Source organism: Astatotilapia calliptera, chromosome 16 (genome assembly GCF_964374335.1).
Source record: "Astatotilapia calliptera chromosome 16, fAstCal68.1, whole genome shotgun sequence".
NCBI classification, from domain to species: Eukaryota; Metazoa; Chordata; class Actinopteri; order Cichliformes; family Cichlidae; genus Astatotilapia; species Astatotilapia calliptera.
The window spans coordinates 2,253,965-2,398,143 of NC_137437.1; the positions used below are offsets into that span (position 1 = coordinate 2,253,965).

The 144,179-nt window shown below is 41.9% G+C and overlaps 5 protein-coding genes and 1 long non-coding RNA gene across 9 annotated transcripts; 3 read left to right on the forward strand and 3 right to left on the reverse strand.

Annotated features, from left to right (window-relative positions):
* Positions 1–9,850: 9,850 nt before the first annotated feature.
* On the reverse strand, positions 9,851–34,945 carry LOC113007701 (uncharacterized). Of its 4 annotated transcripts, none has more exons than XM_080290748.1 (25): positions 34,818–34,945; positions 33,579–33,721; positions 32,997–33,155; positions 32,779–32,916; positions 32,616–32,693; positions 32,445–32,503; positions 30,400–30,565; positions 30,204–30,310; positions 29,634–30,005; positions 29,425–29,551; positions 27,225–27,362; positions 21,677–21,825; positions 21,404–21,553; positions 21,251–21,329; positions 20,703–20,780; positions 20,455–20,601; positions 20,264–20,373; positions 19,870–20,166; positions 19,662–19,789; positions 16,685–18,768; positions 13,078–13,197; positions 12,830–12,979; positions 12,269–12,319; positions 12,067–12,129; positions 9,851–11,988 (listed from the first exon to the last, which is right to left on the reverse strand). In XM_080290748.1, the coding sequence occupies exons 3-25, from the start codon at positions 33,135–33,137 to the stop codon at positions 11,761–11,763; spliced, it is 5,160 nt and encodes a 1,719-aa protein (XP_080146874.1). In that variant the 5' UTR covers positions 33,138–33,155; positions 33,579–33,721; positions 34,818–34,945; the 3' UTR covers positions 9,851–11,760. The 4 variants fall into 4 exon arrangements, with proteins under 4 accessions (XP_080146874.1, XP_080146872.1, XP_080146873.1 ...); XM_080290746.1 differs by lacking the exon at positions 33,579–33,721 and adding an exon at positions 34,534–34,685 and having other exon boundaries at positions 34,818–34,857; XM_080290747.1 differs by having other exon boundaries at positions 34,721–34,823.
* Positions 34,946–51,223: 16,278 nt separating this feature from the next.
* sctr (secretin receptor) lies at positions 51,224–83,079 on the forward strand. Its single transcript, XM_026144909.2, has 13 exons — positions 51,224–52,652; positions 52,794–52,902; positions 67,172–67,267; positions 67,959–68,059; positions 68,712–68,821; positions 71,080–71,212; positions 74,288–74,441; positions 74,597–74,657; positions 76,487–76,556; positions 77,305–77,396; positions 79,441–79,579; positions 79,843–79,884; positions 81,559–83,079. The coding sequence occupies exons 1-13, from the start codon at positions 52,596–52,598 to the stop codon at positions 81,730–81,732; spliced, it is 1,338 nt and encodes a 445-aa protein (XP_026000694.1). The 5' UTR covers positions 51,224–52,595; the 3' UTR covers positions 81,733–83,079.
* A 32-nt stretch (positions 83,080–83,111) lies between these two features.
* LOC145421030 (uncharacterized) lies at positions 83,112–84,607 on the forward strand. The gene is made up of 2 exons (XR_013902294.1): positions 83,112–83,898; positions 83,980–84,607. It is a non-coding gene; the product is annotated as an uncharacterized LOC145421030 (long non-coding RNA).
* Positions 84,608–90,866: 6,259 nt separating this feature from the next.
* dbi (diazepam binding inhibitor (GABA receptor modulator, acyl-CoA binding protein)) lies at positions 90,867–94,228 on the reverse strand. The gene is made up of 4 exons (XM_026144743.2): positions 94,046–94,228; positions 92,281–92,398; positions 91,838–91,900; positions 90,867–91,214 (listed from the first exon to the last, which is right to left on the reverse strand). Exons 1-4 carry the CDS (start codon positions 94,058–94,060, stop codon positions 91,141–91,143), a joined length of 270 nt encoding a protein of 89 aa, XP_026000528.2. The 5' UTR covers positions 94,061–94,228; the 3' UTR covers positions 90,867–91,140.
* A 9,286-nt stretch (positions 94,229–103,514) lies between these two features.
* On the reverse strand, positions 103,515–112,678 carry c16h2orf76 (chromosome 16 C2orf76 homolog). The gene is made up of 5 exons (XM_026145719.2): positions 112,450–112,678; positions 110,518–110,568; positions 106,203–106,240; positions 105,734–105,815; positions 103,515–104,012 (listed from the first exon to the last, which is right to left on the reverse strand). The coding sequence occupies exons 1-5, from the start codon at positions 112,670–112,672 to the stop codon at positions 103,936–103,938; spliced, it is 471 nt and encodes a 156-aa protein (XP_026001504.2). The 5' UTR covers positions 112,673–112,678; the 3' UTR covers positions 103,515–103,935.
* A 19,760-nt stretch (positions 112,679–132,438) lies between these two features.
* Positions 132,439–134,470, forward strand: c1ql2 (complement component 1, q subcomponent-like 2). The gene is made up of 2 exons (XM_026145073.2): positions 132,439–133,307; positions 133,549–134,470. The coding sequence occupies exons 1-2, from the start codon at positions 132,726–132,728 to the stop codon at positions 133,726–133,728; spliced, it is 762 nt and encodes a 253-aa protein (XP_026000858.1). The 5' UTR covers positions 132,439–132,725; the 3' UTR covers positions 133,729–134,470.
* Positions 134,471–144,179: the final 9,709 nt, after the last annotated feature.

Consider the following 144,179-nt stretch of genomic DNA (forward strand, 5'->3'; position numbering starts at 1 on the left):
AGTCAAGCGTGCAGCTGCCAAGATGCCACTTGCCACCAGTTTGGCCATATTTCAGAGCTGCAACATCACTGGAGTGCCCAAAAGCACAAGGTGTGCAATACTCAGAGACATGGCCAAGGTAAGAAAGGCTGAAAGACGACCACCACTGAACAAGACACACAAGCTGAAACGTCAAGACTGGGCCAAGAAATATCTCAAGACTGGTTTTTCTAAGGTTTTATGGACTGATGAAATGAGAGTGAGTCTTGATGGGCCAGATGGATGGGCCCGTGGCTGGATTGGTAAAGGGCAGAGAGCTCCAGTCCCACTCAGACGCCAGCAAGGTGGAGGTGGAGTACTGGTTTGGGCTGGTATCATCAAAGATGAGCTTGTGGGGCCTTTTCGGGTTGAGGATGGAGTCAAGCTCAACTCCCAGTCCTACTGCCAGTTTCTGGAAGACACCTTCTTCAAGCAGTGGTACAGGAAGAAGTCTGCATCCTTCAAGAAAAACATGATTTTCATGCAGGACAATGCTCCATCACACGCGTCCAAGTACTCCACAGCGTGGCTGCAAGAAAGGGTATAAAAGAAGAAAAACTGACATGGCCTCCTTGTTCACCTGATCTGAACCCCATTGAGAACCTGTGGTCCATCATCAAATGTGAGATTTACAAGGAGGGAAAACAGTACACCTCTCTGAACAGTGTCTGGGAGGCTGTGGTTGCTGCTGCACGCAATGTTGATGGTGAACAGATCAAAACACTGACAGAATCCATGGATGGCAGGCTTTTGAGTGTCCTTGCAAAGAAAGGTGGCTATATTGGTCGCTGATTTGTTTTTGTTTTGTTTTTGAATGTCAGAAATGTATATTTGTGAATGTGGAGATGTTATATTGGTGTCACTGGTAAAAATAAATAATTGAAATGGGTATATATTTGTTTTTTGTTAAGTTGCCTAATAATTATGCACAGTAATAGTCACCTGCACACACAGATATCCCCCTAAAATAGCTAAAACTAAAAACAAACTAAAAACTACTTCCACAAACATTCAGCTTTGATATTAATGAGTTTTTTGGGTTCATTGAGAACATGGTTGTTGTTCAATAATAAAATTATTCCTCAAAAATACAACTTGCCAAATAATTCTGCACTCCCTGTATACTTAGGTACCAACTCAGCATTGTTTAAACATTTCTGTGTTTTTCTTGCATCATGATGAAATCATACTGAATCACCTGCTGCAGGTTTTCTGCAAGTCATTCACCAAAGGGTCACGAGGTCACAAGTGCAGTCTGTGAGCATATTTTCCTTTGGTTCTTTCAATTTCATTGTAGGTCTTTTTTTGCTTGTCCAACATTTTTACTAACACTTCCCTAATTTTTCTTGCCCGAGTCCTGCACCTTTCTATCAGTCTTTATTTATTTTTTATTTTTCTAGTAAAAGATCAAACATTTTAATGGCTACAAGAAGGAAGAAATAAAAATGTGTGTGGCAGGTTGTGGTTCTGTTGGTTACTGCCCAAGAAACTCCAAGTTTCAGTTTTCAGAATTTAATGATTGGACTTGTTTTCCAGCTTAATAACTTATACCTCAGCCTCCTGATCGGTTATGGGGTTTCATAGGGTTAATGTAATGTAAATCACTGGAGCTATTAGTTTTGTATGTTCTACTAAATAGTAGAGTCAGATAATTCATTTTTTAATTTCCTCATATTGTTTTTAGATCGTACAGGCCGAGAATGATCTACAGCTGCAAGATGCAGTTGCACAGGCAGCCAGCTTGATCAGTCTTGCTGGTCACAATGTTTGCATAACACTTCAAAACAAACAAGAAACTGCTCACTGGTATGTCCTTCAACGGACCCGTGCACCTTTTGAAAGGCATGTCTAAACACATACTGTCATGGTAAAAAATGAAGCCTGTCAAACTAAAGTCATTGTGTTGTGAAACAATGGTATTAGCCTGTTTGGGTGGTACAGGTCTGTAGCGCTCCATTCTAGTACAGTTCATAACAAAACAGATATCTTTCATTCATGAGATTAAAATTCACATAAAACGTTGTATCTGTGCCGATGTAGGCATGTGTTTAAATATGTAAATAAAAATAGATTCAAACTGAGTAGCATTTGGGTTGACTGCAGACTGACGGAAAAGGTATAAGATAAGATAAGATAAGATAAGATAAGATAAGATAAGATAAGATAAGATAAGATAAGATAAGATAAGATAAGATAAGATAAGATAAAACTTTATTAATCCCTCGGGTGGGTTCCTCTGGGAAATTCGGTTTCCAAAAAGCACAGCACCGACAGAAGTTACAGAGTTACAGAATATTATATATATACACACACACACACACACACACACACACATATATAAATACAGAGACAAATATAAATAAAATATACGAAGGGGATAAATAGAATAAATAGGAATAAAAATAAAAATAAAAATAAAAATGCCAATGTATGCCAATGGAACAAGAGACCAGATGTATTTGAAAGCAATGTGTCACTTTTACTCCAGTTCATGACAGGTCCCTGTGTGTCATGTTTCAGCTCAGTTGCTCCATGTATAGGCATTCGTTATCTGTATCTGAGACAGTCTGGCCCTGTAAGGGGGAAAATGTTCTTCACCTCTGATACAGCAGTCCACAGGGAAGCAAAATGTAATTAGTTCAGAAATTTCTCTTAATAAAACCTCAAAACCTCTTGTTATGATACAGGTTCCAAATCCCATCAAATACAAATATAATAATAGTAATATAAAATACAATTTGATTTTGTTTTATTTTGGCTAGGTTCAGAGATGGCTTGAGGTCTGTAGCTCTCCTAGATGCTCTACAGACATACCCTCTTCAGATGAAGTGTCTTTTCGTGAAAGCTGGAATGGCTCTGAGAGCAACTGATAGGGAGAATCTATTCCAGATCATTCACTCCGATCGAGGGAGTAATGCACTACGAGTGCCGGACTCTGGCTTTCTGGCAAGACTATCTTCAGGAGGCAGAATGTGAGTTTACTATTTGGCACATTGTTTGACCATAAATCAAAATTCTCACTTTTGTGCAGCAGCATCATGAAATCACAGCCATAACAAAAAAGGTAGATAGATGGTACCGATGCAAGTGCTGGGTTTACAACATTGTATCCAAATGTGATTTCAGTTTGACTTCAGTGTATTAACAGGATAAATAAATAACAGGATAAATAGGAGGATAACTAAATAAATAAATTATTACCAATCCTGTGTACTGAGTACTAATAATAGGCTATTTCTGCATCCACGTACATTTAATGTTGTGGTCTCCACTAACTTCTTTTTTTGACATTGTGGTTTTACTGTATAGCCTAAATAAGCTTCATGTGTGTCTTTCAAATTACAGTTTAATTTTAAAAAAATATACATGTTTCACTTTTGATTTAATCTTTTGGTAATTTAATGTATCTGTACATCAACATCTTAGTCAGAATCTCATTATCATTTTGTATTTTTCTATCTTATAGTTGAAAGTGATGTCTCTTTGGAAGATATTCTTGTTTTCTGCACTGGATGTGACAGCATACCAGCCCTGGGTTTCTCTCCAAAGCCAAGCCTTGAGTTCGTCACTAACTGCAGATTTCCAGTGGCCAATACTTGTGAAAATATCCTTCGTATACCAGTTCATGCAGTGTACACTACTTTCAAATCAGACATGGATTTTGCAATACGGAATTCACCAGGATTTGGAAGAGCATGATGTGTTTTCTTAAGGATTGTTGACATGATGAGGATTTGGGTTTTTTTTTCTATTTTGCATATGCATTTTTTATTTTCCTTTTTTTGTTAATGTTGTTAACCCGCATCAGAGTACACCATGGACAGCAGTAGGACTGTATAGCCTAAATAAGCTTCATGTGTGTCTTTCAAATTACAGCTTAAATACCAGTTCATGCAGTGTACACTACTTTCAAATCAGACATGGATTTGATAAGCCGAAGAGAATGGATGGAATAATTTTGTTTCAGTTTATACATGTGAGGCATTTTTTGTTTTGTGATTGTAGTTAATTAGTTTTCCTGCTTATATGGCATGTTTTGTCTCTGATTTGTAGTTCTAAATAAATTCAAACGGCATTTAGGACGTTTTTTACTCACCTTATGTCTCTACCACGATGCTATTTCTCTCTCCAACAGCGTAGGTTACAATTACATTAGCATGACCAATTATGCAAATTAGGCGATGACGTCATTTGGCGACTTCTAGCGACTTTTAGGACAGCCAATAGCGATTTTCCTTACTGAGGAGTTGGCAACACTGGGTGGAAAGACAGTATCTCCAACACTGGCAGCAAAGTTGTCTATAAATGTGACAGACATTGGTTAGGTCAAACCTGGTTATGTTACAGGTTGAAATGTGAACATTATATCACACTATATGACATTACAATCTTATCAAATTATTATATGTTGTCAAAGTATTATAAACAATAATAATAATAATGATAATAAACATAACCTGGTTTGCAGGGAGTGTTTTAAGGATTTTGTTTGCATATTTTACTATACTACTTGGTAACACAGGCTCATTGTAGATTGTTTGGGTTTTTTTCCCCCTCTTTCATTTGTGTTTTTTTTAAGACCAGCCCTATTACTGCAGAATATTATTTCCTTCCTCTGGGTACTAGAAATACACAAATGAAGGGTTCTGTGTTCCTACTTTTTATGTAATTTGTGTCTTTAAAAAAAAGAGTTTAAAATGTGTAACATATTTTATTTAATGAATGAATCATAATTCCTGTTTATTAACAGATAAATTAGTACATCATACAATCATATGTAACATATACTGTAACATTTTGTACTGTGACAAGTATGGTTTGTCATGAAAGAAAAGTGTAGTCTAAACACTTTATTTGTCTACTTTTATGATTTAAATGGCACAAGTGAATATGAAGATAAAACCAGTCTTTTTACCTTTCTTTTACCTAAATAATAGTCTTGGACCCTTTTCAGTATCATGATATTTCACAATTTTTAGTGTCTGGCACTCAAATACATTTTTTAATTAACACAAACAAATTTACTAATAACTTAACTGAAGCATGCGGCATGCTGTCAAAAAACTTCTATGCCATGATTTCCATCGTCACTCAAGGGGTCGAGCTGCCTCTAGTCAGCCGTCAACTGCTGGTGATGGTAAGAAGGATGTTTGAAGTGCACTTGACTGAGACTCTGTGATGCTGAGGAAGTTGCAACATTCCAACAGTCCACAGCTGCAGCGGGGAGTGATTTTCCATTGTCCTTAAGCTGTGATGGTTCCACTCATTTACAAATTCATCCACAGATCTGTTCATTCTTGGAAGATATACATGGTGAAGAGCCCTAATATGAAATGGGTCAGTGCTATCTAAAATCCCAACATTTTCCATAAAGAGGAAAAGGTTTTTAAAGTATGCTGACACAACTCTGTTTAGTTCACCCCACAATCTTTCAATTCTTTGATTATGCACACTTCGTCCAACCATAAAGCTTCCTTTGTTTGGCCCTCGATGTTCAATCATAAACCGTGCAATATCAATATTCTCACTCATCACCCCTGACACGTTGTGGGAGGCCAAAGAGATCAGCACTCTGGAAAAGGTGCACAGCAGCTGATGCTCTGTTATCTGTGCAGCATCTCATGTAGTTAGTAGGTAATGCAGCGACTATAGCCGCATGTAAATATATAAACACCCAGCACACCCCTGCGGGCGGTTTATCCTTCAAGCTCGGGTCCTCTACCAGAGGCCTGGGAGCTTGAGGGTCCTGCGCAGTATCTTAGCTCTTAGCATTATATATATATATATATATATATATATATATATATATATATATATATATATATATAATGCAGGTGTTTCTAAGTCCACAATAAAAACTCAAATCTGCAGTCGGTGATGCACTTTGACATTTATTTAACAGGCAAAAGGACACAGAAAAGCTTTTAAGTGTTTTCTTAATCTTATTTTTATTTTTTAAACATGAACACGATCATAAATTGATGATCGGTACTTAATACTTATTTTTCCCACTGTATATACATAAACATATAATAATACTACTGCAGTGTATTTTTCATCATTCATCATCAGCAAGAAATACTAAAAAACAAAGAAGCCAGTGTAATCTATCAAGTTTCCCAGACGAGTCACAGCAAAGATTCAGCTAAAAAATCATCTGATGTGTTCAATAAACTTATTATCAGATAGAAACATCCTGAATCCTGCGCTGGCTTTCCGTACCACTGTCACCAGATTCGAGTATTTATGAATCATAACTGACCACCAACGTTAAGGCTGAAGTTAATATCATGATTGAATGCATTAACATGATTGTGGATTACAGTAATCAGGGATTTCCTGGCTAAAAATGAGCTTCTGAAGGGTGAGAATGCAAATCACACACTTTTATTAAAGATAAAGATTTAGACAATATTGCAGTCAGCCAGTATTATTATGGATGACTGTGTGTTAGGAGGCAGCTGTCTGCTATTCAGTGGTCACCACCAGCCAACGTGGGGAAGTAGCAGCTGCACACTGAGCGTCTCCCACATGACCAAACTCTTACCAAACTCATGATACGTTGAGCCGGCTTTCAGAAGTTCTGTCCCTCTTTTTCTAAATCTCATTGCTTTGTTGCTACCCACAGTTTGTGGATACGGTGAGGTCGGGAACATAGAAGGGAAAACTGATGAACTCCCACTTTGAGCTGAAAGTTTCTGTCCAACTTGGACTGGGGTCTCTGACATTCTCTGGCTCAAAGCTGTGGATGGAAATTTGGAGGACATCAATGAAACCAGCAGCACATATTACATGAAAAGCAAATATGATGCTTAAATAACTGAAGTGTTCACCCCTTTGACTGTCCCACGAAATTCTATCCAAGAGATTGTGAATAAGGTTAGTGAGAAACAGCTGCCCTGGGGCTGTTTTTTAATCCAGTATATTGTTTATCACATTTTGTGTTATAACTGCTGGGCTTTGGTTATAACTGCTTTCTTGGGGTTTTAACCAGCCTGGTGTTAGTGTAACTGAATATAGTTTTGGTGAGATTATTTTTAGAGTCGGAGGCTTTAACAGCAGCCAGACATGTCAGCCTCTCACAAGAGGAACAGCAGTGTCCAATGACTAATCCGTCAGCTGAGGACAGCTGAAAGAGTAAACCCCAATGAAACAGTGTCACCCATTAGGTGAACAAATGGACGGGTTAAAAAAAGCACAGCATGTAACAGAGGAAATGAAGGCGGAGGTTGTTGCTTAAGAAGTGTATATTGCTATATTTTACTTAGTGTTATTTAAAAGAATTATTCAAACAATGTGTCTGTTGAGGAACAGATTTCTTGAAGTGTTCACCTTTTAAACATTAAATTGATGCTTTTCTGTAGGAATCATATGATTAAGCCGTGCTGACACTGTTTGAAGGGGCAGGGCTCAGAGTTAAAAAGGGGCAAACAGAACCAGGCTGAAACACAACAACCCACATTCATCAAGAATCTAATAATCAGATCACATCATACTATATCATCATCATCATGTGGGGACAGTGTGAAGCAAACGAAGCCGATGTTTTACCTGATGGGTACAATGTTGCTGCTGCTGCTGCTGGTGCTGGAGGGCAGGGCTGTGCTGATCTCAGACTGGAGACATTAAGGAGTCCACAGGAGAGATGGGAGCTGATTATGAAAATATTACCTCTCAGCTGTACGAGCTCGCTGCGTGTTTTGGAAGCTGCTGCGCTCTTCACAAATAAAGCTGGAAGCAGCTCAGACTGTTAGAACTGAGCCCTGTTACATTTATACAGTGTTAGAGCAACGGCTGCAGCCTACAGCCTTTAAACTAGCGATTAAAATGCTGACAGTAAACTCGTCAGTCCAGATGTTACCACATTACTTTGTGGTACTTAGTTTAACAGAACTGAAACAGGCTGATTAAAATAACAGCTGTCAGTTGTCTCATTCCTTGTATTATCTCCAGTCTTAGCAGAGGGCAGTTACACATCACACATGACCCCGTGCTGCGTCATGTGTGATGCGTCATCATACGAGGACGTTACATTTCAGCTTTTCTGCATCTTGATTCTGCTCAATTAAGTGTTTTAAACTTGGACAAAATATGGCAGCTTTGTGTTGTGCTGCAAGTTAAACCCAGTGTCCTCATGAACACAGCATCGAACAACTTTCCTTTAAAAAATCGATTGAATTTAACTGGACACACTGGTTTTCAGTGGGAGAAAGATTCATCACTCAAGCGTGACACTGGAGAAGTCACCTGGATGAGTGATGAAACTCTTTTCCATGGAAACATCCAGAGGAGCTAAACTTTTGAGTATGTCCTTGCCTGTGTTTCAATCAGCAAGAGTTTTATGTATACGTCTTTTTTCCTCTTGGCTTAATTTCAGCCTCAGCAGCATCTCTCAGAAGAAAACCGCTGTAAACTTTCTGCCAATCATCAGACAAGAAAGTAAATATATCATGTTCATTCTTTCTAATCATCTGTCCTTATTGCTTCCGTATGTTTTTTGCCATGAAACGACTTCCACAAACTCTGGGCTATTTTTGCTGTTCAAATTTTAAAATATTCTGCTCCTTCCCTCTATATCTTTTGGTATTTATAAGTTCTATACTTGTTAAAGTATTAAGCTTTTTATGACTCTTTTTCTGTCGTCCTCTCAGATTTTAAACTTTTTTTTCTCGTCATATCTCTGAGATGGATTATTGTAGAACAAGAAAATTGGCATGATTGTTCACCGTCAACGAAACAGGCCTTTCAGAATGAACTGCTCATTGGTTTCCATTTCATAAATCACATTTTAAAGTTTAACTGCTTACAACATCTGTCAAGAACAAAAACAAACCCTTCGTATGTGCGTGCCATATTACATTTTATTTTTTAAGAAAACATTTTCTTAGATCCAGATATATACAAATACTCTCAAGTACAGTCAAAGTCAAATAAAATAAGAAAAATATGAAATCTAAGGTTTCTCATTGGAAGGCTTTGAGTTTTTCTACATGTGTTTCTGTGTGTTTAAGTGAGTTTGTGTGTGTAAGCCTTTAAAGGAGAATGTGGAGGCTGCAGTGAAGAGAAGGGAGCATATCAGCATCCTGGAGTTTGCCCTGTGCAACGTTTCTGTGCTGCTGAAAACAAGATGTTATGATGGTGTAGACTTTAATTAATATTAATAATAAACCACTCAGGTCAGAGGCTCAGTGTTTTACCAGTCCTGTACACTTTTATTGGCTTGTGAAAAAAGCTTTATTTTTATACTTTAAACATTGATTCTATTTAATTGAGACGGCAATTTAAATCATTTCACTTGAAAAAGGTTTGAAAACCTTGAAGTAAATACGGTCTAGTACACCTCGTGCCCCCCTTTAGACTCAGCCCTGTTCGCTTCAGCTTTTAGAAACCCTTATAATTGAAACATGGTATCAAAGTTAACAGTTCACCAGAGTATTTTAATACAACTTCACGTCGTTTGTTGATCAGGTGCTTTGATGAAGGACTCCTGCGCGCTTTTTCCCAGTAAAGGTTTTAATGGTGATCACAGGGACAGCGCTGCTGTTTCGCCCAGCTTGACATCAGCATCTCGGTCCACCCTCTTTGCTCTTCGCGGTGTGTAAACAGACTCCGGCTCCACGTTAAACTGTTTCAGTACTGCACTGCAGGTCCGGTCAGGTGCTGAATCTACATCCACACAGTTTACAGTCCCAGCGACAGATAGCGAGAGGTGAAGCATGTAGAGGCAGGTGTCCCGTACTGGGCTCCGGCTCTGTCTTCCTAAGCCAGGGGATCAGCAACCTTTGAGCCCCAAAGAGCCATTTGGACCCGGTTTCCACGAAAAACAAACAAACACTATTAACATGTTCATTTATTCTGATTTTCTCACACTGGTATCTGCCACCGCGTCCACTTTGGAAACATTTACAAGCTTTTGTTTTTTCTGCTGCTTAAAATATATTTTTGTAAAAAGGTAACAAAGAAAAATCCAAATAGCATTTATGATTTATTTCAGTATCATTCTGTGAATTCAACAATCAGACAGCATAAAATGTTTGACAACTTTAGAATAATTTTATTATAAAATACAAGTAAATAACTTTTAAAAGTAGCTGTTAAGTTCAAACTAAAGCTGTCCGGGCTGTGCATCACACCTGAACCTCAAACTAATGTTCAGAACAAAGTGTCTGCAGCTGCATTTTAAACCTTACTTCACACACGTTCAGTGTTAAAGTCATTTTAGCCTCATGTTTACATCTAAGATGCAACTGTGACAATTTTCCATCAGTCAGCTTATAAGACAAATCACTCAAGATTAATGTGTAACAGAAAATGAGACGAGATGATGATGAATATGTGATGTAATCACCGTCTCCGCTCTTATGTTGACAAATGAATAACTATAAAAACAGCAAACTATCATAAATCTGGGATTTCAGTGTTTGTAAAAATGTAAACTTGTACAAGTTAATTCGCTGCTCTACGCACTGACAGTGATTTGATGAAACAGGAAATGAACTGGAGGGCGCGTCAGCTGATTCAGGTGCAGCTCTCAGATTTCAGGGTGTTGTCTAAACCAGCTTCCTTCCCCCCCGGGACGCTTCCTCGAGCTGGCCGCACATATTTACACACAAATACACACCACGAGTTGACCTTTGACTTCAACATGAGCCTGTGTAAGCTCAGACTGGAGGACTGTGGGAAGGCACTGCAATGTATTTCAGGGTCGGAGCAAACATTTAGTGGCACTTCCCCTCAGACTGGCCAATTGTGACACTTGTTCTGCATTAATCAGTGTCCAAGCATCACAGCTGCTGTGAACATTGCATCCATGATCCTTCAGTTTTGCAGAGTGACAATTATTTTATTAATATTAGTACTCAGTATAAATGGGTACACCTTACACCTGTGCAATTCATAAATACATCTTGGTAATCAGGGTGGCCACCTTAATAAGGTAGTGTTAAAAATTTTTCTCTTTTGGATCTAGAAAAGACAACATGATGGCCCAGACTCACCTGAGCCACTGACTCACCTGAGTCTGGGTTTATGCTCGAGGAAGAGCTGCGCATTAAAACAAACAAATATAAATAAGCGGCATTGTTGGACTGTAAACGTTTATCAGCTTTTTAAGCTTCGTGGCTGTAAAAAGTGCTGTTGTTATTACATGACTGTATACAGAAATAATGGTACTAAAATGAGACAAAAGTATTAAAGTGGCAGCATGTGAAACATGACCAGTATAACCACAGAACAAAAACAGAAGAATAAATATGCAGAAACACTGACAATAATTTGAAAAATAAGAATTTCTTTGCTTTGTGTGATGCAGAGAAAAGAAACCATGAGGTCACAGAAGAAGACCAAAGTAATGTCTACGATGCAGCAATAATCACCAGAACTGTTATTAAATCGTGTTAATTCTGTGTAATTCTAACAATGCAGAAAAGGTTGTTTTGGCTTTAATAGCAAGAAAAGCAGGTGTATGTGCATTATTTCCCTTTGTATTCTGATTGGCTGGTTTTAATTAGTTGCTTTGAATCCTCTGACAGGAAGAGCTCTATTTGGATGAGTACGAGGCAGAGCCTATACTTTCTATTGTAAATGAGACAGCAGGTCTCAGTGGGACTGCCTGTATAAATAAAGGTTAAATAAATAAACATGAGGTAAAGAGCTCACAGAGAAGAGACCTGAATGTTCAAGACGGCTCTACCTCTCAATTTAATGAGTGTAAAGTAATTAAGAACATTTGGTCCTGAATTTTCACGGCTGGCTGAAGGACATTCTGAGCTCCTCCTCCCGCATGCTACGATCCAATCGCTGTGTCTCAGACTCTAGGATGGATGGGATTGGATGTTGTGTGATAGTTGCTAGTGAATCACTGAGGTCAAGTCTCAGAGAGAGCACTGACTGGCTGTTTCGGGAGGACTGCTGAATGAACTCTGCCCTTTGTTGCTGACCGACAGCCAGTGCAAACTGGAGCTGCTTCACCTGGAGGAGAGGAGAGACATCATCAGCACCCACCTGACATCAGAACACCAGGAAGTCTTTTTGGTGCTTTGCACTCACCTGGTCCTGCAGCTCCCTCACTTTGCTCCTCAGTTGCTGCTCTTCTGTGGTGGTTAAAGACCCCTAAAACACACAATAGGTTTGCAACCACACGTGCCTCTATTGACATTTGTCACAAACACACACCTCATAGTCTGGACAAATGCACTTACACTAACACAACCTGTAATTATTACTGTAATAAGGGAACTGTGTGTCTCACCTGGATGCTCTCACTCAGCTGCTGTCTGAGCCTCGAGCGCTCTTCCTCCACCTGAAATACACAATAATGTGTACTCACGTCAGTGTGTCTGCTGTGTATCTGGATACCTTTCTTAGTGTTGTGTGCCTCAGTATGCCAAGGTGGTGTCTCTGCATATTGAAATCTGTCTCGTCCTAGGCTCACACTGGGTCTGTGACTCAGACTTCTTTTGCCCTTTGTTTACACCAGGAGCAAATATGGTGACCAGATTATATCCTATATCAGAACATAGTTTGACCAGATCCTCTGTGCTGCTCCTGGGTCCTAGTTCTTTACCTTGCTGTGTGCAACTCGACACTTCTTGTGTTAAAAATAGATCCAACACTATTTTACGTGACGTGGAGCAAAGACACGGCAACGTTTCTTTAAAGCTCCGCGGCACATCTGCTGGGATGTGGTTGCAATCAACTCAGGTCACTTAAGACAAACTGCATCCTGCTGTGTACCTGTGGCTTAATGTAGAGGTGTACACGGCGTCTCTCTGGGTGCGTGCACGTGTACCTGTCTCATTGTTGTGTATACCTGTTGCAGCGTCTCTCTCAGTGTGTGTGTCGCTCTTTTCAGTTTGTCTTTCTGATTTTCCAGATGAAAGTTTTTCTTGTTCAGTCGTTTCTGATCCAGTTCCAGTTCAGCCACCAGACTCTGCAGGACCGTCAGTCTCTCCTTCAAACCCTGCAGACACATTTTCCCCACACAGCTCCACTTTACAACCCGTTTCCTGTCGATGCACTTTGAGTACAGCTGCACTGACAGCATGACCACAAACTGACCTCTGTATCAGATCTCCTTTTATAGCCCACCAAAGCTGCATCTGTTTGCTGTGATCCAGCTAATCCGATTCCATCCCGGTCCTCCTCCATCTCCTCTGTGCTCTGACTCGGAGTGTCCACCTGCACATCAGCAATAAAAACAGTTACATTACAATGTCAAATTAACAGAACAGCGTCATAGCGATTACATGCAACCCATATACAAGATGACGTTATTTATAATAATGCTTAAGCTCAACCCCAGATCTTTGTGAACTTATGTAGCACGTTTTCAGCTCAGAAGCATTTAACACCCTGTGATCAACTTCAATAAAATCCTTGATAACACAAGTTTGAATGATCAGTGTAGTGGGGCAGTGCTATTATTCACAGTTTGATCTGATAGCAGAGTTCAGGCATTGAACAAACACTATACGAGGACTTACACACGTTTTAGGCTTCAGTTAGAGAATTCACTCATTAACAGGTATAACCTGTTTCTTTGTTACTTCTTGTAAAGAGTCTTGAGATCATTCCAGGTTGCAAAAAACAATATCTGGATAATCTCTGGGTGGACAGCTGGAATCATGATGGGTGGGCATGTGGTTTTCACTGGCACTGTGTCACTGGTGTTTGTTGCTGTGACAGAAGACAGGGACACGGGAGAGTGCTACAGTGGGGCAAAAAAGTATTTAGTCAGCCACCGATTGTGCAAGTTCCCCCACTTAAAATGATGACAGAGGTCAGTAATTTGCACCAGAGGTACACTTCAACTGTGAGAGACAGAATGTGAAAAAAAAATCCATGAATCCACATGGTAGGATTTGTAAAGAATTTATTGGTAAATCAGGGTGGAAAATAAGTATTTGGTCACCTCAAACAAGGAAAATCTCTGGCTCTCACAGACCTGTAACGTCTTCTGTAAGAAGCTTTTCTGTCCCCCACTCGTTACCTGTATGAATGGCACCTGTTTGAACTCATCATCTGTATAAAAGACACCTGTCCACAGCCTCAAACAGTCAGACTCCAAACTCCGCCATGGCCAAGACCAAAGAGCTTTCGAAGGACACCAGGAAAAGTATTGTAGACCTGCACCAGACTGGGAAGAGTGAATCTACAATAGGCAAGCAGCTTGGTGTGAAAAAATCAACTGTGGGAGCAATCATCAGAAAATGGAAGACATACAAGACCACTGATAATCTCCGTCCATCTGGGGCTCCACGCAAGATCTCATCCCGTGGGGTCAAAATGATCATGAGAACGGTGAGCAAAGATCCCAGAACCACACGGGGGGACCTGGTGAATGACCTGCAGAGAGCTGGGACCGAAGTAACAAACGTCACCATCAGTAACACACTACAACGGCAGGGAATCAAATCCCGCAGTGCCAGACGTGTTCCGCTGCTGAAGCCAGTGCATGTCCAGGCCCGTCTGAAGTTTGCCAGAGAGCACATGGATGATACAGCAGAGGATTGGGAGAATGTCATGTGGTCAGATGAAACCAAAGTAGAACTTTTTGGTATAAACTCAACTCGTCGTGTTTGGAGGAAGAAGAATACTGAGTTGCATCCCAAGAACACCATACCTACTGTGAAGCATGGGGGTGGAAACATCATGCTATGGGGCTGTTTTTCTGCCAAGGGGACAGGACGACTGATCCGTGTTAAGGACAGAATGAATGGGGCCATGTATCGTGAGATTTTGAGCCAAAACCTCCTTCCATCAGTGAGAACTTTGAAGATGAAACGAGGCTGGGTCTTCCAACATGACAATGATCCAAAACACACCGCCCGGGCAACAAAGGAGTGGCTCCGTAAGAAGCATTTGAAAGTCCTGGAGTGGCCTAGCCAGTCTCCAGACCTCAACCCCATAGAAAATCTGTGGCGGGAGTTGAAAGTCCGTGTTGCTCGGCGACAGCCCCAAAACATCACTGCTCTCGAGAAGATCTGCATGGAGGAATGGGCCAAAATACCAGCTACTGTGTGTGCAAACCTGGTAAAGACCTATAGTAAACGTTTGACCTCTGTTATTGCCAACAAAGGTTATGTTACAAAGTATTGAGTTGTATTTTTGTTATTGACCAAATACTTATTTTCCACCCTGATTTACCAATAAATTCTTTACAAATCCTACCATGTGGATTCATGGATTTTTTTTCACATTCTGTCTCTCACAGTTGAAGTGTACCTCTGGTGCAAATTACTGACCTCTGTCATCATTTTAGGAGGGGGAACTTGCACAATCGGTGGCTGACTAAATACTTTTTTGCCCCACTGTATAAACTACAGATCGACGACCCAAAACTGTAAAACATGGGATCCCAGCCTGTGAACCGCTTCAGCACAAGCTGGAGGTCGCCAAGGCGACAGAACCACATCGTCCACAAAAGCAAAGACGAAATCCTGAGGCCACCGAGGGGGAGACCCTCCACCACCTGGCTATAGCTACATATTCTGTGCATAAATATTATGAACACAATCATGACAAAAGGGAGCCTGACAGAGTCAAACACCCACCAAAAATGAAACCGTCTTACTGCCGGCAATATGAACCAAGCCCTCGCTATGGTTGTACAGGGACAGAGTGGCCCGTAACAACAGGCCAGACATTTCATACTCCCAATAGGACACTGCCCAAGAAACTGCCCAAGTTCTCCAAGCCAAAACCCACACGTGTGCAAACTCTCCTGCACCTCAAATATCCTGAGAGGATAAAGAGTTGGTCAGGTGTTCTGAGACAACAGTGAAAACCACATTGTTCCTCCTGAATCTGAGGTCTGACTAATGGATAAACTTTCACGGGCTGAGAAATGTGCAAAATTACAGACAAAGTCCTGGCAGCCTACTGCCCAGACAGTCCTTTGGTTTTTAACTGCAGTCGTTCTACAGCAGAAAGTGAAAAACAAACAGTTAAAGTTCAAAATTTCTGCTCGTGCTTGTTTGTGGTGAGAAATCAAACAAGTTAAGAATTATCAAATGGCTTCAAGCACACAGACTCATCCAGACACCCAGTGTCACTGAAATGCAGCCAGATGTTTGCTCATTGCACGTTTTCACGCCTTCCTTCACTATTTCCCGACACGCTTGCTCTCCCGTCTTTCTACGTACCTGTCCTGTACACCTACACTTGGTGTCTTTTGGAAAGTCAAACCATTTGAGATTCCATAAGACTGGTAATGGTATGATCCCAGTTTGTCTGTGCATCTGATTGGCCACATGGTGAGCCTATCAAAATAAAGTCCCACCCCTGCCTGCATGGATTCTCAGCAGTGATGACGATCAGGCTCGCTGACGTGTCGTCTCTCAGGCTGGATGTGATTGTACATCCTGTGTTCAGTCATGCAGAATGCTTTAGTCACAATAACTCCAGCGTTCAGTTCAGCGTACAGACGACAAACGGTGAGTACACGAGGTTTACTTTAACGACAGCACGTTGTTCTTCTTACTGATATATGGTTCGTGTTACTGCTGGAGCTGACAGAATACTGGCCCGCGGGCCGTATGTTTGACACCCCTGCTACAGAGGGTTCAAGCAGTTTGACCTCAGGCTGGTTTCTTCAGTTCAAGCAGTATCACTGTCAGGATGACTGTGTTTCTACAGTGTTTGTGTGACTGACAGACTGAAGTACCTGCAGGGAGTTTCGCACCATCACCTCCACGCTCTGCTTCACTCCTCTCAACTCCTCCTGAGGAAAGTCATCTTTCGTCTCTGTCAGCTTGTTGTTTTCCATCTCCTGCACTTCCTCCTTGAGAGCTGTCACCTCTTCCTCCGTCCTCCGTAGCTTCTCCTTTATCTGCTCCTTCTCATTTTGTTCTTTTTGCAGCTCTTTTTTAATAACCAGTAACTCCATCTTAGTCGTCCTCAGCTCTTCCTGCGTCTCCTCTCCCCACACCTCTCTGAGATATTGTGCTTCTTCTCTCCATTTTAACAGCTCATCTTGTGCCTCCTCCTTCCTTCTTTTCTCCTTTTGTACCGCCTCCCTAAGCACCGACATCTCTAGATTGCTTCTCTCCATCTCCTTCTGCACTTCCCTCCTAAGAGTCCACGCCTCCTCCTCCTCCTCGGTGCCCAACAGCCTTGCTTGCTGCTCTTTGGCTCTCATTGGTCCATCAGCTTCTTTTCCCATCTCTATCGATTTATCCTGCAGACGTTTCTTCTCTTCCCTCAGTATCATCAGCTCATCCATTTCTCCTTTCGTCGTCTCCTGAACTTCCTTTAGCGTGTTCTCCAGTCTCCTCTTCTCCTCCACCGTCTTCCTCAGCACCTCTCTTTGGTCCTTCATGTCACTTTCTACTTCAGACAGTTGTTCCTCCAGCCTCTTTGTCTCCTCCCCAGCTCTCCTAAGTGCTTCTCTCTCTTCCTCGGCCTCCCTAACTTTCTCCTCTAATCTCTTCTTCTCCTCCCCGACCTCCATCAGCTTACTTTGCAGTCTCCTCGTGTTTTCTTTCTCGGTTCTACTTAGTGCCTCCCATTCTCTTCTCTCCTCGTCCTTCTCCTCCAGTATAGCTCTTAACCGCTGCACCTCCTCCTCTTGCTCCACACAGATATGGTTAAGCTTTGTAGCCTCATTCTCGCTGTGTTCTGCCCTCTCCTGCCACTCCTTTATCTCCACCTGCAGCCTGTCACGGGCTTCCTCCATTTCTCTTACTCTTTTCCTTGCTCCCTCGCTCTTTGTCTGTCCCTCCTGTAGCTCCCTAACCTGGGAGGAGATCGTGTCATCTTTTTCCATACCTTTCCTACTTCCTCTCACCTCCTTTTGCTTTAGTCTGGCATTCACCTCTCGATGGTCCCTCTCTCCTTCCTCCTCCCCCTCCTTCAGATGTTCCCGATGTTCCTCCCCTACTTCTTCTCTCTCCCTCACCTGTAATTCCAGGCTCTGCTCCTTACATTTCGCCTCTGCCTTAAATTCATTAAACTTCTCATTGGCCACATTCAGCCTTTGCCTCATCAGCTCTGCCTCCGCCGCTTTCTCCTTTAGCTTCTCGAGCAGCTTTGCAACCACCTCCTCCTTCTCCTCGAGCAGTTTGTCTTTCTTTCTCCTTTCATCCTCTTGTGATGTTGAGATTTCTTTTTTCAGTCTGTTAATCTCCTCCTCTTGTTCTTCCACTCTCACCCTCCATCTGTCCCTCTCAGCTTCTGTCCTCAGCTGGTCCACCTTCTTCTCCCTTTCCTCCTCCCTTTTCAATCTCTCCATCCGCTCACAGAGGGCTTCCACTTCTCTGTCCCTCTGCTTCGTCTCCTCTCTTCTCCTCTCCTCCCAAAACTCCTTCTCCTCTCTCAGCCTTTCCTCTGTCCTCTTTACCTCCTCTTCCAGTTCCTCCTTCTCTCCCTCTAATCGCTGTACTCTTTCTATCATGAGGTTGATTCGAGTCTTCATCTCTATTACCTCCTTCCTCATTTTCTCCTCTTCTCTTTGCCTCTCCTCCACCTCCTCAGTTAATCCCTCAATGCAAATCCTCAGCACCTCAGCTCCTTCTCTTCTCCCCGAGTTCTCACTAAAGAAACTCCTTTCTTCCTGTTCGGTCTCCGTCTCATCCTTCCTCTCCATTTCCTCCCTCCTCCTCCTCCTCAGCTTCTCTATCTCCTCTGTCATCCTCTCCATGTCCTCTTGCAGTGCCTTCCTCTCCTCCTCACTCATCTCTCTCCTCTTCTTCTCATCTTCTGCCCTGGACATCATCTCCTCCAGCTCGCCTCTCAGACACTGGATCTCCCCTTTAAAAAGACAAAAAAAAGTTTTAAATACAACTAAAGTACTTTACATGAAAATCACTGTTGTTCCTATTAATGTCAGCACAACTGATATGTTTCACTTGAGTGTGTTCACTGGGATGACTTCATTCACACTGCATTTAATCAGAGTGTGTGTGGACGTTAGAAAGTTTGAGACATGTTGTCCTCAGAGCTATCGAGTCAATCCTCACAACTCTGTCCGAGGAGGAGAGCAGCTGTGGTCTCGAGACAGGCTGCTGGGAACAGTGGGAGACTGGAGGGAGACAGGACTGTGATCAGCACACTCAAGCCTGCTGCTGTCTGAGGAGTCTAAACCTGTCATGTTGCTTGTCCCGTGGGAAAGCTGCTTAGAGGAGGCTCAGGAAAGAAAGAGGGGAAATAAGCAGACGTGGTAGCCAACTGTTGGAGGCAGGGGTTAAAGCCATGCTGCAAACCTGTGGAGGTGGGGTGTAGGGGCTCTGGGGCCCAGTCACTACAACGAGTCCTGTGAAGCAATAAAGCCATCGAACATCTGAGAAGCTGGTTGAAGAGAGGCAAGTCAGAGCTCGGTCACCCTGGGAGAGAGCCTCTCTAAGATGTCTTTTAATACTCAATCATGTTGCCAATTAAGCTAAAATCTCTGGTGCTGTTTATTTTTCAGCCTTTTGATGCCACCTTTGTTGAGATGTGTTACCGACTAATAGTGGTCTTAAAACAGGCCCATTTTCTCAGTTCAAACATGTTTAATGTTGTGAATAAAATGTTGGTTTATGAGATCTGCATTCTGTTTTTATATCTTCATCACTTTTTTGGAATTTGGTTTGAAGTGCCACATTTATATGTTTTCATTATTCTTAAAGGTTTGATATTATGACTTTAGGCGTACTGTCACTGACCATGTAAGGTGTCTTTGGCCTGCTTCAGAGTGTGGATGTGTGTGTTCAGCTGACATTTTTCCACCTCTGACTGTGAGAGACGCTTCTGCTGCTCACTGAGCTGCTGGTGGGCAGACAGCGACAGAGACCTGCAGGCAGAGAGAAACAGGATGTCAGTATGATGCGACCCGTACAAACAAACCCTGAGTTTATTTCGCGTGCTCAGCACCGGATCTCCTGCAGATCAACTTCGAGCTGCTCCTTGTGCTTCTGCAGACTATCCAGCTCCTCTTGTAGCCGCCTACTCTCTCTGAGCTGCTCCTGCTGTTGTATGCTCCCATTTTTCACCTCCTGCATTGCGTGCCCCAGCCGGTCCTGCACCTCCTTCAGCTCCTCACACATTGCGGCATGCTGAAAGGACCGGTCATCCACCTGCTGTTCACCCACAGAGGGAAAGCTCCCGTCTTCCTCTGGCTCTCGTCCTCTCAGCTGCTGAACAGCATCTTCCTCAGCCTCTCTCTGTACTCTAACAGACACAGCACAATTCACACTAATTATTCAGGATTGAAATCAAATTAACTTTACTGTTCTGGCCTGACGACTTGGGTGCAAACTGACCTCACCTGAGCTTGCTGAAATCCATGTTTAGGGTCTTGACTTCCCTCTCCAGGGAACTGACTTGTGACCTTTGAGCCTGCAGCTGTGATTGGCCCTCTGACAGCTCAGACTCCAGCTGGTAACAGACACGTGAACTGACTTACATGATGTACACTAAAGCTGGAAGCCACAGAGAGGGGCATGTAGGGAGGAGTACCTGCAGCAGCTGTTTGTGCAGCTCTCTCTTGTCTGAGGCCAAAGAAGAGTTCAGGGTGGACAGCTTGTCTAGCGCATCCCGTCCCTCCTCCACCTCCCGTCTTAACGCGCTCTCTTGCAACGACAGACGCGACACGCACTCCCTGGACTGATGAGACAAAGATGGCAGCCAGAGCGTCATTCTATGCAAATGACCAAGCTACGAGTCTTCCTCTGAGGACAGACACGTTCTCGGTGTCATGTCTGTACCTTCTGTAAGGCATCTCTCATATCAGAAGCGTCTTCCTCGGCTCGCTGCTTGTCCAGCTGCTCCCTCTCTAGTGCTCCCTGCGAGAAAAGAGGACGACGACACCAGAAGATGTTCAGCTGTTTTAAATGATGCACTACTTATTTTAGTGACAACAGTTTCTGAAGAGGACCATTTCCTGCTGTGTGCTAAATGGAAGAAAAGCTAAATCGCCCACAATACGATAGTTTCACAATATATGATTGTGATTTTTAACATTTTGCAGTAAGCGTAGTATTTGAATCACATTTAATGTGATTTATCACCTTTTTCACACAGCCAGTCATCAGTCTGTAACTGAACGGGGTCCGACTGGCAGGTCTGTCATTCTATGCTGGATGGTTTTTGTTGATTTATGCCACGTTTGCTGGGCTAACGTTCTCTCAGAATGGTGACGCAGGAGTTTATTATGCTTTTCATTGACTGATATTTGGTCTCCACGTAAAATATCACATCACTGCTCCGTCTCAGTTCAGGTATAAAAACTGCTTGAGTGACTGAGCCTGTTTACCTTCAGACTATACATTTCTGCTTGGGTCAAAGTCTCCCGCTTTGTTAGCTGGACGTTCTCCAACACCTCAGTCTCAACTCTGAAACAAAACCAGTGCATTGCTGATGAACCAGTAAAGCACAGTGCAGTGCAGTGGTGACCTATGCTGAGTACCGTCTGCGCATTTCTGTCTGCAGCTGTCTGTTCCTCTCTTCCTGTTCGTCTTTCTCCTTTCTCAGTCTGTGATGTTCTCTCCTCAGCTCTTCCTCCCTCCTCTGCAGCTCCTCGACCTGCAGACGCAGGAAGGACGCCGTCTCCTTCTCTCTGTCACACACATCGGTAAATACAGAGCTGTCAACTCTGTCAGTGTCGTTCACTAATTCATTTACAAGCATGAATGACACAAAAGTGTAGCAAAAAATCTGAATTGATTTTCTCTGTGTGAACCTGCTCAGTACGTCCATAATGTGGCCGAGCTCCTGCTGCTGTTGTTGTTTGTGTGTGTGTAGCTGCTGGTTGTCGTCCTCCAGCTGCTTCAGTCGCAGGTGCAGGGCTGCTCTCTGCTCACCGAGCTGCTGCAGAGATCGCTGTGCCCCCTGACACACACACACACACACACACACACACACACACACACACACACACACACAGTAAGGCTTTTGACTAGCACACACATAACCATACTGATTCAGACTGCAGGCGTGCGTGTGCCGCTTTTTGACTGTATAATGAACATCAGGCTGAGTAACTTTAGACATCTAAAATACATTTGCAATATTTTAAATGTGATAATGATTTTTTATTTCATGTAATTTATTTAAATTGGTTAAAATTAAGGAGCTGTCCTACAACAAAATTACGCTTTAATACAACATTAAGGGAAAATTGAATTTATCATTAATGTGTGAAAATGATCATTTTCAGTTACAATGTAGCCGTCCGTACTTGTTTGAAGCGCTGTCATGTCACTTTAGGATCAGCTGCACAGCGCTGTCCACACAGACTTGTTTTGTCTGGGAACCATGAACATCAGTGTAACACACTACAGCAGAGTCTGGGCCTAAACAGACAACTCCTTAAGATGATGGACTAATCCTGGCAGTTTGCACAGCCAACACTCAGTAACATGACGTTTTGAACAGTATACACAATTTTAACTACTTCAGTACTTTGGTGTTAAAACCTGCACTTTGAAGTATTTCACATGACAAATACACACTTTCCAACAAACTGGTGTGAAACTGTTAGCAGAGCTGCTCTGTGCAGCGTTATGGCATAATAATTTTAAGGGAGAATAAAAAGTCGACACACATATCTCATTCCTGACGGAGGACTCTCCCACTACACCTCTCCAGTCCATTCACAGAGTCGTTGCATGGTAAGACATGGATAGGAAGTGGGCGGAGCCTTTTACCGTCATTTTATTACGACGCAAAGTACAAACACCTGTGGACACACAATCCAACACCCCCACTTGTACACAGGTTGGGGAAAAACAATCCTCCGGAAAAAACATCTTACATTCCAAACACAAATACAGAGAATTTTTCTAACTTAGACTTTGAAACTGGTTTCGTCATCATATCTGCTACCATTGACTCAGTTGTTCAGTAATCAATGAGCACTTTCCTTTCATGTACAGCTGACCTTATAAAATGATATTTCACATCAATGTGTTTACATCTTTGTCTGTTCACTGGATCTTTTGACAAAGCGATTGTTCCCTGATTGTCCTCCAATATCATAGGTATTTCATACTCAAACTCATCAAGATCTTGAATCAAATAAGTCAAATACATACATTCCTGAACTGTTGCTGCTAATGCCATGTATTCGGCTTCACAAGTTGATAGTGCTGTAGTTGTCTGCTTTTTGGTTTTCCATGATATCAAAGGACCATTTTCATTTAGGCTTACACAATAACCTGTCATACTGCGTCTATCAGAAACATCGGATGCCCAATCTGCATCACTGTATGCTTGTAGACCTAGTTTTCCACTTGAACGTTTCCTAAAACACAGTTCTTTATCTCGACTACCTTTTAGATACCTCAGAACATGTTTCACTGCTGTCCAATCATCAACAGTTGGCGCATTGAAATGTTGTGACAGTTTGCTGACAACATAGCTTAAATCAGGTCGCGTACAATAGCTCAGATAAATAAGACATCCTACCGCTTCACGATATCTCCTCACATCTGGTAATGTCTCGGATTTATCAGAATGAGTCCATTTCTGTTCACAGGGTGTTAACCTTGGCTTACAGTTTTGCATGTTAAATCTCTTTAAAATGTTCTCAATATATATTTTCTGTGACATTTTGACACATTCTTTTTCTTGAAGAAAATCTATTCCTAGAAAATGGTTAAGTTTCCCCAGATCTTTCATTTGGAATTTAGAAGAGAGCATTTCTTTCACGCCTGAAAGCACATTTTCATTGTTAGCTGCAATGAGTAAATCATCCACCCACACTATGATGATTACTTTTTCACTTTCAGTTTCTTTTGAATACACACAATGATCAGCAATATTTTGTCTAAATCCACAACTGCTTAAATAGTCATGTAAGGTTTGATTCCAGTTACGACCCGATTGCTTCAGCCCATAAAGTGATTTCTTTAGTCTGTACACCAGTTTATTAGTCTCACTTGATTCTGTCTCGAAACCTTCTGGTTGTTGTATATATATTTCTTCATTTATTGGTGCGTGTAGATAGGCGGTTTTTACATCCATCTGGTGAACCAACATATCATCCTGAACCACTTTCTGCATCAAAACTCTCACACTCGATAAGTTAGCAGTCGGTGAAAAAGTCTCCTCATAATCAACTCCTTTTGTTTGACTAAAACCTTTAGCCACAAATCGAGCTTTATATCTGTCTGATCCGTCTGAGTTCTTTTTAACGGCATAAACCCATTTACCCCCCACTGCTTTCTTTCCCTCTGGTAAGGTGGTTAAAGTAAATGTGTCATTCTCCTTAAGGGATTGAATTTCTTCACTCATCGCTCTTTCCCATTCTTTTGACTCACTTGACACAATAGCTTCGCTAAATGATGTGGGTATTTCACACAACAATCTGTAGCAATAATCAACACTGGTTTGCATCTGTTCATTTTCACACTCTTTCACATCCGTGATATAATCACTCAAATAATCAGGTCTCTTTCTGATTCTGGATGGATAACGTGTAGCTCCAGCATCTACTTTATCATCAGTTTTAACCTCGGACTCAGTTTGACTGCTTTCACTACCATCTGGAATATCCTCATCCTTCGTCTGTTTGGGTTCACCATCTTTTCTGGATTCATAAACCTCATCTTCATACATCTGATCACTCTGTGTTTGTTGATCCATTGTCGTGGGATTTAGTATTTTTATCAATCTGTGCTTTTCAACTTTCCCGGTTTTTGGGAAATAGATCAAATATGCTGGACTATTTTTGTCATATCCCAAGAAAACACCTTTGTCGCATCTTGGATCCAGCTTGCCCCTATTTTGTTTATAAGCATAGCACAATGATCCGAATTTTTTCATTCTAGAAAGATCAGGTCTTTTTCCAGTTAACATCTTATACGCTGTCTGACCTGTGCGTTTGTTAAAACATCGGTTCCGAATCACTCCCGCGGTTTGTACTGCATATGGCCATAAAGACTTTGGCAATTCGCTCTCAACTAACATGCATCTCGCCATGTCAAAAAGTGTACGCCAGTTCCTCTCTGCTGTTCCGTTTTGATGAGGCGAATATGGCGCCGAAGTTTCCTGCCTAATGCCGTGTCTACTTAATAAATCTCTGAACTGTCTGCTTGTAAATTCAGTTCCATTATCAGAACGAATGCACTTGATTTTCCCATATGACGCCACCTCTGCAATAAATCTTTCAGTTGCTTGAGTTGTATCACTTTTGTGTTTCAGATTATATACAAATGTTGCACCTGAATAATCATCAACAAACGACAGAACATACTTAAACCCTTCTTTAGAGTTTGGCGTAATCGGACCAGCTAAATCCGTATGTACCAACTCTAATGCTGCCCTGGCCTTTTCATCTGGTTCTCGGTTCCTAGTTTGAGTAAACTTCCCTTGTATACAGGCTTCACATTGCATGTTTTTGTTGATTTTACCCTTAATTTCCATTCCATCAACGACATTTTGCAGATTTTGAACATCCTCATAATTACAGTGTCCTAGAATTTCATGCCACGTTTGCATATCAAAACATCCATTACATTTCTCTTCAAACTCTTGCACAGTGTTTATAAAGAACAGTCTCTCGTGTTCATATATAGGGAATTTTGTTCCATCAACATGTTTAAGAAAACTGTCCCCGTGTTTGAAAACCACAGTGGCTCCGTTACTAGTAGCTGCTTTTACTGACAAAATGTCCTGTGGAAACGATGGAATGTAGAGTGCTTGTTTCAATGTTACCTTGTGACTGCGTCCTTTACTGTCAATCATACTTATCTCAGCATCTCCTCGCCGCTTTGCAGCTCCTCTGCTCCGCCTTCCGTCAGCCAACTCTACACAATGAGCCTCGGGTCGAAATGTGTCATCAAAAGTCTTAAAACTCTCGATCTTCGTAAAGATATGTGACGTCGCTCCCGTATCCACCAGTAGCTGGTTATTCAGCATCTCTTGGCCGCCGTCCGGGACCCTCTGGGGTTCGGAGCCCGTCCTGAACGCGTAGTCCTTCTCCACAACCCCTCTCGCTTCATCCCGTCTTAGCTTCCTTCTACAGGTCGCATCTTTGTGTGTACTACTCCGGCAAAAACTGCACCATACTCTGGATCGGCACGTTCTTGCAGTGTGTCCCTTTAGTCCACATTTAAAACACACAATCTCATTATTCTTTGATCTTCGGTCATCTGCTCGCCATGAAGTAGAATCCTGGTCTAAATGCACTTTTGTCTTCATTACGTTGTCATCAGTTACAGCCGCACGCATTCTCTCGGTTTCTTCATAACTTCTGAGTTTTACTTTAAACTCTGAGAATGTGATTTTTGCTTCGCTCTGTGTAACGTGCACAATCAGGGGTTTAAACGTCTCTGGTAGACCTCTCATTATCATTGCGATCAGAAGTCCATCAGTTAATGACTCACCCGCATTTTTTAACGCTGTGATAATTGCTTCTGCTCGGATAATATAGTCCGTCACACTTTCATTCTTTTCATTTGTGAGAGAAGCAAGTTCGGTGTACAGACTTATGATCCTTGGCTTGCCCACTCCTGCATAATGACCTCTCAAAATTTTTAGGGCTTTCCGTCCGTCATCAACTGCATCTCTCATAACTAACGATAAACTTTTGTCATCCAGAAATTGTATCAACTCTGCATATGCTTCTGCATTTTTGTTATCATCTTCACCATCGGCTTCTTCATCACCCTCAGCCTTTAAGATGACATCTTTCAAACCTTGTAGTCTGAGATGACCAAGGAACTTCATTTCCCATATCTCATATTTCCTTTCATCTCCATCAAACTGCAAACGGGAATATCGACTGCCCGACTCTGCCGTGCGTCTGCTCATGATGCACAAAAACGCTTACTCACTCAATCGTGCCAAACTTTTAACACCTGCCGGTAACTTGCGGTTTCAGGAAACGCTGCCCTTCCTTTGGCAGTTACAGGATCTCTTTACTGCTGCTCTGGGCCCATAACCTGTTAGCAGAGCTGCTCTGTGCAGCGTTATGGCATAATAATTTTAAGGGAGAATAAAAAGTCGACACACATATCTCATTCCTGACGGAGGACTCTACCACTACACTTCTCCAGTCCATTCACAGAGTCGTTGCATGGTAAGACATGGATAGGAAGTGGGCGGAGCCTTTTACCGTCATTTTATTACGACGCAAAGTACAAACACCTGTGGACACACAATCCAACAGAAACTGTGAAAACCTGTAGACAATCAGGGATCAGGAGGCAGATATTGTGGCTACACTGACACAATCATAAAAACAGTAGTGACTTTGCATATAAGAACTATATTGTGTTGTTTACCTGTAATTCCTCATTTCTCCACTGTAGGGCGCTCTCAGTCTGAGACAGGACGGAAAGCAAGCAGGACAGATCCAGGCTAAGGACACCCTCTGAGGAGATGTTCAGCGACTGACTGCTGGCTGAGGTCAGGACTCTGGACTGAACACAAAGTAGAACACAAGCTAATTTCAAATGCTTCACTTACTGCTGCTGACAGAGGCTCTTAGGGCTTCATGTAGTCCAGCCATCAACACGAACTACTGCAAGAATTCAATTATATTGCTATAGTGCCAAATCACAACAACAGCCGCCTCATAGACTGTATATTGGAAGGTAAAGACCCTACAATAACAGAGAGAAACAGCCAGAGATTAAAAATAACTCCGTTAAATGCAGAGTGGTGTATAAACACATGGTGAGAGAAGAATGCTCATTGCATCATGGGAAGTAGAGCCATGCATGGGGCTACTTTACCTCTGAGCATTACCCTCCTGTCCGTTTGTCACTCCCACAATATTTGTGTCCAATCCTGCCCACACTCGCAGACTCGTCATAGCTTCCACGTGACATCAGAGCTACTGGGACACGCCCACCTGGAGGGCAAAACGGTATTGCATCTTTTGCCCTCCAGGGATCCTTCAAACATCTTTTAGTTTAAAATAGCAAAAGTGACAGACAGCTGCTGAGCTGGTGGATGCACTAACTGACGCTCGTTTACAGCTGCCAGAGGGAACACAGAGTATGGCACCCGTATGTGAACACAGCTCTCCTAACCCCGCCTTACGGGCCAAATCGCACCGATCCCTGCTTCTCCACAGCAACCCTGTGGTGGCTCATTCAAACTGCAGGAATGATTTACTGACGTCGGAAAAATACTCTGTCAACTTCACTGTTATGACACAACTTTTCTAACCCTACGCAGTAAATATCAAAGTCAACTAAACGTAAGACGAGTGCGAGTTCATTGAAGCTAGCTATGTAGCGCTAACCTGTGCTTCAACAGTGAACAACCTCTTGTTCTTCGTCTCCTACACAGTGGCATTGTTTACCCATCTAGGTCGAAAACACACAGCTGTCCACACTTTGAAAGCTTTAATCCTGGCATCAATATAAGTGGAGCGTTTCTCTACAAGATACAGGTAGATGTCCCTGAACTAGAGCTCTGGGAGAGACGTCATCACTTTCAGGGATTTAAATAAAGCTGGGTCACCTGATCCAGCCCAAACTTCAAGCTTTGTCAAAAAGGCCTAATCTTAAAAGTACAGATGGGGTCTGTCTCCTGAATCCAAGCTGCGAGTTTCTTCCGCAGAAGAGGGACCTGAAAGTTCAAGGCTCTGCCTCCCATTCTACTTTTGAACATCCCAGGAACCACAAGTAAGCCTGCAGTGTGGGAGCGAAGTGATACAGCACCCTGAGGACAACCTCATGGTGCTCTCCCAGTGTGGTGGCGAGATTTCCACGTGTAAGGTCTCTGGAAGTCTCTATGCCTATAAATGGTGAGTGTAAACTTTAGTTTGGTCAGACAAGACCAAAAATGAACTCTGTAGATGCCGTAATCCACCATGTTTGGATGTCAAGGGGCACCGCATATCAGCCCCAAAACCCCAAACCCACAGTGAAGTCTAGAGGTGGGAACATCCTGTTTGTGGGCTGTTTTTCAGCATACAGCACTGGCATGCTTCATAGAGACGAATATATAATAAATAGTAAATTGTTTTAGCAAAACAAACAGCTGAGGACGGTGAGTTGGTTTCAGAGATGATGTTACAGCTGGCCGGCCAATCAGCTGACCTGAATCCAAATGAAAATCTCTGCACTTGAGTTCTTTTTACAACCTTCAGGATTTAAAAAGCTGCTTGTAGAACGCGTCAAAAATCCCACCTGAGCAATTTCTCCATACAAAAGGTGTCTTGAAGCTGTCGTCACCAACAAAGCATTAAATACATTTCAGTATTTAATATTTCCCCCTGTGTCATTTCTCATTATTACAGATTAATGTATGAACATCTATGGTTTGATGTCTTTGAATATTGGATGGGCTGTTACTGGTTGTTACTGGCCAACACCCCCTTCAGAAATAGACTGACTGATAAAACTGGTGACGTGTTCAATAATAACTGTACTCATGTAACAACAGCAGTGATCCAGTTTCTATTTGACTTCCTTAAACAGGACAATAGAAACGCTGTCCTTGGACATCTCACCAACATAACACACTCACTAGTTTGATCACAGCATGGCTCACAGACTGCAGGCTTCTCTGTATTACTCTATGTCTCTCGGCCTCCCTCTCGCTCTCCTCCCTCAGAATGACCTCGGTCTGCAGTGAGCCAGTGAGCGCCTCAATCCTGGCAAAGAAAGGAGAATGATCGAGAGGAGAACAGAGGGAGGTGCAGGATGTGTTTGAACGTCTGGTAGAAGCTAATTTACCTCTGCTGCAGCTGTAAAACTTGAGTCTCCTGAACAGACTTCACCTCTGAAGTGCCTTGCTCGTCCTCGTCCCTCCTTTCCTCATCCTTCTCCTCTTTGAGTTCCAACTCTCCCAAAGAAAAGATTCGCATTGTGGATGAGAGGAGAGGAGGTGCAGAAGAGTTTGGAGGACAAAGGGCCAGATCGGAGGACGGAGGAGGAGAATAGAATGAAAAGGGAGGAAAGTGGGAAGCGAGAAGAGGGGGAGAAGCGGAGAAGGAGAGAGGATTAATGTAAAGTGTGCTGAGCCTCAGAGAGGAGGAGACAGAGTCACAGCTGGAGAGGAGAACGGATGAGAGGCGAGAAAACTCGGCCTTCAGCTGCCACAGGTCCCTGCAGACACAGACAGGTGGGTCAGCATGTTTACAAGCTCAGGTTGGTCATTTTGAAAACGGTCTGAACCCTGTCCTCTTCTAAAGTTCTCTCTTCTTTAGGGTCTTTGAATTCGTCCGAATGCTGATTGGTGGTGCTAATAACTGGACCAACTGTAGAGACGGTGCTCTGAGTGAAGCAGCCTCGCCTCAGACGTACCTGTCAGCAGCCGTTTTCATAGCGTGGCAGTCCCGTCTCAGAGCAGCCACAGATCTCCAGATAGACAGCAGCCAAGCCTGCTGCTCCCCCACAAGACACAGCCGACGCTACACACACACGCACACATACACACAAATATAGAAACACAACAACTGCCATCTGAATGGTCACTTTTAAAATCAATTAAACTGCAGACCTCTCGCTCTTTCTGCAAATCAGCCTCTCGCTGCTCTGCCTCTTCCACAGCTGTCATCCAATCATTCGTCAGCTTCTGGAGGTCCTCCTTCAGGGCGTGGTTGGCCTGCTCTGATTGGACAAGTTGCTTGCAAAGGAGACTATTGGTGTCACCTAAACTGACTGACCTGAGGAGGGAGACAATAATTTATTAAATCAGCAGCTTCAAATAAAACCACAAACGTCTTTTTTAAACTGTCATGAAAAAACTGACAATATTTGTGTAGAACAATCACGATTATAAGTGAACTTCATTAAATGAAACAGCTATAGCAGTAATTCTGGCTCTGGGTTTGATAAAGCCTTTTTAAATACAATAAAATGATGTTATGACTTTTGGCCACTAGAAGAAAACCTGTAACAAAGATGAAGGACTGCAAGCTTCAGTGGATGGATGCACCTTTACTCAGACAAAGCTTTGGAGAACTTCAATACAAATGGTTCCTGTGTTTGCTTTTCAAATAAACAGACGCATGAAAGTGGAATTTCATTCATGTTTCAGGAGGAGAAGCTCCTCCAGTGACCGAGGAGCAGACTGACAGACACGAGACTCTCTTAGTGTCCTTATGCATGTAGCAAGAGGATTAAACAAATGTTTCCTTAGAGTGAGTAACAATACACGTTTATGTAAAATAGCAAAAAGCTACATTTAAATATTGTAATATTTTTGTGACTGTTTAGTATATGTACTGTACTGTAGGTGTTTTAATTACCCTAAGAAATAAAATCATTGCATTAACTCTCAAACGCTGATTCAGCCTCCTATCAAGAGCTGAATTTACCACATGAACTTTTTTCATTCTAACCACACAGACGTGTATAAAAACTACACTGAACTATATAATAAATGTGAACTAACATCAGGCTGGTCCTGACAGCTTTGTTCCTCAGCTTCTCTGTACTTTGACATCGCTTGTTGTGTTCTGTAAAATTCAGTATTCAGACCAACATGAACACTGATGAACACATAAATGTACAATGCCTGAGGCTGGCATGGAGGAAGCAGCAAAATGATTTGACAGTAATTAGCACTGATAACTTTGCAGAGTTTCACTTTTGGTGCACAGCTGCATGAAAACGTTTGCACAATTTTGAAATGATGAGAACTTCTGAAACATCTTAAGAGCAAGAACAATAAATAGTTGTTGATGCTGCCCTGCTTTTATCCTCTGGGGTCAAAATGATCCCAGTTATTTAAACTATACAGTATAAATTGTTAATGCTGTGTTTCATGTTCTTCTCGTTTTGCAGTTTGGGGCCTGCAGACCTTCTACACAAACACCCTGTTTTTGACTGAAAATAACAGGAAATACTTTGACTTAGCACAGAGTGGTGTATGCTGAACCTTAGTCAGAATGCTGTTTTTGAATAAGCACATAATCACACTCTGGGGTCAAAGTTCACCCCATCACACCATTTCTTTAGTCCATTTTACATGTAAGGCCAATGCGACCTCTTTTACATTAACTTACTTTTGAGCAAAAATGAATAAAATCATAAATGATTCTGATTATAGTTGACGATCAGAGTCAGATCAGCACAGATGGATATATGCCACAGGTTAGTGAGGATGCTGGTTTTAAACGGCAGCAAATGATGACACCTGTGGTATTTAAAATGATCCCGAAGACGAACGAGGGCGGGGCAAGTTCGGGCTTATTCCTCTGTACTGTTCCCACCGTTTGCTGGTATGAAGCAGAGATTGTCACAGGTGATTATTTCTTCCCCTGGAGACCTGCTGTAAGGTGTAACTCGCATGTCTGACTTTTTCTGAGCCAGCACACACCTGCAGCTTAAAGAAGTCCAGACGCTTTTCTTTCCAGGCTCATTAGACAAACTACACAGTACTTTCTACATACTGACAATGCACAGCACACTGTGGGAATCATAGTTTCTAAGTTCTACATGCTTTGATTTCCAAACACAGGCGTGTCACCAGAACTTGAGGGTCTAAATTCATGTGGTCACAGCAGGTCTAACCCAGCACAGACAGACATCTCCACTTACCTCTGTTGTTCCTCCTCCAGTCTGAGAACGGCGCTTTCCAGAGAGTCATCTATGATTCTCTGTTAAAGCAAACACACAACAGCTGTATGCCGACACTCACTGTGGTAGTTTTACTGTATCGTAGCAGACAGTGTGTTAGTGGTACTGCAAATACTATTACTTGAGTCTGACCTCGGTGCTGAGCATCTGTGTATGATTATCCTGCAGCCGAAGCTCCAAATGCTGACATCGTTCTCTGTATTCCAACACCTACAATAAAACCACAATCAGTATATTTTCCATCTCCCACTGCATCTACTCCAATTATGAGTACAGCACTACTGTTTGGCCTCACCTTGTTCTGGAGCCTGTGGATCAGCAGGGCCTGCCTGGCCTCCCTCTCTCTCCCCTCCCTTACCTTCTTCTTCCATTCCCTCTGCTCACCCTCTAGTTGCAGAGAGAGAGCAAGTGAGGGAGACAACGACCGCCACAGCTGGTGGGAGGATGGAGAGAGAAAGATGTAAAGGCTTAACTTCGTCTAATGATCAGCAAAACTCCCCTGCCCCTTCTCACCCTGTCCTTCAGAGCTCTGTTCCTGGATTCCAGCTCATCTTTTTCAGCATGACTCTCTGCCAGCTCCTCCTGCAGCCGACACACCTCCTGATTAAGATGCAGCTTCTCTTCCTGCCAGCCTATCAACAACTCTTCTTCCATGTTTGGAAGTCCACCTGTCTGCAGTGCACCAGGAGACACACATGACTTTAGCAAATGAGTGAATTAATTACATTTTTTTTTTTTTGGGGGGGGGGGGGGGGGGAGACGACACACAAATAAACAATAAATTTTTTTTGGCAAAAAAAAAGGTGCTTTCTTATTCGACCGTGTGTGTGTGTGTGTGTGTGTGTGTGTGTGTGTGTGTGTGTGTGCGCGCGCGCAATGGGGCAAAGGAGAAAAGGCAGCAAATCTTTTGTGCTGTATTTTGTATGGTCTTCACAGATCTCCATCACCCACTCCTCCTCATGTCTCTGACATAGCTGGAGGGACACAATCAGTTCATTCTGTGCAGAACTAAACTTACATGTCTCACACAGATTTTATGCAAGTGCACGCAGAGACTGAAGCAGGAACTATGAAAACCGCTGTTGTAAGACCCACCTGCGATTTCAGGTGTTGACGAGCCAGCTGATCCAAACTAGCTTTGCTGAACTTACTTCATGGTACAGCCCTCAAAGCTGAGATGCCTCCAAAACTACATACTAATGTCACACGACTGTTTGGCGTTTGTGTCCAACCTTGAACTGAAATGAAACACAATCAAGGTAAATTATAAACACACAGCGCTGACTTGGCTGATGCAAATAGGGCATTTAAAAGTTGCACACAACCATAACAACTTTAGATTAGGGATGTGCACAACCAGTCAACTAATCGTTGCTATTGTCACTAGAAGTTAACTGGTAGTCAGTGCTGGTGCGGTAACAACCCTAACTCTGAATTTGGACCATTCGCTGAACTTGTGCCTTCACATATTCAGGTTTCCGTGCACATGTTGCAAACACCGGCACTGCAGTCTGTTCGGTCTGGGTCGAGAGCTTTCGGCCACATCGTCCTGCAAACCTTGCTGCACTTCCTAACTGCTGCTGACAGGGTGAGGAAACGGTTTTCTTCTGACTGCCTCTGTTTTATTGAAATGCTTGGCCGTCAATTATTGTTACAATAAAGAAATAACTGAGAAAACACAAATTTCTTTACATTTGTGCTGAATGTAAATAACCTGCCTGGGGTACCAGGATTAGCAACATCCACGTAGCTTTTGGGAAGCATTAACGCTCACATCCATATTTGGCGGAGCAGCTGACCGGATGGAGACGTATGTGTACATTACGTTATTGACACTGGGTGTCACGATCAACGTACGTCGCTTAACGGTCACCGTGTTTTAAAGGTTATGAAGGACTTTTGAGGCGTTTAATCGTTTTAAGCAGGTTTTATACTTATGCAGCGTTATTTCCAGAGCAAAATAAAGCGGAGGACGTTTTATAACAGAGGTTGGTCTCTCTGCAGGTCTGGCGTGATTTCCTCCTCATCATATGAGCTAGCTACTAACTACCTGACTGTTGAGCAGGATGTTCGTTAACGTGGAAGCGCAGTTTTCCCCTCTGCAGGTAGCTGCTCGGATATAATCCCAGAGTCTGACTAATATGGCTCCAACAATCCGTTTCGTCCTCTGACTACGGGGAGCACACTTCTTCTGCCAGCATGCTAACACCAGGAAACATACATTCATTCGTTCGTACCTTAAACTGTTGCCTCGTTCAGAAAATGTCAGAAATAAAACATTAAGAGTGTAAACACAAACTGGTGTTGTCAGCGTATTCAAACCAAGAACCTCACCTCTCACCCGGACATAGACAGTCATGTGATCCCACCGAAACGGAAACTTCCGCTTTGAGCGACACCTGCTGGCAGGAAATATTTACTAGTGATGATACCACTGATTTCCTTTCCGATCTGATACCAAGTAGTATTCAGGATGGTGTCGACGATACTGATCCGATACCGATACTTTATACAAAAACTTATTTTATTTATTGTATTTCAAATTATAGCGTCATCATGATCACAGGACATCAGATTAGTTGTTCTTATCACTTAATAATGCAGAGTTCATCATATAGAAATAAAAAACTGAAGTTGTGCCTATTTGAACACCTTGCCTGCCTGCAGCACTGAAGGACTCTGTGAGAGACGTCTGTCTCGCCCTAGCAGCACCTGTCCCTGTCCTCCTCTTCAGTCTCAACATACGCTCGTCATATTCTGTGATATGATTTACTCTGAGGTGTTTGACAAGGTTAGTGATGTTGCCACAACTATACATGCCAACCCTCCCGATTTTTCCGGGAGAATCCCGAATTTCAGTGCCCCTCCTGAAAATCTCCCGGAGCCACCATTCTCCCGAATTTCTCTTGATTTTCCACCCGGACAACAAAATTGAAAAACCATATTGCAGAATTCATAGCGCGGCCCTGCCAATTCCAGTTTCCAACAATGGCGGCAGCTACTTAGTTTTAATATTACTCTTATTTCTCTTCCTGGGTCGCAAAAAAACTTTTCAGGTGAGAATGTAGCTGTGTAAACTTCAAACATCTGAGCCGACCGACACATCGTCTTCAAACCCCCACGGGCTTTCACCACTCAGGTTAAACATGATGTACAAGTCACTTTGATAACTTAAAAATGTTCTTGTTTGGCTTTTTCAGTGTTTTATTTGTTCGTGAGTAAATCGGTTTGGCTGAGATTAAAGTTATTAGATTAGATTAAATTAATTGTAACTTTATTATTCCACACAGCTGAATAAACGTCAAACTGAAAATGATTAAACAGAAGTGAGAGACGGTGGAGAGTTTACGTCAGCGCCCGGTTATATTAGAGAGCAAGGAGCAGACGGCAGAGTTTCACTCCACCGAGGAAGCGCATGACGTACCCCGGCTTTCTTTAGACCACGAAGGCCGAGTCCTCAGGTGGAAGCAACCTCTGAATTTGGACACTCCTGCTGTTTCCAGGCCGGTCAATAATAACGGTGACAGCCCTTTTGAATATCTCCATAATTCTGAGGTCTCAAGGTTGGCAAGTATGGCCACAACACCTCACTCTTGGAGCACCTTTTTGCCACATGTATCGCAAACCACGTCTCAGCTGTTTGTGGAGGTAAAATATGTCCACACATGACTCCAATTACACTCAGCCATTGTTGTGAGTGCGCACGCCAGCGGCTGCAAGACATTTATACAGCCGTATTTCGCCCATAACTATGAAAGGCGGAAGGGGAAGTAGTTCCTTTGAATGTAGAAAATCCGAATGTTATAGTTTCTTTCCACTGTGTTCCTGTTAATGATAAACTACAAATTTACCCTAAAGTACTAAAATATCGATATTTTAATGTGAGAATCGATAAATGATTGGTATCGGAGGAATCGATATTTCAGGATCGATCCGCACATCACTAATATTTACATTTCTCTGTTTATTCTGCGCTTTGTCAGCGTGTTTGCAGCTGCCTTAAGACGTACATCCTTCAGCAAACACTATTTTCACCCTGTTAACATATATTAGGTTGTTTAAATTGCTTAGTAATTAAGCACAAAACACTGCTTGTTGTGATAACCACAAAGGTTTGTAGTTGTTTGGGGGCTGGGTCACCTTAGTTTGAGCTTTCTGGGAGTTGTCGTCAGATTTGTTTTACACACTAACAAACAAAGCTAGAATCACGCTGTTTTATTTTTACAGCAGTGAAAATAAATGTGAATTCCCCTTTTTTACCAACTATAGTCTTGTGTAAAGACATTATCAAGTTTACTGTTAGTGCAGAAAATGGAACTCAGCCAAGCTGGCTCTTGAAACTGTACATGGTGGCAAATTCAGTTGTGTAAATCCACAAAGAGCAGTAGGTCAGCGGATTACAGTATGTACACAAAGAAAATCTACTAGAGCTCACATTAGAAATTATGGTTAGTTGTGACAAGACTACAGTTTCCCCCACATGGCAGATCTCACTTTAACCCCTGACTGTACCCATTTTCCTGTTTAGGTACTTTGTCACTTTTACTTGCATAAAGAAGTTAATTCAGTAATTCAACTAATACTGCAGTATTTTTTTAACACAGGTACCTGTACTTCTACTTAAATACAGAATGTCTGCACTTTTCCCACCTGTGGTTATGAGTACCATTCACAGAGAGGTGGGGAATGACTACAATCACAGCAGTGTAAGATTGGGAAAGATGTACGCTAATATGTACCTTCTCCAATATCAGCATGGAGGAAACGAAGGCATTCACATTTCAGTGGATGCACTGTGTATATGTATAGCAAGCAGTAAGGTATTGAGGCCTCATGGTTGTTTTAGATTATGTTTATTTTAAGTACTTATTTCTCTGTATTAGGTTTAAGAAATTAGCAGCAGGAAAATAAGTTCATGTCCAAATATATGTTACATTACATGTTTAGCAGATGACGATCTCTTTATTATCTAATTTATTTCTTGTTGCACTTTACATAGAAACAGGAGCTGAAGTGTTATTTGCGCTTAATTTCAATAAAGGAGCTGGATTCCAAGCCACATGTTTTATGAACTGGCAAATCTACTCTGAAACATGAAGAGTGGGTCTCCTCTGTTCAGAGAGGGTAAGAGGGTACCATCTTACAGTGCTCTGATTGCAGCCATCCCCCAACTCTCTGTGTATGGTACTCATAGTCATAAGCATCATGACCTCACAGGCCATTGCTAGTCAGTGGTGTCAGTTTCGGTCATTATGCAAATGACTGAAACTGGCTATAAGGTTAAGGGAACCTACTTCCAGCCATCCATTTTTCCATTATCAGCCTGTTTCAGTTTAAGCGATGTTTTCAATAAATTGAGTGCTGAAAAAATATGTTTTGTATCACTAACATTTCTTCTTGTTGCATGTTGAAGCTCTAGTTCAAACCTTGTTAAGAACCAACCATGCAAAATATGATTTTCATGCCATTTTTCAAGTGGTCTCAAACTTTTGATTGGGACTGTACCAGATTATTGTAGTAAGTAAGTAATTAAATACTTGTTGATGGAGGAAAGCTGGAACATGGACTTGATATAGGGTTTTATGGGGTAGCTGAACTACGTTGTAAACCTTATCTTCCACAAGAATGATTTTTGACCTGCAGGCTTTCAATTGCTCCTCTGTTGTAAACCCCACAGCAGCTTTTTCAGGCCAAAAGAAGGTTTTGCACTAGCACAGAATCTGACCCTGAATATCACCATGATAGCTCTGACCACTTGATTTCTCGTTCTTAACTTTATTAAATGAAACACTCTGAAGATGACAGCTGAATTCCAATCAATTAAACTAACTCTGCATATTGTATTCCTGTCTTGGGATCAAAGTGCTGGAGAGGTGATCCGGTGAGTTCCTGCAGGACAACATGATGTGAAAAATTCTTGTTTGGTTTGAACAACAAAACTGATGAGTTGCTGACTGTGAGCTGCAGCTAGTGTAAATCATGCTTTTGATGGATATTTCTCACTGACACACTTTTTGACCTCCTCTAATAACAAATGTTACCTGAGTTCAGTGTGCACTGCTTTCGTGTCAAGCAGATATGTGTCATATGTCATATGTGTTCTTGATTGAACCTCCTGCTCTGGTTGTTTCATGCAGGCTATACTTATGTTCTTGATCAAAACCGACCTCAAAAATAATCAGAATCAGAATCAGAATGGGGTTTATTGCCAAATGTTGAGCAGGTTTACAACATTAGGAAATTGCTGCGGTGCTTCAGTGCAAACATGCTGTCATAAATAGCACTTAAATAGACATGGAAAAAAATAAAAGTAGGGATAAGAATTAAAAGTGCTACGTGGAAAGATATGTGCATGAGATATACATGAGATATATACATGAGAATAAGAATTAAGAGTGCTACGTTGAAAGATATATACATGAGTGCAGGTGGTGATCAGTGCCAAACATAGAATGATGCAGTGACACAGCGTAGGGTCATGTGTTAGTGGCGGGTACAGTCATATGGTTATTGTTCATGTGTCCAACAGCAGAGGGGAAGAAACTGTTCTTATGGCGAGAGGTTCTGGTGCGAATGGACCGGAGCCTCCTGCCTGAGGGGAGCAGGTCAAACAGACTGTGTCCAGGGTGAGAAGGGTCAGCTGAGATCCGAGCTGCACGCCGCAGTGTCCTGGAGGTGTACAGGTCCTGCAAAGATGGGAGTCTGCAGCCAATCACCTTCTCAGCAGAGCGCACAACACGCTGCAGTCTCTGTTTGTCCCTGATAGTGGCTCCAGCGTACCACACGGTGATGGAGGAGGTGAGGATGGACTCGATGATTGCAGTGTAGAACTGCATCATCGTCCGTGTTGGCAGGTTGAATTTCTTCAGCTGCCTCAGGAAGTACATCCTCTGCTGGGCTTTCTTGATGACGGAGGTGATGGTGGGCTCCCACTTCAGGTCCTGGGTGATGGTGTTACCCAGGAAGCGGAATGAGTCCACAGAGGTGATGGGGGTGTCAGTCAGGATGATGGGGGGGAGTGGGGCTGTGTGCTTCCTGAAGTCCACAATAATCTCCACTGTCTTCTGGGCATTCAGCACCAGGTTGTTGTGGCTGCACCAGGACACCAGACGTTCAACCTCCCTCCTGTAGGCAGACTCATCCCCGTCAGAGATTAGCTTGACAGACTGGTGGGTGGAGGTGCAGCAGTTGGTGTACAGGGAGAAGAGCAGAGGAGAAAGAACACAGCCCTGAGGGGAGCCGGTGCTGATGGTCCGGGAGTCCGAGACATTCTTTCCCAGCCTCACATGCTGCTTCCTGTCCGTCAGGAAGTCAGTGATCCACCGGCAGATGGGATCAGGCACATTCATCTGGGAAAGCTTGGCTTGGAGATGGTCTGGAAGGATGGTATTGAAGGCAGAGCTGAAGTCCACAAACAGGATCCTGGCGTAGGTTCCTGGGGAGTCCAGATGCTGCAGGACGAAGTGTAGGGCCATGTTGATGGCGTCGTCTACAGACCTGTTGGCTCTATATGCAAACTGCAGGGGGTCCAGGAGGGGGGCCGTGAGGGTCCTGAGATGGGAGAGAACTAGGCGCTCAAAAGACTTCATGACCACAGATGTCAGAGCCACGGGTCTGTAGTCATTTAGTCCAGTGATCCTAGGTTTCTTGGGGACAGGGATTATGGTGGAGGACTTGAAGCAGGCAGGCACATGACATGCCTGCAGTGAGGAGTTGAAAATGCCAGAAAACACTGGGGCCAGCTCGTTTGCACAGTGTCTGAGGGTGGCAGGAGACACACCGTCTGGGCCGGGAGCTTTTCGAGCATTCAGACTCTTAAACTGCTTCCTCACATCTGCTTCATGAATATGAAGAGTTGTGGTCGGAGGAGGTGGTGTGAAATCCTCTTTTGTGTGGGGTGAGGAGGGGGGTGTTGTAGGTGAACGGTTTGAAGGTGGTGATGGCTCTATGGAGGGGGGAGAGGTGGGGGAATTAGTGTCCAAAGTGCCTCTATTGTTGGGGCCGTTGGAGGTGTGAAGGCTGCCTGATGGCTCGTCAAAACGGCAGTAGAAGTCGTTAAGGGTGTTGGCCAAGAGCAAGTCATCAGTGGAGTGGGGGGTTTTAGGCTTGTAGTTTGTGATATTCCTAAAACCTTTCCACACAGAGGCCGAGTCATTCTCTGAGATCTGCTGCTGCATCTTCTCAGAGTGCTGATGTTTAGCAATGTCCACTTCTTTAGTGAACCTGTACTTGGCCTCTCTGTAGCAGTCCCTGTCTCCGCTTCTGAACGCCTTTCTCTTTTCCAGCCACAGCTTTTTGAGTTTAGGAGTAAACCAGGGTTTGTCATTGTTATAACTCACCCTGGTGCGTGATGGCACAATGCTGTCCTCACAGAAGTGGATATAGGAGGTGACAGTGTCCGTAAACTCGTCCAAGCTGTTAGAAGCAGCCTTCAATGTGTCCCAGTCTGTAGACTCCAAACACGTGCGAAGCTCCTCCACAGCCTCGTTGCTCCACAGTTTTTTAGTCCTCACGACAGGTTTGGAGAGCTTCAGCCTCTGTCTGTACGCGGGGATTAGGTGGATCATGACGGTCAGAAAGTCCGAGAGAAGCGCGGGGCACTGCGCGATAGGCCCCGCTGATCGTGCTGTAACAGTGGTCTAATGTCCTCTCCTCTCTGGTCGGGCATTTAATATACTGCTTATATTTTGGAAGCTCATGGCTCAGATTGGCTTTGTTAAAGTCCCCAAGAGCAATGATGAGAGAGTCCGGGAATGTCCGCTCCGTGTGGAGAATCTGCTCCGCGAGTGCGCACTGAGCTGCCTGCGCATCTGCGTCTGGCGGGATGTAAACAGCGGCCAGGATGAATGAAGCAAACTCCCGCGGAGAATAAAACGGTTTGCAGTGGATAAAAAGATATTCCAGAGAGGAAGAGCAGTGCTGAGCAATCACTGTCACATCTGTGCACCAGCCACTATTGATGTAGAAGCAGAGACCTCCACCTTTGGACTTACCGGAGAGAGCGGCCTGCCGGTCCGCGCGCAGCAGATGGAAGCCCTCCAGCTTGAGCGCGCAGTCCGGGATGTCCTCACTGAGCCACGACTCCGTAAAACATAAGACACAGGAGGAGGCAACGTCTCTGTTCATGCTTCTCATCAGGGCCAGTTCGTCAATCTTATTGCCGAGTGAGCGTACATTAGAAAGGAAGATCCCAGGAAGAGCAGTTCGCAGTCCGTGTCTCCTCAAACGCACGAGTGCGCCGGCTCGCTTCCCTCTAAATGATGTTTATCTTAAGATAGACACTCAGTGATGCTGCAATAGCAGGAACTGACCTTCAAACCCTCATCCTGCCCTGCACCAGTGGTCACAGTGGGAGATTGAAGTAGTTTAAGCAGTTTTGTCCTGTTGAAATCATCTTTAGTGAGCCCCTCTGATAAATATTTAGACTTTCACACATTTCAGGTTGTAGGAGTGGGCTGATTAAAGTGTCTACTTTCTTCACTTTACAAGCAGCTTAAATATCGTACAAGGACATTGCTCAAAATGTTATAACACATCTGTTCTGCTATCCCTCCTGTCAGCTAAGCACAGAAAGCTGAGGTTACAGTTCATATGGGTTTGGAAAATTGGGAAACAATGCTGAGTCTCAATTTCAATCTTGTTGTAAGACAGATTATATTTTTCATGAATAGAGTCAGCCAGGACACAGCCTTCCCCTGCACCCGTACCTACTCCTAATACCTAATACACAGAAGAGTAAACACAGTCAGTAAGTTTGTCACTTACTGAACTCATCAGGAATCAGAAGACTGAAAATCCTGTAAAAGAGTTAAACATGCAGCGTTAAAAGCATATGAGCTGGCATTATGGTCAGTTTATTGAAATTTAATTTTACACTTTTTTATTTAACAAGCTTAGGAGCCCTGGCCAGTGTGAGTGTAGAATAATCAAGTCTCCTCCTCTGATAAACCTCCATCTGTATTACTGAAAACAGTTAATGAGACTGAGTGTGAACATCTTCTATATTATGTGTCCTAAACTGACATACATGGCCTGCTACACTAAACCAAAGGAATCCCAAAAAGTTGGCTCTGTGCATCTGGATGTAGGGTTTTCAGTGGGAGAAACGTTTTATCGCTCATCCGAGTGACGTCTTCAACCTCAGCTGACTGCAGCTTTAATCAAACTTATACAACAGTACATTTCCATAATGACTGACACTAACACCACTGGAGAACAGTTTTAGCCATTATGCAACAGCCCAGCCACAGTTCACCATCAAGTTAAACTGAATAGACATTCGAAGCTAACCTCTAAGAGAAAATCTTTTCACTTTGTGCCATAAGTCTTAATGCAAGCTGAACATTTAAAAGTCTTTCCTGAAAACCCTCTCTTATCTGATCATTTTCTAATAACAGTTTAATATACAATAAATGATTACACAGCAGTGGGGAGATTTCATCACAGTGAATGTCTTCATATGTCTTTCTGAAAGTGCTGTAACTGAGTTTAAGAATATAATTCACCCACTGTTATCATCTTCAATGCTTTGTACCAACAAAGAGCAGAGCAGCTACCTGAACGCTACTCCACCAGAGGTCGATTAACTTGTTTATAATTTTACCTCCTTACTACATATGACACTGGATACTGTAGCTCCTGTGAAAAAGAGAGCTTCAAAACAGAAGTACTTAACTCCCTGGTATAACTCTCAAACATGTAGCTTAAAGCAGATAACTCGTAAGCTGGAGAGGAAATTGAGGATCACAGATTTAGAAAGCGAAGCGTACAGCTCGAACATCTTACTATTCATTACTGACTGAAGAAAATGAGAACAACCCTAGGTTTCTCTTCAGCACTACACTGCACTTCAGCACAGCCAACCATTCCTTTAACGTTAAGTAGACCGGGCAGCACGGTGGTTAGCATTGTTGTCTTCCAGCAAGAAGGGCCAGAGTTCAATTCCACCATCAGGCCAGGGTTTGCATGTTCTCCCCGTGTTTGCGTGGGTTCTCCCTGGGTACTCCGGCTTCCTCCCACAGTCCAAAGACATGCACTTTGTGGGGAAAGGTTAATTGAAAAATCTAAATTGCCCATAGGTGTGAATGTGAGTGCAAATGGTTGTCTGTCCCTGTGTGTTGGCCCTGTGACAGACAGGTGACCTGTCCAGGGTGTACCCTACCTCTTGCCTTATGACACCTGGGATAGGCTCCAACACCGCCCGCGACCATGAAAAGGATAGATGGATAGTAATGACTTTATGAAATTCCTCACAAATACAATTTTAACCATTAGAGGAAAAAAACACTCATAATCATGTAACAGATGTAATATTATCTACAGCCACTTTCATTCATTGATATTCATTTAGAGATCTTTCTCCAATTGATCTTTCTGAGTTAACTTCAATAATTACTTCCTCCAAACCATCAACGTGTCTTTTAGACCCCATTCCTACAAAACTGCTCAAAGAAGTCCTGCCATTAATTAATGCTTCGATCTTAAATATGATCAAACCCTCTCTAATGATCCACAGGCCTTCAAGCTGGCTGTAGATAAACTGTCACTTAAAAAGCATCTCTAGACCCAGCAGTCTTAGCTAATTATAGGCCAATCTCCAACCTTCCTTTCATATCAAACATCCTTGAAAGAGTAGTTGTCAAACGGCTAACAGATCATCTGCAGAACCTTTCTTGTGAACCTTTTTTGTCTTATTGGTCAGTTTCATTGCAGGGTAAGTGTTTGACGGGACATATCACCGATCTCAGGATGTGTGTGTGACATGGCTTATGAGTGATCGCTGATTGCAAGGCGTTTCTGTGACGTAACTTATCAGCGATCACCGATCGCTGGGCGTGGGTTTGACGTGACGTATTAGCGATAGCAGGGCGTGGGTTTGACGTGACGTATTAGCGATAGCAGGGCGTGGGTTTAATGTGACATATGAGTGATCACCGATCAAAAGACACGAATCGCAGGGTGTGTGTGTGACATGACGAATCAGGTATCTCAGGGCGTGTGTGTGATATGTCTTTTGAGCGATTGCCATTTTCAGTTTGTGTCTGTGACATAACCAATCAGCGATACACCCATACAAACATACACGCACATACATACCTACATGTAGCTGACCTTTTCCACTCCTGCATCACTGTACCTCTTGGCCATTCCCTGGTACATGGGCTCCAAGGACCTTTCCGTGTCAGACTGAACCATGACCCATGAAACAATCAGCCAGTTTTCATTGTGGGTGGCTGTAGCTCAGGTGGCAGAGCAGGTCAGCCACTAATCAGAAGGTCGGTGGTTCGATCCCAGGCTGCCTCCTGGCAGCATGCCAAATATCCTTGGGCAAGATACTAACCCCATGTTTGCCTACTGGTGGTGGTCAGAGGGCCCGGTGGCGCCAGTGTCCGGCAGCCTCACCTCTGTCAGTGCGCCCCAGGGTGGCTGTGGCTACAATGTAGCTGCCATCACCAGTGTGTGAATGGGTGAATGACTGAATGTAGTGTGAGTCCCTTTGGGGTCCTTAGGGACTAGAAAAAGCGCTATACAAATGCAGGCCATTCATTATGGAAAATCTGGACATGACCCCAGATGCCAGCATGACTTTTCGTGCCACCTTCCTGGTGTGGTCAGACCTGTGGATGTGTCCAAAAGTGCCTTGGAGGAGTTTGGATATGGCTGGATGTTGACGCCGGAATTCGTCGAGCAGGCAGTCAGTCAAGTAATGGCTGGACACAGAGATGCCACACCAGGCATGTGGGTCTTCCTAAGACCTGAAATCCGGTGGCTTATTTTCCTTCCTCAGGAACTTCCCAATGGTCCTCTGTCCATGGGCTCCTGCCTCAGAATCCCAGACCGATTCTGTGGCATGGAGGTACGCCAGGGGAGCTCGCTCGTACTTGAGGTGCATGAGTTCATTTATTTGGTTTGCCATGTCTGCTGAGATTTGCCAGTCCTCCTGAGCTCATTCATAACAGACTTGGAGATGGCCTTTTTGTATGTAAGAAAAGCAGGGAGAAGGTTTGTAAACTTTTTGGGCAGTTTCTCCAGCCATCGCGGATTGTCAGCAAACCAGTTCCAGCGACTCGTGGCCTGCCCACACCAGCAGAGACTTGTGAACGAAAGCAAACATGGAGACATGGCAAGATATAATTGTTTCTTAACCTGACCATGATAGCTGTCATGGCTGTGTGTAGGTAGGCAGGAATCAAGGACCCAAAATGCAGTACTCAAGGAGGTGGAAGAAACTCAATACACAGCTTTTTAGCTGGGATGAAGCAGAACAGAAAAACACTAACTAAACCGGGAGTACCGAATAACTAGACAGGTTGGCAGGCTGGCAAAACAAAACAAAACACCAGGAGCACAAGTCCAGATATACAAAACAAAACTAGACTGGGCCAAACCACGAGTCCACGAAAAAGTTCGGGGGGTCAACCCGAAGGTAGACAGCACGGGGCCAAAACAGTTCAGTTCCGGAGGCCGACCGCACGGTCGGCAACGGCAGCGGCGTGGAAACAGTTCAGGGGGCCGACCGTGCGGACGGCAACGGCGGTGACGGGCAAACAGTTCTGGGGGCCGACCGTGCAGACGGCAACAGCGGCGACAGAGGCTGGACCAGGCGAAGCTGATGCAGAAGCTGCTGCAGGCGGCGTGGATGAAGCTGCTGCTGCAGGCGGCGTGGGTGATGCAGGTGGTGGAGCAGCTGGTGGCTGGACGGGCTCCTCGGGCCCCCCAGCTGACGAGGAAGGTTGCTGGACGGGCTCCTCGGGACCCCCAGCGAAAACAGTCACAGAACCAGTGGGCACCAGGGCCCCTGGCACACACAGGGCTGAACCAGCAGGCACGGGGGCCCCTGGCAGGGACAGAACAGAACCAGCAGGTGCACAGACCTCTGGCAGGATTAACTCTCCCAGGCTCTCAGCGGAGAATGATGGCTGAGAGGTCTCAGAGTTTTCAGGTAACATGAGATTTGCCAGCTTCCTGGTTTCCAGGGGTCCAGAGTCAGCTAAGGGTTGGAGCTCAGCCTCTGGGGAGGCCCTGGAGAGGGTAGCAGTCTTTATGAGTGCGTCTTCCTGTTTAACATGAGTGAGAAAAGGGGGCGGCTCAACAAGAGACGGAGCTGCTAAAGACTGAGGTGGCAGTTGAAGTGAGAATGAAACTGGTGGTGGAGAAGATGGTTGAGCTACAGGTAATGAGGACACTGGAGGCTGAACTGATGATAAAGTTAATGATTCTTCTACCAACTGAGGTACTGCCTGGGCCATGGACTGTAACAAAGTTTGTAGTAAGTCTGGCTGTGGTAGTGACTGAGCTATGGGAAGTGAGGCTGAATGTGGTGGAGGTGGCGACTGGGCTTCAGGCTGGGCGGCTAACTGGGCTGAAGGTGGCTGAGTAGCTAACTGGGTTGCTGACTGAGCTGAGGGCTGGGGAACAGTTCATTTTTAACAGAACCCTCAGGACCCTTCGTTTCAGTTAGTAGCTCACAATCATCTGATACAAAAACAGTCTTTGGATCTTTGGAGTTATTGAGCACAGAGACACCCATCTTCCTGGTTTCATTGATAGGCTCAAAAGGAGCAGGAGTGACACAGTTTGTATGGCTCAATGAGTCGGGATAACAAGCAGTCCTTTCATCTCCAGTGCCGCTTACACAACAAGCCGGCCCGGAATTAACAGTTTTTATTTCAGCAGGAGCCAAAAGAGTAGCTCCACCACTCACCCTAGCCGGCTGTACAGAAAGAAATCCAGGCTCCCGCTGGAGCTGTGAACGCTGGCGGGGTGTCTGCCGCTTCCCTGTTGAAGAGGGAGCAGGGCAGGCTGAAGGTGATGTGAAAAAACCCGGCTGCTGCGGTGGCGTGGACAAACTCTGCTGCGGTGTGGAAATGTTGGATACACTGGGGGGAACAATGATAATCCCCAGCATCTTATAAAATGCCTGTGCTGGTGTGAGCCGGCTGCTCGCAGGTTCATAGTATTCCTCCCGGTGCTGCCTCGGGCGCTTTCCTCGAGTCCGGGTTGCAGGCGTCGACAGTGGGGAGGAAACGGAATAGTGAGTAGAGGGGTTAGTGGCAAATGAAGGCGACCGGCTACACGGAGGACCCCCAAGAACCAGCCGGGTCCCATCAAAAGCCGAGCGGTGCCTCCTCACTGAGTCTGCTGGATCCATTTTGTGGTCACGTCGTTCTGTCATGGCTGCGTGTAGGTAGGCAGGAAGAGAGGACCCAAAACTCAAAATACACAGCTTTATTGCTGGGATGAAGCAGAACAGAAAAACACTAACTAAACTGGGAGTACCGAATAACTAGACAGGTTGGCAGGCTGGCAGGCTGGCAAACAGAACACACAGAGGGCGTGAGGGCAGAAGACATTAACAATGCGACGCTGAACACTGGAGGACACGCACTATAAATACTGACGCAGGAATAAGAGGGAACGAGGAACAGGTGGGAACACAGCCGAGAGAAATTACACTTAACGAGACACGGGGAGCAAAGCTAGACACACAGACATAAGACAGGAACATGAACCTCCAAAGTAAAGGAGGAAACAAGACACACTTTACTAGGACACGGACTCGACAGAGTGAGGCAGACAAGACACTGAGCTAAACCTGCAATAACAACCAAATACAACCCGAACATTGATCCTAATACAGAAACACAGATTCATAATACCGTACTTTCTGGACTATAAGCCGCTACTTTTTCCCTAGGTTTTGAGCCATGAGGCTTATACAAAGGTGCGGCTATTCTGTGGATTTTTCTTCCACCACTAGGGGGACTCTAACCAGAATTAGAATAAAAAACAAGATAGATGAAAAATCAATGCAAAGAAGAATACACTACTTTTTCTTTAGCAGATAGAACACGCACAACAAATTACCAACTGGTAATTATTTTCAAATCCTCGCCCCTTCATCATGGAAACCACACTAAGAAGTTCGTATGATGCAAGTTTTAAGTTGAAGGCCATCGATCTTGCTATCCAGGAGGGAAACCGCGCTGCTGCACGCAAGCTTAGCGTCAATGAGTCTATGGGGAGACGTTGGAGGCGGCAGCGGGAAGAGCTCATGCAATGCCAAAAGTCGAGAAAAGCTTTCAGAGGACATAAAAGCAAGTGGCCTGAACTTGAAAATGTCCTGGAGGAATGGGTGTACACACAGAGAGCAGGTGGCCGAGGTGTATCCACTGTACAGATCCGACTGAAAGCCAAAACAATCACCCGCGAAATGAATATTAAAGATTTCAAAGGTGGGCCGTCATGGTGTTTCAGATTTATGAAACGTAAAAACCTGTCCGTCAGGGCACGGACCACTCTCTGTCAGCAACTCCCCCCTGACTATCAGGAAAAAGTTGAAAACTTCCACAAATTCGTTGAAAAAAAGATACAAGAAAACTCCATCGGACCAGACGATGCAAAAAGCATCCTTTTCTGATGTCTGTCAGTGGATCCTAACAGCGTGGAGTGCTGTGAAAGAATCCACCATCACCAATGGGTTCCAAAAGGCTGGACTGCTGCGCGAAGAGAGCGGCGCACCTTCAGAGCCAACTTCACCGGAGGATGACAGTGACACGGAGAGCGAGACTGATGGAGGCAGATGTGATGAAGCTCTTCTGAGCCTGTTCAACTCTGACACTGAAGAAGACGACTTCATGGGTTTCAGCGAAGATGATTAAAGTGACTTGTGGTTTCAAATACAGGAAAAGTGGAGGTAAATAAATAGTGGTTATTTTCTCTTGCTTCTGTTACGTTTTAATCAGCAAAGTTGCTGCCATGTTAAAAGGCATTGTTCGGAAAGAATCTGTTCAGGTACATACTTGTACATTTGCAGTACAAGATTGTTCTGTACATGCAGTAAATATCTATTTTTTCATCATAGATATCTGCGGCTTATAGCCGGGTGCGGCATGTATATCTTTTTTTTTTTTTAATTTTTAAAAATAGAGCGGATGCGGCTTATATACAGGTGCGCTCTATTGTCCAGAAAGTACGGTAATAAAAATCAAAGCACCAGAGAAACATAAAGAACAATCCATCATTCAAAAATAAACCAAAACATAAGGAACTCAAAATGCTGGGTCGAACCGACCCAGAACCATGACACTATCAGGATTGGGTAGTCGCCAATATCACAAATTTTGCATTCCAAGTTTCCAAAAAAGGGGGGGTCGTCAATGTTAGGTGCATAGATGTTGCTTAAAATCATCCTATGGCCTTGAATCTCAGCCAAGAGTAGCAATGTGGGGGGGGGGGGGGGCTTCTTTGCCTCCCTCCTGCTGTGTGCCCAGCCTGGAGGCTGCGGTCTGTGACCGACTCCACGTGCAGACGGCTTCCTGTGATAGTGTTTCCTCACCTGGCTCATGTGTGCCCTGCCCAATTTTACTCTTGTGTGTGTGTGTGTGTGTGCGTGGGGGGGGGATACGTCCGTCCCCCCGACGGACGTATCCATGATCGTTTATGTTAATGAGAGTGTGGGGAGTGAGTTGGAGGGCGGGATGGGGTGGGCTGCTTGTAACCATGTAAAACACTTTGTGCTACATTTTTGTATGAAAAGTGCTTTATAAATAAAGATTGATTGAATGTCCGCCCATCTTCGTCCTTAACCATCCGGATGCATTTAAACTTTAGCTGCTTATGAATCAAAATTGTTACACCCCTACTCTGACTGCTGCCACACAAAAAAAATACCTGACCCACCCAATCACAGCAAAGTATTTCTGACTCTTGGGGAGACAAGTGAGTCTCTTGAAGAAAGACAATGTCAACTTTTTTTGATTTGATAAATGTCATGATCTTCTTCTTTTTAACTGGATAATTAAGGCCCTTTACATTCCAGGTCATTAAGGTAAGGGCCCTTTGGTACTTGCCTTAATGACCTGGAATGTAAAGGGCCTTAATTATCCATGAGTTGGTCTTAATTATCCATGATGGCGAATAAGGGCCCTTTGGTACTTATTCGCCATCATGCAGTATGTATCAGACATATAACAGTGGAGTAACTTATTATTAAAACCAGGAGTTCAATACCGAGTGGACAATATTTGGAAGGCTGGCTGTAAGTACAATAGGGGGTTATGGAAGTAAATAAAAATAACAGCCGATAAACATTTAAACAAATACGTCTGAGGTGACCAAGAACACTAGTCACCCTCAGGTGGGCTATGAGCCCCAAAAAGAAAACATAAAGTTTATGGTCCGTGACTCAGTGACCAGTCGAACAGTCATAAACAGGACCCGTCACCAGCAGCAGCAGCATAACAAGTCAATGTAATATGAGGAGAGCAGTCATTCTGGCACTTAGCTACCTGAACACACCTCTATGCAGGTTGGTTAGAACTGTCCCCTGACAATCTAAGAAGGGCTTTATGACAATTGAATTACTAAAGGAGGAATTTAATAATCTTAGTGAGCTTCTCTACCAAGCAGATTGTGTCGTATTCTCAAAAGTAGCACAACTGAATAAATCAAATCAAACCGCGAAGCCCTATAATATTGAAACTAAACAGGAGGTGCAAAGTATATCGTGGATAGCATGTTAATTAATGCTAGGGCAAAAAAGGGTAGTGTCTGTAAATAACTCCCTTAACCTCCTAGGACCTGGCATCCACATATGTGGACATCACATTTTGGGTTATTTAGACCAAAATAGTCAATTGTGGTCTACAAGGGCCTGATATCCACTTATGAGGACATTATACTGCTACTGTTCTATCGAAATTTTAAAGGAATATCCTCATATGTGGCTCTTATTTTTCTTAAAAACAAAAATAAGATAAAAAAAAAATCTGGCAATCCTTTGTTTTTACATTCATCGGGCCCCAATGTGACCAAATATCAAAGAGAAATTAAAAATGCTGCCGTGGAAGAGTTACGAAGAGTTTTCCTTTTAATGCCATTTGGAAGTAATAGAAAAAGTAGCTCATATAGACAAAGTGAAAGGGCTTTTACTCTGAAATGCAAAATCAGACAGACTTGATATTAACAGGATACCACTGAGGTTGTGTGGTGTTGATATGCACTGCAATTAGCCTGTGGAAACAGGAATCTTCCTTTCACCAGCATTCCTAAGTCACTAAAAGAGTAGGTTATATATGGGCAATTTCAAAGGGCTTTTATTTTGGAAGGTAAAATCAGACTGACTTGATATTTACATGGAACCATCGTGAAGTCGTATGCTGTAAATAATTGCAATTATCATGTGGAAACATAATGTTTTCTTTTAAAAAGCATTCTGAAGTCTTGAAGCGATCACAGGAAAAATAACTGCGGGTGAAGATAAACTTTCAGGAAGTTAAGAGATTATCAGTACGAGTGAAGAATGTGTCAGATTGAAATTCTGAGAAATACAGAACTGCATATTACACATTCAAATGACAAATATTGGGAAATACCATATTAATTAATGTTGTCACGAAAATATTGCAACTTTAATCACTAAACTAGGCCAGGATCTAGATCTAGAGCTCAGCCCCAGATATCTTTTTGAATTCAGGGATGATGTGAAGGGGAAATTATGGTTCAGTGGTGGAGCAGTCTAATGGAGGCTGCTCTTGTTCCTCAAAAACTGGAATGCTCCATTTCATTTTGCAAACAGTAGGGTGATATTTTCCCAAGTAATTCCTGTGTGGTGTTGTTAATTGCTGTGGAAGTGCAATCTTGTACGATATAGGTTAGAGAAACAGAATACAACTGTTGCAGCTCACTTTAGAACTAGTTAGCACATTAGTAAATGTATTTGTACCCCACGCCTTCGCCTACAGGAGAGGCGCAAGACTGTTTTTGATTAAAACAAATTAAAACAATATTTCCACACCGGAACGTTAATGTGTGATCGTCCTTCCCGAGGAAGGAGGAGAGAAAAAGGCAGACGCGGAGAGTGAGCCGTGAAGTGTATCATGTGAACCACCCGCATCAACACAGACGCAGTCAGACGCTTTGGGGAGGTGACTGAAACACTTTGTGCTGTGTTTGCGAAGAGGACGTCCGATTTGTATCCTTCCTTTAAACGAGACATAGATGTGTTTGCTTTTAGAAACGCCGCGTAAAACCGGTCAATTCCTCCTTTAACATTTTTGTATTATTATTATTTTTATTTCTGTTATCAGGTGGCTCATCAGGGCACTCTCGATGGGAATCTCGACAGAAATTACAGTTATTGCACTTCTTCTGCAGCGCTGTCCCCATGTGAGCAGATATTTAACCCCCCCCCCCCCCACACACACACACCTTTTAGTAGGGTTTTTAAACACAAAATAGCAGTAATGGCAGTTTTCGTCTCTGCCTTAGGGCATATCCAGCGTTATAGGTCTTTCAGTGTGTTTACAGGTTGAAGCTGTTCGTCCTGAATGCGACCCAAACTACATTTTGCTCCAAGATGAAGTGTCCTGTTTGGAGCTGCTCAACAAGACTTTCATCAGCCAAGGACAACAACAAGGCGAGTACCACATTTTTATCTCGTAATAAGAAAGAAAGACTAAAAATAAATAAAAGAACTTGTATTTTATATTGTAATGAAGATTTCACCATGACCTGCCCCAAACATATATGTTGTAATGTGGTTTTAAAAAAACAAATATGAACAAACCACTAAGCTTGATAAAAACATCTACTTTATGTTATTACTGAATACATTTGTATTTTGCAACAGAAAGGCAGCTATTGTGCCTTCTTAATGGTGGGCAATCTCAAGACAGTATTTTTTCTTCTGTTTATACAAACTACTTTAGTATTTTTCCAGTAACACATGTTTGTTCTTTCATAAATTTTGCTGCCAGTAAATTTACTGAATTTATTTACATTTCTTACTGGGAATTACATGACATCACATTTGACCTCGCAGATAATAAACCTGAAAAAGGAGCAAAACCAAAAAGTACAAATAGCGAAAGTGAAACTGAGGCTGTTCACTCCAGTAGAATCCAGCATTGTGATATAAACTTCAGTTTCACAGCTAGTTTGACAGAATGGCTTAAGATTTTCTTGTTGTCATTGTAGAGGTATTAGAGCTGAACTGAAGTCTTTTCCTATGGTGTTATTTTTGTGCCACTATTCTGAGCGCACGTAAAAAAAAAATTTGCAGGTGTTGCATTTTGAGGAGAAATTTATTTTCAGCGAAGAAAAGCTAAATTTGAGTGAACAAAATTCATTGCTGCATGAAAAAAAACACACACACACAACAGCAGCCCCTGTCGCTCAGTTTTTGCACTTGCGCTCGCTCGCCTCAACATTTCTGCCCGTGCGCGCTCAACCCTTTCTCTACACCGTTATATTTGTGCCACAAAACCAGCCAATCACAGACTTGGATGCAAAAAAAATCTGATTGGCTGTTTTGGTCTCCAATAAGCTCGAAATGACGAAATGCAATATCCCAGAATCCATTTCGTCCAAAACTCAAACGAGGCAGTGGCGGAGGAACACAGAGTGGCGGAGTTTGAAATATTACTCTGTCTGGGTCACAAAATAAACTTTTAAGATATTTTCATGCGAGAATGTTTCTGTGTAAAATATCACATATTTGCATAAGTGCTCTAACGTTCCCGGAAATGCCTGTTACCAGCTGACCGGGTGGTCACTCCGGTTAAACATAATATAAAAGGCTGAACTGACAAAAAATCACCGACTACACCACCAGGTATTACAGGAAAAACCATAAAGCCTTTGAACTACAACAAACGCTGTTGTGACAACACTGTCTTGTTGGTATACAGTGGGGCAAAAAAGTATTTAGTCAGCCACCGATTGTGCAAGTTCCCCCACTTAAAATGATGACAGAGGTCAGTAATTTGCACCAGAGGTACACTTCAACTGTGAGAGACAGAATGTGAAAAAAAATCCATGAATCCACATGGTAGGATTTGTAAAGAATTTATTGGTAAATCAGGGTGGAAAATAAGTATTTGGTCAATAACAAAAATACAACTCAATACTTTGTAACATAACCTTTGTTGGCAATAACAGAGGTCAAACGTTTACTATAGGTCTTTACCAGGTTTGCACACACAGTAGCTGGTATTTTGGCCCATTCCTCCATGCAGATCTTCTCGAGAGCAGTGATGTTTTGGGGCTGTCGCCGAGCAACATGGACTTTCAACTCCCGCCACAGATTTTCTATGGGGTTGAGGTCTGGAGACTGGCTAGGCCACTCCAGGACTTTCAAATGCTTCTTACGGAGCCACTCCTTTGTTGCCCGGGCGGTGTGTTTTGGATCATTGTCATGTTGGAAGACCCAGCCTCGTTTCATCTTCAAAGTTCTCACTGATGGAAGGAGGTTTTGGCTCAAAATCTCACGATACATGGCCCCATTCATTCTGTCCTTAACACGGATCAGTCGTCCTGTCCCCTTGGCAGAAAAACAGCCCCATAGCATGATGTTTCCACCCCCATGCTTCACAGTAGGTATGGTGTTCTTGGGATGCAACTCAGTATTCTTCTTCCTCCAAACACGACGAGTTGAGTTTATACCAAAAAGTTCTACTTTGGTTTCATCTGACCACATGACATTCTCCCAATCCTCTGCTGTATCATCCATGTGCTCTCTGGCAAACTTCAGACGGGCCTGGACATGCACTGGCTTCAGCAGCGGAACACGTCTGGCACTGCGGGATTTGATTCCCTGCCGTTGTAGTGTGTTACTGATGGTGACCTTTGTTACTTTGGTCCCAGCTCTCTGCAGGTCATTCACCAGGTCCCCCCGTGTGGTTCTGGGATCTTTGCTCACCGTTCTCATGATCATTTTGACCCCACGGGATGAGATCTTGCGTGGAGCCCCAGATGGAGGGAGATTATCAGTGGTCTTGTATGTCTTCCATTTTCTGATGATTGCTCCCACAGTTGATTTTTTCACACCAAGCTGCTTGCCTATTGTAGATTCACTCTTCCCAGTCTGGTGCAGGTCTACAATACTTTTCCTGGTGTCCTTCGAAAGCTCTTTGGTCTTGGCCATGGCGGAGTTTGGAGTCTGACTGTTTGAGGCTGTGGACAGGTGTCTTTTATACAGATGATGAGTTCAAACAGGTGCCATTCATACAGGTAACGAGTGGGGGACAGAAAAGCTTCTTACAGAAGACGTTACAGGTCTGTGAGAGCCAGAGATTTTCCTTGTTTGAGGTGACCAAATACTTATTTTCCACCCTAATTTACGAATAAATTCTTTACAAATCCTACCATGTGAATTCATGGATTTTTTTTTCACATTCTGTCTCTCACAGTTGAAGTGTACCTCTGGTGCAAATTACTGACCTCTGTCATCATTTTAAGTGGGGGAACTTGCACAATCGGTGGCTGACTAAATACTTTTTTGCCCCACTGTATATGTATGATTTGTATCACCTTCATGTTTCCACACCGATATCATGACCAGCAGCTTTACAGCTGTGGCTCCAGCAAACATCAGCTGATACTAGAAATTAATATTAAACACATTCTAACAACAGCTGATCAAGCTTGAACGTGCTGCTGTTGTTTAGTGCAACATCTGCTGATTTCCTCCTTCTGGCGCAAAGTGGGAGATAAACAAACAAGAGAGACGATCAGCTGATCATTGATCAGTTTCATGAGTGAAGTAGCAACAGGAGAGGGAGGAGAATGAGAGGAGAAGAGGCAGCTGACTGGCCAGCTGATAGTGTCAGGGCAGGCAGATCGAGCAATCGCAGACTGTGAATACACTGAACTGTTTATCATTAAATAGTTCTTTATTTACAGTCACCAGGTGCAATATATGAAAGTGGGGCGGGGGGGGCAGGGATTCATGGGACAGTCCAGAGAAAACAAACAGGTTCTTCTCACTTGCACCTCGAGGAATTACAAACCCCTCATCATCAGTGGCACGCCAGTGGAGAGAGTGGACAGTTTCCGATACCTGGGTGTCCACATCACTCAGGACCTGTCATGGTCCTGTCACATCAACACCCTGGTTAAGAAAGCTCGTCAGCGTCTCTTCTTCCTCAGAAGACTTAGAGACTTCCATCTGCCACTGAAGGTGCTCAAGAACTTCTACTCCTGCACCATCGAGAGCGTCCTGACGGCAAACATCTGCACCTGGTTTGGGAACAGCACCAAGCAGGACAGACGAGATCTGCAAAGGGTGGTGCGCTCGGCAGAACGCATCATTCAATCAGAGCTCCCTGACCTGCTGTCCATCTACACCAAGCGGTGCAAGTCCAAAGCTAGGAAGATTATGATGGACCTCTCCCATCCCAACAATGGACTCTTCTCACTGTTGAGGTCTGGGAAGCGCTTCCGCTCCCTTAAGGCCAAAACAGAGAGAATGAGGAGGAGCTTCTTCCCCCAGGCTATTCGGGGCCTGAACCAGGTGTAGGACTGGACTCTCCCAAACACGTCACTATAAGACTGGACTCTCCCACACACGTCACCACACGCACCACCACACATTTCCTATAATCCTATAATTCCTATAATTTATAATCCTTATCTTTATAATCTCTTCTGCTATTTGCACATTCTTTACTGTAAATTCCTAAGTTAATTTGTAAACTTTTGTAGTAAATTGTAAATATTGTAAAACTTTTCTTCTGTCATTTAATGGTCGGGCATTGTACAGCTACAAGCATTTCACCCCCATGTCATACTGTGTATGGTTGTGTGTGTGTGACAAATACAATTTGAATTTGAATTTGAATTTGAGTAGTGTAAAACAGACTTATCAGGCGACTAGAATCACCTAAAAAACATTTATACATTTTCCAAAGCACCAAATGAATACATGCATATTCTTGTGACAGTGCAGTTCATTCAGTGGTTTAATCAATAAGTGAAAACTTGCTTTAGAAGCTTTCTCATCTTGATGTCAATGGTCAGCTTATTATCCAAGTAGGGTATTTTTCGTCACATCCGTATTGAATTCCTGCTGAGGGCTCATACAGCCTGTTGATTTTGTATAGTTCTAGGCATTCCAGGATCCCTACATGAGGCATTAATCAATAGGCCTTCTGGTAGTCAATTCAGGTGGTGTTTCGTTCCACTGCTGTTTAAGAAAATATCTTTATGGGCCCAACTCATGTATTGAGCTAATAGTAGGATGGGATCGGAGCCTTCTGGGAATCTTTGGGGATCAGGACTGCCGGGCCTTTGGTTAGCGCTTCTGGTTGCATCTCTTTCATTAGCAGCTTTTTCATTTGTGCTGCCAGATGTTCATACAGTGCAGTTAGCTTCTTTATCCACTATATGTGGCTCATGTCATGGTCTGTGCTGTACAACTCTTCATCATAGGTGAGACTCTTTCTTAGATGTCTGCCACTGTGATGGTCACTGGGTCCTGCTTATGTGTTGCATCCTTCCATATGCTTTTCCAGTGTTGCTCCCTCTCCACCCTTGGCAGTGCTGTTGTCATAACATTCCCCTCCAAATCTTTTCTACGGGTAAACTTGGTTTATAGTTAAATAATATCAGTTAAAGGCTCCTTTACTCCGTGCAAAGACTTTAGTGAAGGAAACCTCTGTGTTTAGATCTTTAAATCCAGGCTTTCCCTGTCTATTTAAACCCAAGCTTCGATTCAACAGCAGGTTTGAAGATGAAAGAAGATTGACAGAGTAGATGGTATTGCAATGCTGTATGGTGAACTGTAATGATTTTAACTGAATGTGGTAACTTGAGAAGAAACCCAGCATACTTTTTCCCCATTACTGCAGCAGGTAATAGCATGATCTGTCAGCTAACAGCATTTGCAGTACAAAAAAATCTTGTGTTGCCATGGTTTCCACTCCCAGGTTGGTTCTGGAAACGAGAGTACTGAAGAGAAATTACATTAGCTGTTCTGTTGATAGGTGGATTCATAGCATACACAAGGACATCACACATTTTTAGAGTTCCATAGGGCCAAAGGGCATCATGTAATCTCCAGTAATGAATAACAGACACATCCTTCATGTTAAATGTTTTTAACAGTAGTCCTGCTCTGTTGTGAGATATCGACACAATTTGGCATCCCTGGCCTATTTAAAGAATAATACTGTAAACATGGCTGAAAGTTCTTTTCGGCTTCTCCGATATGCGTATTGAAGTATCCTTTGAGTAGGTACTGAATCCTGAGTTGCCTTTGATATTTTCAGAGTTTTTAGCACATGCATGAATGTGTAAACAAGGCAATGAGTAATAGTCTGTTTTACCATTTACCTGTTTACCACAGCAAACATCTTAATGAAAAACATAAAGATGTTTGTGACTGTGATGGGTAGACAGCGTCATAAAAACTGCAGGCAAGGTTATTATCGTTCGAAACGAACAAAATAATTAAAACTAGAAGTAAAAAACATTTGAATAACTGAAAAAAACAATTAGCCTTCACAGAATTTTTTTTTTACTGAAACTATATTGAGCATTCACAAAACTGACTAAAGTCAACTGAATTTATAGAGAAAATGTGTGGGTTTTTTGTTCGTTTGTCTTTTTTTTGCGGGGGCGGGTGGGGAGATCATATGTTAATCTAGGGTGAATATGAAGTCCAGTTTCTGGTTTGTTTTCTTGCTGTGCTACTTTATGCCAGCAGATGGAAAGTCACGTCGTCTGTGTTGCCGATCTGTCCACACTGAATGTGACTATTCCCAGTCTGCCCCAGTCCTCATGCCAAATATCCTTGGACAAGATAGTAACCCCATGTTTCTCTCCGATGCATCCATTGGAGTATGAATGTGTGTGTGAATGTTAGATTGGAAGCTTAGAAAAAGTGCTTGTGCGAATGGGTGTGATTTGGTAAATGAACGAGTTTTGTATAACCGCTTTGAGTGCTCAGAGTAGAAAAGTGCTATATAAGAACCAGTCCATTGACTATGTTTCAGATAAAAGTGTCATGTAGTGGAACAAGATCAAATATGTGGGACATTTCTAAAGGCAGAAAAATCCCATGACCCTTAAAGTCCACCTGAAAAGCTTGCACAAAAAGCCTAACCTGGCTTACCTGGAGAAGATAAGAGAGCATGCCCTACCCTCATCCCCAGAAACAGAAGCTAACCTCAGGCAAGGAAGCATGATACATCCCAAGACAACCTCACAAAAAACATTTTGTAGTACTTTCAACAGCGATCCGATACTGGTTAGTCACATCCCAAGTGAGAGGAATCATTGGTGAATATGTTTATTGAGACGGGGATATCCACACAACTATGTTAGCACTTCACTTGATGTAAAATTGAAAACACCCACAAGGCTCATCATGTCCAAGATGAAATGTGGATGGAATCTGAGTTGGAAAAGTCAGGAAAAGTGTGAGGAGAGTGGAGCTCACTGCTAGTGTCGTGATAGGAGCAAATACATTGTTGTTGTTTTTTCTTTTTACTCATATAAATTAATTCACAATTCAACAGCATTTACAGCTAATGTGAAAGTTTCCTTTGGCTTTTCGGGTGGATATGAATATATAGAGAAGAAATCTACTTCTCATTCACTGCAACTATGTTACAGAAAACATAGATGTTTGTCACCTTCCTGATTTCCTATTTTTTTGTATGTTTGGCACACGTATATGTTTCATATCATCAAACTAATCTAAGTATCAGAAATGACAAGTAAACTCAAAGTGGCGTTTCTAGGTGTTTATTATTTAGGGGGAAAACCTACCAAACCTACATTGTATATCACTGAGGTCGAACAAGATATGTTTAATGAGCCATCTCTGTATCGCCCTAAAAGTTTTTTAATTAAATCTGGTGTTGCATAATAACTGACATATACAAAATGTAGTGCCGGTGATAGTGTTTGACAAAACAATTAGCTGAATTATATAAAAGTGAGATATTTAATTAAATTCGTCACATACACAGTACAACATACAACAACACTAGTAATAATATTGCAATAATATTGCAGTTCTGATTTTGCAATGTCCAAAAAAGTGCTGCATATATTTATATTTTATATTTATATTAGTAATTTAATGGGGAATGACACCAATTTATTATGAATAAAAATAATAATTAATATTTAGTTATTAAATCATTTGACTGAACAGCAGCTTTTTTATATATTTAATAAAATTGTCTTAATTTATTCTGACTGTGTATTCAGCTAGAGGTTAGAGAAAGTCTTAGATAGAATTTAATTAGGGAAAAATGTCTATTTTCTGAAGTATATATTGCTAGAGAAGGAGTAGAGTAACTCCTTCTGCACTGGTGAGAAAAAGTTTGAGGTTGATGGAGAGGAAAGCAGTCTAACAGTAAAGGCACTATTTAGTAGTCAAGCTGTCATCTTTTGTTTGGTTTAGCTTGTGTTTAGAAAATGTCCTCAGTCGAACAGGCAGAACACAAGATGAAAACTGACAAATACTGAGAAAAGGCACACAGACTTCCACCTCCAGTCTCAACAAAGCCTGTGAGGGCTTAGACCACCACCCAGCATCTGAGGACTATTTAGAAGACATTTGAAGCCCTTTATGCACACTTTCCTTAAATTTGTGCACATCTGCAAAGGCGGTCTAAGGGCACACAGTTGTTAGTAAGTGAAAAAGATGTTTATGTGTGTAGTTGTGATTCCTTTCATTTGGCCAACCAAACATCCAACAGAACAAATAGCTCCAACAATGTGCAATGCTTTTTCATTTACTAACAACTGTGTTTTTGAAAAATAAACACTGACCAGAATATATGTTACAAAAATAAGAGGAATAGAAGGGCATTATATTATATTCCTAACTGAGTTGTTAACCCAAGATTGTGCTTCGGATTGGCCCATTGCTCCAATACAGGAAGTTTGGATCAGCTCGCTATTTAAAGGGTCCAAGTCTTTGATTCCAAGGGGTATTCCCCTATATGGATTTTTTATATAGCACTTTTCTACTCTACCTGAGCTCTCAAAGCAGTTTATACAACTTGCCTCATTCCCCCATTCATACAATCCCATTGTACACACATTAGTACTGTGATGGATGCAAGCAAGAGCAAACTGGGGTTCCTATCTTGTTACTATCCAGGGATATTTAGCATGCAGGGATCAAATCGCCAACCTTCTGATTAGTAGATGACCATCTCTACTTCCTGAGCTTCATCCAGAGCACAATGTCTTGACCTGCCTATAACCAGATGTCGACGTCAATATTAAAATATTAAAATAGTAAAACACAGCAAAACATGCACAATAAAACCCTAGGTAACTTGTCCCTTTCAGTGTTGGTCAAGTTACTTGAAAAAAGTAATCAGTAACTAATTACTGATTACTTCCCCCAAAAAGTAATCCCGTTACTTTACTGATTACTTATTTTCAAAAGTAATTAATTACTTAGTTGCTTAGTTACTTTTTAAAAACATGATTTACAACCTGAATAGGTGATAAAGCGATAGATCTTTCAGCCCAATTCTACTTTTTCTGCATAATTCATCATACAAAATGTAATCAAATGGAAAAGTCTCTTTTTAAAACTTGTTTTATCAGTTTTAACCTTTTAACTTTATGCATCAAGCAAAAATGTAATTATATGCAGCATTCTCTGACTGGAAGAAATTTGTTTAATATTTAAACCTATTTTCTGCACATTCCAGCACATAAAATAAAAAAAATTTTGTGTTTACACTCAGTCTTTCAAATAAATGCAAGTAAAACACAGCAGAAAATAAATAAAATCAAAGACTAGCGGTCCTGTTGCTCTATTTTCACCTGTACAGGGAGTGCAGAATTATTAGGCAAATGAGTATTTTGTCCACATCATCCTCTTCATGCATGTTGTCTTACTCCAAGCTGTATAGGCTCGAAATTAAGCATATTAGGTGATGTGCATCTCTGTAATGAGAAGGGGTGTGGTCTAATGACATCAACACCCTATATCAGGTGTGCATAATTATTAGGCAACGTCCTTTCCTTTGGCAAAATGGGTCAAAAGAAGGACTTGACGGGCTCAGAAAAGTCAAAAATAGTGAGATATCTTGCAGAGGGATGCAGCAGTCTCAAAATTGCAAAGCTTCTGAAGCGTGATCATCGAACAATCAAGCGTTTCATTCAAAATAGTCAACAGGGTCGCAAGAAGCGTGTGGAAAAACCAAGGCGCAAAATAACTGCCCATGAACTGAGAAAAGTCAAGCGTGCAGCTGCCAAGATGCCACTTGCCACCAGTTTGGCCATATTTCAGAGCTGCAACATCACTGGAGTGCCCAAAAGCACAAGGTGTGCAATACTCAGAGACATGGCCAAGGTAAGAAAGGCTGAAAGACGACCACCACTGAACAAGACACACAAGCTGAAACGTCAAGACTGGGCCAAGAAATATCTCAAGACTGGTTTTTCTAAGGTTTTATGGACTGATGAAATGAGAGTGAGTCTTGATGGGCCAGATGGATGGGCCCGTGGCTGGATTGGTAAAGGGCAGAGAGCTCCAGTCCGACTCAGACGGCAGCAAGGTGGAGGTGGAGTACTGGTTTGGGCTGGTATCATCAAAGATGAGCTTGTGGGGCCTTTTCGGGTTGAGGATGGAGTCAAGCTCAACTCCCAGTCCTACTGCCAGTTTCTGGAAGACACCTTCTTCAAGCAGTGGTACAGGAAGAAGTCTGCATCCTTCAAGAAAAACATGATTTCCATGCAGGACAATGCTCCATCACACGCGTCCAAGTACTCCACAGCGTGGCTGCAAGAAAGGGTATAAAAGAAGAAAAACTAATGACATGGCCTCCTTGTTCACCTGATCTGAACCCCATTGAGAACCTGTGGTCCATCATCAAATGTGAGATTTACAAGGAGGGAAAACAGTACACCTCTCTGAACAGTGTCTGGGAGGCTGTGGTTGCTGCTGCACGCAATGTTGATGGTGAACAGATCAAAACACTGACAGAATCCATGGACGGCAGGCTTTTGAGTGTCCTTGCAAAGAAAGGTGGCTATATTGGTCGCTGATTTGTTTTTGTTTTGTTTTTGAATGTCAGAAATGTATATTTGTGAATGTGGAGATGTTATATTGGTTTCACTGGTAAAAATAAATCATTGAAATGGGTATATATTTGTTTTTTGTTAAGTTGCCTAATAATTATGCACAGTAATAGTCACCTGCACACACAGATATCCCCCTAAAATAGCTAAAACTAAAAACTACTTCCAAAAACATTCAGCTTTGATATTAATGAGTTTTTTGGGTTCATTGAGAACATGGTTGTTGTTCAATAATAAAATTATTCCTCAAAAATACAACTTGCCTAATAATTCTGCACTCCCTGTATATGGATGCAGCATTGAGAGTATTCTGTCCGGCTGCATGACGACCTGGTATGGCATTTCTGGTGTGGGAGCTCAGTCTCTTTGACAGCTCTTGATGCATCCATTGGTATGTGCATGATAGTTTATGCCTTAAGAACCTGTAAGAAAGTGTTTTAGAGGCATAGTATAAAAGTGTTGCATGAATAGATTGTAGTAAAAGGTCCTTATGATTTCTCAGTTTAGCTATAGACAGTAAGTACCAGTGGATTTATTTTTTGCACATTCTTTGACACAAAAACCTGGAAGATGTTCAGATAAGGAACAATTTTAATTAACAGGTGTCTGTACTGTACATATTACACATTTTCCTGACTATTATTATTATCTATCCCTCCATCCATCCAAATACTTTTTTCCATCTCTCCAATGGTGCCTTGTGGGGGCAATTCAATTCAATTTTATTTTATTTTTACAACGCCAAAGGCACCTGTTATTGTGATTTGGTGGCAGCAGCAGCCTGAGCAGAGAAGCTCAAACCTCATTCTCCCTAGGCCCCTTATCAAACGTATCCCCCGGAGCACTGAGATATATCAGGCCATCAAAGAGATACAATATCTCCATTGTACCTTAGGTTTACCCTGGGGCCTCCTCCCAGAAGGACACGTTTGGAATGCCTCACACGGGAGGTTTCCAGGAGCCGACCTAGTTGGAAGGCTGAACTACCGCAACTGTTACCTTGCGATCGTGATGTGCGATACCACTGATTTCCTTTCTGATCCGATACCAAGTAATATCCAGGGTGGTATCGACGATACTGATCCGATACCGATACTTTGTACAAAAACAGATTTTATTTATTGTATCTCAAATTATAGCATCATAATGATTACAGGACATCAGATTACTTCTTCTTATCACTTAATAATGCAGAGTTCATCATATAGAAATAAAAAACTGAAGTTGTGCTATTTGAACACGTTGCCTGCCTGCAGGACTAAAGGACTCCGTGAGAGACTCTCACCCTAGCAGCACCTGTCCCTGTCCTCCTCTTCAGTTCGCCTCAACATACGCTCGTCATATTCTGTGATATGATTTACTCTGAGGTGTTTGATGAGGTTAGTGATGTTGCCACAACCATACATGCCAACCCTCCCAATTTTTCCGGGAGAATACCACCTTTCTCCAGATTTTCCACCCAGACAACAAAGTTGAAAAACCATATCGCAGAATTCATAGCGCGGCCAGCCAATTCCAGTTTCCAACAATGGCGGCAGCGTCTTAGTTTTAATATTACTCTTATTTCTCTTTCTGGGTCGCAAAAAACCTTTTAACATATTTTCAGGTGAGAATGTAGCTGTGTGAACTTCAAATATCTGAGCCGACCGACACATCGTCTTCAAACCCCCACGGGCTTTCACCACTCGGGTTAAACATGATATATAAGTCACTTTGATAACTTAAAAATGTTATTGGTTGGCTTTTTCAGTGTTTTATTTGTTCGTGAGTAAATCGGTTTGGCTGAGATTAAAGTTATTAGATTAGATTAAATTAAATTAAACTTTATTAATCGCTCGGGAGGGTTCCTCCGGGGTTTTCACACAGCTGAATAAACATCAAACAGAAAATGATTAAACAGAAGTGAGAGACGGTCGAGAGTTTACGTCAGCGCCCGGTTATATTTTAGAGAGCAAGGAACAGACGGCAGAGTTTCACTCCACCGAGGGAGCTCGTGACGTATACGTGATGACTTTCTTTAGACCGCGAATGCCGGGTCCTCAGGTGGAAGCAGCCTCTGAATTTGGACACCCCCGCTGTTTCCGGGCCGGCCAATAATAACGGTGACATTTAACGTATTTTATCCGATAAATAAACACTGTAAAATATATTTATCCCCCCAAACAGCCCTTTTGAATGTCTCCCTAATTCTGAGGCCTCAAGGTTGGCAAGTATAGCCACAACACCTCACTTTTTTGCCACATTTATTGCAAACCACGTCTCAGCTGTTTGTGGAGGTAAAATACATCCGCACAATTACGCTCAGCCATTGTCGTGAGTGCGCACGCCAAGGGGCTGCGAGACATTTATACAGCCGTATTTCGCACATGACTATGAAAGGCGGAAGAGGAAGTAGTTCCTTTGAATCTAGAAAATCCGAATGTTATAGTTTCTTTCCACTGTGTTCCTGTTAATGATAAACTACAAATTAACCCTAAATTACTAAAATATCGATATTTTAATGTGAGAAATGATTCTAGAACATAAATGATTGGTATCGGAGGAATCAATATTTCAGGATCGATCCGCACATCACTACCTTGCGATGTGGAGGAGCAGTGGCTCTACTCTGAGCCTATCTTGAATGAGCCACACTGAACTATTCACTTTTCTTTCTGTTCTAGAGGAAAGCCCAGCAAAAACTTTGAGGAAAATTAATCTCCCCGACTTGTTTTTCGGTCACTATCCAATCCATCTGTCAGGATCTCTCACTCATGATCAAATGAGATACCTAAACTCCTCCACTTGGAGAAGAAACTCTTCTCTTACACGAAGTGGCTACTCCAGCCTTTTCTGGCTGACCGCTATGAACTCAGACCTGATTCTCATTCCCATTCTCTCACAATAGACTGCAAATCGCTCCAGTGTGAGCTCGATGCTCACACTACCTGATGAAACCAACAGGACCACATCATCTACAAAAAAGGGACAGATGAGACGATGAGGCCACCAACGCGCAAGCCTTCAGTCACTTGGCTTCACCTAGAAATTCACTAAAAAGGGCACCTCACCAGAAATGAATCCCTCTTATTGTTGGCATTTCAGACAAGCTCTTGTCACAATTGTACACGGTTGTAGCTTGTAACGGGCCCCATAGTCCTTAAGCACCACCTAAGTATACCCCAAGGGATGCTGTTGAATGCCACCCCCAAGTTTACAAAACTCATGTAGACTGGATGGCCAAACTCCCATAAACACTTGAAAATGTGTGAGTTCAATAAAGAGCTGGTCCAGCATGAAAACCAAATTGTTCTTCCTGGATTTGAAGTGCGACTAATGGACAAACTTTCTTTTCCTTTACCCTAGCACAAACATTCCCAGGGAGGCCGAGGAGAGCCGTCTCCCTCTAGTTGGAGCACACCCTTTCAGTCCCCCTTCTTAAATATAGAAACTATCACTCAAGTCTCTCATTTCACAGGCACCACCCCAGATCGCCATGCAACATTGCAGAGGCGTGTCAACAAGACAGTTCTACCACAGCCAGAGTGTTAAGGAACTCCGGGAAAACCTCATCCAGGGGCCCAGCCATCAAACTACCTCAGTGACCTTGACCCCAGTGATGTTTGAGTTCTTCTACAGAAAATGTGTCAGTGGGATTAAGGAGGTCATCAAAGTATTCCCTCCACCATCCAGCTAGTTGAAGTCAGCAGCACTCCACCTGCACCAGAATTGCCTCAAGCCAAAAGTCTGTTTCCATGGCCTCACCAAACTCCTCCCACACCCACGCTGTGCTTTAGCAATCACCTGAGCTGTGAACAAAGTGAAATTTGATTTTCTTTGAAAATTTGATTTTCTTTTTTTGACAGAATGCAGGGGATGGTGGGACCATGTTAACTGTTGGCCCCATGCTGCAGTTGGAGATGTTGTGTCTCAGCCATGTCCTGGATTTCTACACACCACTGGTTAGTAGTAGGGCCATACAGTAGTGCATATTTTTAAACTCATAGCTTGGCTATGTTAGTCACATGATTTGATATCCCTGTGTTGCTGTAGTTTCTACATCATAATAATAATGTAAGTCTAGAATCAGTATCACAATTTACCAGTGATGCTGTCTGAGCATTCAGTTAGCATTAACCAAGAAACAAGCTAATGTTATTAAAAGCAAACATGAACAAATTAACATAAGTTTAATATAACAGCACAACCAAGTTCACAATATATTTATTATATGTATCATAAATATATTAATATATTGTATAAATTAATAAAGAAAACACTTGAAATGCTTACTATTTCTACCAGAAAAGAGTTTTCTATAAACAAGTACATTTTCCCCCACATTGCACAGTAATGGCATCACAAAGACATGATTGTTCAGTTGCAATGTTGATCCTGGACCAACACTCCTGACAACAAAGAAACAACAACACAGGGATGTTAGATACTGTAGGTCTTACCTTGATGTCCGTGGTGAGCTGGAGTGAACCTCTTGGATTGTGGTATAATTAGATTCACACACTCATTGTCTCCAGGGGGTTGAACTAGATTAACCTTTATCCTATATATTACAAAAAAAACCCTAAATTTCTGCTATTGTTTTTTATGTGTTAACAATAAAACACATTGTATGTATGTGTTCCATTTCTGTAGGGCAAGTTTTCAGGAACTGCACAGAGCTTGGCTGGACTGATCCCTACCCTCCACATGATATAGCATGCGAGTATGGCTTTAATGAAAGCCTTCCTCTAGAAGTAAGCCTCTTCCTTCTTCCTTTCATGCTGTAGCACTCAGTCACCCATCGAACTAACTGAACGGGGGGCGGTAACAAAACCTGTCTCCCCACTCGGTTATGTCCCCATGTCTGTTTCCTCCCAGTCCTTGTGTCAAGCCCGCTTCTTAGTGTGTGTCTCATGTTTCCTATTTTTTTGATAATCCCTTGTCCTGTGTTCAAAGTGTTCAGTTTTGCTTCCTCCCTTTCTCGTTGTGTCAGATTAGTTCCAGCTGTGTTTTCCTTTTGTTTCCCATCCCCTCGTTATTCTGTTTTTTTGAAAATGGAGATTTTCCGTTTTCAGTGACCGAAAACGCCGTTTACGAGGGGACAAAAGGTGCAAACGCATAGAAAAATCTGCGTGTACGTGTGAACGTAGCCTTAGTCTTCTGTCTTCCTCTGCCTCTTCTCACACTCTCCGCACATAGAAGGAACGTGCAGGAACCCTGCAGATGCAGGGTGAGGGCTGCCAGTTCAGTTTGAATTAATCCTGTTTACATGGCAGTGTTGTGGCAGTGTTGAAAGTTATGATACCAAAAATGTTCTTGCCTTTCGTCCAATGAGATAAATAGATACATAGTCATGCAAAAATCTGCTGCTGCTGAACTCACTGGATATATTCATGTTTTTCCCAGGTGCACAGCTCCCAGAGGTACTTCCTGTTTGTGAGAATCATGTACTCTGTGGGTTACAGTGTTTCCCTTGTCTTCCTCATCACAGCTGTTGCTATTCTCTCCCTTCTGAGGTCAGTGATGAGAGAATTAACAAACAACAATATCTGCGTACAACACTGTCTGTTACTTTACCAACTGTGTGTGAGGCACAATTATTACAGATGTTATTAGAAAGTAGTTATTTGATTTATTATAAGACATTTACATTATAAGAGCTATTAGGCCCATGACTAACTACCCTGTAACTAAATGTAATATCATTTGAATTTACATGAATTTTTAAAAAAAGAAGAAAAACACCTTATATTGTAAGTAATTTGTAAGTAATTTTAAAACATCCTATGTATTTTTAAGTGCGTGTTGATTACTTCATAATTTCATGGTAATTTCTGGAAAAACAAACAATACTTCCCCATCTTACACTGTAAGTATGCTGTACTGGGGTGCAGGCTGTATAACTTTGAGGTATTTTTCAGGACACAAATAGCACTGCAAGAAATGTAAGTACAGTGTAAGTAATTTAAGTACAGTGTAAGTATTTTTAACTCATAAAATGACTTATGCTATTTGTCAATGATGTAAGTATACTGATTTGTTAGCACTTTTTTTGAAAAAAGTTTTGAAAACAAGAGCATCAAGTGATTTATGGAGATCCTTAGCAGCTAACTCTGGTCTTAATTCATCATTTAAACTATGAACACAGCATCCTGGAGGTTCCTCTGCTCTCATCCCATTTGTCCAGCCAAAATCTAAAAGTCTATAGAAAAAAAAGAGAACCTGTATCTGTGGCTGATTTTTTTTTCTAACTTTCAACACCACCTGTGCCCACTTCAACCTCCTAGGACCTGGCGTCCACATATGTGGGCATCACATTTTGGGTTGTCTAGACCAAAATACTCAATTTTGCTCTACAAGGGCCTGATATCCACTTACGAGGACATTATACTACCATTGTTCCATCAAATTTTAAGACGAATGTCCTCATACGTGGCTCTCATTTTTCTTAGGAACAAAAATTGGGTAAAAAAAAAAAATCTGGTGTTTCTTTGTTTTTACATTGATCGGGTCCCAATCAGCCCAAATATCAAATGGCATGCCGTGGAAGAGTTCAGGTCTTAGGAGGTTAAAGCTTTAAATGATAAGAGCTGAACCATGAAAACAATTTTAGCATGTCTGGTATATGGACTGATTCTTATATAGTGCTTTTCTACTCTCCCAGAGCAAAGTGCTTTATACAACATGCCTCATTTACCCATTCACACAAGCACTTTTCCTATGCTTAAGTGCTTCTTATCCAACATTCACACACATTTATACTCTGATGAATGCATCTCACCTTTTATGCAACTCACTGGTAAATGCTTCAGGCAAAGGTAGATTTGTGAAGCGTTTGTAGAAAAAGAGGGAAGAGTTGGCTGAGTAGTACAGTATTCGAGTCTGCAGGCTTCAACAAACCTTTTAGCTTAGCACAATCATTACAGATCACAGTTATAGATCCAGAGGGTAGATTTATAATCCTTAAGTTATCTATACTTTACAAATGGTTATGTACTGTAAGCATATATGGCCCAAGTGTTGATGACTGATTTTTGCCCTTTTAGTAAAACTCAATATAATTATTTTCTTAACAATAATTTTCTTTTAATAATAAAACATGTAATTAAAGGTCCAACTACAAATCGTCATTACTGTGAGTCAAACATTTGCAGCGTTGCAAAATAACACAGTGCTGCATCTGAATCTCCACTTTATCTGAAATGCCACAAATACGATGAAGAAATAAAGAAATTTTGTTGTTGGAGAAATGAATGCAACATAGGGAATTCCTCACAATATATTTTTATTACAATATATTTGATCTATGAACTGATGACTTCACTAAGAAGAAGAAATTAGCACGTTTAATCACTCTTAAATCATGAAGACTTCAGTTGTCACATTAACCGTCTGAGCTCCAAACCCTAAACTTTTGATATCTGTTGCAGAAAAGCAAAGAACGTTTGTGGAAAAATGTAAATACTCGATAAGTGTCAGTTAATAATTGTCAATAATTACTGTTTTTTTTTCTTTTCATTGGAGTAGAAGTAGAGCCCAAAAGGTTACAAACAAAAATGTAACTTTTTTGTTATGGTAAGGTTTACCAGTGACGATGACCTTAGAGGGTTAAATAATCTATTCTCAATACATAATTTATAATTTAACATGTATATATTATCACCACCAAATATATGCATGTATATACACATTTACATTATCTATGATATACATGTTATCAAATAACATGAACGATTATAACATTTGATCCATGTCTGTGTCCCACAATCCTCAGGAGGCTCCACTGCACACGCAACTTTATCCATGTCCAGCTCTTCCTCTCCTTCATCTTCCGAGCCGTACTCATCTTTATTAGGGATGCAGTTCTGTTCTCAAATGAAGACAGTTTTCACTGTCACATCTATACGGTACTTTCTGTTTTTGTCTTAACAAAGAGAGAGAGAGAGGGCACATGCTATGTTGTGACTTGGTAACGTGAGACGTTTAACAAGACAAGACATTAACATTTAACATGTGGGGACAGACACATTCAGATAATGCTGTGCCACTTTTTTCTTCAAGTTCTTCAATTAATGCAAGTGGGTGATACTGAAAAATGAGTTTACTACTTCACAGCATCAACTGTTGATCCTGTGATCACTGCTGTGCCTCAGGAAGTAGAGCAAGTTATCCACCAATCATGGCTTTTCCCCAGTTTTTATCTACTGTGTTTGTGTCATAGATAAAAAGTGTTTAATGTAAATAGATTATGGATTCAAGCTCTGCACCACTATAGTGACCATTTCTGAATGGTACATCGCTGAAAAGCATTTAATATGAAATTCTTGGATACAAAATGAAGAACATGACACTTTTATTTCATTTTCATGCTGACTGAGCAAATATGACGCGTTGTATGGCAAAAACAAAAATACAAGTAGATGGAACAAGATCGTGGACTTTTATAAATCAGAGAATAATTTTGTTAAATGTTTGCGTGTTTTTCAATTTCAAGACCTTCAGTCTCAGATTTTTAGAATATTTTCTGCTGCACCATCTCTGATCTGAATAAAATGTTTAAAGTTTGTTATAATGATTGTTTTTCATTTTAGAATCTTATAGTTTTTAAGATATACTTTTTAAAAGGTTTTCACACTTTCATGCTATTTTTTCTTTTCCTTTTTTTGCAAATTGAAATCTGAGGCTGAGTTTGAACATGAACATTTTGAAAACTACTAAAGATAAATGTGGGTTTTATGGAGTGATGAATCCCAAGAGATCAGGAAAGAGGCACAACAGTAAGAGTCATCTGTAAAAGATAGTGGACGCTGTGCCGTGGTTGGTTCATTTCAGACTGGGGTTGTTGGGGATCTTGTCAAAATTTAGGGAATTATGAACATAGTACTGTCAGATTTTGATCCACCATCTGTTTCCTTGTAGAAAGAGTCTGATTGGCAGCAAGTTCATATTTTAGCATGACAATGATCTCAAACACACTGCCAACACAAACACACAATGAAAAAATATCAGTCAGGGTTTAGCCTCCCCGGAGCGCAGACCTCAACATTATTGAAGTGCGATCATGTTTAGAGAGAATGGAGCAAAAGGCAGAAACATGCAAAGAAGAGCTTTGAATCTCCTTCAAGCATGTCAGTGAAGGACATTCAATGTCAGTGACCTCCCCCCCAGTCATAAGTGAGTCATCGCAGATCAGATAGGCCGTTTCTCTCAGTCACACTCCCCCCAGATCACACTATCACTTCCCATGTTGGTGACCCTGCAGACCCCCAGCAGAACAGCGGAGTCCGTGGATTAGAGTCCTTCACACAACAAAGCCACTCTAAGAAGCCTGGGTACAGTGAACCATCATTTGGCACAGAGGAAAAAACAACATGAGGACCCACTCCCTGACTCTGAGGTGCAGGGAAGCTACCCACTTGTCCACCAGGGAAAACCCCAATATGCATGCAGCGAATCCTGAGGAGCCCACCACCTTTCACATAGGGGATCTTCAGTGGAAATAAGTCCCATCCCTCTCCAGAAACCTTGTTCCACAGCCAGAATTATGCGCTGAGATGAGCCCAGCTATATATAGTCGGTATCTCCCGACCTCACACACCAGCTCAGGCTCCTTCCCCACCAGAGAGGTGACGTTCCCTGTGCCACAGGCCAGTTTTGGAAGCTGGGCATCAGAATGCCAGGACCTCTGCCTCTGACTGCCACCCAATCCAAAGAGTATCAAACCCCTATAGACTCCTGTGGTAGTGGACCCATAGGAGAATGGACACAGAGCCTGGTCAGGCCATACGGATTAAGGCTCAGTCACCAGACCCTCACTCTGGAGCCTCTACGCCGGGCCAAGCTCCAGGGTAGGGACCTGGTGACCCTGTCCCGGGCAGGGTACACAGTGCAATAAATCAAGCCTCCAGGATTGCTCTTTGTCTGGCCCTGTCACAGCCAAGGTTTTTGGAGGAAAATATTAAGATGAATCACACTAAGATTAGCTGCACTGATCAGTTTTTCGCTGAGCTTTTTCCTCACCTACAGTGTTTAGAGCTGAGCATCGCATATTTCTGGCATGTTTCCGAAGAACAGTTGCACACTCGCCCATCTGTGTCACAAGAAAAACCTCTGACAGCAATGATTAGTGTAAGAAGGAGGAGACGAATCCTCAGGAGATGATGCAACAGCTATAACATTAGATTACACCAGCACAAGTAGATAAGTGCTGGAGGAAGAATTCAGATGCAACATATAAATAGACCACAAGTCCAAGTATTGCAGTGAAAATGTCAGCAAGCTGTACTTCTATAATCCACTGTATATAATATAATCACTATATGATTATATAATGCCAATTTAGAATCACCAGTTAAAACTAGCATGTATGTCTTTATACAACTGATTCACGTCACCTGTGGGAGATCTAACTGATAATGTAATTTGGGGAGTTACTGTTACACTGTATTATATTTTGGGTCCACGTACCACCTAGCATAATGTGTGTGGTGGATTAAAATGGGCAATATTCATCTTCTACCACAGGTCAGAACTCATAATACAACAGAACTCGTTTGTGGGTCATTTTTGGCGAGAGTCGAGTTTTTGGCAATATTTATCAGTTGTTACCAAATGTGTTAATGTTTAAAATACTGTAGAAACACTAATGTATCAGTGAATAATGTTTCAGCTGTCATCTTTTCTTTTTAAAATCTAGTTTTAGTTTAGTTTTATGTGGCCATGATAACCCTCCAAAAGTTGATTCTGTTCATCTGGACGTAGCGTTTTCACAGGTTTTCACAGGAGGCTGACGACGTCACCTGGATGATGACGAAATGTTTCTCCCACTGAAAACATCCAGATGAACAGAAACAACTTTTGGAGATTTACTCACCTGGATGATTGAGAATGCTTCAAGATGACCATGATAACGCTGAGTTACACTGTGTGCACTGTGCCAGACACCTGCTTATCTTCTCTCTGCCCTCTGCTGCCCCCTGAAGGTCAGTTGTAAATTTGCCACTGTGCTGTCTAACTACTGCATCATGGCCAACTACAGCTGGCTGCTGGCTGAGGGCTACTACCTGTACAAACTTGTCAGCGCCTCGCTGTTCTCTCAGAGGAAACACTTGTCGTGGTACATCATCCTTGGCTGGGGTATGACAGCTCAGTAGCAGTCACTGTTACTATTCTTTATTATTATTTTTCTTTGTTTCACTCTGTTTATTTGGATGTCAGTATTTTGCTGATCTATATAGTCCTCTTATTGATAATAGCAGAAGGTAAACGCTAACGTTTCTCTCGTCTTCCAGGTTCTCCAGTGATTATCATGAGTGGCTGGAGTTTTGCTAAGTACCTCCATGAAGATGAAGGGTAAGCTCAACACATATTAAACTGTATAGTACAAACAGTACACATGATCACATGTTTTTGGACATTAAAGGAATAAATGTAAAATGATTACATGCTGGGAATAAATACCTCCCTTTCTTCTGATTCCTAGGATTTCTCTTCATTTCAAATATCAAACTGTTATTTAAAATACAGGAGTTTATGGCCATATTAAGTGCTGTCATTAGCAACTTTGAGTGAGATGGTGATGAAATTCAGAATGAAGATTGTTACATGACCCATCTCTCTTGTATGAAGGAATATTAGCACCACGTCAATAAAAATATTTGGTAGCACTTTCTATTACAAGTCAGTAATAAAGAGGTAATAGTAGGGTAACAAGGAGAAACAAGACTCTAATAATGTGGTAATTGTTACCACTCAGTTACCTTTGGTAGTTTCTGTGTAATAGGCAGGAAACAGAGCTGCAGAACACAAAGCTGGCTTTTTAAATTTTTAATAACAAATTAATAACCAGGTAATAATCTTTTCAATTCCGTTTCACTTCAATTTTATTTGCACAGCACCAAATCACAACAACAGTCACCTCAAGGCGCTTTATATTGTAAGGTAGACCCTACAGTAATACATACATTTGTGGGTCAGCTGCCTGCTTGCAAAATGAAAAACTTTAGGTTTTGAAAGAAAAACAATGTTAAAGCAAGCGTGATGTAACTGGTAGACCTTTGAGCAACAATGTCACAGATACAGACTGTCCTATTAGAAAAATGCACCGTCATAATTTGTGTATAAAGTAAAATCATTAATTCATCCTTTTAATTTTCTGCCCAATATAACATTTTGGAATATTTCATTTAGAAATAAACCACTACAAAGTTTACTGTGGGTGGATAGCGCTATTCTGAGTACACCCTCACCAATTGTTGAAAACTGGAGTGCTCAATTTATGGGTAAATACATATATAAGTGCTAAAACAGGAATAATTTCCCTTCTTGTTACTATAACTGATTCTAAAGTACAATTTTACTAACCCAGAGGAACAACTGTAATCTTTATTTTTAGATTTTTTCCCCAAAATAGTATTTCAACTTTTTTCTCATAAGAGATTTTTGATTTTAATCTCCAAATTTTGAGTTAATTCTCAAAATGATCTTGTTTTTTTTTTTCTTAATGTGGCCCTCATACTCCATCGTACGTCTGAGACAGGATACATCTGTATCAGCAACAGACTAAATTGGAAGATCAGAAGCTTTATACAAAAAGGGGACGAGTAGAAAAGCTGAGAACCTTCAGTGTTTGTAAAATTATGGACAATATCTATGACTAATTTATGGTCTGCATAGTGTACAGTGCTGGGAGAGCAACACTGGAGCTGCTGACATCAAGAGACTGAAAAAACGACTGTCCCTGAGTCTCATCTGTCAGATTATTGTTGTTGTTGTTGTTGGTGGTGGTGGTGGTGTTGTTGTTGTTATTGTTATTATTATTATCACCATCATCATCATCATCATTATTATTATTATTGTTATTATTATTATTATTGTTGTTGTTATTGTTATTATTATTATTATTATTATTATTATTATTATTATCACCATTATTATTATTATTATTATTATATATCCCTTTAAAAGCAGGATACTCAATGTTATTCTCCACAGTTAGGGATTGATTGGATTGGGTTTGGGAATGTTAAACTACCACATATAGGTTGGTGGAATCAACTGTAAATATTTTGTGTCTAGATATTTTTGGCCATATATTTAATTCAGTAGCTTGAAATCCTGACCAATTACTGTGACCAGTTACTGTCACTGACATCGTGTTTGTTTATGTTTCCTCTCTTAAGTTGCTGGGAGATGAGAAGGAGTGAATGGATCTGGTGGATTCTCAGACTTCCTGTTCTACTCTTCATTATAGTCAGTTCTTCCTTATGTTGATCTTTCTGTAAAAAAATGATTGCATGCTCTGAAAGCTTCCTTGTGATTGTTCTGGACACTAGCAGGTTGCTAAGGAAACCAGAAGTTCATGCAAACTTCTGGTGACCATAATACAAGGACCTACAATCTACTGACCAAATGGTATTGGAAGTGCAAAGAGTGCAACACAAACCAGAAATGGAGAACATTCGCCTTCACAGTACAAGTTGTATCTGTGAAATGTGTTGGTCACAAACTTCAGGTGCAATTTGTACTTTGAAGACGAGATTTCACGGTTTCTGGTTTGGATCACACTTTTTCAAGTTTCACTATAATTCCATGAAAATGGAATGGCCAGACAAGTCAGGTTCTTCCTTGTATAAGGAGAATGTTGGTGTTCTCCGGCAATCACTTGACAGCCATTCACAGAAAGTTGTGGTGGATCTTTAGTATTAAAATTTCTGTATGGCTGTAAATACTTAATCTTTTATGATAAGCATAGACACAGTTTCACTTTAAGACATTATTAAAACTGTGGGTTATGATATAATTAACTATTGGGCCAGTGATTTAATGGTTCCAGAAATGAGCGCAACAGGAAACAGTCACATCAAAAACAACAAAGCAGAGATCCAATAAAGAGTGTTTACACTGTAGCAAGGCAGCAGTTTCTAATAATTGTGTGAAAGCATCATTCATCCCAGGGAGCAGCGCCTGAAGCTGAAGCTCTGCCTGCTTTGTTTTCCAGGTGAACTTGTTGTTCTTCCTGTGTATCCTAAAAATACTGGTGGCCAAGCTAAGGACACAAGACATGCCCGGCAATGAATTCAATCACTACAGGTGAGTGACTTACTTCAGTTTTCTATTCCACAGAACTGTGAAATGGCCCCAGTCAAAGCTAACCAGCTATTATGTGAAAGAGACTCTGAAGCGCCTTGAGGCAATTGTTGTTGTGATTTGGCACTACATGAATAAAATAAAACCGAATTGAATTAAAGAAGCTGGGTGGTGCAAAACGTTGTTTCAATGAAACCTTTTACTCCAACGTTTGTTTGCTGAAGGCAAGAAATGAGATAGAGGACATACAAACTGTATGTGTGGGGTGGCTGTAGTTCAGGTGGTAGAGCAGGTCAGCCACGGTCAGTGGTTCGATCCCAGTCTGCTCCAGTCTGCATGTCAAGTATCCTTGGGCAAGATACCAACCCCATGTTGCTCTCCCAACATGGGGTTGGTGTATGGTGTAGAGTGTGAATGGTGTATGAATGTTAGATAGAGCACTTAAGAGCTTAGAAGAATGTGTGATTGGATGAATGAATTAGTTGTATAAAGCGCTTTGAGTGCTCAGACATTCTTCACTGACGTGTTGAAGGCAGAGAAGTTGTGGTGATGCATTTTATGAGTGTATAAAGATTAATCTGGCTTTTATGTGGAAGAAGTAATTGGTTTCAGCTCACCTAGCAGAAAATAAGAAAAGCCTCTTTTATTCAAAAAAATGCTCATAGTTCAGTAACATTGATTAAACAGGTCCAGTGTTCGTATCACTACTCAAATAAAAGTATGAAATATTAAATTTGCATTTAAACACCCATGTGATTTACTGATGTAGAAAGTAATTTGTGAATCATTACATTACCTTTACTTTGTAATAGTACCTGGGCACTTGCAGTTAACAGTGTAACACTAAACTTTTCAAATGCTCACAAATCTTTTTCTTTTTAGTACCTTCGATCTTAGTAATACCATAAAGCTTCCACCTAAGTCAGAACGCTCGGAAAACGTTATGGTGACAAGAGGAAATGTAATTACATCTAAGCCTGCTCTAGGTTGGAAAGTAGCAAATGGACTGACACTTGGAGAGAAAAGTTTGCTACAGGCATCATTCACCCATCCACACACATATTTGTACTATACTTTATTCTGTGGCTTTAAGTGTTTATTAACTATCTATGCAACTCCAGATGAACACAAAAGCAGCAGCAGCACTTTTTTTTATTAGTAACTATAATGTGATTCCTGAATTTAGTATTTGTTATAAATTTTTACACTGTAGACAAATGCAATATGATTACAGTAATGCAATACTTTGAGGGTTTATACACCACAGTAAGCTCACCATAAAAGGTGAGCTACTTCCCCACTTAGCTCTAGCTGCATGTGTATAAGATAATCATTCAGGTCCTACTTGACTATGTCGGGTTTAACCACTGTAGCAATGGAAGAAGTGTTTGAAAGACATGAGTTAGCCACTGGATTCCTTCATACTCCTGTCACAGTAATAACATTTGTGCTTTGTTGTTTTTTTTTAAAGTGGGACTAAGTGAAATAGTTGAATCTGAGCAATATGAACATGAACTTTATCCATTGGATACATCTGGGACATTATTATGTCCCGGATGATCAGATCATGTTGTTGGTGTTGGGGTGGAGGTGGAGGTGAGACTGCTTCATAACATAGTCAGATCAAGCTGCTGAGGTGAATTTGTGCAGCTGAGCAGTTACGCCCTGTGTTGCAGTTTGCAGCTAGATGTGTTATTTTATTTAAAATCGAATGCCCTGACTCACAGAACCTGGAGAAGAAAACACATGTACGTTCATCCTTAACATTCGGGATGAATCGGTGTTGTGGAGTTTCTGTGTCACTCAACCTTTTGATCAAAATTTTAAAAAATGTTAGCTTATATTCTAAAAATGGGCAAAAGGGCCGACATCTGCTTCAGTTTTGATTTGAGGTCCATTTGTGTTTAAGTTTGCTCTTTTTGATCACAGGTTTTTATTTTTTCCCAGTGGTCTGTGTATTATTATTTGTCTGATATTTTCAAAGAGGTTTGTAGACTTTCTCACTTTAATTCTAATGGTTCATACACTGTTATTCTTCAAACAACAGGAAACTTGCCAAGTCATCCTTCCTCCTGGTGTCGCTCTTTGGCTTACACTACATTCTCTTTGCTTTCCTTCCACACAAAGTCCGTGGCAGGACCTATGAAATCTGGAACTTTATTGAGCTGGCTTTTGCTTCTACTCAGGTACAGTAAAGCCAACTGTAAGCTGTTGTCTAATCACCACCTTTAATTTTCTCCTAACACAGAAGTCTATTTGTACACGGCAGGAACATTGGTGTGTATTTGAACAGTGCATTTGTTCCTGCAGTAAAGAAAGTGTTCTTTAAAGAATCATTTGCTGCATTCAGCAGCTTCATTGTATGAGAGACTAGAACAGGAAGCTTCTAAAAATATCCACATGCACTAACAGCAGCCTGTCAGTTATGTTTCTGTATGTGTTGTTTCAGGGATTTGTCGTAGCGCTTCTGTACTGTTTCCTGAACGGGGAGGTAAGGTTTATTTTTCCCTTTATACCCATGAAACATTATGTTGTCATTTCTAGATGTAAGCTTACTGTTCACATGCAAAATTACAGAAAATAAACTTTTCAAAGTCTAATTAGCAGTGTGGTGGTTGTACCATCCATCCTAGAAACAACCTGGAAATAGTCCAACTTTAAAAATGACTGAACACATTAGGTAAACAGCTGGCACAGAAACAAACATTGCATTTATATTTAATTGCAAAAGATTCCTAGAAGAAATCACTTTGATTTATTCGGTACAGACCAAATAAACAGTCGTCCAAGTTTTTCTTAAAGAGCTTACACAAAGGCAGGGCAAGCCCAGATCTGTACAATAACAATATATGAGATCTTCACTATTTGTAACAAGTGTCACTTTGCCTGGAACCACTGCATGTGTGGACTGCAGGCTTCATAACATTTTTCTAAAAGCCTGCTTTTAGAAAAATATGAAATAAAAACTAAAATTGCCCAAACTGGCCATTTAATAAAGAATCACAAGGTTAAGGTTCTTTGATAGTCCTGGTCCCAGTGTTAATTTTTCTCAGGCTCATACAACATCTTTCCCCATGTACACCCAGGAATTTTTACAGTTTCAATTCAACTTACTGTTGAACCTCCTGGAGTTTTGGCACTTTTACACCAATCAGTACACAAGACATTGCTGACGTGATTAGTTCTTGAAAAATCAAATGGAAAATAATAATAATAATAATAATAATAATAATAATAATAATAATAATAATAATAATAATAACAACTAGGGCTGTGTGATATGACCAAAATCTCATATCCCGATATAAGGCATTTATCGTCCCGACAATAATATATAATAACAAAAGTTTTACATTTTCTGTAAATTCTGTGAATCTCGGGCAACTCGACTTGCGTGACGTGTTTTCAGCTCAGCGTGTGTATCTGGACTCGAGTGTTACATAAGTTGTAACGGCCTCAATTCTCTTTGTGAGTATTTATTCCACGCGTGCTGCGGGGAAAAGCCTGTTCTAAGCTTCTAAATTTGTTTGTTTTTAGCACCTGACGGCTCTTTTTAGCTTCTCTTTTGTAAACACTCTGCATTCTATGTCATGTGATTCCGTTTATTTTGAAAAATCTAAACAGGATCTTCAGCTTTATTGTGAAAGGTTTATGTGGAAATAAACAGTGGACGACAGAGCCACGCGATGGTTTTACCGTCGTTGTTGCTAACGACAACGCATAAAAACAGTCGTTTGTCCGTCCGTAGTGTGGTTATATTAAATATAAGAAAAAGAGAGAACGTCTTGAAACTCCACAGTGACCATCAAAACGATAAAATAAATATTACCTTAAACAGTTTACTTTGCAAAACAAACAATAGCGTAATTTGAAACATAGACGTTTTCATATCATCATCCGATATATGTGGTTATATCGAACAGCCCTAATAAAAACAATAATAATAATAAACCCATATAGTAATTAATATGTAATATCTGGGAAAGTAACACTTGGCTTTTAATTTTATGGCCAAGAAGTGAGGAACTGGTGCAATTTAAAAGTTTAAATCCACAGAAAATATTTCTTCTTTATCACCATTGTGACTGTGTTTAATCTTAAAATATAACTGCGAGCCAACTTTTCCCCAGTGTAGCAATAATTAATAGCAATAATTGTTCTCCAGGTGCAGAACGAGATCCAGAGGAGGTGGCGGAGGTGGAAGATGAAGCACCGCGTGCAGTTGGAGCACAGGAGGAAGTGCGGCAGCATGAGCCAGAGCGGGGGCTCTGAGCGGGGCCCCACCAACATCACTCTTCTATTTAAATCAGCCTCCACACCCGAGTCTGGTCTGGTGTAGCATGATACGAGGTTCCTCAGCGAGAAAAATACAAGATGATGTCTTCTCCATTTTAGACACAAATGTGTGCAAAGAAGGCAGAGCAACAAAACTAAGTACACTTTTCCAAATGTATCTGAAATATATATACAATCCTCATACACTCACATGTTAAAATATCCAGGTAAATGCCTCTGAACGGGATGTTTGCATCATGACACAACAAATGTAGTACTATACACACACACACACATATATATACACTGAACAAAAATATAAACGCAACACCTTTGTTACTGCTCCCATTCCCCATGGGATGGACGTAGAGACCTAAAATTCATTCCAGATACACAATATAACCATCCCTCCCAAACAGTGGTCACAAATCAGTCCAAATGTGTGGTAGTGGGCACATCTGCTATATTGAGATAATCCATCCCACCTCACAGGTGTGCCACATCAGGATGCTGATCTGACATCATGAGTAGTGCACAGGTGTACCTCAGACTGCCCACAACAAAAGGCCACCCTGGAATGTGCAGTTTTGTCTCACAGCAAAATGCCACAGATGCCACAAGCAATGAGGGAGCGTGCAATTGGCATGCTGACAGCAGGAATGTCAACCAGATCTGTCGCCCGTGCATTGAATGTTCATTTCTCAACCATAAGCCGTCTCCACAGGCGTTTCAGAGAATATGGCAGCACATCCAACCGGCCTCACAACCGCAGACCTCGTGTAACCACAGCAGCCCAGGACCTCCACATCCAGCAGATTCACCTCCAAGATCGTCTGAGACCAGCCACCCAGACAGCTGCTGGAACAATTGGTTTGCACAACCAAACAATTTCTGCACAAACTGTCAGAAACCGTCTCAGGGACGCTCAACTGCATGCCCGTCGTCCTCATTGGGGTCCTGACCTGACTCCAGCTCGTCGCCGTAACAGACTTGTGTGGGCAAATGCTCACATTCGATGGCGTCTGGCACGTTGGAGAGGTGTGCGCTTCACGGATGAATCATGGTTCACATTGTTCAGGGCAGATGGCAGCTGAGAATGTCCCAGTTCTTGCATGGCCAGCATACTCACCGGACATGTCACCCATTGAGCATGTTCGGGATGTGCTTGACCGGCGTATACGACAGCGTGTACCAGTTCCCACGAATATCCAACAACCTCGCACAGCCATTGAAGTGGAGTGGACCAACATTCCACAGGCCACAATTGACAATCTGATAGACTCCATGCGACGATGTGTTGCACTGCATGAGGCAAATGGTGGTCACACCAGATACTGACCGGTTCTGGGTCCCCAGACCCCCAATAGCGCAAAAAACTGCACATTCCAGGGTGGCCTTTTGTTGTGGGCAGTCTGAGGTACACCTGTGCACTACTCATGATGTCAGATCAGCATCCTGATGTGGCACACCTGTGAGGTGGGATGGATTATCTCAATATAGCAGATGTGCCCACTACCACACATTTGGACTGATTTGTGACCACTGTTTGGGAGGGATGGTTATATTGTGTATCTGGAATGAATTTTAGGTCTCTACGTCCATCCCATGGGGAATGGGAGCAGTAACAAAGGTGTTGCGTTTATATTTTTGTTGAGTGTGTATGTATATATATATATATATATATATATATATATATATATAGTTTCCCATTCATAACTGTACAGTGTGTAAATGATGAAACAACATTATTTGGATATTGATAAGTATCTAAATAATTCTCTTCAGTGTCAGCCAGTTTCTGTTGGCTCGGTCTGACCTCTGCTAAAGCAGGACACTGAGTGGACCTCTCCTGTTTGTTGTTTGAATATTTTAATTGAATTATCTGATGAATGATAATGCTGCTGAATATGAAGTCAGTTCTGTGGTTTTAGGAAGTAGAATTCTAGTATTTTATCTTTCTTAGCACTAGTTATATATAATATGTTGCAACATGCAGGATCTTGTTAATGTTTTATGAGAACTTGCAAAATAAAATGTGAGAATGTGTAAAACATGTTGAAAAAAATTAAATGCTAATGTAACAAGTGTCACCTGGCAGTTTGTTGCTCTCTGCCAGGTGATTGGCTGAAGAGCTGTGAAAAGGTACTGAGTGTGGGGTGAGGTCAGCGCTCTTCTGTGGAAAAAACCCAGAGGCGATTAATTGACTCAGGTGCGAGTGGGTCTACTGTCGGTAAGAGACTTTTGCCATTTTGTTTGGATCATTTGTTATTGTAGGTGCTGATTTTTGATGTGTGTCGTTGGACTTTTTTAGTGTGACCACGAGTTTTAATGGAAGAACTGATCAAGCCCTAGATCGACTGCGCGCAGGGAGACTGATCAGTATTGTAGGTATATTGAGTGTGTTTTAGCTTTTGAATGGTTTCATAAAATTGATATTTTATTGGGTAATATTTTAATCGATAGTGTTGTTTGTGTTTTTCAGCTGCGCTGTCTCTGATGTCCTTTTTTTTTTCGTTCTTTTGATTGATTTGGAATTTTGTTTGTGTTGTCCGTCCAGCTGTAAAGACGGTTATTGATTGGGAGTGAGTTGTGTAAGGGCGGACTAACCTCCTTCTTTGTTTTTTTGTTTATTTGTTTGTGCCACTTCCCTTTATATTCCAGATTACAGGTCATGCATAGCGCTGCTTCCCAGCTGTGCTGAGACCCGAATTATTTGCAGAGCGTGCCACAGGTGAATCGATTGCAGTGTCGCTAAACGGGGTGTAACGCTTTGCAGTGTTGTGTAATTTTCACACCATTTGTGTGGTAAGTCTCATGTGCAGCTGGGATATCAGCAGGATGTGTTGTAAGTCCGGTCTGGAAATAACTGGGAATTTGTATGTTTAATTAATGTAATAAATAAATTATTATTGGCTGTGGCTACAATGTAGCTGCCATCACCAGTGTGTGAATGTGTGTGTGAATGGGTGGATGACTGGATATGTAAAGCGCTTTGGGGTCCTTGGGGACTAGTAAAGCGCTATATAAATACAGGCCATGAGATGGAAAAAGATAGTGTGCACTCACCAGGTTGGAAAGTTATTTCCCAATATCTAAGAATCTGGGATTCAATTCCATTTTATTTATATAGCGCAAAGCACAACAACAGTTGATTAAGGCGCTTTATATGGTCAGGTAAAGACCCTACAATGACACAAAGCTCACCTTAAAGAGGAAGAAACGTCCAGCAGAACCAGACTCAGGGAGGGGCAGGGCCATCTAACTGGAGCAGACTGGAGCAGGACAGATAAAGGGATGTGTCCGAGTCTGTTGTGGTGAACAGAGAGCTAATCATTAAAGTAAGTCTACATAGGTAGACTGTAGGTAGTAAAATGTTCCAGCCGTGCCCTACTGGAAGGAGACTGGGGCAGATCCATGACTAGGGATGGGTATCGTTTAGGTTTTATCCGATACCGGTGCCAAACTGGTACTTTTGAAACGGTGCCGGTGCTTAACCCTTTAGAGCCGGCCGCTCTGTTTTGCGTAACTATTTTTAAATCCCGGTAGCTCTGCAACCACGTAAGCTAGCGCAATAATTTTTTTTGCATATGAAACCGGAGGAGTTGTACTTACATCTTATGCCATCAGCTTGTCCTCGGTCACAGTTTCCTTCCACATATAGCTTTGCAAAAACTGCATAAAAAGCACTTGCAGCAACAAAAACACAATATTCCAGAAACACGCTTTGCCGATCCGATCAGCTGTTCATAACACTTCCCACGTTGGAATAGACGTCAGCCCGAAACCGGAAGTGACGTCATTTTCGCCGAAATGTAGTTTTTTTTACCATCAGGGCCTTATGAGCCTATACTGGTGTTTTTAAAAGTTATCTTTGACTTTATGACTTTCTGTGTCTTTTCTGGGATGCTTAGGACTCATATTGCACTGCTGGAAATAGTTTATTTTGATGCATATGCTGCTTTTTTGCAAATTTGCAGTATAATATCTATTTTTTCCTGCAGAATATAAAAATTGGTGTATTTAAAAAATAAAACTATGAAGACACTCAAAACAAATTTCCTGTGGTAGGAAACTATTTTGTGCAACTTTTTTGTATTTACAGTTTTGAGGGATAAGCCTCTTAAATTTCTCTAACTAGAAGTATATGTTAAAAAAAACATTAACGATTTTCAATTTTTTTGTAGTTTATTGCACTTTTTTGCAATTTATGGTATCCCTCTTGGCTGGAAGCAGTGCCTAAACAATGGAAAAAACACAAACTTTATCCAAAAACCTCTCATGTTTACCTGTTTTCCACTTTTTCTTTGGTCATTTTAGCCTTTTTGGGCAGGGTGAAGGGAGCATCTGCCATCAAACAAGAAGACAGCTGCATGTAGCTATGAAGGTGTTTGCTAGTTCACCTTACTGGATTAATGTAATAACGTGGTTAGCCTGCTCAACGCGAGTTACACACGAACAACATTAAGCTACTCACGCAGAGAAGAACGGCTGCTGCTGCATCATCATCCTCATCATTTCTGCTACACTGGCAGGGCTAGGGGCCAGGACTCTCCTCTTCGGGTTCTCGGGGGATGTTGCTGACTCCGGGTCCGATAACAGGCACCACACCCGCAGTAGATGTGCTCGGTGTGAGGTCTCGCAGCAAGCTATCAAATACGGCGCATTTCTCGGCTTTTAAAAAAAACGCTATGCGTCGCCAGGTGTTTCATCGGATTTGAGGTGTTACCTCCTTTGACAGTATCACAGTATCACAGTATGAGCTTAAAGCACTTGTTGCTGCTGAGTTTGCATATTTTGCTGTGAAGTACAGCCAGACTTTTGACCGCTTCGCCTTGGACATTTTTAATCTGTAGCTCTGCCCTAAAAGAACGTACGTACCTGGGCCCGCCTACTATCCTCGGAAACGTAAAATGATTGGCTAGAATCTAAAGTGTATCACAGCTCAGGAAAAAAAGCACTGAAATAAAGCACCGAAATGTGCGCTGCTTTTCGGTTTGGTTACTACCGTTAATGTCAGAACGGCACCGGATACCGGTACCCATCCCTACCCATGACATTACAACTTGATATGAGATTACAACTCTTGGCTGGCTTGGGAACTCACTGGGAGAGTAAGGTTTAGGTATCTCTGCTTAGACAGCTAGCCTTGCAGCTATGCAGCCCATTTGATTAAAAACTTAGGGACTTATAACCATTTCACTATGAAATAACTTATTTCATAAAGTAAACTTCATGTGCTTTATCTATAACAGCTCTCCTCTTGGGTACGAGATTGTGGATACAAGCAGCAGCAATGAGCTTCCTCTGAAAAGTGGCTGGCCTCTCCCTTAGAGATAGGGTGAGAAGTTCAGTCATCCGGGAGGGAGTAGAGCCGCTGCTCCTCCACATCGAAAGGAGCCAGCTGAGATGGTTCGGGTATCTGACAAGGATGCCTCCTGGGCGCCTCCTGGGTAAAGTGTTCCGGGCATGTCCCACTGGGAGGAGGCCCCGGGGCAGATCTAGGACGCGCTGGCGAGATTATATCTCTCGGCTGGCCTGGGAATGCCTTGGTGTTCCCCCGGACAAGCAGAAGGAGGTGGCTGGGGAGAGGGAGGTCTGGGCTTTTCTGCTTAGGCTGCTGCCCCCGCGACCCGGCCCTGGATAAGCAGAAGAAGATGGATGGATGGACTCTCTTCTGAATCACCTACTGATTATATTCACAGTATTTGTTCACTGAACAAACACTTCTTTAGGGATTTGCTACCTTAGCTTAGCTCATAGTCAACTCGCTAGCAAGATGGCCTCATTTTCCTGCTCAGTTTGGCAGATTTTTAGCTACACTTCGGCCTCCTTTTGTAATAATATAATAAATGTACCATTTTTACAGTTCTGCTCACTGAATTGGAGAATTGGAAAATACTGTAGCTAATCAGGCCCCTGTAGTCAGTTTGGACAAACGTAGTTTAGCCACCATTAGCTTCCCCCCCAAGAGATTGTCCCAAGCAGCCAGGAAAACAGGCTGGCTGGATTACGGTGAGGAGGAAGCATAGTCCTAAACAGAAGCCCCTGGTACACCACCAATCTATTCATGTCTCTAATTGTTTTTGCCCACTAGGAGAATACTTTGGTTATTTGCAATTCTATTTTGAGTCTTATGAAGTTAGCCATACAGTAAGGATTGTGCAAGGGGCGAGAGCAGGAAAGACTGAATGAAATTACAATTTACATTTTCAGTAATGACATCCGGTTACATCCATCAAAGTTTGCTAAAATTAATAATAATCAGTGTGTGTAACACTTGTCAGTTACCATGGAGTCACTGCCAAAGGTGGGAAGTAATGAAGTATAAATACTTCGTTACTGTAAGTAGAATTTTCAGGTATCTGCACTTTACTTGAGTAGTTTTTTTCTGATAAATTTTTATAATTACTCCCTACATTTTTACACAAATATCTGTACTTTCTACTCCTTGGATTTTCAAAACAGGCTCGTTACATTTGTTTAATGCATCTGAGGGGAGTTATTATTTCAGCATTCAAACCTCAGAGTGATTTGATCCTAAACAGTAACATGTTCATGTGTTAATCACCAGGGGATGATGCATGAAAAGAGATGAAAGAGGCAAAACTGTGTGCCTTAGTCAGTCTCCATCAGCGTAACAAACATCAGCAAACACACAAACTGTTTGTGCGCAGCCTGTCGCACAATGTGTTGCTAGCTAAAGGTCCAGCTGCTGTATTTTAAAGAAAGAACTAACTTCACTCAGAGATGGAAGACGATAAGAAAGATGGGACAGGAAGAAGAGAGCTTAGATTTAAAGGTTGCTCAGTGGAAATGTGAAGCTTACATGTTAGTCCTTAAATCAAATATTGGGCCTGTACATGAAACATTGTGTTTTTTTATATTGCGAAACACAGTTGCAAAACAATCTCAGCAAGACTAACTGTGTTATTTAAAGGTTGCATGAAAATCCTCTGCAGGTTAGTGCAGGATAAACAGGTCAGTTTGCTGCACTGTGATGGATTTACAGTAAAGAGCAGTGTGTGACTGTTTCATGGTCAGAGTCAAGTCACATCAAGTCCTGCAGGTTTGAGGGTTTCCCCACCAGCTGAATCCCACTCTAACCCTTTCCCTACTCATTTTCCTGTTTAGAGGCAACGTCACTCTCTACAATGTAGGCAACAGAAAATAGAGCTATTTTTATTTTCCTGATGTTCTGCTTAAGTGATTCAAGCTGAGTAGCTTTAATTAGAAACAGTATTTAGAGTGAAAATAAGGTTTGCATTCAATATTATTTTATTATTACATTAATATTGCACAAGGTTCAGTTAGTTTGGCATAGAAATAGGTGGTAGAAATGTTCATCATGGAGCTGTTTCTTACTTTCTTACTTTGAGTATATTTCAAAGCCAGTGCTTCAACTTTTACTAGAGTATTTTGAACTCTACTATAGACTAGTATAGAAGGGTAAACCACGCTATAACGTGGTTTACCCTTCATGGCCTCGATGATGTTTTTGTTGTGCAAGTTTGCATGGTTTTTTTTGTTTTTTTTTGACAGGGCATTGTGTTCTGCATCAGAGAAAAAAAGTAAAGAAAAGCATCTCTGGGTCCAGGCAGGAACCAGAGATGCTCTACAAACTGCTTTGTTCCCAACTGACACATCGTTAGTTGTGTGTCTTGATGTCTTTGAGCCCGAGTCTATATCTGCCCATAGCACAAGAGGACCCATGCAGTGGGCAGTCCTCTTCAAGTGTCTCTGTGTCAGACCTGTAGACATCGAGCTCATTGAGTCTTTAGATAATCCAGATTTAAAAATGCATACAGAAGGTTTATGGTGATTGGAGAACCAGTGAAGTACATACACCCTAATATGGGATCTTCCAAACTCACACATGAGGTGCACATAACATTGTTGGTTGCGATCACAGCCATTGTGAACAACTGACCACTTCTGCCTGTGTCCAGGGATCCTACAGATTCACACCTGTTTCATTGCTTACTCAGAAAGTAGATCCATGTGATCCAAGTTTGACCATAAAGACAAAAGTGTCACAGGGTCCAAAGCTTGTCTCTTACACTCAAACTGTTCTATGACGTCATCAGAGACTATTACCTTGTTCCTCTTCTTAGTTCTATGAAGCATCTTGAGGCATCTTTTGTTGTGATTTGGCGCTATATAAATAAAACTGAATTGAATTAAATTGAGTTCTTCTTCACCACAGCCATTAAGGTTTTTTTTCACAAAATCCACCACATCCTGTCATTCTGCATTTCTGTGTAGACAATTGTTATCCTTTATTTATCCACGTAAACGTCTCAATGAGATTGAAATTGTTTTCATACCAAAACACACAGATAAGCAGGAAACAATCCAAGTAGAGTTTTATAGATATAAAAAACAACCAATGGGGAAGTCTCTGGATACGCAAAAATAGCCACTTAGCAACAGGACACAACAGTGGTTTACATTCCACAGTCAGTAATAAAATGTAAGGCACAAATTGTTATTAAATTGTTAAATTTGGATTACACAGCATTCATCACGGTAAATGTCTTTCTGAAAGTGCTGTAACTAATTAGAACTAATGCTAAACCACATCCAAGTCTTTATGGCCTCTAATTTTCTGCTTCTACTTTCAGCTAAAACTGAGGTTATTGTACTCGGCCCAGTATGGTATCCAATTAGATTCCTGCTCTGGGTGGCATTACCTTGGGTTACTAATAGCCTGTAATTTGTAATTATCAGGACGTCCTAAAAATCTCCTTTATCTCTGATATTTGGCTTCTCTTCATTGGCTCCATTAAATCCAGGATCAGAATTTAAATCCTTCCCATTACATAATAATAATGATAATAATAATCAGGCCCCATAACTTTATAATACTTTATCACCCTATTAGAGCAGCTCACTCTTAGACTGGGGGCTTACTTATGGTTTGGGTATTTCAATGTAGAATGGGAGGCAGAGCCTTCTCTCTGGCTCTCTTCCACGCCTTGCCTTCCTCGTCTTCCTCCACTCAAGCCTGGTTCTGCTGGAGGTTGTTTCCTGTTATGGAGTTTTTCCTTCCCACTGTAGCCAAAGCTCATGACGGGGTGTTCTCTCTTTTCTTTGCAACATAAAGTGCCATGAGGCAACTGTTGTTGTGATTTGGTGCCATATAAATAAAATTAAATTGAACTGAACAAATACTTAAAAAAAAAAGCTGAAGATCTAAAATCACACTTTCAGGTTACTGTTTATTGAAATGACAGGACTTTCTGCAGAAACACATGAATACTGAAACCTGATATATACACAGTTTAAATGTGTCCATCGGCAGCTACTTGGGTCAGTTTCTAGGACTAGAAGCCATCCACCAGGTGTTCATGTGAGCTGTTTACGGACACACTTGTTGAGTTTTAAGGCGTTTTAACGGTGCAGGGATGGAGACTGGTGCCAGTCACAGTCCACGGAGCAGATTTCCCGGCCAGTTGGTCGTCATCACACAGCATTATATTCCATATTTCTGCTTTAGCTCCTCCACCAGGCTGATGTACTCGTTCATGGCGTTCTCATTGCTCTTACCTTACAGACAAATTAAAAATGTGTTATGGAGGGAAAAAAAGACAGACAGACTAAATGAACAAGCTAGTCCTGCTTTTACTTTCAGAGACTCTTTTTCATAGTTTGTTGACATGAGGACTCAAAGCCCTGCTTGACAAACTCAACACTACAACAACTCATGCAGTCCTGAAAGGGGGCTGCATGCAGCCGAGTACAATATGCAATAATCCAATTTACTACAAAGGATGAGGAACGCACCAGCCCAACTTTTTTTTAATCAAATGAGCTGCACTCCTAACTCTGAGGAAATCATCCTTTATGTTTAAGGTAACATCAACTTATTCAGCCTTTATGCAATAAAATGTACTGAAATTGTACTTTTAGTAAAATAATAAAGGACAACAAGAAAACAAAAAATTAACAAATTTGTAATTCATTTTTAATTAATGAATATAAATAAACTTAACATTTATTTTAGGTTTATTTATATTAGGTCATGTTTTTAGAATTACAGCTGGATATATTTCAAGTAAGCGTTCACTTTAAACATCATTTAAACACATCCATTTCCTTCCATTTATCCGGGGCCAGGTCACAGGGACCAGACCCCCCTCTCCACAGCCACCACCTCCATTCTTACTCACCCTTCTGCTTCTCCCAGGCATCCCATTTAGCTTTCCCAGTGAAATCAAACATCCCTGGACGAGCTTCAAAGACAAACAAAGCAAATTAAACAATTTAGTGGAATCCTGTGTAATGCAGGTCAAATAAATATAGGACACATTCATTAAGGCCCAGCGTCTTCAGTACAGAGCAAAGGGCTGCATTACATTGCAACACAAAAACATAAGAAACACTACTGATAATTATCTAGAATATTTACATTTATGTGGAAATCTGAAAGTGAAACCACGATACACAGGAGCAGATCTAGCTCCTCAGAGAGTCTGTAGTACAGGTGTACGTCATGCATGTGCCAGTGGTTCTTATAGGGTGCATGTTCAGCGTAGCCAGTGTCAGACTCTTATCAACAGTTTGTGTGACAGCAGTAACAGTGCTGAGCGCAGTATCATTTGAAATTTCTCACCCGTGTTCACATCACCCACGGTGGCCTGCTTGAACAGCGAGTAGATCTGCAACATCTCCTCATCAGTCGGCTTCACCTTCAGCTGCTTGACCTCTGCTGCTGCTTCATCAAACTTAGTCTGTAGAAGACAGGACGACAACGTTGGGACAGTGCTACGTGAAAAAGGTAGATTTTTTTCTTCCCAGCTGGAAGAGGAAGGACTTCTTAACACAGCTTTTCCACACATCCCTGTTTTACACTGGATGCTTATACTATTTTAATTTGCACACAGAAAGAAAAAACTAAATGTACCAGGGTCAAAATTATTAGACCTCTTGTGCTGAGAGACAAAGCGACTGTCCGGGCCCAGTTTGCTGCTGACTGCTTGAAATCAAATTGTCACGTCCTTCTTTCTTAATGATTCCTTCTGCCTGGAAGAGATTCTACCAGGTCCATCCCCACAGCATAAGACTGCCATCAAAGTGTTTCACTGTGGGAATGGGGTTCTTTGGGGTTGTACACCACCCTTCTTTCATAAAACATCTCTATGACCAAAAGGGCTCTAGCTTAATCTCAAAGGATGTGTTTCCAGTACGTGCAATCTTACTCCAGATTGCCCATGGCATACTTCAGTCTGGACTGAAGGTGAAGTTTTTAATACTGCGAGTAAATAGAAGATAAAACTCTGTTTTAAAGTGGAAACACTTCATGCATGAAGGCTAATTTACCCCAGAGCCTTCCTCCTCGGCACAGTTTTCATTTATAAAGCTTTACAAAACCAAATATCACGGCTAACAGGTGGATTTTCCTGTGTCAGTGCAGCCAGCCAAACCACAAAGAACCGCTTACTGCTTAAGAGAGAGAGTGGAAGTCGACTGTATATAATTCCCCCTGACGATCAATAAAGTATTCTGATATCCTTAAATTCTGTAGACAAAACTGATTGTTACAGCTTGGGGAAATACAAAAGTGACCCCTTAGTCCCGCTGTTTTCCCTGAGTTATGGTTACACAGTTTCGAGAGCACGTGGTGCTCCATGGTGTAAATTAGCCTTTACACATGATGTGCTTTATGTCCAAGTTAACTTGATTTGAGTATTACAAAGCACATCAGTGAACACCAACGTTCCGTGCTATGGGTTAATAGAAAGGTCCGTTTTTGTGGGCTGACCTGGTCATTTTTTTTCTGAAATAATTTGTTATTGTGTTCAAAAGAAAACTGGGATGTTTATAAATGACATTTAGGAAATGCTTCACTTCCTCTGCATAAAAGTAAAATCAGGATAGAGAATCAGTCTAGTCCAACCAGACAGTGAAACACTGTTTTATAACTCGCAAGTGATCGGTGCAATAAAGAACCGTTTTACTCGAGCTTACATCACATTTGCCTTTACCCAGTTTGCTCACATGGTTGCGACATTGGAGCTGCCCCATTCTTGGCTAAGTGGGCTGAAGGGCAGACTGAAGAAGACGTTATAAATGCCCAGTGGGGTGATTTTTCTGAAGTCGTACTCCAGATCAGTCTGCTTCCTGCACAAACACTACAGACATGAAGAAAAGCTGCATCGGGACAATAGCTCCCCCGCAGCCATTGTTACACACCGACTTTTTCTGCGCCCTCGGGCTGCATGAGCTGCTCTGTAGCTGCTAACAAGTCGTTGAACAAAGACTGTCTGGCTTTCACTTCAGGACACACGGCCTGCAGCTAAACCGCTACATCAGCTAACGGTCTTCCTTAACAGAAGGCGGCGGAATATAAACCAGTAATTTTATTCTTTTATACAGACCTGGAGCTCAGCCATGCTCGGTTAGTAGACAAACATAAGCCGGGGACTTGACTGTCAAACCATTTCCTCCTTCACGCCCTCCTTCCTATTGGCTAAACCAATAACGTACCTCGGCCGTTCACTGGATGACGTGACCGCAATTGGAACCAATCATGTACTTACAACCAGAGCAGTCGTGTCAGCGGGGTTCAGGATTCACGCTGTCACGTGATACCCGGAGACTTATGCCAAAAAGTGATCGTCCAACAACACGTGATTTCCAATGTTTGTATGATGTCTTTACTCATATTGGTAAATAGACTGCACTCAGCAGGATTTACAAAGGAGTTATATATCCAGTGTATAGCCAGTCCGGTCCTTTTGGCCACTTAAAATATGTTTACTAAACTCTTATTTTATGTGTTATCATTTCTGCTGCCCTCATGGCCAGATCTCACTTAAAAAATGAAGTTTTAATGTCAACGAGACTTTTTTTTAACTGCTTAAATAAGGGACACTGCCAACAGCTAATTGCGACTTCTACCTTGTAACAGGAATGTTGTTTGTGGCTCAGATGGCTTGATATCATACACGAGGCATACATTACACACATGGTTCAAATATTACAGACTAACAAGTTATTTGTAGCATTTTAAATGCGAGCAATCAATCAGTTTTTGGCAGACGATCACTATTTGGTACAACACTAGCAGTGCTTTCTGGAAAAACTATTAATGCATTGATTTACAATATACAATACCATATACAATTGTGTATGTGGATGCAGCAATATATATGCACTTTAACAGTAAACTATGTGAGGATTTGCCTGAACAGTTACTGTTACAGAATTATTCTCTAATTCTGTAATATTGGATAAAACGCCAGTTATTGTCCTGCTAATGGTAACCGTGAACTGTACAGAACAAGTTCATTTTATCTGGGTGAGTTTTATTTTTAAACCTCTTATTGTCTTCAAGAGCACATCTCAGTCTTGTGTGCTGCTATATCTAGATTATATTGCTAACTTCAAGAACTATTGCAAGGCTACATAAAAACAAGGTCCATTATGGTGACTGGAGACCCGAAACACGAGACATGCATTTATCCCCGCTTGCCAGTACATGATCTCCAACACTCCCAGATGGTAAGACAGGCATTGAGATGCCACCTCAACAGTAAGCTGTAAATATATATGGCCTGCCAGATACCCAGCTGGAACAATAAGCTGGTCACAAAAGGACATAAATGCGACTTGAAAATTCTATAAAATTCATGGACTTCTCCACCCAAGGTCTAGCACCCTAAGACATATGAGCAACAGACAGAGAGAGAGTGAGGATTAGTGCGTGTCAGAGGCATGCATGAATACATCAGGAAGATGAAGCCCTGAGATGAACTGTGCCTCAGGGAGCTGAGGACAGACAGTGATAAGGAGCATGAAGAGGAACTACACTACATTACCAAAAGTATTTGCTCATCTGCCTTGTAATATTTTGGCTCACATTTTGCAGCTATAACGGCTTCAGCTCTTTTAAGAAGCTTTTCCACAACACTAAAAATAACTATTTAAATAAACATAAAGAAATAAGGAATCATTAATTCAATAATGATCCACATGATTAAATTGCTTTATTTTATTTATTTATTTTTACTCTTTATTTTGAGTCAACATAAAAGAAGGGTAACAGTTCTCAACCACTGAAGTGGCATTAAGCCCTTTATATAGTGTCCATTTCCACCAGGTCCGTTCGAAGGCATCCAGTTTGATTCGTCATAGAAACTTCAGTTTATCTCCTCCATTATTTCACTTTCAGCGACTCCTTTTCAGCCAGTTCTTGTGATAACTTTCTTCACAGCCACAGTCATTATTTTAAACATGTAGATGTTCTCTTTTTTAATCGTACCTTCTGGGATCAGACCAAGGTGTAAGACCTGTGGATCCCTGGGAAGTTCACACTGACAAAGTCCGTCTATCAGCTCGGCAACATCTGACCAGCATGGTTGTAGTTTATCACATGACCAAAAGAAGTGTAGGTGATTGGCCTTAATATGACCACATTCTCTCCAACATTGTTTTTTTTTTTTTTGCTTTAACGTGTTTGCTTTTAATATAAACTGTAATAAACGTACGGAATCCATAATCTTTCCGAGTTGGTCGTTGTCCCCTTTGAGGTCGGACCTCAGGTCTTTCAGAAGGTCACTCGGTGTTACGTCAGTCCAGGGTAGCCTTGGAGTTTCAGGTGGGCTAGAGTTAGCTTGCAGTGCTACTTCACTGGCTTTCGATGCTGATTTTCTTTTGATATTTTTGCATGGTTTATTTGCCTCTTGTGAATCAGTTTCCCCTTTTATACCAATAGCGAATGATGAATCAACTTGTTTACTGGAGTTGAGTCCAACTTAATTTCATTGAGTTGATTCCTACAAATGACAATTTTCCAACAAAAGAACTTAATGCTAATAGAAAGCAATTTATCAAAGTTGAAATCTGTTTCATGATTATTTTAAGTTCATGGTGTGATTAGAGTTATTCTTTGGATTGTTCAACATCAAGTCCAGAGTCTGGTTAACATAAAACTTTAATGGACTTATAACAACTTTCACATAGCTGCCACTCCATCCATCCTCTTCTGATTATCCTTATCAGGGTTGCAGGGGCGTCTGGAGCCTATCCCAGCTGTCATAGAGGCAGGGTACACCCTGGACAGGTCGCCAGTCTAACACATAGAGACAGACAACTATTCATACACACAGGCAATTTAGAATCACCAATAAACCAAACCCCACTAACAATTTAGTCTTCAGTCTTTGGACTGTGGGAGGCAGCCAGAGTACCCAGAGAAAACTTACACACACACATCATGCAAACTCCACACAGGCTTTTCCGTGTGGACAGTTAGTGGATTTGAACTCAGAAACTTCTTGGTGAAAGGAAAGAGTGCTAACCTTTAATGAGGTTTGAAATCTCGCATGATCGTGTGACATGACGAGTCCAGACAACTAACCACTCTTTCTGGATTGTATCACATCATCTCAACAAGAATAAATTTAACAAGTGTTAAGTTGTTGAATTTCATGCAGATTGTATATGATTTAATTATGTTCACCACAGAAACATATAATTATTTTGTTCAAATTCCAAGTTAGACTCTTGTAAACATAATAACCACCCAATTTCACTTTTTGAATGAAGTTTTAGTACTGCGTTTATGGGAACATTTGATCGTTCATCAGTGCATTTATGACGACAGGACATTTGTGAAGCATTGCCTCCTATAACAGTACCACACCGGAAGCTCTTGAGAGCACCCACTGTGGCCATGGAAGTGATTGGATGGGTGAGTGGATACGTTTGGTAATACAGTGTATCCACCGGCATGTTTGTATACTCGTGTCTTCAACCCAGCTGCAATGGCCGCGGCGCAACATACCAAAAAACAAGAGATGCACGTCTGACCGATGCACATAGCACCTGCGACACAAGCAATGTGTGGTCATCATAAAAATGGCCCAAGGAAGCAGACACAGGCTTCTCCTGAGTGGTGGTTTCAAATTCAGCAGGTTCAGACTGATTGGTTTAAATCCAGTCTTTAAGTCTGACGTCATTAGCCGTGTCCGGTCCCAAACTCTGGTGCAGGTCCATAAGTCAAGCGAACACTGCAACATCACTGAGAGTTGAAAAATGGTCTAAATTCTTTCATCTGTAATAAAAAGGTCAGCGTTGCTGCTCTACCAGGTGTAACAATTAAGTTTAACATCCAGGCATCCATGAAAACAGGATTTATGACATTTAACAGAGTTAGAAGTTAGCAGGGAGTTAGCTCGCTAGCTTCCATCTAAATACAATATAGCATGTCCTGACTGAGGGATTTCTGAAACAAAATAAGACGTACAGCTCTGCTATCACTTCTGACATAAATTAAGACAGAAAACTAAACAGCAGTGACGTTTCTAGGGTTACTGAAGTCGGGCTAGCTGATATGTAACGATGTGCTACGTGGTGGCTAGCTACACAGCTACATTAGCATAACATAAACACAGTGAAGCTGGAGGATGAATGCTAATTTTTTACCACTCGATAAAAGTTAACATGAGGGTTCCCGATGGTTAGGGACAAATGCAATCGCATGGCAGGATGCTGTAAACCATAGGTGTCAAACTCTGGCCCGCGGGCCAAATTTGGCCCGCAGCCTAATTACATTTGGCCCGCGAAGCCATACCAAATTACTATTAGAGCTGGCCTACTGGTATTATACAGCTAATATATATATTGTTTAGTATTAAGCTTTGCTTGTTCCATATTGAGTTTTTCAGCTAAACTTGTTTGAGTCCATAAGAAAAGATTCATTCTTATATCTGGAGGAAGATTTTTTTTTTCAATAAATATTAATGTTAGCCCGCGACTTTGTTCCATTTTGAATTTTGGCCCACTGTGTATTTGAGTTTGACATCCCTGCTGTAAACGGACCAAACTCCAGTCGGGAGAACAACAGAGATAATCCATCCACAATACGCCGTTAGTTATTAATATACTGCTGCATGGGCTGGGCTGTAGCTACATCTAAGGTTTTGAAAACTGAACTTTAAAATGATTAGGGTAATAAAAACCTTGAGAGGCAGACAGTGATCACTGACTGTTTTTAGGGGCTTGTTGAGATTAAATACACTCAACAAAAATATAAACGCAACACCTTTGTTACTGCTCCCATTCCCCATGGGATGGACGTAGAGACCTAAAATTCATTCCAGATACACAATATAACCATCCCTCCCAAACAGTGGTCACAAATCAGTCCAAATGTGTGGTAGTGGGCACATCTGCTATATTGAGATAATCCATCCCACCTCACAGGTGTGCCACATCAGGATGCTGATCTGACATCATGAGTAGTGCACAGGTGTACCTCAGACTGCCCACAACAAAAGGCCACCCTGGAATGTGCAGTTTTTTGCGCTATTGGGGGTCTGGGGACCCAGAACCGGTCAGTATCTGGTGTGACCACCATTTGCCTCATGCAGTGCAACACATCGTCGCATGGAGTCTATCAGATTGTCAATTGTGGCCTGTGGAATGTTGGTCCACTCCACTTCAATGGCTGTGCGAGGTTGTTGGATATTCGTGGGAACTGGTACACGCTGTCGTATACGCCGGTCAAGCACATCCCGAACATGCTCAATGGGTGACATGTCCGGTGAGTATGCTGGCCATGCAAGAACTGGGACATTCTCAGCTGCCATCTGCCCTGAACAATGTGAACCATGATTCATCCGTGAAGCGCACACCTCTCCAACGTGCCAGACGCTATCGAATGTGAGCATTTGCCCACACAAGTCTGTTACGGCGACGAGCTGGAGTCAGGTCAAGACCCCGATGAGGACGACGGGCATGCAGTTGAGCGTCCATGAGACGGTTTCTGACAGTTTGTGCAGAAATTGTTTGGTTGTGCAAACCAATTGTTCCAGCAGCTGAATGGGTGGCTGGTCTCAGATGATCTTGGAGGTGAACCTGCTGGATGTGGAGGTCCTGGGCTGGTGTGGTTACACGAGGTCTGCGGTTGTGAGGCCGGTTGGATGTGCTGCCATATTCTCTGAAACGCCTGTGGAGACGGCTTATGGTTGAGAAATGAACATTCAATGCACGGGCGACAGATCAGGGGCCTGTTCTTCGTACCGCGCTAAGTGAGTTAGCTGGATGAGATTGTTGACGATTTCGCGTGATCCTGGATCGTTCGGTTCCCCGAAGCCCATCCGGGACTTGCTGTCATAGCAACAGAGCCGTAAGCGTAAACCTGCTGGGGAGCAGGTTTACTTTATGTAAACAGGATTAGATCGCGGCCACGCAGGTATGTCCGCGTCATTTATACGAAAGCAACAGCGATATTCCACCACTGTTTCACCATAAATAAATAACATCAATGTAACTAAAGATAATGCAGCACTTGATCCTTTTATTGATTTCACACAGATACATACAGGTCATTCCCTAAAAAAGGGAAATGTACTATTAACATTCTATTACATGTATGTGATTATTACAGATGTAATTCATATTTCAGAGTAGTAATTGTAAATTACTTCGTGTAATCAAGATGAGAGACCACGGCTATAAAAGCGAAGGTGGATTTGGGAAGTCTGTCGCAGTCATATCCTGTCCGTATACGCGAGCAACCCATTGCGGAAGGTGCAAGATTGATAAGGAGAGTCCTCAGAATTCAGCGTATATTGCGGGACAGACAGGATCCTTTAGCTCAGCGCGACAGTGTGCTCATAGAGAGATATCGATTTTCCCGTGAGGGTATTATTTACTTAACCAACTTGTTGACGAGGGGGTGCAGGACCACCACCTGTCTTTTTTTTTGCTCTGCCCTTTTCTTGGTTGCTGTTATGAACAAACAAACAGAGTATTCCAGGGTCTCTTTCCAAGAGACGACAAGCAATATAAGTGATAAATATTACCATTCTGTAGAATATTCTTATATTTCACTTTTACTTGTTCCCATGTTCTAGTGGGTCCTGTTGTGGCTCTAATGTGAAAGGGGATATAATATAACATATTATAATGTAATATAATATTGGATAATATGGTGTGATATGATAAATCTACCCTACAGCCTACTGGTGTTGGCCAGAGGGGCCGATGGCGCAATGTGGCAGCCTGGCTTCTGTCAGTCTGCCCCAGGCCAGCTGTGGCTACAACCGTAGCTGCCTCCACCAGTGTGTGAATGTGAGAGTGAATGAATAGTGGCATTGTAAAGCGCTTTGGGTGCCTTGAAAAGCGCTATATAAATCCACTCCATTATTATTGTTATTATTGAATTACTTACGAGTTTGATTTGTCAGCAACTTTCTGCCAGCCCTCTCTCCTTGCTTTTGCAGCCTTTGCAGTGTTCCCTTGCGTTTTAATTAAACTCTGAAACTCCTGAAATCCCTCACTCAAGAGTTCTTGCTCTGCTGCCGAAAAATACCGAGCGCGCTCCTTCGACATTTTCGCCGACCAATCAAAGGGTTGCCGATCAATGTTTCTACTATCGATGCGTAGCCCCTGTTGGGCCACCCAGTGATCTCACATTACTTCATCCAGCTGTACTAATCGTCAACAACAGGTGTGTTCGGGGAACCGGAATAGCGAGCTCAGAGTTAGCGCGATGATTTGGTCTTGGATGTTTCATTTGATCTTGGATGTAGTAAGCGACGTACGAAGCACAGGGCCCTGGTTGACATTCCTGCTGTCAGCATGCCAATTGCACGCTCCCTCATTGCTTGTGGCATCTGTGGCATTTTGCTGTGGGCAGTCTGAGGTACACCTGTGCACTACTCATGATGTCAGATCAGCATCCTGATGTGGCACACCTGTGAGGTGGGATGGATTATCTCAATATAGCAGATGTGCCCACTACCACACATTTGGACTGATTTGTGACCACTGTTTGGGAGGGATGGTTATATTGTGTATCTGGAATGAATTTTAGGTCTCTACGTCCATCCCATGGGGAATGGGAGCAAAAACAAAAGTGTTGCGTTTATATTTTTGTTGAGTGTAGAACAAGATACAAAGCACTAAAACATGTTAAAAACACAACAGCCTTATTAAATGCAGAGTCGTTTGGACCCGAAAGCAGGATTCGTCACGTCATCACTTGTGTACTGGATACACACACACACGCAACCCACCTGTGAGAGAACATGTGTGTTTGTCTGTGTCCATGTTTGTAAACATTGTTATAAATATGAACATGCACCTGTGTGTGTGTTTGTGTCAGAGGGGTGTTTACAAACAATCACAATCAGAAACATCCTGCTTAGAGTTTATAGAGTCACACTGAGCTGACTTCAGATCTGTGTCATTTATTTCAGCACGTCTTTTTTCAGTTTTTGGTACTGTTGCATTTTACACTCACGCTCGACATTTTGGTGATCTTATGCAAGTTCATTCAATAAGTTTAAATTTGAATATTTCAAATATTTTAGCATGTTTTGTGCTAGAGAAAAAATTAAAACTTTTTCCCAAGACCTTGGATTATTAAAATATTACTAGATTGTTTTCTATATTGTTTTATATCTTGTATGGTTTTCAAACAATGACAGTTTAAGTTTTGAAGAATTTGATTTTTCATGAATCACCCCGTCCACTGCATAATCGCCTGCTGTTGAGGTTGACAATCTAAAAAATGACTTTTCCACGCTCAAACTTTCTGCCCTGCGAGTTTAATTTGAACTCACTTAGTCAGACTGCTTAATTGACATAGAAACACAGAGTCATACACTCTCACAACACTGTGTCACTGCCATGTGTGTCTGTATCTATACTTGTAAATGGTTTTAGGTGGGGATGTGCACGTGTGTGTGTGTGTGTGTGTGTGTGAGGGGCAGGGGGTTTTACAAAGTGCCACCAATCAGAGGCATGTTTTTGGTTTTATTTAGCACATTTTCAGTTTTTGGGACTCCTACTTCAAATAAAATACATTAACTCTGCTTTGACTATAACGTGATGAGTTAAGAGTGTAAAAAACCTCAGATAATCATTATGTGAAGGCAAACGTTAGAACAGAGTCTCAGACTTAAATGAGCTGTGGCCATTGCTGGCACTGTCATCTCATTGGAGGGCCACAGTTTTTTTGTGCTACTTGAACACTAAACAAACAAGAAAACAACCACAAATATTTCTGGAAACGTGGTGTTTGTTCTTTTAAAATTAAAAATATTGTATAAAAAGACAAAACTGCAAACGTGAAGGCAGTTTCCCCCTCACTCTTTACTAATCGAAGCCTTTCATTGAAGCAAATAAACACATTGGTCCTCTCTGCCTGTCCACACACGTGGCAGCACTTCTATCATTTTGCTCGTATTTAACAAAGTAAAATTGCAGACATGAGTGTCCACATGAGTGTTTGCCTGTCACTGAACTAACACATTCGGTCATTTGGAGAATTTGTTTTAACATTGCACTCAACAAACAAATCCTCCCTAACAAACGTCACTTCAAGGGCCAAATTGCATTACATTCCATCACATCAATACACGGGCTGCAAGTAGGGGTGACGTGGGCTGCATGCGGGCCCCAGGCCACGAGTTTGAGACCCTTGTATTAGAACAATTGAGGAACTTCCCAAGAACATTATAGAGAATTCTGAGTCTGACAGACTTTATTCCATCCATTGTTGCTTCAAACGTTCCCCCCCCCAACAACAAAAATGGGAGGAGCTTCTCAGTGAAAGTGTGTCTGTGGGTGTAGACCTTTGTGTCGTTTTCAGAGTCATAGAAGGGTACAGGGTCTCTGGTACAGACAGTCATACTGTATGAGTCCTTTAAAATGTGAAACAAACTCCAAAGCTCTACGAGGTTCACTCAGTTTATACGGATGACGAGCTTCAAGAGAATCCTAAAGTTTCATGTAACTTCTTCTATTTCACATTTATTGAAACGAATGTTCCCCTGAGAACAGTCAAAGCATCTTTCTCTCCATCTGTGTTTCAAAGAGGGCTACATCGTGTTCTTGAACCGCACAACATTTTATTAGCAAAAGTATCCACTCACAATTACATTGGCAACAAAGTATGAAAAAATATAAACACTTCTGAAAACATCTCTGAATTACACTGAGAACACAAACATTTTACTCATGATCACAGAGAGCAGAGCGAATGCTGGAGATGTAACATTGTTCCTTAAAACCTTTAAAACTTTCAGCATATCTACAACATCACCAACAACAGAAAGATGTTCATAAAAGTCATATTCACATAAAATAAAAAAAATATTAATATTAAATAAAAAGGCCTGTTAGTCTGCTGGATAATAAGCTTTGACTTTAAAGGAGAAAAAAAAAATCCCACAAATGAAAACAGTCCAGTAGCAACATGACAAAACTTGTTCCAGGCAGACCTGTGTATATGAACTGTCCTCTGACGCAGTCACCAGGCAGTTTGGGGGTTTGCTTTATAGAGACTGTAGTCTGCTTTCCTGAAGAAGGCCACTTCTGTCTCATGAGCTAAAGAGGACAAACATGTCAAAGTTAAAACACACCTCAGATTTTTAAACAGGTATGTTCAGAAAGTCTTCCATTTTTATGAAGTTTGAAATGGATCACAGTCAATCACAGCTCTCCTTCATATAAGTCAGAAGACAGTTATTTTTATTCATTATCCTGGCTGCATGCCAAATATCCTTGGGCAAGATACTAACCCCGTGTTTGCCTACTGGTGGAGGTCAGAGGGCCCGGTGGCGCCAGTGTCCGGCAGCCTCGCCTCTGTCAGTGCGCCCCAGGGTGGCTGTGGCTACATGTAGCTGCCATCACCAGTGTGTGAATGTGTGTGTGAATGGGTGGATGACTGAATGTAGTGTAAAGCGCTTTGGGGTCCTATGGACTAGAAAAGCGCTATACAAATGCAGGCCATTTACCATTTACCATTTATTTTTTTAATGGACAGTTGAGGTGGGATCTGAGATGTGTCTTGACTGAACTGCTACTAAATTCATAAACTGCCCGTCCCACAGCTGGTCGTGTATGTTCGAGAGAAGAACAACAAAATGTTTAAAGATTTGCCTGCTGAGTGTAACATACCCAAACTGGATTAAGGCATAAATCTACTGACAGATTAAAAAACAAGTCTAAACAATGCATCGCAGTCAAAATGATGAAGCTAGGTAAGCAGAAACCTGAGAGTCACTGTCCAGTTCCTTTATAGAGATGGAAGAACCTCACTGAAGGACAACTTTTGCCATTCAATTCTATTTATATCTTTATATTTATTTATTGAAATCATTTGTTTATTATAAGGTAAAGACGTTAAAATGATACACAGACAACTGAGCAAACCCCAAAAATCATACGGCCTCCAATCAGATATTTCAGTCTGACATGTTTTATTCATTTACAAAGGAAACTAAAATCCACTCAGTTTTGGTTGTTATGAAGAACTGTGTTTAGACTGCTCTGGAAACAGCAAACTGAACAACGATGAAATCACTGAATGCGCATCACGGGCCTTTCTCACTACATGATATTCAAACCACATGTTATTATTGTATCACTACTTCTATTTGAAATTCAATTTGAACAGGGTGAATTTTGGGGCATTGTGCAAATAGACTGAAAGGTTTGGGTTTAGAAACAATGAACTCGAGCAAAAGGCAACAGTGAATATAATCACAGGCACAAATGTAAAAAGAGATGTTTTGAGTCGCCCATTATTTCTTTGTATTTTCTAGGAAAATGGGAAATAAGAACAGGGCAAAAACAGCTTGTACAATTCTAACGTCACTGGGGTCAACACAGCTCACAGCTGACTGTTAGCTGGGATGTTACTCAAAGTTACATTGGTCGGCTGGTGATGGTGGCTGTGCTGATGTGAATCAGGCTCATTTTGACAAATTAGATTTATGATTGAAAATAATCTCTCCGTCTCTCAGACAGACATTGTTACTGATTTTGTTGCCTGTTATAATCAGGCTCTGGCTGCTGTGCTGAGGACAACACGAGTTTAGCTTTCGTGTCACTGTGTTCTTTGCTAGCTTCATGTTAGCATGTTTGTTTTGGACAGGCTTGCAAAGCGTTGATGTGTCAGCAGCATAGCGCATGAATTGAAAACAGTAAGTTGTTACATTACCACATTCATGAAAAAATGTAAAGTGAATACAGTAATGTGTTACTTTGGACCAAATTATAACCAACACTGCTCTACAGCAAACACTCAGCAATGCAAATCTTACCAACACCAGCAGCTCTGAGGGTTTGGCCTTCATGTAGAACCAGAGTTTCATCATCATCTAAACTCATCACTAACTCGTTTGTCTGAAAACAAAGGAAAAAAGATAAAAACTGCAAGTTTGAAATGCAAACTATTTCTGAAATAAGATTATATAATAACTGAAATAATATTTCTGGAATGTATGGCTAAAATTACTGAGTTGATTCTGAGATCAATCCCAAATTCTGAAAGTGGATTAAAGGGAATTAAATGATTTAGTTGTTGAAATACCAGCTGAGTGAACAGATTTTGATTTCCTTTATTTTCTCTCACAGGGATCATGCCATTACAAAAGAGGGAAGTTATATTAAAGTGGAAGACAAAATAGTCAGGTCCCTTTGAAAATGTCATTTTTTAAAGTACTCCTTAAGGGCAGACCACAACACTCGTGTGTCCTACAAGCGGACACTCCACAGCCTTCACACAGATACCTTTGCTCCATGAGCCTGATGGATAATCTTCATCGTGTCTGTAAAGGGAAAAAGGATGGAGTCAGATTCAGAGCACAAATTTCACACCAACAAAGTTTACATAGACCTTTGGTCAAAACTTTACAGATATCATGAAGGTTGTTTTCAGTTGTTAATGGTTTTTCTTCCCCCACTGTGGAATGACTGTACAGCAGACATCTTTAATGACCAACAAACAAGAACTGGGTGCAAAAGTGTGAATTTATTTTTACATTGTCTCTAATCCACACAGGCTCGATACACAACAGTGCTGTCACTCGACTTGCAGTGACCATCAAAACGATGAAAAAAAAAATTGCTGTAAACGGTTTATTTTGCGACACCACGAAACAAACGATAGCGTAAAATGAAACAGACGTTTTTATATTGTCATCCGATATATGTCGTATCGAACAGTCCTAGTATAAACCTCTGACCACAACTGTATATAATGATCCCATGTGCATTTTCTTTTATATCCAAATGTTCATAAAGTGATTACATTTATTTATACAAATACAATTTGATTCTGACTTTAAGAGCTCTGTTAGCGGGCCCTTAAGAGCATCGCCTCACTCTATGTACATTTCTTTAAAAGTCCCGTTCAGCATGGATTTTTTTGTCTGTTTGTTTTTTTGGTTTTTGCCCTTCATCGCCGTCCTTCTTCCCCGCTGTTTTTCTTTCCCCAGTCAAGTCTGTCCCGTGTGTAGCAAGTGAAAATAAAATAAAATAAAATAAACAATAAAAGGTGAATCAAATAGGCTGGGGCGGTCCATTTAGTAAAGTAAATCCGTTGGGCATCTTTCTTTGCCTTTAGACAATAATTCTGATGGCAAAAGAACCAAACAGGACAGGCTGGGGAAAAAAAGAAAAAAAAAAGGTCCCGTTCAGCCCTGAGATCCAGCAGGAACAAGAAGCACTCGGTGTGTGCAGCTTTTACACTGGGCAATCTTTACCTTTTGTATATATTCGTTTTATTGTCTTAATCAATCAGATAAGCACTTTATTAACAAGGGAAAAGTCATTAGAGAGCAAAAAGGATTGCACAACACAATTTTATAATGCAATAATTAGCTTTAGTCATGTTTCCTGTCCTTCACAACTCTTGTGAGAGCTGTGTTCACTAGTGATGTGCAACTCCACTGATTATCTTTCTGATCTGATACCAAGTAGAATTCAGGGCGGTATCGACGATACTGATCCGATACTCTGTACAAAAACGTAATTTTTCATTGTATTTCATAATCCAATAATTAATTGTATTATGTAACTGTAATAATAATATAATAATATTGCTTCATAATGATTACAGGACATCAGATTACTTGTTCTTATTGCTTAATAATGCAGAGTTCATCATATAGAAATAAAAAACTGAAGTTGTGCCTATTTGAACACGTTGCCTGCCTGCAGCACTGAAGGACTCTGTGAGAGACGTCTGTCTCGCCCTAGCAGCACCTGTCCCTGTCCTCCTCTTCAGTCTCAACATATTTCATCATATTCTGTGATATGATTTACTCTGAGGTGTTTGACGAGGTTAGTGCTGTTGCCACAACATCTCACTTTCTTGCCACATGTATCGCAAACCGTGTCGTGGCTGTTTGCGGAGATAAAATACGTCCACACATGACTCCGTTTCACTCAGCCATTGTTGTGAGTGCGCACGCCAGCGGCTGCAACACATTTATACAGCCGTGTTTCGCACATGACTATGTAGACAATCCGAATGATATAGTTTCTTTCCACTGTGTTCCTGTTAATGATAAACTACAAATTTACCCTAAATTACTAAAATATCGATGAGAATCGATTCTAGAACATAAATTACTGGTATCAGAAGAATCAATATTTCAATATCGATTTGCACATCACCAGTGTTCACACTCCAAGTCGAACTCTCTCCCATGAAGTTCTGGACTCCACCAGGCTGCCATCTGTCATATTATTTATGGACAGAAAATCCAGGTGCAGCCAGTAGGCTAGCAGCTGAGTGGGAAACGAGTCTGAGGGCATGGTTCTCAGTCAGAAGGACCCACGCTGGATTTGGAGCAAATTTAAGTATCGGACTGTCTTGCTTGCAAGTAAGAGAAAAGTGAATCACTAGAGTAACGGATTGGTGCAGCGCCTGCTGTGGCTACACCCACCTATGGTCACAAGCTGTTAGGGCTGCTCGATTATGGCAAAAATGATAATCACGATTATTTTCACTGAAATTGAGATCTCGATTATTTGACGATATTTATTTAACCCTTTAAGACCTACTATAGAACCAAGTCCGCCAGAGCTTATATTATTATTTTTTTTTTTTTTACATGTTGTAGTGCCATTTGTGGGAGCATTTCAAGTTGCTATGCAACTGTTATAGCCCATATTTTAATAATATGTCTGCATTAAGTCCATAGTAACTACATTAATTGCAAAAAAGTGCAATAAACTACAAAAAAATTGAAAATCGTTTTTGGTTTTTTTTAACATATATTTCTACTTTGAGAAATTTAAGAGGTTTATCCCTCAAAACTTTAAATACAAAAAAGTTGCAAAAAATAGTTTACAACAACAGGAAACTTATTTTGAGTGTCTTCAAAGTTTTATTTTGGAGATACATCAATTTTTATATACTGCAGGAAAAACAAAAAACAATCCTATGATGCAAATTTGCAAAGAAAACAGCAGGTGCATCAAAATAAACTATTTCCAGCAGTGCAATTCGAGTTCTAAGCATCCCAGAAACTATTCAGAAAAGTCAACCATGACCAGTATAGGTTTTTAAGACCTACGAGTAAAAAACTACAATTTCCGCGAAAATGACGTCACTTCCGGTTTCGGGCAGGAAATGGCGGATATGCGATAGTTCGCCCTGATGTCTGTTTCACTGTGGGAAGTGTTACGAACAGCTGATAGGAACGGCAAAGCGTGTTTCTGGAATATTATGTTTTTGTTCCTGCAAGCGCTTTTTATGCAATTTTTGCAAAGCTATATGTGGAACGAAACCGTGACCGAGGACAAGCTGATGGCATCAGATGTAAGTACAACTCCTCCGGTTTCATATGCAAAACAAATTATTGCGCTAGCTTACACGGTTCAGGTTCTACAGGGATTTAACAATAGTTATGCAAAACGGAGCGTGCTGCTCTGACCGGCTTTAAAGGGTTAACAATGACTTTAAAAAAATAATATAAAATAGTGTGCAACACCACTGAAGTTTTTTTTTTTTTTTTTTTTTAACTCTTTTCAACCAACAGCAGTCACTCTCCTCTCCAAATAACTTCTGCTTAGCTTTCCAAGCTTCCCTCGGGTCCTCTTAATCAGCGGTCTCCACCCTTTTTTGCGCCACGGACGGTTTATGCCCGACAATATTTTCACGGACCGGCCTTTAAGGTGTCGCGGATAAATGAGGGAGGGGCTAATAATCGGCTCAGTCATTTTTAATGATCGTTGAAAGCCCAGATCGTAATCGTGATTAAAATTCGATTAATTGAGCAGCCCTACAAGCTGTGTGGAAATAACCTTCCCCCAAAGGGTGGCTGGTGTCTTAGAAATTTGGTGAGTAGCTCAGTCACTGGGGAGAGGGTTACCAGCCGCTACTCCTCTACACTGAAAACAGCCAGCTGAGGTGGTGTGAGACACCTAGGAGAGGAGTTCGTAATCTAACTTTGCCCCGTGTTTCACTATGGGAATCGCCTTGGTATGACCAACTACGGAAGCTCCAATGACACCACGTTTGAGCTGTGCTCAGGGCTCCGCCCCCTTATTCTAACACCACCGACCAGCCTCTCCTAACTCGGGATGGCAACATCCTGGGCTTTGCTCAGAGGTGTATCAGTCCAGTTCGTGCGGTTTTATAGGCTGGATGTTGCACAGTCATCCCTGGGTCAGTCAGTCCTGGAATCTAGCGCCTCAGGTCCAACCTGAGATCCTGGAGTAGTGCTGGAGCATAGCTTTGGGCACAATCCGGTAGTGGGCCATATCTCCCGTAGTGAAACAGAGCAAAGTTAGAAAAAGAACGATGGGTCACTTCATGATAACAGAGTGAGATGTTTCACCAACACTTCCGTCCTTGTTTGGGTGCGGAAAGAAAGAGTGATTACATTTCTGTTCTGGTGTTCGTGTGTTTATTTAAATCATTTTGTATCAAGTAAACACATCACTACTGATGTTTAGCTATAACTCCAGGTAACTATGTGAGTTCTATGTAACAACAACAGCAATCTAAACATGACATGTGGGTAGGATGAGAACATTGCTCTAATGACAGCAGTAAAAAATTATGAAGACAATTGAAGTAATGCATACATACCATAACCATATTTCCTGAAAGGAGGTGGAAATCCTGGCCTTGTTGCAATATCTGAAAGAAATTGTTGGATTCAATCAAGATTTTATCTTCTTATTCATGTGTGAAAACACACAAGGTCGAGAATCCTAAAAAACTCGTCTAATAAAGACTCCCCATCTGTCCCACTGGGGTTTCTCACAGCTGTTTTTGTGTCTATGTGGGACACACACAGGGTGGAGCAACAGTTTGCTAAACACAATCACAGACTTTAGAGGGGAAAGCGCAGACCTCGGCCTCTGTGTGAGGATCTAAACGTATTCTACGCTCGATTCGACACAGCGAACACCACGAGACCGACTGCCTCTCCCTCCTGCTCTCCCCAGCCTTCACTCCCCTCAGACGCAGTGCCAGGTCCACCACAAAGACCGTTACAACCTGGCCTGAAAATGCTCTCTCCAAACTACAGGCCTGCTTCACACAGACTGAGACAGATTTGAACACCAGGAGCTAGAAACAGTCACAGGATCAGTACTGGACTACATCAAGTTCTGTATCAGAAATGTGACTGTGGACAAAAGCATTCGGGTTTTCCCAAACCAAAAACCAGCCAGGTCCGCTCACTTCTCAAAGTCTGTGACGCCATCTTCAGGTCAGGTGTCAGAGCTCTGTACACGGCTGCTCGAGCCGATCTGAAAAGGGAAACTAAAAAAGTCAAAACAGACCACAAAGGAGCACAGAGTCCCACCTGTCCAGCGCCAACACACAGGAGGTGTGGGAGGGCATACGAGACAAACTACAGAGGCTGTGAAAACAGAAAGCCTGAGTGTGCCGCTGGCAGACGAGATAAATCACTTCTTTGCCCAGAAACATCTCAACAGCAGCACTCATCTGCTCCAGCCCTGCTCCCATCCTCATCCTCACCTGGTTCCTGCACTGCTCCACTCACTGTAACAGAGGATATTCCCAGTGCCAAAGAAGTCTCCCATCACCAGCCTGAACGATGACCGCCCTGTGGCCCTCACGCCGTACTCATGAAATGCTTCGAGATACTAATGCTTCAGCACATCAAGGACCACCTTTATGTTCTAGACCAAAGACCCACAGACTCAAGAACAGTTTCTTTCCAAGAGCCTGAACTCACACATGCACTGAAGACAGTTTCACCCCAAATCCAAGGACTCCCCCCACACAGACTGCAAACTACGATCACGACTGTGCAATATTTAATTTATGTGCAATAACCCACACTGTAAATACATAACACCATTTATTTTTGCCCTATATCTGTATATTTTTCTTTTCCCACACGTTTGCACTGCAGCTCTGAATCTCACTGTACATGTGTATAGTGACAATAAAAGGCATTCTATTCTACTCTACTCTGTTCTATTCTAAACATGACATCACTGGTTTTGTTTGTTGCAGTCAACAGACTCACATTAGTTTATGTTAGTTAACCACAGAGTACCGAGAACTCAGCAAAATAAGAACACAAACTAAAACCAGTCTAAGGGCGTTGCTTCTGTGTTGCCTCTGACTGTAGCAACCACTCTTAGGTTAATAATATAAACTGCCCACTTTCACTCAGTCTACTGCGCAGTAGGAGAGTCTTCGTTTTTCGGCCCTGAAACAGGAAAATGTGCCTGTTAGCTGTGATGTTGGGGTTTGTGCCGCCTGTCACGCTCTGTACTGCCGCAAGAGGGCGCCAAACATGTGCTTAAAACATTAAGGACTTGTTTCTTATATCCACCTACACAGAGAGCAGGGCTCATTGTTGTAAATTAACCTTTATATATGAAGTGTTTCATATCCAGTTAAAACCAAAGAACTCTAAGTTTTGAAGCTCTCCCGTCCAGCTGCAGTGAATCCTGGGATTTCTGCCTGCGCAGTGTTTTTAAAGGTTTGTTTCGGTGAACAGATGCTGACACGGGGTACACACCGCACGGCTCTCACCGTCTTTGACGAGCTGCATGAAGTCCTGTACGGTCTGCTCCAAGCGGACGCCGTGAAACACAACCGGCTTGAAGTTCCTGTGTTCGAAGGACCTCACCAGGCGGACGGTGACCACAGCTTCAGCAGTCATGCTGCTCTGAACCCGAACACTCGTCTGGTAACGCGTAGCTGTCCTTCTTCCCCTAAGTTTTATTGGCGATTGGCAAACAATAAAATGGTGCATTACCGCCACCAACTGGTGTGGAGTGTGTACTGCAACGTCGCTCACAAATCCTCCAAAACAATTTACCCTGTTTTAAAGCCTGATAACTTTCACTTCTTGGGTCCTTTTGCAGTTACTCAATAAGATCCAGTTTCATTTGTAGGTTTCTGAGGTTTTGGATCAGTTGCCTTCTCTCTACCTCCCCTGTGTTGGCCATTCATTCACACACTGGTGATGGCAGCTACATGTAGCCACAGCCACCCTGGGGCGCACTGACAGAGGCGAAGCTGCCGGACACTGGCACCACCGGGCCCTCTGACCACCACCAGTAGGCAACGGGTGAAGTGTCTTGCCCAAGGACACAACAACCGAGACTGTTGGAGCCGGGGCTCGAACCGGCAACCTTCCAATTACAAGACAAACTGCCAACTCTTGAGCCACGATCACCCACATGTTCTGTTTCCTCTTCTCCACAGTAGTCACGTTTACCTGTATTATGTTTACCTGCCATGAATAAAGTCGTGTTCAAACCAGTCTGCCCAAAACTTTTCTTCATTTTTCGCCTTATGATACTCTTTATCTTTGTCTGACAGAAGTTAATAGCCAGGTCAACTAACACATTTTTGTGGCTTCCTTTGCAGCTCTGTCTGTCATTTCATGTGCTCTGACTCCAAAATAAGCTGGAATCCATAAAAAGCCAACTTTTAAGTCCCATCATGTTTATTCTGTAACACGTTTGCTGAACCTCTGTTGCTGTCCTTTTTCTTCTTGTTAAGTTTTAATGGCAGATAGCAAACATACCACAAACTGGTATGGACTGTGGATGGAAATGAAGGTTAAAACAAACAAACAAAACCCTCAAATCCTGTCAAACACTATAGTCCATCTTTAAAAATGTGTACTTCTTGAGTTGAAATAAATCAATAAGGTCTAATTTTCATGTTACTGAAGTTTTGCCGTTGTCTTTTCAGCCTCTGACAGTGCAAGCCATTCTTACTGACTTACGGTGTTTCAGATTAACTAGTGACGGTCAAACAGATGTGTGGTAGATTTGCTTTTCAAATGAAACAGTATTATGTCATTATTTTTGGCCTTCGTGCTTGAGAAATACCAAATTATGTACACAAAGTTCTGGAAATTACCACAACATTGTTCATGATTTAATTTTTTCCCCCATAACATCAAGAAATGTTCCACATTAATATCATGTTGCAACGTCACATCCTGTTACAGTAGTCTGCCTCTGTCTTTTCTCTGGAAATAAACACTTGGGGCTAAAATAGCTAATTGATCAACACAGCTGGAGAGAGCTGGAGGTTATATACAGTCTGTGTAAATGATGTGTTAACTTTGTTAATTTGACAAACATTTGTGGGTGACGCAGTAGCTGGACGAGTCTGCGACAAACATCTCAAACAGCAGGACGTTACATCCTGTGGTGTCTGTATGCGAGGCAGCTATGATGGTCATGGAGTATTTTACTTGAATAAATACAGATTCTAATGAATAGAAAACGGCCAGCTTACTGAAGAAATTCTATTGGGGACAACAGTACAGTACTCTGTGGACCAAGAGGGGACTGCCAGCACAATCTGTCTGCTCAAACACTCAGGTATACCCCAGAAACATCTGGATATTCATTTAAAATATTTATACATACATCCTCATTGTTGTGACTATTTTCAGTTACCTTTCCCAGCTATGCCGTGCCTGTGGCGAAAGAAGCTCTGCTGCAGACACTGATGAGTGGGTAAAATAACCAAATCAATACCTAAGACTGAAGCACCTTGAATGGGTCACCTCAGCATCACTGGGTGAAATGTCACTTTGATGCACCAACAGAAAACATGTGGTTGAGATAACCTGCATGCCTTTGCACTTTAAAGACACTGCAGAAGGTGATTACAGATGTTACGCATGTTAAACAATTTATCACTGTTATCTTTGGGGAACTGTCCATTGTTCCTTCAGTGGGCTGGTTTCAGTCATTATGCAAATGTACTGTTTCTAAGTTTGGGGAAACCTGCAGTCAGCTGAGACTGAAGACGTTGTCTTTGCTTAAAGACTGGTTTTAGTCTTGACAATCCGCTGTGCTGGCATCTATGAGCAGGATGTTTGTGGGTCGATTTGAATGCAGCAGGTGTAAATGCAGCCCCTCAGACAGAGCCAGGTGCAGATGTGTGTGCCATGTTAATCTGGTTGTAGGCCCTGGCCCTTTGCCACAGGTGGCAGTAGCAGACTGCTGCAGCTGCTGTGTCATATGTCAATAGATTGAGCTACAAAATAAAGATCATATGGAAGTTTTGTAAATTAAATTATGAAAATTCTTAAGTTAGAATTCAACTCACCTCAAAACTCAAAAGCACACCTGAGTCACCCATTTTCTTAAATCCACTCACTCTCACAAGCTCTTCTCACTCACACTGGCTCTGTTGTTGTAATCACTGTCTAACTGCTGTAAATGCACTGTAACTGCCATCTGCTCACACATGTTTGTTAAATTAATCAAGCTTATATAGACTGTATCTAACTACCAGCTCTCTCCCGCTGTGTACATCTATGTTACGCCCCAGTCTAGGGGTACAGGAACGCAACATAAGTTTGAAAAGATTGCCCCGCCCTGGTCCCCAAAACCATACACAGAGGGAAAACCAATCTCTTAGTGAATGGTGGTTTATTTTTCTACACTGCAAAAATGAAGCTCCGGGGTGAACAAAGGCCAAAATAACAAACAAAACAAGCTAAGTCAGGAGGAGGTGCTATCTAAAACCCTATGTGAAATCAAACATCAAACAAAAGACAAGCGCTACACCTAACTCCCTAACTGAAATAAACACCACCACTAAAGCAGTTTGTTAGGCATAAAGAAAGCTCAGACAGGACCACTTGAGCTTCAATCCGAGGAGACTTGTTTATACCTCACAGACGGACAGTTTATGGGCAGAACGTCCTCTCTGTCCAGGGTGGACAGAGAGGGTGTCCTCAACCCATTAGAGAATGCTCTACACTCAATTTGTTTAAGGCAAAGGTTAAAAACTGGTTATGGACAAATCAAGTGTGTGATCATGTATGAGTTGTATAGTTTTAATGTTTTATTTGGGAACAGAATGGTGTGTATGTGTAAGTTTGGTGATGGAGTTTTTATTATGAATGAATGATGAATTTTTATGAATGATGTCTATTTTTTATGCTTAAGGACAACAGATGGTAATTAGCCCTTGGCTATAATCTGATATGTTTACATTCATGAAATTTTTATTTTTTACATTTATGTTCTAATGAACATAAATGTAAAAAATAAACATGCACTGTCCTAAATAAAAAAATAAAAAAATAAAACAGTACAAGGAAAACAATAAGGCAGCTCACCCCTTCTGTTCCAGTGCTATTTACAATGTGCTCTTTACAATGAAAACTAATGTACACACTATATACAGAACTCAGAAAGTCGCACAAAGTCACAGGCACAAATGTCTCAGGCTTTGGAGGCCAGGGTAAGGTCTGCTGCTGCTGTCAGTGGCTGCCCCCGGGACAACTGCTGGTGGAGGGATTTTGAATGCGACCACATGATCGGCGGACCAATCGGCAGCCGTCAGCTCATCCACTCAGGGACCTGCAAAGACTTAAAGGCACAGACAAAGAAAACAACCACCAAAACAGATTATGGCCAGGGCAGGTGACTACAGTTACACAGATGTAATCTACTCAGTACTAGAGGTGGCCATGACAACCGTACTTTGTACACGAAGGATGCAAATCATTTTATAAGATAAGATAAGATAACCTTTATTAGTCCCACACGTGGGAAATTTGTTTTGTCACAGCAGGAAGTGGACAGTGCAAAAGTTATGAGGCAAAAATTAGAATACAATAAGAATAAATACAGTACACAGCTGTACAGAATAGAATAAAATAAAATACTATATACAGTAGAATAAAATAGAATAAAAATATACAATAAGATAAAAATAGAATACAAATACTATATACAACTGAGTAAAAATACAACGATGACAGAAAGGATTATTGCACTTAGTATTATTGCATATGTATGGATGTGTGTGCTTGATCAGTTAAAGTGTTTATTATGGAGTCTGACAGCAGTGGGGAGGAAAGACCTGCGAAATCTCTCCGTCCCACACCGTGGGTGCCGCAGTCTCCCACTGAAGGAGCTGCTCAGTGCTGTCACAGTCTGCTGCATGGGGTGGGAGATGTTGTCCATCAGGGATGACAGCTTAGCCGCCGTTCTCCTGTCACTCACCACCTCCACTGGGTCCAGAGGGCATCCTAGAACAGAGCTGGCCCTTCGGATCACCCTGTTCAGTCTCTTCCTGTCCCCAGCAGAGATGCTGCCGCCCCAGCAGACCACACCATAAAAGATAGCAGAAGCCACCACAGAGTCATAGAAGGTCTTCAGGAGTGGGCCCTCCACTCCAAACGACCTGAGTCTCCGCAGCAGGTACAGCCTGCTCTGCCCTTTCCTGTAGAGGGCGTCTGAGTTATGAGTCCAGTCCAGTCTATTGTTCAGATGAACACCAAGGTACCTGTAGCTGTCCACAGCCTCAATGTCCATACCCTGGATGTTCAGTGGTTGCAGTGGAGAATGCTTGTGCCTGCGGAAGTCTACCACCAGCTCCTTGGTTTTACTGGCGTTGATCTGGAGGTAGTTCAGCTGGCACCAGTCCACAAAGTCTTGGGTCAGACCTCTGTACTCCTTGTCGTCCCCATCAGTGATGAGGCCGACTATTGCAGAGTCATCAGAGAACTTCTGCAGGAAGCACTGGGTGGAGTTGTGGGAGAAGTCTGCAGTGTAGATGGTGAAGAGGAACGGAGCCAGAACCGTTCCCTGTGGGGCCCCCGTACTGCAGACGACCCTGTCCGACACACAGCCCTGAGTCCTCACATACTGTGGTCGGTCGGTGAGGTAGTCCAGGATCCAAGTAGTGAGGTGATGGTCCACTCCAGAGTTCTCCAGCTTGTCCTTCAGAACCGAGGGAAGAATGGTGTTGAAGGCACTGGAGAAATCAAAGAACATGATTCTCACAGTGCTTCCAGCGGTCTCCAGGTGAGCGAGGGAACGATGTAGGAGGTGAATGACGGCATCATCCGCTCCAAAGCCAGGCTGGTAGGCAAACTGAAGTGGGTCCAGTGATGAGCTTATTAGGCGCCGAAGCTGAGCCAGGACCAACCGCTCCAGGGTCTTCATCAGGTGGGATGTCAGAGCCACCGGCCTGTAGCTGTTGAGGTCCTTGGGGCGTGAAGTCTTTGGCACTGGTACAACACAGGAGGTTTTCCAGAGCTGTGGGACTCTTCCCAACCTCAGGCTCAGGTTGAAGAGGTGCTCCATCACCCCACACAGTTGGTCCGCGCAGGACCTGACGACCCTCGAGCTGATGCCATCTGGACCCGCTGCCTTCTTGCCATTAATCCTCCTCAGTTCCCTCCTAACCTGGGTGGTTGAGAGAGACAGGCTGGAGCCTTGTGTTGAGTGTGTATTGGATGCTGTTGTTGGGGGTGGGGGGGAGTGAGCAGGGTGAATAGAGGAGGTGTGAAGTGTCTGAGGTGGAACAGCAGCAGTGGGGGTGGGTGAGTCTGCAGCCGATGTTGCAGACTGCCTCATGGCTGAGTCAAATCTGTTGAAGAAATGATTCAGTTCATTTGCCCATCTCACATCCCTCCCAGGCAGAGAGTTCTGCTGTTTGTGGCCCGAGATGGTTCTGAGGCCTCTCCAGACTTCACCAACGTTGTTTTGTTGTTTTGAGAAGTTAAAGAATCCATTTTCTTAACTGCCTACATATTCCTTACCTTAGATTGCAGAATCTGGACTAGTTGATTAACTCTGTTTTTTTTAGTGTATAAGTAATAAGGCTCAAATTAGCAGCATGCTTCCATGTCACATTAATCCACATTAGAATACTTACTCACCCTGACCCAACAGCAGTGGGTCAGTGGACCACAGTGTCAGAGCCCTGTTCACCTTGATAAAGACATTTGCCTATTGGGCCCTGTTTTACAATGCAGATTCATGTGAGAACACAGCTGGCTGCAGGTCCTGTTCCACTTCAGTGCACTATTTTGCAGAAGTGTTTTGTGGGAAAATAAACCAGAAAAAAGAAAAAAAAATCTGTTTAATCTCAAATATTTCAATTCAAATGACAAAGAATGTGCCGCACACTGTAGCTAGAAGCTCCGCTAAGACCTTATTATGATATATTAGTGATTATTTGTAGAATCTGGCTTTGTTTTCTGTTAATACAACACTGTCACACCTGTGCTGTATTAACAGCCGGTGCTGCTGTGTTGGAGCGGTAGTTAACAAGAAGGTGTAAGCATTTTTTTTTAGTATACTACTGTTTTTCAAATAAACTTTTTAATACTTTAAACTTGGGGCAGGAGCTCGTCCCTGACCCGGAGTGGGCACTCCACCCTTTTCCGGCTGAGGACCACGGCCTCAGATTTGGAGGTGCTGATTTGGCTGCGAGCCGTTCCACTGTGAGCTGGAGGCCATCACCTGATGAAGCCAACGGAACCACATCAGCTGCGAAAAGCAGAGATGAGATTCTGAGACCACCCAAGTGAAAGCCTTCTGCCACTTGGCTCCGCATAGAAACTTTCAGTTCTATTTAAAACAATCTTTTCAAGGACCTTGGACAACATGCTCCATAAGGCTATAGGTCGATAATTATCCTTGCTGTTTATTTTTCCCACCTTGTGGGAATAATGGCTGCTAACATGACAGCAACAATTGATTCCAGCAGAATCCAATGAACTATGAACCAGGACAAAGTTTCCTACTAGCACATTTCAAATGTTCAGCAGATATCTTATCCGTCCCACATGCCTTACTGTCTTTTAATGTTCTAATTGCATCATACATTTCTCTTGATGACACTACAACATCTTCCTTATTATCAGTTTCATCCATGCAAAAATGGAACTTTTGACACAGTTAAATAGATCACAGTAATGTCTCGTCAGAGCCACTTACACCACCAGTCTTAGCTGGTAAAGATGTTTTAACACTATTTATTCTTTTGATTTCTTTCCAGAAATCATTTACTGAATTGACCTCCAATATCTTTGTGAGGGAGTCTGCCCTCACTGCAGCTTCATTCCTTTTAATAAAACGTGAAGCAAACTTAAACTTAACATTTGTGTGTTTCTTATGATCAAATAGAGGGCCGAAACGCTGCCGCCCTGACTCCACCCAAGCCTCCTCAGCATACAACTTCCAGCCTGGTTTAGCTTTATACAGCAATGGCAATGAACTGCTCGACACAGGTAGGGACTCTAAAATATTCTCATATAAGGAACGCAACTCAGCCCCATGTTGGTTTTTTTTACAGTTAACATCATAACATGCAGATGCATCATTTGGTAGCTCACTCTTACTCAGCAGAAGGTCAGACTGATCAAATATACCCGAAGATCCTCCTCAGTCTGGTTAGACCAAAGGTGTGCGACTGGGTGGACTTTGTAACCACCCATGATCTCAGTGTAAACCTGGACCAGTGTTTTTCCATTCTGTGTTCCCATGTGGATGTTTTTGTGGAACTTTGGTAACACAGACTTCATGTTTGTGTTGTTAAAGTCCTCCACAATGGTGAAAATATCCCTCTAGGTTGTTTGTTCTTCCGTCAGGCTCAGTTTGCTCTGACCCTGCTCTGTTATCGTTTTTCTTTTTTCCTCCATCTGTTGCCAGAAAGTAAAGTTTTGTTTCAATTTTCTTCCTGCCTCATGAGTCCTGCATTGGACTCAAATCCTGCCAACCACACGACTGTCACAAGCTTCTTGCAAAACAAAACTAAAATAAAAAAATATATATACAGGGAGTGCAGAATTATTAGGCAAGTTGTATTTTTGAGGAATAATTTTATTATTGAACAACAACCATGTTCTCAATGAACCCAAAAAACTCATTAATATCAAAGCTGAATGTTTTTGGAAGTAGTTTTTAGTTTGTTTTTAGTTTGAGCTATTTTAGGGGGATATCTGTGTGTGCAGGTGACTATTACTGTGCATAATTATTAGGCAACTTAACAAAAAACAAATATATACCCATTTCAATTACTTATTTTTACCAGTGACACCAATATAACATCTCCACATTCACAAATATACATTTCTGACATTCAAAAACAAAAACAAATCAGCGACCAATATAGCCACCTTTCTTTGCAAGGACACTCAAAAGCCTGCCATCCATGGATTCTGTCAGTGTTTTGATCTGTTCACCATCAACATTGCGTGCAGCAGCAACCACAGCCTCCCAGACACTGTTCAGAGAGGTGTACTGTTTTCCCTCCTTGTAAATCTCACATTTGATGATGGACCACAGGTTCTCAATGGGGTTCAGATCAGGTGAACAAGGAGGCCATGTCATTAGTTTTTCTTCTTTGATACCCTTTCTTGCAGCCACGCTGTGGAGTACTTGGACGCGTGTGATGGAGCATTGTCCTGCATGAAAATCATGTTTTTCTTGAAGGATGCAGACTTCTTCCTGTACCACTGCTTGAAGAAGGTGTCTTCCAGAAACTGGCAGTAGGACTGGGAGTTGAGCTTGACTCCATCCTCAACCCGAAAAGGCCCCACAAGCTCATCTTTGATGATACCAGCCCAAACCAGTACTCCACCTCCACCTTGCTGGCGTCTGAGTGGGACTGGAGCTCTCTGCCCTTTACCAATCCAGCCACGGGCCCATCCATCTGGCCCATCAAGACTCACTCTCATGTCATCAGTCCATAAAACCTTAGAAAAACCAGTCTTGAGATATTTCTTGGCCCAGTCTTGACGTTTCAGCTTGTGTGTCTTGTTCAGTGGTGGTCGTCTTTCAGCCTTTCTTACCTTGGCCATGTCTCTGAGTATTGCACACCTTGTGCTTTTGGGCACTCCAGTGATGTTGCAGCTCTGAAATATGGCCAAACTGGTGGCAAGTGGCATCTTGGCAGCTGCACGCTTGACTTTTCTCAGTTCATGGGCAGTTATTTTGCGCCTTGGTTTTTCCACACGCTTCTTGCGACCCTGTTGACTATTTTGAATGAAACGCTTGATTGTTCGATGATCACGCTTCAGAAGCTTTGCAATTTTGAGACTGCTGCATCCCTCTGCAAGATATCTCACTATTTTTGACTTTTCTGAGCCTGTCAAGTCCTTCTTTTGACCCATTTTGCCAAAGGAAAGGACGTTGCCTAATAATTGTGCACACCTGATATAGGGTGTTGATGTCATTAGACCACACCCCTTCTCATTACAGAGATGCACATCACCTAATATGCTTAATTGGTAGTAGGCTTTCGAGCCTATACAGCTTGGAGTAAGACAACATGCATGAAGAGGATGATGTGGACAAAATACTCATTTGCCTAATAATTCTGTACTCCCTGTATATATATAAATAAAATGTAAACTGGTATCCTTTAATGCTGAGAACATTTCATTTATATAAAGTTATACTTAACATGTTATATAAACTTAAAAGGTTGTAGCTACACAACACATTCTCGTCACAGAGGTTCAGGATACACATTTGAACATGTTGGCCAAAGGGAAACAATCATAAATCAGAGAATCCTCCATTACTTGCCAATGCTATCAGTTTCTACACAAAGCACAGATGGTAATTGATCTCAGAGTAGTTAAAGCAGACCCAGCTTAATAGCATGCTGGTTTCCCATCAGTTTCTTATCAGGAATAAAGGTTTATCCACAATATGGATGCAGAAACAACCAGAAAAACAGCTGCTGGCCTCTCAGCTGGCCCACTCTTTGTTAAGGGCACGAGGACGTGCCTGTCAAAGCAGGGCTGAGAAGTGCTTATTCTTGGAGAAGTATTTAACTCTAGTCTTCACACAAACAGTGACAGGAGTAACCTGGAGAGAGAAGCTTTGTACTACAGTATAAAGAGAGGCTATTCATAACTGTAAATGCAAAACTACTCTAATGAAGTCAAATAATAAAAACACGGAACTGGAAATGAGCAGAAAAAGTATCTGTTGATAACAAAAACATTTTTATATTATCTGTAAATATTATATATAAATCTTATAAATGTAATAAAAATATAGCATAAGTACGTTTTCCTTTTTTGTTCTTTTGTTTACTGTGTGCAAATAACACAAGGTAACACAGACAGTCCAGTAACAAACTGCACAAGGCTATCAGGTCACTTAGCTAAAACAGGCAGGAACCACAGTGACAAAATACCAGGAACTGCTCAGTGAAGCCATATTATACCTTTGCTTTCCCCACACACTCACCTAATAACAAACAATATGCATTCATTTAGCTTCTTAACATCCAGCTGAAAGTGAATCTCTGCTTCTCTTCTCTTGCTTTTTTCATTAAGGATGCTCATCACCAACACGGGATGATTTTATTTGGGCTCTTTAGCTTCCTGTTTGTGTCAGTGCACTTATTTACTTATATTTACTTATTACTATTATGACTATGTTTGTGCATTTGACTTTGTTGTTCAGCATCAACACTTGATTTTGTGTGCGTGTCTGTCATCAGCAGTACAGGGGAGCTCCTGAGAATAAACATGGGTGCTTTGTTAGTTGCTAGCTTAGCCTGCTGAGACAAGGGGATATGAGGAGAGATTAAATCCCAGATCTGTGGAGATAAGGATTAGCTGATCCTGACAACAGAAGGCAAGTCGTGCCTCTGTAACAGATCAGACAAATAGGAAATAGGCACCAGCTAACTTTTAAATGGCTCCAGCTGTCATGTTCACTGGAGAGAGTGGACTCGAGAGGAGGTCTCAGGAAAATCACAGTTCACTTATTTACAATACCACAGTAATGCAACAGTGCTATATTCAATGTGAAAGGGGGAAAAGGGGCTCTAGGGATCCCAGAAAAGGCATCCAAACATTCGTTACTCTTCATCTGACTCTGCTTTTATACAACTCATGCAGACTCACCAAAGAGGGGCTCCAGGAAGGTCTGTACAGAAGGAAACACGCAGTCGGTATCTTTGAGGCAAAACTGGAGCATAAACAGAAGCAAAAGGAGTCAGGGCTTCACCAGCTACGAAGTTCAACAATTCAGCAGTGAACAGCAGCCAGCCACTACCTCAAACATGACTGCTGATGAGAAAATTGAAGACAGATGTGTAGAGCCAAGATCAGGAACCCCGAATAAGTCATGTCCAGGAGCAAAGACAACAACTAACAATCACAGGTAGGAAAGACGATAGAAACTGAAGCAGTGAAATTGAAAGAATCAAAACCTGGTGAGGACTGAGGGACCATGACACCTTCCTCCTAGCGTTATTCCCGCTCTGCAGGGTCCGCTTTTCTGCAACCCGCCGCCATTCAGCACAATCAAGGTCGTCGTTCAAGTTGGTGCGATCCTCTTCACGTCGTCTTTGATTCGGTCTATCCATCGCCTTATTGGTCTGCCCCTTGGTTGCCGGCCTTGGGGGTGGAGTCGCAGTGCTGTTCTTGCCACCAAGTTTTTGTCACTTCTGACCACGTGCCCATACCATCGCAGTTGCGCTCCTTGCATCTTCTCCGTGATCGATGCGATGCCCAGCCGCTTTCGGAAGTCGGTGTTCATGACATGGTCCCATAGTTTCAGGCCCAGGCACCATCGCAGTATCCGCATTTCCATTGTGTGAAGGGCCTGTTCGTGCTTTGCGGTGGACGGCCAACACGCTGATCCATAAAGGGCCACAGGGCGCACTATGCTTTTGTAGATCTTTGACTTGAGGTGGTCAGGTATTCGTCGGTCGCACAGGACACCAGTGACTTGGCACCACTTCATCCAGGCCGCATTAATCCTGGCTCGTACGTCTGGCAGGATGTTGCCGTCATTGCTGATCATCGATCTGAGGTACCAGAAGTGAGATACTTTTGCCAGGTCTTCCCCATCGATGCTGATGGTGCTGTCGGTTTGGGGGTCGGCTTCTAAGTACTTAGTCTTCTTGGTGTTCAACCTCAGCCCGTACTCACTCTGGCGTGTCTTCCATTGCTGCGTTTGGCGTTGCAGCTCCATTCGGGATTCATCTGCGAGGAAGACATCAATGGCATAGAGGAGTGTCCAAGGGCGGGGTGCTTGGAGGTCAGCGGTCACGGTGTCCATGCAGAGGATGAAGAGAAGTGGGGACAGTGCGGAGCCTTGGTGCACGCCCACGGTGATGCTGAAAGGTGGCGATGTTCCCACTGGGCTTCTGACTGTGCTGGTCACGTTTTTGTACACTTTTTGTACTCAAAAAGCATCTCTAGACCCAGCAGTCTTAGCTAATTATAGGCCAATCTCCAACCTTCCTTTATATCAAACATCCTTGAAAGAGTAGTTGTCAAACAGCTAACAGATCATCTGCAGAGGCTTATTTAAAGAGTTTCAGTCAGGTTTCAGAGCTCATCACAGCACAGAAACAGCTTTAGTGAAGGTTACAAATGATCTTCTTATGGCCTCTGACAGTGGACTCATCTCTGTGCTTGTCCTGCTAGACCTCAGTGCAGCGCTCGATACTGTCGACCATAATATCCTATTAGAGCGATTAGAACATGCTGTAGGTGTTACAGGTACTGTGCTGCAGTGGTTTGTATCATATCTATCTAATAGACTCCAGTTTGTGCATGTAAATGGAGAGTCCTCTTCACACACTGAGGTTAATTATGGAGTTCCACAGGGTTCAGTGCTAGGACCAATTCTGTTTACATTATACATGCTTCCCTTAGGCAGCATCATTAGAAGACATAACATACATTTACACTGCTATGCAGATGACACCCAGCTCTATCTGTCCATGAAGCCAGATAACACACACCAATTAGTTAAACTGCAGGAACATCTTAAAGACATAAAGACCTGGATGGCCGCTAACTTTCTGCTTCTTAATTCAGATCAAACTGAGGTTATTGTACTCGGCCCTGAAAATCTTAGAAATATGGTATCTAAGCAGATTCTTACTCTGGATGGCATTACCTTGGCCTCCAGTAACACTGTGAGGAACCTTGGAGTCATTTTTGACCAGGACATGTCCTTCAAAGCACATATTAAACAAATATGTAAGACTGCGTTCTTCCATTTATGCAACATCTCTAAAGTTAGAAATATCCTGTCTCAGAGTGACGCTGAAAAACTAGTTCATGCATTTATTACTTCCAGGCTGGACGACTGTAATTCATTATTATCAGGAAGTCCTAAAAACTCCCTGAAAAGTCTTCAGTTAATCCAAAATGCTGCAGCAAGAGTCCTGACAGGGACTAGAAAGAGAGAGCAGATTTCTCTAAATCCAGAATTCAAAATCCTGCTCCTCACATACAAGGTCTTAAATAATCAGACCCCATCTTATCTTAATGACCTTGTAGTACCATATCACCCTATTAGAGCACTTCGCTCTCGCTCTGCAGGCCTACTTGTTGTTCCTAGAGTATTTAAAAGTAGAATGGGAGGCAGAGCCTTCAGTTTTCAGGCCCCTCTTCTGTGGAACCAGCTTCCAGTTTGGATTCAGGAGACAGACACTATCTCTACTTTCAAGATTAGGCTTCAAACTTTCCTTTTTGCTAAAGCATATAGTTAGGGCTGGACCAGGTGACCCTGAATCCTCCCTTAGTTATGCTGCAATAGACGTAGGCTGCCGGGGATTCCCATGATGCATTGAGTTTTTCCTTTCCAGTCACCTTTCTCACTCACTATGTATTAACAGACCTCTCTGCATTGAATCATATCTGTTATTAACCTCTGTCTCTCTTCCACAGCATGTCTTTATCCTGTCTTCCTTCTCTCACCCGAACCGGTCACAGCAGATGGCCCCGCCCCTCCCTGAGCCTGGTTCTGCCAGAGGTTTCTTCCTGTTAAAAGGGAGTTTTTCCTTCCCACTGTCGCCAAAGTGCTTGCTCATAGGGGGTCATATGATTGTTGGGTTTTTCTCTGTATGTATTATTGTACGATCTACTGTACAATGTAAAGCACCTTGAGGCAACTGTTGTTGTGATTTGGCGCTATATAAATAAAAAAAAAAATTGAATTGAATAGAACTGAATTGAATATCTTCATGGTGTGGCACAGGAGTCGGATTGGCGGTAATTGGAGCAGTCGGCCACGTTGCCTTTACCTCTCCAGATGGGCACTGTGCTGCTGGTTGACCAGACTGCTGGGACAGCCCCATCTCTGATGAAGTTGTTGAACAGGTTGGTTGAGGCATCCTGGCGGCCGAGTAGCTTCCAAACTTTGGCTGGAATGTTGTCTATTCCAGTTGCTTTGCCATTCTTCATTTTCTTGGCGGTGACTTCTACTTCCTTGATGGTAATTGACGGGATGGGTTCTGGGACGGGTTCGGTGCTGTGGATTGGCTGGTGGGGCAACTCCAAGTTGCAGATATCCGAAAAGCAGTTGCTCCAATGTTTGAAGATGATGGGTGGGTCGCAAAGGATCTGATGGTTGACATTGTTGATATGTTTGACCTGGCCGATGTCCTGCATTGCTCGATGGCTTTTTATTTGGCGAGACGGTAGACTTTGTTCGCTCCCCCGGGCATGTCCAGTTCTTCATAGAGTTGGTCATAGTGCAATGCCGTTGCCGCTGCTAATGCTTTTTTGGCAGTACCACCTAAGCTTCTGGCAGTGGCGTGTCTAGAAAATTTTTGTTGGGGGGGCCAGGTAGGGGCACAGATTTGGAGAAGGGTGGCAGATTTAATTGGCAGATAATGTTTAAAAAAAAAATTCTACCAACCCTTAACCATAATTCAATAATCCTATAAACCTAATAACCAAATGCACTTTTAACTCTTATTAGAATGAGATTTTAACCACTACGGTGCAAAGTTTTTAGATACTGCGTTGATAAAGTACAAGAGATACAATCAGTGCTTTGTCAGTGTTTACTCAGCAGTCAAGGACATCAATATTTACATAGTATTTTTACTGACATATAGTGCACATATGTTTTGGGCAAAAACATTTTTGAATATTAAAATACGAACATTTGTAACATACAATTGACAAATTAGCCAATGTAAAACTTTATCTGCTTATTAAAAAAAGAAGATAATCTTCTCACAAACTGGTGTTTGATTTTGAAACAGGAAAAAAGTGGGGAAACAAATGAAAAGACTAACATTTGAATAAAACCTGAAAGCAAGTAAATACTTTCTATGCTGCCTTATGGTAAACTTTGGTAATATTGATAAAGAACAACACTGGCTGATGATGAAATACAGTCAGCTGGCATGGTGACACTGCCAGTATTAACCTGCAGGGCTGGACTGGGACAAAAAAATTGGGCATTTTCACTACAGATTGGCCCACCAGGTATTAAAGCCATAAAGACTTTGACTGAAAACAAACGCTGTTGTGACAGTGATGTATAGTCTTGTTGGTATATGTATGATTTCTATACATTTTACGTCAGATAAAAACTTTGGTTGTAAGATTTAGATAATTATTTAATAAAAGCTAGGTATTTTAAATGAGAATAAGAAAGAAAAGTATTTCTTTGTGCCCCCCTCTCCCTGTTAATGCCCTACCTGCCCCCTGGCAACACTTTGCTAGACCCGCCCCTGCACAGTTACCAGCTGTCAGCTACTTAGAAAAGGATGCTGGTGTTATTTGTCTCTCAGAAACAGTTCATAACTTCCCTTCAACTCATTCATGTCACCTAAAAGGTAAACCTGTTTCTCCATCACCTGTTCAGCTCTGATGGTTCAGTAAGGACATCTCCTGGTTTCATCTTCATGTTTCCCTCTCACCACATATCCAAACCGATATCATGACCAGCAGCTTTACAGCTGTGGCTCCAGCAAACATCAGCTGATACTAGAAATTAATATTAAATAAATTCTAACAACAGCTGATCAAGCTTAAACGTGCTGCTGTTGTTTAGCGCAACATCTGCTGGTTTCCTCTTTCTGGCGCAAAGTGGGCGATAAACAAACAAGAGAGAAAAGCCGATCAGCTGATCATTGATCAGTTTCATGATTGAAGTAGCAACAGGAGAGGCAGGGGAGAGAATGAGAGAAGAAGAGGCAGCTGTGCAGCGTAAAGACAGAATAACTCCAGCTTTGTGTCTTTTTCCATTCTAGCTAAAGTTCGGGACAAACTGCGTCTCTTCTCAGCTCAATACGAAACGTGTAATATTTTCTCTGAATGAGGGACCATTCCATTTTTTTAAGGAGCCGTTGGCAACTCTACTAACTAACCTTATGAATAAAATAAAGTTCACTATCAGTAACATCATAGCACCCACCCAGCTGGCTAAAACGCAGTATGAGTTATTGCAACTGACAGTAAAAAGTCAGCAACATGAAAATAAACTCCACCTAAACTTGGTTCATATCTGACCCAGATAGACTGCAGGTCATAACTTCTTACCTGAAGTTCAGTTCACCTGACACTCGGACTGGTGGCTGCCTCGGGGCTCTCCTCCTGCCTCCCCTTCCCTCGTCCACCTGCTGGCCTCTGTGGAAGCCCCACCATAGCCACCACCAAACAACGGAGTTATTTCTACACATCGACCTGCATCTGGCCAATCCACCACCTCTCATTGTTCATGCCATTACAAAAAAAAAAAAAAAAATAAGTCACTGGGGATATGTCCGGTATGCCCGATGGCCAGTCCAGCTATGTTAACCTGCAACCAAATCTGCAGCTCCATACCGCAATGTTACGACTTAGATTACATCTTATAACTCATAACTCTTATGTTAGCTGCCCTCAGTAGCATACTGTCTGAAATATTCCACAGCTGCAATAATTCTTTAAGTGTTATTTTTTCCTTGGTATTCTAATTTCACCGAAGTTTACTAAACTCAACAAACTTGATATTACTTACCGGGACATTTATTCTGTCCTCATTTTCTTTCACCGAAAAATTGTTTCCTGCAGTGACGTCTTTCGCGCTTGGCTCTCCTACCTTTGCTAACGTGATGCACATAGCGCAGAAGCCGATGCTGCATTCACTTACACTCGGATATCTGAGCCTCACCGTGAAAACATAATCGGACATTTGATATTTGATTGAATTTTATTATTTTGCCTTTGGGATGGCACCTGGGGTGGCCAGTCTGGTTGGGGGGGTGGCCTGTGCCCCCCCAGGCCACCCCGCTGGACACGCCATTGGCTTCTGGATCATAAAAAAAATACAGTTGACACCATTGAAGATGGTGGGTGGGTTGCCATCTTCAATGGTGCCATGGCCCAGAAGCTTAGGTGGTACTTCCATGGACATGTCTTGTTCTCCATAAGAAAACCTGGCCTTGTTAGGAGAGTTGGCATCCATCCCACTTTGGAAAGAGCAGCTCTTGTTTCTAGAAATCTGGCCAATTTTAATAAACCTTAATCATTTTAATGGATGGAGACAGAATTTCAGCCAAAAATCTAAAAGAAACATGAAATAAAAGTCATATGAGCAAAACACAATTTGGCACAGTGGTAAGATATTTGTTGTAGTAGTCACCAGGTTTGCAGAAACTCTCTAATTGCTTTGGGTTTTCTTGCTGCTGCTTGGTAACTCGAAGATTCAGCTCCTACCACCAAATCTGTTGTTGCCTTTGTGGTACGTTTTGGATCATCGTCATGCTTGAAAACACATCCACAAACCATCTTCGGTGTTCTGGCTTTGGGAGGTACGTGGCCCTGTCCACTGGTCCCTTAGTGTGTTAAACTCTGTGTTTATAGAACTTCTTGTAATTAATCATTAGTATTACTTTCTGGATCTTCTCCAGTATCATGTCATATATCATTATAGAGTGTTTAACTTCCAGTGTACAGTGATTTGAAGTTGTCTGTTGTTATTTGGCTTTGAATTGAAATAAGTCATCCTGTACCCCTAATTGGAAAAGCATAATGTTTCCATCCCCATGCTTGACTGTAGGGATGGTGTCTTTGGGTCAGACTCACCATTTCTCTTCCTCCAAATACAGCAGATCAAGTTGATGCCAAAGAGCTCGATTTTGGTTTCATAGCACTTTCTCCTAAACTTTCTCTGAATTTAGATGTTTACAGGCAAACTTAGGATGGGCTGTGTGTGTTCCTTATTGAGCAGGGGAACCTTGTGCATTGTAAGATTTCAGTCCATTATGGTGTGGTGTGTTACTGCTACACCATAGTTCTTGGTCACTGTGAGTTTAATTGCCCTCAAATCCTCAATGAGCCCCTTCTGTGTAATAGCTGATCCACCTCTCTCGTTTTCATCCGCAAACTCTTACATGAAGTTCGAGACCGAGGGTGATTGTTGTCATTGATATTTTATATTTTCTTTCACTTCCAAATAATCACATCAACAGTTGTCACCTTTTTGACAAAGTCCTTGTCGATGGTCTTGCAGCCAATTCCACGTGCAGGTTTACAGAGTTATCCCTGACATCTGTTTGCTGTTGCCTGTGGTGGCAGAGGTTGGGATGGAAGACATTCTTTCTGTGGAAAGGTGTGCTTTATACACCTAGTTCAGGATTTATTTATTATCATGTGGCACACAGCCAATCTGTGGTAACCATAACTCTGTTGCATGGATTAAATATTTATGCAAATCATAACTTTAATAGCTGGTTATAAATTATAACATTTATTCATCTAGATTTTATATTCTGTCTCTCTCTCTCCATAAAAATGAATCTACCAGGAAAAATAGACACTATTCATTTTTTTGTAAGTGAGCAAACTTACAAATTTAGCAGGACATCTAATAATTATTACACTCACTGTATACACTTGATTATGCAAAATTAAAGAAAAAGCCAGCATAGAGTGCTGTCAGAACATCTTCAGTGTATTTTACACTCTCTGGAATTCAGCTGGAGGGATGGACACCATTCTTACATTCTTACCCTTATTTGTTTTTTTAATGATGATAGTGGACAACACTGTCAACATATAGCGTATGATGATGATTCAGCTAAGCTGAGATGTGGTGACTGTGGAGGTCACAGCAAATGACTCAGATGAACGCACGTATCTTATCAGGCAGAACCGCTGATGTTTTTGAGAAGCTGGACATCCTTGAGGAGGTCCCCAACACTCCGGGACTATAAATAAACTCAGCGAGACTTTTTCTATCAGCTTTTTTCCCACTTCTGTTTGATGTTAAGCTGACAGATGCACATTGTTCACCTGTTGCTTTCAGTTTTATTATGGAAGCATTTCTAAAAACAAATTCCAAAAAATCTTTATTTTTAAACTACATTTTGTCATTAATATGCCTTTTTGTCCCATCTGTTTAATTATTCAAAGTAATGTTTTCACTAAAAACCACTCTCATTTTCTATTACTCAGCTGTTGCAAGCGCAGTGTTCAATTTGCTGTGGTCTGGTAGGGGAGCAGTATTGGAGCTGGTGACACCAACAGAATTAATAAGCTGCGAAGGAAGGTTCCGTCTGTGACTGGCTGTGAACTGGATACTTCTGAAGCAGTCAATTTGTTTTATTCTGTTTCACCATTAGTCAAAAAACAAATGGTCTTTTTTTCTCAAACACAGAGACTGAAGTTGTGACTACACTGAACTGTTCATCTGAAACTATTTATTCGACCCTTCTTCTCAAAGACAAAATCCATCTTTAAGGTAATTTCCTCGAATTTACGGAGAAAAAATGGGAAATGTGCCACGGTCTCCTGGGGATTCAAAGTGTCAATAATGTGTCCTGATTCCTTCCGCTGAGAATTATGCAAAGGGATTTATAATTCATAAATAAAGATGACATGATTATTGCTGCCGCCTTAACACAACAGGCTTTGCCCTCAACTTGCTGCGTCAACAGCTCCCGACTCCCCTCTCACTTTTGGGGGGGGGGGGGGGGGGGACGAACAAAACCTGCTGCAAGCGTCTTCTCGCTCCGAGATGCCATCCAGCTACGCCAAAACGAATATGTCAGCTGCGCAAAGTCAAGTGACAGCGGCACCGCGCTGAACGCTGCAGGCTGAAGAGGGCTCAGGGTGGCGTTGCGTTTGCTGTCCTCTCTCCTCCCTCTCTCTTTATGTTATCGTGGGACTGAGTGACTCGTTTAGGTCCGCTTTCTTTTCAAGTGAGCTTTTACTACCTTCCATAATTACGTCCCAAAGCAAAACGGACTTTATAGCGCTTGCTTCTCGGACTCTCCAGAGGAAGAGACTCATCGCTGCTGTGGTTGGAATCGTCATGGTTTTGACTCTCCTTATCGTGATTCCCCTGTTAGTCCAAACCTCTAAGACCGATGCGCACTACGAGATGATGGGCACCTGTCGGATGATCTGTGACCCGTACAACCCCAAACCTAGCACCGCGGCTTTGGAGGTCATGCAGGACCTGAGCGCCATTCCATCCCCCAGCTTTGTTCAAGGAGCTAAGGGCGAGCCAGGTCGGTCGGGGAAACCGGGGCCGAGGGGACCACCTGGCGAACCGGGACCACCGGGTCCGAGGGGGCCACCAGGGGATAGAGGATATTTTGGAAAGCTCGGGTATTCCGGAGTAGAGGGCACAGCGCGGACTGAGACTGCCGGAGAATTGGGCACGGCTATCGGCGGGGCAAAGATAGCGTTTTATGTGGGACTGAAAAATCCTCACGAGGGATACGAAGTGCTGCGCTTCGACGACGTTGTCACGAACCTGGGGAACCACTATGACCCGACGACCGGCAAGTTTACATGCCAGGTGTCCGGGATTTATTACTTCACCTATCATGTGCTGATGCGCGGAGGGGACGGGACAAGCATGTGGGCAGACTTGTGTAAAAACGGGCAGGTAAATACCCAATTGTTTGTTAAAAACCCGTGCTTTGTAAGCACAAATGTAAACTCTTAGTGATTGTTTATTGCATGAATGGACTTCACAACGGAGCTGTGCTGCGCAATTACGCACTCTCATTTCAAGTCAAGAGTCTAGTGAGGAACTATGTTCTGTATTCTGAATGGGTTGTTCTCGCTTTAGCTTAACCTGTCATGATTTGAGTAATGCTAATTATCTCCAATTATCTTTCATGCAGGTCCGGGCCAGTGCTATAGCGCAGGATGCAGACCAGAACTACGACTATGCCAGTAACAGCGTCGTCCTACATCTTGATTCCGGGGACGAGATTTATGTAAAGCTGGACGGCGGAAAAGCGCACGGTGGAAACAACAACAAATACAGCACGTTTTCAGGTTTCCTTCTGTACCCGGACTAATTTGGGAACGTCTACCCACTCCAACAGGCCGTGCGAGAGAAAAAAGCCTCTAAACACAGCTCATCAAACTGATGAAGAAAGCTGCCACCCAACAACAAAACCCCTGTCATTGTACTCAATTTTAAAAATCTAACGTTCTTCAAAGGATATGGATTCTTCTTTTTATTTAAATTCTAGGAGTTCCCTTTTAAAACACGGGTGCTAATTATTTTTCCGTATCCTTTCCAGTGCATAGGAACCCCTTTGAAACACATTTCTGCCGGAGAAAGAAGTGAAATGACTATAATACAAGATTCAGCAAATTTTATATATATATATATATATGTGTGTGTGTGTGTGTGTGTGTGTGTGTGTTAGGAACAAAGACTCTGTGTGTGTGTTTATAAGTGTGTGCTTACAGTGCAGATATTTAAACAATCAAACTGTGTGGATTTTGTGCATCACCGTGTCTATGGCTCAACTGTTGATGAGCCCCCCATCCCCTATACAGAAGACATTAATGCGTGAAGCAGTGCTAATTTATGGATATATAGTCTATTCAGATGTATGTTTTTATGTATTTATCTATTCAAGAAGAAATTACTAATATAAGCTGTAATTAACTGTCCATCTGTTGTTGCACGAATGTGTCAAGATTGCTTCACATTCCAGTATAAGTGTTGGTCAGTAATTTCAATAAATGGTAAATGGCCTGTATTTATATAGCGCTTTACTATCTTTAATAAAAGATTGTTTTCTATGATGGTATGGAGGGTTGTGACTGTCAGTAATAACAGCATGTTGTAGACATAGTGGAACCCCTGTGAGCAGGTGAAAAGTAATAAATACATAAGAAAAGTAGGTATATACAAATATATCAGAAATATATTGGAAACAAGACGTTAATGGTGCGTACGATGAATTCCTTAGAACAGGGGCAGGCAACCTTTCTGATGATGAGTGCCATCTAAAATTTCCTCAGAAGTCAATGTGCTCTATATGAACAGTTACACACTATATAGAACAACTTTATAGAATTATATTTGTTCGCAGATGTTTGCAGCTGTCAGCGAATAGTTTTCAGCTATTTTGAAATAAAAACAGACTTTTTATCCATAACAGCAAATGAACTGAACAACAGAAAATACAAATGCTATTTATGGTCTCCTCACAACAATGATAAGAAAAATAAACTGAGCCAATATGGCATGTTTGTTAATACAGAGATACACATGTTAATCTGATCTCTGGGCTCCCACTCAGAGACACAGGTCTCCGAGTGTCCAGCATTCAGAGGGTTACCTGAGGACTCGTGAGAGAAAATCTGCTCACACAGACATGTAGAGCCAAATACTGTCAATAAGGCCTCTGCAATGTTCACTTGTCAAGTAGTGACGTCCAGCAGGTGAACATGCAGCTCCATGAACACGCACAGCTGTGGATTCCAACTGCGTCTGTAGTTCTGCAAACTTTGACCCCCACAGAGTCGAGCTTTTCAGTTCAATCAGCTGTATTTTGATGTCCTCTGTGTCCAGCCAGTTAATACCAGACAAACCAGCTGTTCATTAAAGCTTCTGGTTTGATCAGAAAAGAAAAAAATTGGTCCAAACACCTGAAAGTCACGAAAACACATTGTGAATTCTGTCTCCAGTCTCCGTGTATTTCCGTGGTGCTGATGCTGCGCTGAGCGAACAGCTCCTGAAGCATTTGAAGTGTCGGAATGTGGAAATTTCAACATCGCTTGAAAAAACTGCCAGCTAGCAACGTCCCTCTCACCAGTAGGCAAAGTCATTTTTAGCCAATTACAAGTTGAATCTGGTAGTTGGGGTTGTTAGCTAAGATACCGCCATTAAGAAGCGGCACAACTAATGTGTCTATGCGAGCTGATTTGCGATGTGCACCGCTGCCCCGCCCATTCATTTTTTTAATGCACCTGCTCAGATTAACTCACTGCGTGTGGTGCCCAGGGCTGGACTGGGACACAAAATCGGCATTTTGACAAGAGACCGGCCCACCAGGTATTATAGGAAAAGCCATAAAGCCTTTGAATGAAAACCAACGCTGTTGTGACAGTGATGTATGCTGTCTTGTTGGTATATATCTAGGATTTCTATACATTTTACGTCCGATAAAAACTTTTAAAGTCTTGCAAGTTAAAAAGTTGTAAGATTCAGAAACTTATTTATTAAAAACTAGACATTTTAAATGAGAAAAGTATTTCTTTGTGCCCCTTTGCCTGGCAAAACTTTGGTAGACCCGCCCCTGCGCAGTCACTGTCACGGCCACCGGGGACAGACCGTGTGGAGAGTGTGTTTGGTGGATCCAGGCGCGAACACAGGCGAGGAGACGGGAGTGAACCTAAACTGAAAGCGAGCCTTTATTTGGGCTGATGCAGAAGGGAGTAGACAAAACATAACAGGGAGAGACTGCAACTAACCAAAAACCTAAACTGGAAAACACTAACCTGACTGAAAGGAATAACTATGATCACTGTGAACAGAATGCTGTGCAGATGCATGGAAACTGAACCAAGTGGCGTGACGAAACAGACATGAACATGACCTGCACGGAACCTCATCGTGCGGCTGCATGAAAAACAACATAAACCAAATGGCAAACATGAACTGCACAGAATCCTGAAAACCACTTAACTTGACCAGAGGGGAGGTACACAGACGACACGACAACGAACAAAGGAAGACTGAGGACTTAAATACACACATAAGGTGGGGGAAGTGGAGACACATGAGAACACAGCTGACTCCAATGAAACATAATGACAATACAGGGGAGAGTAACACTAGCTACAATGAACAAAGAACACCAGACTCTTACAAAATAAAACAGGAAACACGGAGACATGGAGATAAAACATGACATGAACTTAACCGTATAGACATGAAACATGGATGCAGAAACCAGGGAGACTGAGTACAGGCGGAGATGACAGAAATAACTAAGAAATAAGGTCTGAACAGCAACCTGGGATTTAACTAGATTGAAAATGAATACAAAAAATACATAAAACTCAAACACTGGGTCACACCGTGACAGTTCCCTGCAAAAGTTAAATGTTTTAATTAAATCTAAGCAAAATGAAACATTTTTGAGATGTGCAGTTATTTAAATTTTGTTTGGGGTAAATTAAGCAATAGTTTGTTGAGCAGATTTAACAAAATTGTATGAGTGCCATGAAACATGAAGAAATCTAATAGATTTAACTGATGAAAACATTTTCATTTCAATCATTCTACACTTCCGCCCATAGTCCTTGTGCCACGTGCAGGACGCACAGGCTTCAGCAGTGGATGACCTCCACTTTGTCCGAGGTAAGATTATCTTAATTTGTTCAAAAATACGACACATTTTAAACAATAACGTATAGCAGTTAAAGCTCTAAACAGTATGATACGTCAAAAATAGATTAATAATGACCACTGTAATGACAGTATCGTATTTTTACACAAAATGGCACGAAGTGGACTGCTAGCATAAGGTCACTTTCCAAGCCTTCACAGCTGTGTTACTTCAGAGCTTTGACTAACCACGTTTTACCATATTAAAAAATATATCAATGATGGGCTGTAACCTCCCTCATTTACTTTTAACATTTTATGAAAACGTTTTGCACTGAGTGATGTAGTTAAAATCATTTGTGTGGGGGTTTTGTCAGTCACAGTTTTTCAAAGCTTTTGTGTTTTTGTGTTTGTGTGCAGTGTTTTTCTGCTGTGGTAATGAAGCTAAAGTGGCTCAGTCCAGCGACATAACTGGTTTTCATTTTCATGCTGTTGGAGCCCCGTGACTTTAGTGCAGGCACAGCTCACATAGAGGGATGATGGAGGTTCCAGTTAAACTTGGCCGATGTATCAGTGAGACCCATGCTCAGTCACGATGTTTCTGTAGAACGATCTTCAAGACAAAGGTACATTCAGGAAGTAATATAGTAATATGTGTTTAATCTGACATAAGTCTTTCATAATTTCTATGTTTAACACCCAATGGTGTTTGGATACAGAGATGACCTTGTGTAGATTAAAAGGACGTCTTTTCAAGTATGGGAAGATATATACAGTATATAAATACTGTTATTTCATGTCATGATCTGTCACCAAGTTGTTCTTTTCAGTTGTTGGAAAATCCCTCAACTTAAATTCAGCTGATCAGTATGTAGACTATGCATTTTAAACAGGTTGTGATGGATGATTGTATTAAATTAAACTACTACTTTTGAAATTGAAGCAGCAGAAAATGACTAAGTTGACCCTACTTAATCTAACTTAACTCTGCCCTTTTACATTTTATTCTAGGTTGAACGAGACAGAGCTCCATGTAATCACTGTTGACCAAATGGAGAAGTTGGTTCTTCCATCAGGATCCCACCAACAGTAGAGGAGCTGCAAAGTGTTGTGAAGGATACCTTTGGGATTTCAAACGACTTCAGTCTTCAGTATTTTGATCCAGAATTTCAGGACGACTTCACTATTCACAGAAGTGACCAGATAAGAGACAAAGACACTGTGAAGGTTGTTGGCATCACCCTGGTCATCCTGCCAGTTTTTGGGAGCCCCTCTGATCAACTGTCAACTGACTATGACTCATCATCCAATCCAGTTGTATCCAATGCAGACTCTGCTGCAACCACATCTTCTCAGGACACCATTATTCTCAAAAGGCAGAAGTTCACAGAAAGTTGTGAGCCCTGGCCAAAGCTGTTCCCCATTCCACAGCCTGCATACGAAACTGAAATGTACCTGGAAAGAGCCACAAAGGAGTATAAAAAGAGTTGAAATCTTCTGCCCACCTCCAAAGTAAAGACATTCTCGAGAAGTTGGCTGAAACTTTATTTTCAATTAGGCCTATTCTTCCTATTATTTTGGGGCGAGCACTAGTGAAGAATTTCAGTGCATACAACGTAAATTAAGCAGAAAAATGTTATATTATAAATTTTGTATGTTTTATATTCCACAATAAAAACAATTACTGCTTGAATGTTCTCTTTGTGAAATTGATTCATTTTACTCAGAAAAGAAGTTAAATTAATTTGATTTTCTCTTACTATTCAGTCATTATTTATAAAGTTTAATTGGAACATTATTGAATCCAATTTGAGTTTTACTTAAAAACACTTTTTTTTTTTCTTTGTAATGGATATTTTAGTCATTTTTAACTAAACATTTGCCAGATTGTTAGTAAATTCAAAGTAATTTTTCTCAGAGATTAATTTCAAATGAATAAATTTTTTGTTACAATTAGGCAATTTTAACCTCCAATTTGGGATTTTATCCCTAAATCCAACACATATTTACAATTGAATTTTATTAATATCTACTTTTGTTTTTTGTTGAAATTTAATTAACACTTTATATACATTTTACATAAATCACTTGAAATTAGAATCTACTTAAGTAAATTAAGTGTCACTTTGTTGCCATAGGTTTTTAAAGTAACCTCTAGTCACAGTTTTTGCAGTGCAGGGTTGCCGACCCCTGCCTTAGAATATTTACACTATTGGATAATACAAAGTGTCCAATAAAGCAATATAGTGGGAAACAAATATAATGACTGTCCATGGATAACAAGAGGTCTGCAAAATGCATGTAAAAAGAAAAATGCAATATACATAGATTTCTTAAAGAGAACTGAAGATGCTGAAATTAGATAAATATACTAAGATATAGTAAAAAGGAATACTATAAGAAGCAATTAGATAATAATAGAAAAAATATTAAAAGATTATGGGAAATACTGAACAGTGTTAAAAATGTGGGGCTGGACTAAACACTATCCCAAGCATTTCACTGATAATGAAGAATAACTACACACCGAGAGTCAGTACGGGTTCAGATCAAGCACATCAACATCACTGGCACTATTAGATTCAACACATCACAAATTCTATAGAGAAAAAGCTTTATGTAGCTGGATTATTCATAGGCTTGAGAGATCATAATATATTAATAAGAAAACTGGAACGTTATGGTGTCAGAGGGCTAACTTTAAATCGAAGCTAACCCTCTGACACTAAGCTAGTCCAGGACAGTTTGTGAAATTAAATGTTTTTGCTCCTTATGTATGCAGATTGCTTGTGGTGTACCCCAAGGGTCAGTTTTGGGCCCCAAATTCTTCAACTTGTACATTAATGACATTTGTAAAGTGTCCAAACTATTAAAAATGGTTCTCTTTGCTGACGATGCAAAGATTTTTTGCAGCATTTATTAGATGAGATGACAAATGAAATAAGTTAAGTTCTGGTTTGATAAAAACTAATTATCATTAAATTTGAATAAAACTAAAATGATGTTATTTGGAAATAGTAATTTAAATATTCAAATAAATGGTGCTGATATTGAAAGAGTCAGTGAAATAAATATATTTCTGGGGGTAATAAGATGAAAAACTATATATTCAGAATCAAAAAGCACTGCAGTCCTAAACAAGGCAAAGCGGGTATTAGACAGGACATCACTTCCTATTCTACTGTTCACTGGTTTCACCTTACTTAAGCTATTGTGCAGACGTGTGGGGCAATAACTATAAAATTACATTACATTCACTTTTTACTCTTCAAAAAAAAGCCGCTCGAATCATCCACAATGCAGCTTACTGACTAAACTCACTATGTTACCGAATGAAATATTAAAATTTGCCGATCTAGTGAAATTCCAAACAGCACAAATTCCTTTTTGCTTTGAGAGAAAAGAAGTTATGATTTTCTCTTCTTTCTTTGCTAAATGAACTTTGATTATTGTTTACATGATTGAAATAAATTAACAACAGTACAGTAACATTAACAGAGTACCCGTGTCAGTCTTGATACTTACATGTCCTGCATCATCCTTCAGTCAAAAACAATCTCCAAACATGTTACGTGATTCTAAATACTGATGCACCTGTCAGGCATAACATTATGATCACTGATAAATGAAGTGAAAAACTCTTCATCAGGGCACCTGCTTGTGGGTGGGATATTATCAGGATTATTAGGAAGTAGGTGAACCTTTTGTCCTCAAAGTTGATGTTTTAGAAGCAGGAAAAATGTTTATTTTAATGCTCTGTGCCATTAACCACCAGGTTAATGATTAAACTTCATCTCTTTTCCTTTTACAACAGTGTCGCATTTGACTATTATTTTCTGTTTTTAGATTTTATAATGTCTCTGTGTGTCATAGGGATCACTTTCTGCCAAAGAAGAGTCATATAAGATGCCCCTTTTAGATTGGTCAGAGTTCTGCCTTCGTGTGATTGGTTATCTTGATTGACAGCGTTAGGGTAAGTCAATCCAGATAATGGAGAGGTATCCTGGGTCTGCTGAACAAGCTTCATAGTGTAGAACAGAGCATGAAGTAGATGCAACGCTCTGGCAGCGACTCTTTTTAGTCTTAAGAAGGCTGCAGATAATGGCTGCTTGCAAAACAGGTGAGTTAATCAGCAGAACGTTTCCAGGTGTGCGTGACCAGTAGGAGGAGGAACAAACTTGCAGGGTAACAATACACACACTCTCACACTGAATGGAGAAAGAATGAGAGGGTGCAAAAAAAAGAGACAGCTAGAAAAGGCAGGTCAGCACAGGAGGACCTGGGGACCAAGTGAAGCAGAGGGCGGAGAGCATTATTAATGATCCATGACTTTTGTTCAACATCTTCCTTCATACAGGGTCTCAGGATCTTTGACCAGCCACCTAAGTGTTCATATGAATTTCACCCAATGTATTTTTTGGAACAGTCCAACAGTTCCTCAAGGATACCAAAACCAAGGTCCTGGAGGGCCCGCACAGAACCCAGACCTCAATCCTATTGAGAATCTGTGGCGAGTGCTCAAAGTGACTCTTCCTGCTCGGAAACTGTGCAATTTGGACAAGCTAGAACAAGTTGCAATGGAGGAATGTCCCAAATCCCTCAGGAGACCTGTGCCAACCTGGTAAAGACCTACTCTAAGAGACTGTTGTCAGTTGTGGCTCAGAAAGGGTGAAGTATTGACTATTAATGGCCATGGGGCTAATCATTTTGGATGTCTCATTTTTGCCCTTTCTTGTTCCAACTTGGTGTATCAATAAAATATCCTAATTAAACTTAGTGGACATTGTTATTTTGGAAACAGATATTCATACTGAAATCAATTTCATAAGGGTTAAAAATTTGGGCCTCAACTGTGAGTACGACTACAGCAGACTACAAGGTAAGTGTCTTACATGGATAAAATCTAATGTTAACATCAAAAAAATAACCATGTGATAGTTGCACTGGCTAATGAATACTTAACATGGTGGTGTCCAGCTCCTTTAACAATCTAATATTAACACAATGAAAAATAAATGGGCAACATATAAGCTGCTTTCTGTATTATCTCAGAAGCTATGACAAATCAAGCTATGATGTTCTTACAGAATGAGGAAAAAAGTCACAAAACATTTCAACTGCCAAACATACAAAGAGCTGGAAACCGGAACGCTGGTGTCATATTTCTGCTTTGTTTAGCGCGGACCTTTGAATTCCTGTGACAATGGTATTCATTAAAGAGTAAATTATTTATCAAAACCCTGGTTTTAGTTGGCCTATCAATACAATATAAAAACTGGTATATAGCTTGAAGTCCACACTTTGAAGACAAGTTGAAACAGAGACTTGACACAGCTGCATGCTACGCTACATCTTAAGGCTGTGTGATTTGGACACACCAGCACGACTCCAGAGGGTTAAAGTACATGACCAAGTCTTCAAACAGCTGAGACCTGAGTAACTCCTGCACAAACTCTTCGTGCCTCGTGGTTATTGCTTGATTGTTTCACAGCTCTTGATTAGCATGACCTTCTTTTCTTCCTTCTGAATGAAAATTAGAATGACAAATTTCCAACATATTCCTGTAGCATGCGCCGACCACATCTTTTTCCTCACTTTTTTGTAGTGAAATCTGTCCCCGAAGCTTTCTATTCACTCTATAGTCCCTTTATTTTCTCTCTGAGATAAACCTATTTTAAACTGTTGCCTCTTGTCAGAAAAAGTTAGCGTGCAATGGCCAATGCTCGCCAGCAGCACCATCCACCTCCCCTGTTTGTTTCTCAGTGACAAACACTGACAGCGAGCGTCTTCTTGTTTTATTAGTGCTGGTGCAGAGGGAATGGAGCATCTATGTCAGAGCCCCTGCTCAGGTGTCAATCAGACACATAAAGCACACACCTGCCTGCACCCAAGCTCTTCTGAAGCAGCCTAAATGAGAAAGGCAGAAAAGGAACAAATCGAGTGTTTTATACCAGCTACTGTGGTGCACCGTTTGTAAATTTTTGTGCATAGCTATAAAAACCTGTTGCCTCTCATTTAGCAGAAGGTCTTGTGAGACAGAAATGGGGGTGATGGGAAACCAGTATATCTTATGAAATGTGACAGCTGTCAACAGGCAGAGACCTTCTGCCACAGTGGCTCACGCAGGGTTTACTTTGGATTCAGAGCTCTGATTTGTACGAATTGTGAAACATTTACCATAAAAAGCCATTTACCTCACAGAGTGAAGTGCCTCTTAAAGGGAAAACATTTCTTATTTGTTTTCACCAGTCTTCTTTTCTAGATAGTCTGCAGCTATACAGTCACATCATTTTTAATAATATAACATACAAAGACGGTGGCACGGTGGTCAGCACTGCTGCCGCACAGCAAGAAGGTCCTGAGTTCAATTCTCCCCGCATGTTCTCTCCGTGTTTGCGTGGGTTCCCTCCGGGTACTCCGGCTTCCTCCCACCGTCCAAAGACATGCAGCTTGTGGGGATAGGTTAATTGGATAATCCAAATTGCCCATAGGTGTGAATGTGAGTGCGAATGGTTGTCTGTCCCTGTGTGTTGGCCCTGCGACAGACTGGCGACCTGTCCAGGGTGTACCCCGCCTCTCGCCCTATGACAGCTGGGATAGGCTCCAACGCCCCCCGCGACCCTGAAAAGGAGAAGCAGAAGCGAATGGATGGATGGAACATACAAAGAGCAGAGTGGGCTATGATTGCTCTTCGATATGTTCTGTGAAATCTGAAATTCTATAAAAAAAGGAGATTTCTTGTTATAATAATTGACCATGAATACAAATGAGTAAAAAAAAAAAGAAACTGTCTAAATATCATGTCAAATAAACTGAAAGAAAAAATGCCAGTAGCTGATAAGACCTGACTGACCAACCCATGCATCACCTGGAATGCAGAACTCTACAAGATCAAAATGACCCTATGAGCATTCATCAGAAATCAGGTGGGGATGTGGAGAACAACACTAGAGGCCAACTTCAAGCCAAAGTGCACAAGTAACCGTCAAGTGCAAGATTTACCAAAGAGATGCTCTGTCCCCACTGCTGTTCTGCATATGCATCCTCTCAGCTAGATCATCAACAAGACTGGCTACGATTAATGATTACAGAATAGAGCAAATGTCAGCCTCCTCCTGCAAATGGATGACATCAAGCTGTATGACAGGAGTGGATCAGACACTGGGACCTACACCA

What these genes read in the sequence shown, in the direction of transcription:
- sctr (XM_026144909.2), top strand. Translation starts at nt 52,596, where the DNA reads ATGGGAATCTCGACAGAAATTACAGTTATTGCACTTCTTCTGCAGCGC. An exon ending in TACCTCCATGAAGATGAAGG is followed by an intron (nt 74,658 to 76,486) that starts GTAAGCTCAACA and finishes TCCTCTCTTAAG; the next exon opens with TTGCTGGGAGATGAGAAGGA. An exon ending in ACTGTTTCCTGAACGGGGAG is followed by an intron (nt 79,885 to 81,558) that starts GTAAGGTTTATT and finishes ATTGTTCTCCAG; the next exon opens with GTGCAGAACGAGATCCAGAG.
- LOC113007701 (XM_080290746.1), bottom strand. Translation starts at nt 34,842, where the DNA reads ATGACTGTCTATGTCCGGGTGAGAG. An exon ending in TGTCTATGTCCGGGTGAGAG is followed by an intron (nt 34,686 to 34,817) that starts GTGAGGTTCTTG and finishes TCCTGGTGTTAG; the next exon opens with CATGCTGGCAGAAGAAGTGT. An exon ending in AGCTGAGTGAGAGCATCCAG is followed by an intron (nt 12,130 to 12,268) that starts GTGAGACACACA and finishes TGTGTGTTTTAG; the next exon opens with GGGTCTTTAACCACCACAGA.
- c16h2orf76 (XM_026145719.2), bottom strand. Translation starts at nt 112,672, where the DNA reads ATGCACCATTTTATTGTTTGCCAATCGCCAATAAAACTTAGGGGAAGA. An exon ending in ATCAGGCTCATGGAGCAAAG is followed by an intron (nt 105,816 to 106,202) that starts GTATCTGTGTGA and finishes CTTTGTTTTCAG; the next exon opens with ACAAACGAGTTAGTGATGAG. An exon ending in CCTCAGAGCTGCTGGTGTTG is followed by an intron (nt 104,013 to 105,733) that starts GTAAGATTTGCA and finishes TGTCCTCTTTAG; the next exon opens with CTCATGAGACAGAAGTGGCC.
- c1ql2 (XM_026145073.2), top strand. Translation starts at nt 132,726, where the DNA reads ATGGTTTTGACTCTCCTTATCGTGATTCCCCTGTTAGTCCAAACCTCT. An exon ending in ACTTGTGTAAAAACGGGCAG is followed by an intron (nt 133,308 to 133,548) that starts GTAAATACCCAA and finishes TCTTTCATGCAG; the next exon opens with GTCCGGGCCAGTGCTATAGC.
- dbi (XM_026144743.2), bottom strand. An exon ending in CGTGGGTGATGTGAACACGG is followed by an intron (nt 91,901 to 92,280) that starts GTGAGAAATTTC and finishes TTGTCTTTGAAG; the next exon opens with CTCGTCCAGGGATGTTTGAT. An exon ending in TGCCTGGGAGAAGCAGAAGG is followed by an intron (nt 91,215 to 91,837) that starts GTGAGTAAGAAT and finishes TTTGTCTGTAAG; the next exon opens with GTAAGAGCAATGAGAACGCC.